This window comes from Orussus abietinus, unplaced genomic scaffold (genome assembly GCF_000612105.2).
Source record: "Orussus abietinus isolate OABI.00-Male unplaced genomic scaffold, Oabi_2.0 scaffold54, whole genome shotgun sequence".
In the NCBI taxonomy this organism is placed as follows: Eukaryota; Metazoa; Arthropoda; class Insecta; order Hymenoptera; family Orussidae; genus Orussus; species Orussus abietinus.
This window is the reverse complement of record NW_019394260.1, coordinates 118173-243249: the sequence shown is the minus strand read 5'-3', so window position 1 is coordinate 243249 and position 125077 is coordinate 118173. Positions and strand designations below refer to the sequence as shown.

The following is a 125077-nucleotide window of genomic DNA, read 5'->3' as shown; positions in this document are numbered from 1 at the left end:
TCTAAAGTAAAGGTTTTGCAAATATTACCAATGTCTGGTAGATATTTCGAAGATGTGCGATATTCGTTAAATATATGGAAAACATTGGAGAAATACTTTCTGCTAGTAGGGATCTTTTACTTTGAGGTTATGAGGAGGATAACGAGAAATCCCGATGGAGGCCATTGAGGCTCTCTACCGCGCTTTGGCACGCGAATTCTTCGATTGCGCTCCCGGTGGTCAGCCCACCCTCGACTCCGCACCGTCCAAGGATCTTTTTCCTCGCTATCCGACCGGCAATTCCGATGACTAATTCGCGGGGCCCACGTGTTGCGTGATTGCGGACGAATTCGGATCGATCACTCGACTTAGCGCGGCTTCGATGCGACGAGTTTTACAACTGCGGACCCGACACTGCGGGGAACTTTCTAACGTATCTTGAGGGTAATTATCCCTTCGGGAATCGACAATACCGAGGCCGAGTCGTGCTTTCCGCGGCCGGGTCGATTTCTCTCCATTGTTTCTGGATTATTCCCCAAAAGCTAGGGAATTTTCCCTCAAACTTTGGATTTCTCTCCGGGTTAAACACGCGTCGAGGGCCTACGTCTTATCTAACCGGTGATTAAATACTAGTCACGTCTCAGGAATACCACTTTACACAGAAAGTACTAACAAGGAAGGTATCCCAGCACGATCTCCCCGATTTGATTTCTTTTATGATATGTTACAGTAGACTACAAACTAAGCGACACGTATTTTTTTTATCTGCCACTAAACACTTTAAGGGGGTGAAACCACCATCCAAAGTAAGGCACGTCAAGGGACGATTTGGCAGTTTCACCCACAAGAACGTAATATTTTCTAACCAATCCAACCTGGAAAAACTTTCTCATAACGAGAAATGAAAAATATAATTTTCTCAATTAAAAAAAAAAGAAATTAAGGGGTGAGCCACCCCTCGCAGGCCTTACTTCGGATGGTGGTTTCACCCCTTAAAGTGTTAATGGCAGATAGAAAAAAATATACGTGTCGCTTAGTTTTTAGTCTACTGTAACATATTATAAAAGAAATGAAATCCGAGAGATCGACCTGGGGTACCTTCCTTGTAAGTGAATTTGGCTACCTTCTTTCGGAGATAACAGTGAATGGATTTCCAAAGTTCAGCCAAGAATCACGGCGAACGTAGGAACGTTCGCAGGGGCATATTTCAATTTTCCAGTAGTTCGAGTCGACGCGTGGTCGGACCAGAGACGGGCGGACGTCGAGTGGATTTTTTCCCTTCTGGTGAGTCTGACTAGACGGCGAGGCCACCACTGACGAGCCCACTCCTGAAGCACCGAATGCACCGCTCAGTTTCAAGAAATAAACGACATCTTCCAGGTAATCAATCCGTAGGGATACTCACCCTGCCAAGAGAGGTCCTCAGCCTCCCTCAGGAATTACCCTTCCGCAGTCTCAGCCCTCCAAATCCCGAAAATCTTGAGAAATACCGAGTTTCTTCACTTCCACCACCGCGCACACTGACCTCGCTTCACTTGTAAAATCCCCCCCCGCCCCCCCGCCCCGTTACGAATGGCTTTTTTATCCCCTGGTTTTCACTTTATCATACCCTTAACCATTTATTTACGTAAAGCGCTCTTAAACGAATATATCCGCGGTGCTGAGCACGCAAGCCGTAAGTCGAGATGAATTACCACCCGATTAGAAAGTTTATCACTCGTTCGCCACCCTTAACTCCACGTGACGTTTCCCTCCCCCTGGTTGCTAGATTCCTAGTGTTTATTATGATATACTTAATAACCAAACGTTAATTTAATCCAATAGTTTATAACTCATCCCCTGAGTTACCGAGTCTCCCTTTATGTATTATTCCCAGATGTTTTATCATTTTTATCGCGGAGTTTATTTAGCTCTTCATTTAGGAGTTATGGACGCGGACGCACGGGGCTTGTCGTTATTTTGTTTAACGAAGTTGAAGTAAACGGTGGCTCGGCGAATGCAAATCGGGGAGCTCGCGGTTTTACATATTTATAGGGCGCGTCCTTCGCCTAAGGCGTCCCGACGTCGAGTGTGCCCTCAAGGCAGGCTGCCCGTCGTCGGCGTCGTGTCAGTGAACCAAGCGGTTTCGCGAGCCCCGAACTTGTTGCTCCTTCTTGGGTATCGACGCAAGCTCACCGCGGCGGCCTCTGATTGGCTGCTGCCCCTCGGGCCGGCTCCTGATTGGCTGAGAGGAGACCCGCGAGGGCGAGGGGACCACCCTCCCGCGCCATTGGCTCACTTCCGGAGGATAGGAATGGCCGACGAAAGCACTACGCACGGGGGTCGTGAAGTTTTCCAACTTTCACGATTCACCTTATTTCAAAGTTTCATCTAATCACCGGACTGAGTTTTCGGAAATGTTGTCACCGCCTCTCTATACATAAATCGCATTAGAAGGGAAAATCGAACGGAATCGCGCGATTACCCCCGGGACCTAGATGGCCGCCGGAAACGGGTATAGCCACGAAGTCCTAAAAACTTTTGAGAAAGCGCATGCATCCTAATCACCGGACTGAGTTTTCGGGAATGTTGTCACCGCCACTTGATACATAAATCGCATTAGAAAGGAAAATCGAACCGAATCGCGCGATCACCCCCGGGACAAAGATGGCCGCCGAAAGCGGGTATCGCTACGAACTTCGAAGAACTTTCGAGAAAGCGCACGTAACCTAATCACCGGACTGAGTTTTCGGGAACGTTATCACCGCCGCTTGATACATAAATCGCATTAGAAGGGAAAATTGAACCGAATCGCGCGATCACCCCCGGAACCAAGATGGCCGCCGGAAGCGGGTATAGCCACGAAGTCCGAAAAACTTTCGAGAAAGCGCACGTAACCTAATCACCGGACTAAGTTTTCGGGAACGTTGTCACCGCCGCTTGATACATAAATCGCATTAGAAGGGAAAACCGATATGAATCGTGCGATCACCCCCGGGACCAAGATGGCCGCCGGAAGCGGTTATAGCCACGAAGTCCGAAGAACTTTCGAGAAAGCTCACGCAGCTTGAAACACGCCACGAAGGATAAGGATAAGGGATAAGGGAAAGGATCATGAAGCGTAATCGGTCGGCGAAGCAATTTCAAATTTCCACGCTCGTATCAGGAGGGTTGATTACGAAAATGAGAGATTCGAGATTAGGACGTACGAGTCTGGAAAGTGGGCGAGATTTCGACGAGATGGTGGCAATTGTTCGGGAATTGGACGCCACATCGACCTGGAAGCTTCCGAGAATCGCTGCGCTCTCGAGGACGAGGGGCGTGTTCCGGGGGGTGGAGGGGTCCCTTAAAACCCGTGACCGTTGATCGAGGCTTTGATTAGATTGTCCTCCTTTTCGATTGAGTGCCCAACACTTGTTTCCCTTATGAGGGATGGTCGTCCTGGATATTGCTGCACTTCGAGGCCCCCGAACTCTAGCGCCGCCATCTTGTTTTCCCGATTAGCCTCCGAATTTTTATCCGAGAAATAAATCCTGAGCCCCCTTTTGAATCGAACCTAAGTATGACTTTTTTTATTGGTCCCATTTCCTTTTTTACGTCCTACTTTTCACCTAGACAAAAGAAATGGGAATATCTGCCACTATTGAGGTCTGAAATATGTCTTGGATTTTCTAGAAATTGCCTTCCCTTATCCTACCTCCAAACCCATTTGTGGCCTACAATTAGAGGTCCTAATTACAATGAAATTTCCTACTCTAGTCGGTGGAAAAAATTCCCTGGTAGATCGGGCAGAGGTTGGCGTGCTTTGCACGTCCTTCCCTCCTGCCCCGGTGGCTGACCAGATTCGATCCTCTACCACTTAAGTAATCAACCGGGTGTTTCGAGGGAGACATATACCTTGCGATAGGCGTGAATCAGCTAGTTCCCCAAACGACCCTGCATAACAGGGCCATCCCTGGACACCGCGTCCCCGTGGCCTTAAATCCATCCACTGTATAAATTTCCGTATATTTACAAACTCTCGCCATCCGGCCCGAGGAATGCAACCATCCTAAGCCTTGGACGGAACCGCAATTGCGGGTTTTAATCCTCCCCAAAGGAGAGCCGTTTACACGGCCGTTTGAACATTTACGAGTCCCCTGGGTGGGGACTTTTCTGCCGGAACTCTTGAGGGGAGAAATCCAACGAGTGCGTCGCAGTAAGGGAGGTTCCGCCGTAATCGCCGGTCTTGGCATGCCGAGGAAAGTCGATCGAGTCACGAAACTTGAAATGCTCCTTGGAACCGATGCACGCGTCCCGCGATACAGTTCTTAGACACGCAGGTGTGACCATGCCCCAGTAATTTTTCCTCGGCGACATCGAGGACGAGGCGTCCGGAGGCTTTGCAAGCTGCACAGAACGCAGCTCTTCTCTATCGGGGCCGAGCATCGTTCGATGACCGAGGCACTCTTCACATTTTCCGTCATTAAGGGGATGTGAAAGTGGCATCCGAAAGCTGAATCGTTCATAAAACTTTTCATAGAACTGGGTGTCTCAAATCGTTTCATACTTTAAAACGTGAATATGAATACCCTACGGTAGGTCCTGAAGCTCGGGAAATTTGATTTTTTATAAGCTACTTTTAAAATACCTATAAAGAAATTCGACATATAGTCTCCCCATGCACGTTGTAAAGTTTCAAACTATTCGGCAAACGGAGTTGGGAGAAAGGTTTTATAAACAAAACCTCTTCGACGCTACTTTCACATCACCTTAACCGATAAGTGACCCCCGGTCACTGCGGAGCCACTTTAAGGAGAGGTCGTTACGGAGTAATTAGTGATCATCCTGAGTAAATGCCGGGGACGTGGGGCCTCCTGCGCTGCACACTCTACACCGCTCGCTGCGACCTCCACACCGCGTTCTGCACCCTTACTCTTATTCTTACTCTGCATTCTTACCCTCCTATTTAGGGTAATTAGCATTGCTCCAAGACCATAAACGAGCCTCGGCGAAAGAAATTCCCCCATGAGTGGGGGCTAGGTCTTCGTAATTTCTTTTTCTCTCGGTGCAACACCGTGCATGACTTCCGTGTAATTTATTATCCTCTTCCCCTCCCCGTCACGCTCGCTTACACGCGGCCCTGATAGGCGTTGCTCGTCACTCTCGAATATTAACCGTGTAAATGTTAATTGTGCGTGACTGGAACGCGGGTGGAGGAAATCTTGAAAGCTTCTCCGGAGAGCGCGGGATTCCCATCGACGCCGGGGCAGGGGAATTATTTTATGTTTTGGGAAGGATGTACGGATTTTTTAGTGGTTCCAAGGGTCATCCGGTTGCATGGATTGGTTGTTTGGAGGCACGTGGAAAATTGTTGGGGACCAATTTGGACACACTTTCGCCCTCGGTCGGGTGCAACCGGCTAAGCCCATTGTGTACATATCGTTCATGAGTCGAATTACTTTTTAGCGTGCCTAGAGCCCCGGGTACGGGAGTTTACGCCGGCCTAATCGCACGTCGGCGATCAGCTCGGTAATTTTCGCCGATTTGCGCTCTTTCCCTGCCAAGAACCTCCTAAAAGTCGAGTCATACAACAGGACGTAAGGTCCCTGCATATGGACGCCACGTCCTCTTTTTTCTTTTTTTTTCTTCCGTCCACCCGAGAAAAGAATATTTTTCTCCATCTACGTAGTTTACAAAATATATGTTTTAATATTTTTATTCAATATTACAAGAAATTGGGGAAGAACTCACGTCCCAAGGAAGCCATTTTGTCCGGGGCGTGAAGTCAAGATTATGAAATCTTGGCAACAAGCTCCGGATAGCGATAACTTCCACTTTTTACCTTTTCCTTTCCTTTTCTTTACGGCTATCGGAATGGCAACGAGAGAGTAAAGATTAGAAATGGCGCTTGTTATGTTTCCTGAACATGGCTGCGATTATGCTTGAAAAAATGCACAACAGCCGCGGATAAAAGGGTTTCTTTCTCCGTTGTACCTCGAGATGTACGAAGTCGCTTATGCTGAATTATTCCTCGGTGATTAGACCATAGATTAATTTTAATTCCTGTCTCCCTCGGGTGTGGAGTGATTAAAAAATTCCTTTTGGTCGGGGGTTCCCAAAATGTATGACGGTAAAAGACATTGCGGTCAAGTGCATGCGTGCATCTCGTAAATGGACTGCACTGTTCAGATTTATCTAGGATCAATTGCGATAACGTATTATTAAGTAGCCATGGGCCGCGACCCACTTGTGTGATAAGTGATAACACCCGCGGACTCCACTTAGAACGATAAGACCTGTAAAAACCCCCCGCGGGAAAAGAAATCCCACCCCCGCTCGAAAACGTTGTCCCGTTATCGCGGGACTTTCCTCACGTGACAAGTGTCACCCCTCTGATAACCCAGCCAAGAATGTATCCTTGATATCGCGAGCTTAAAGGAGTTATTACGAGCCATATCAAGCGAAATTCCCTCCCCCCTAATATGTACTCCAAGATTTATATAAGTCACCGAAAGAAGTAAGAATTTTGATAACATTATCACGCCGTTCATTGGGAATCCCTATTCGTGAGGGAAGGACATTTTCCCTCGCGGATAACGCGGGGAATTTGAAAATGTATAAGCGTCCGTAAAACTCTATCTTTCCAAACGTCGCCCTTAAAAGAAAAAAGAAAAGAAATCTGGAAGGGATAAATACCCTTGGTATTTATTATCGTTCCAGGGAGTGGCCGGTCTAATTTATTGTATTATGTTGCATGAACCCGAGCTATATGGAGCCAGATCGGAAGTTTAGTTGAAATTAATCCCCTAGTTCTGGGTAACTTTATTCGCGTTAAAAAAAGCACCTCGGGAAGGGCGATATTAGTCACGCGAGATTTCTTAGGATCTCTGAGACCGGCACGCAGGAGTTTGTCAGGAGAAAAGACGTTTAGTTTTTTTCTTTCTTTCTAAGTGTTCATCGATCCTTCTTTACAGAAAATCGGGTGTATCGGTATCGCCACGAATAAAAATATGGAGACATCTGTACAGCATTCGGTGTATTAAAAGGAAAAAATATGAAACAAGAAGCTCTTAATGGTCTAACTTGTCTTTACTTCTTAAACAAAATGTTTTATAATCAATCTAAATGCTTCTTGGCATGTTTTTTCTTTTTCTTCTTTTTCACTGGTTTTTCCGGCAATGCCTCTCCTTCGTTTACTGACTCATTCGTGGACTTATTTATTTCCTGTTCAGTATTTTCTTCAACTTCGGTCTTCTGACGTTTCGATTTCTTGTGTTTTTTCTTTGGAACCTCTTCGATTATTATTACTTCATCCAATGCATCTTCTGCAGGAATATTTGCAGATTCTTCTGCACTTTGATGCTTCTTCTTCTTTTTCATCTTTTTTGGCTTGCATGGCTCGGAGTCAGCTGATTCCATTTTATCTGACGGAGGTTCCAAATATTCATTGCATTCCTCACTCTCCTTCTTTAATACCTTTGGCTTCCTGTTGTATTCTGGTAATGGTATGTCAAAATTCCTCTCGAAGACTGCTACGAAGAACCCATTGCACAGATCTACCTTCGGTCTAGCATACATACAATTATCTTTGCACTTGTATTCTAGAGAACTGTAATTTAGCCAATTGTCATTTAACTGACTTCTGACTGGCAGAAGTGTATATGTCTCTCCAATGTCACCAAGAATCTCATCGATGACTTCTTCGTTCTCCTGGGGGTAAAGGGAGCATGTCGAATAGACAACTTTCTTCACCGAGGGAAAGTTAAAGAGTGCATGTCGAAGGAGTAACACCTGAAAGGCCTGCAAACTCTTTAAACGATGAGGAGGACATTCTGTTGAGCTGTACATAGAGTCAACTCTGTCAACCATTCCTAACAAACAATAAGCATATATAAAAATATTCTTTCAATGTATGTCAAGATTCATCTAACCTTTTAAAATAAATTATTAAGAGAGTTTACCTGAACCGGAACAACTTGGATCCACTAAAATGTACTCCACATTTGGGCATCGATCAGCATTGACAGTCATTGCATCTGCATGTATCGCTTCCACACAAGTGGCCATCGAAGCCTGTATAGTTTCCCGTAAAGTATTGAACCTCTTTTCGTCCATCTCCACAGCATATATTTTTCTAAAGTGTTCAGTTCGTTACATATATTTCTTTTTGTTCGTTTATCTAAGAAACACACATATTAGTTACCCTTGATTGTTCATTTGGGCTGCCAAATGTGTGGTCTTCAATCCTGGCGCAGCACACATGTCGAGTACTACGGAACCAGGTTCAGGCCTTAGCAAATGAGTAGAGAAGCAACTAGCCTGAAGAAAAATTGCGAAATTAAACAAATTTTACTTTGTCCATAATGTATAATTAAGTAATCCATTACCTTATCTTGCAGCATGATGAAACCCTGTCTGTAAGCTAAATGATCGTGGAACTTCGTACCATGAGGGAAAATTAATACTTCAGGAATATGAATATCTTGAAGAAACGTATCATCCTCTAAATTTGATACAGATTCTAAGAAAGAGGAATAATTTCCTTTCCTGGATAAGCACTGCCAACCTTCGTTTATGAAAGAGGTAATGACCTCTTTGGCAGTTGATAATAATGTATTAACCCTCACATATCTCGGTTTTTGTACTGGAAATTAATTGGCAAAGTATGTATGAAGAAAAATAAATGATTGTGCAATATTTAAAAGTCAGGGAAACGACTCCGAAAAGTGGACGGATAATGTAGCATGTACGATAAGATTTCATTGAATTAGAGTCCTATGAAGAATTCGATCCTGTCAGTCATGGGCAGTAAAACTCAAGACTTATTACAAACTCATTTTTATTACACAAAGCGGAATGTCTGAAGTTACTTCTAGAAAGACTAGTGAATTGGTACAATTGAATAGTCTTACAAAGCCTATTCTGTTAAGTTAATACAACTCTTACTGGTAGAAAAAAAAATTAGTTACTGTAAGTTGTAATTATATATGCATTTCAATTGACTCTAATCATTTTTATCAAATTTGCTGTCGGAAGAGGACACATCGATGCTTTCTTCAATCTCACTAGGTTCATCTCGTTCATGAAGCGCTCGATACGCATAGCTCATTATTACGGCATTCACTGTAATCACTGCTGCCAGTACAGAAATGCAATTTACAGTGAATGTTTCAGCGTGAAGTACCGTTTTCATTATATGTTGCGTTCCAAAGAACGCAGCAAATGGCAGAGTGAACATAGCAGCACTATAAAGAAAGAATATTCCCAGAACCGACACAAGACTCATGGCTGTTTCTTTTAAATTGCTCTTAGGTTCCGTTCTGTTAGTCTGGGGTCGATTTCTTTCTTCCCTGGTGTTTACAACAGAAGAAAGGAGTCTTCTTATTCTTGACTGTCTCCCTGACTGTATTCTATTGTTTCGAATAATCAGAACCATCAATTCGGAGTCGTGACCCTGTCAGGAACATAAATTCCTCGAACAGGTGTAGACAAAACTCTATATTCCTGAAGTCTACTCCCAATAACTCGGATTGCCTGTGAAAAAGAAAATGGGTATAAATTAAAGATTGCACTTTTATTTACCCTTAGAATTCTCAGATGAGGCTGCCTCTGACTCTTGGAAGCCATCGTAAGCTTCGCGTAACTCCTTCTCGTAAGCTAAAATAGTCTTTATAGGTTTACACTCAGACGGTTTCACGCTTTTTCTAAATAATTCGGTTATCAAAATTCTAGCAAGCCAAGGATCAAGACGAGGCTCTTTAAACAGGATCTGCGTCTTCCGGAGGACATAATCTAAACGTAGTTCTTTCTGAAGAGTTTCTCGTGCCAAAGCATAAATGGCATTAACATTCTGCAACGCCAAACAAGAACTGAATTCACAATTTCCAAGCATTATCTACGTATAATTTTTATCGACATATTAATTATCAAGACATTACGTACAGGATGATTTCCCTTATAAACCAATTCTTTCAGACTGGCACCTTCCTCCTTCACAGATTGCACGACTTTCGCAGCGGTCTTATACAGTCTTGGGACTTTGACAGAATGCACGAAACCGTCAGGCATGTTATCGCGTGCCAGAATAAAAGATTCTTTCTCCTGGACGCTTCAACTGCATGCAGATATCTGTATAAATCATAAAAAAAGTGTGTTTCTCCAAACCTCTGCGAACCTCGATTGAAATCACAAGTGCACAAAATTCATATTTGTAGGTTATGATATTTTCGTTTCTATAGAGAGGAGTACGGCGTGTCCAGGTTTCTCAGCCATCTTGGTTGCTGCCATCTACCGGCGATGTGTAGAGACTGATCCATATCTAGCATAATTTTTTTATTAGATCGAATTCAGAGCACTCTGTTCCGTTTTTCAGTCTCCATGTCGATTATGTTTGCAGATTTCCAGTATACGCATCTGCAGAGATGAGTGGCATCTGGGATCGTGCTGTCAGGACGCCATGGCTGAATTCGTCGGTTGCCGCGAATCGAGCGAACCTGTGAGTGAAATGCGAGAAGTCCCATTTGTCGAAACCGTCGACTGATTTTCTGAGGTTTGTGGACGGTTTCCGTAAAGTCTCGCCGACGTCCTCTTGGACTACCAGAATCCGGCAAAGGGAAAAACCAAGAGGAAAGAGAAGATCCGTCGAAGTCGCGCAGATTGACTGCCGGTTTTTCGCGGGGAAATTTACCTAAAGAGCGTCTAGCTTTCTCCGAGCTTTCGAGAATTTTGAAAGACGATCGATTGCGTTGCGTCGCTAAGATGTGAGCCCAATTGACAAGATTTTAAAACATTTTTATCGGCTGACCAGTTGTCTTTAAATAACTCTCCGTCCACTGGACGGTCACGGAATATATCTCTTGATATCACTTGAAGAAAGCAGGAGAGCGATGCCCACAGGTGCTGACTGTTGATCGAAGATAACCAAAGTAATAACAAAGGACAACATGGCTTGCGATTCGCAGCGCAGCCTTGGCATGTTGAAGGCGCTACGTGAAGCCAAAGGTTCTGTGGAGAAGTGTGAGGCGCTTGCCTACTTTTCCAGGTTGGTATATTTGTAAACTCTGGGTGACATGTTTGTATGACGTGCGTATGCTGTAAACTATCTTGAATTCCTTTGGATGATTAAAGGAGAGGGTATAAAAATATTATTAATGTTGTTATTGAGTTATCGTCCAACCTGTTTGTAGCAATGCCTTTAAACTGGAATCAACGACTGGTTTTACAAAGGAACAATACAAAGAATTACTAACGTTGGTCTTGGATGCCTTTATGCACGGAGACCTGGATGTTCATAGCGAAGCGAGCCTTGTATTGAAAGCTATCCTTTCTGGCTTAAAAAGTCCTAAGTTATTTGCGTTATTACATTCGATCGATAACAAGCAGAGGTTCGCTCCTTTAGACTTCTATTGAATTATTTAGGTGAGAAGTGGAATGAATCTTAGATTTATACATCTTTGTTTTGCAGACTTAAATTTTGTCAATTCTTGGAAAATGTTGAGGATAAGGTATTGCTAGCGGTGACGGAGGATGAATTTATCGTGAAGTTTTTTACTCTTTGCTTGCCTGTTGATCCATCTAAGGAATGGATAGTGATAACAGGGTGCGAAGATAATTTGCAACAGTTTTTGAAAACTGAGGATATGGCTCTTTCGTCTGACCAGGAAATAGAAAGCCAAATAATTAATAGTGCCATTGAATTACTTAGAAGATTATATGAAAGGGCACCAGTTACTTCTGATTCTCGTATACGTCAGGTATGTGTTTCCTCTATGTAACAGAAATGTTAGAAAATGTTTACAGAGGTTATAAGTTACATTAAATATACACGTAAATAATTAAGTGGATTTTCAAAGTTTGACAGGTTGATTATGGATCCGATAATAAAATTAGCTTACATGGGTCACAAACGCCATCGAAGTTCAGCATTAAAATTATTACAACAGACAATGAATTCGGGTATAGGAACCTATGCTCGTGAAAATCATGGGGATCTGTGGTTACAGTACAAGAACTTATTGCAAAGTACATACTACAAGAGAATGGCTCTCTTGGTATCAGCATGCAATCTAGACTGGGCCACGCAGTGGACATTAAGTCTTCTGTTACTCGGTACCGACCTTCACCGTGGTGCAGGATTAATAAATAATTTATTAAGCGTAGAAGAAAAGGCTTTTAAATCAACTGACACTACCGTTCGAAGGTAAGGGTGTATTTTCACTGGAACTATGATAGAGACTAATGTATTTGGATTTATTAAATCCGTAGTTCATTTTATGTTACAACAGGCAGGCATTTTTATGTTGGAAACTATTAATTGACAATTTCGCTCTGGATCCTCGAGAACTGGCCACCAGTAGAAGAATAAAGCTGTTATGTATTCCTCTAAACGCGAAAAATAGCAAGACTGAGCTGATAGCTCTCACCAAACTGGAAGTCTGGTGGCACTTAATTGTCAAGCTGTACCCAGACATCAGCAAGTTCGTTACAGTACTGACGCAGTTTTTAAATTTTTCCTTCGGACCCCTGGGGGATACTCCACTGATGTCGGCTAAATGCGACGTCGTTGCATCTCCTGGCAAGAGATTTTACAAAACGAAAGTTGTTGCTGTCGACATGCTCTTTCAGCTTTTGGTTGTCAACGAGGAGGATCGCAAGGCGATTCGTCCTGTGGCAGAAGAGAGGCTTCCGCACGCAGTGACAGATGTGGTCTTTCGAGAAAGCTACAAAAGCTTTGTACACAGTATAGGAGAAGTCACTTTGATACTTGACAACCTCAACGATAAGGATTTCATGAATAGGGAGCAGCTCGGAAGAATCCTGTGGACTAATCTATTGGCTCGGACTGGAAATATCAGTGATGACCTAAAGGTTCGCTCATGTATTACTTATTTAACTATTTAAATCATAGTCTGGGTTGCACACGTCAAAGCATGTAATGTAAATTTTTTCTTGTTCTTAGACTCAGGCATACAGGGACTCCGTACTAGTTGCTACTGAGTTGACGCAGCACCTTGCAGATAAACCAATGATATTGGAGATATTTTTACGGGACGTTTTACAAGGACTTGCGAACGTCTACGATCGCATACCTGTTCGTGACGATGCCACGTTCACCCTGGTGTTGAAGTTTATGACACCTGCCGTCTTGAAGAATTTAAATAAGTGCGTAATGTTTTTCATGGCCGTTAATGGTTGGATCATCGTTATAATCTAAGTGCAATTTAAGGAACCACTGCGAAGCGTTGAAGCAGCTGCTGTGGCCAAAGGATACGATCAGTTATCCCCCGAACATGTTGTCATTTGTAAGAAAAGTTCTAGAGAAGCTGATATCTATTAGCAAAGAGCATAGCATAAAGTAAGCAAAATTGACGAATATCTTATTATCACGTTAAGCGTTTGCAATAACGTCACACTGTCACAGTTTTGCTACCGAGGAACTCTGGTGTATTCTGGCCAAGTTAATGACAAAGTACATGAGTGATGGTCAAGAAATCAACGAAGGCAATGCTGCGGAGCATAACTTCCAGACCATTTTATCACTCATTTCGTTTCCTTTTACTAACATCCACTGGCAGAATATTTTACAGGTGCGTTGTCCTCCCCTTCATCTAAATTTAATTCCTTGCCACTGCAATTATAACAATGTTAACGTTTACAGACAAAAAGTTTCTCCGGCACGTGGAGAAATCTTTACAAGCAGTTCGATGCACAGGCAGATTTGGTGGCTACGGTGAGGCCAAATGAAATTCTGATCACCGTTACCGAATTAATTCAGAAGTGCTTGGAAGATGACAATAAATGCTACTCCTTCGCAATCAATTGTCTGGATGCCTTGCTGAGCTCTATCAACTATGATTGCTTGCTGGGTAATTTTTTTTTACGCTGCATGCTGATTATCTTTTTAAACGTTTCTAAGTATAATTTAGTATTATTGACCGGTTGATCATCTGGCTGAAATTCAACCGATTGCAGCTATGGAGGAGGTACCCAACATCGTTCAGTTGATAGCTGACCTAACGATCCGTGCTTTCCAGAAGAAACACAATATAGAAGTGGAGATCGCCTTGAAGAGCTTATCGGCGCTACTGATCACCATCTACGGACTGAATCCGAATAAAGTGACGAGTTATTTGATGGTCGTGAGACCTGTAATAGACTTGATGCTGGTTTCTAGACCGACGGAGAAGCTGAACAAAGAGGTGCCCAACGTCTGGGAAACGGTGGTCAGCATCTTCAGGGGTCTCAACAAGCAGCTCTCGTATGACTTGTTGTCGGCTTATCGGGAAACGATAACGCGAGCGGTGTCTCACTCGCATCCTGAGATCCAGGAGCAAGCCTTCCTGATCTTCGACATTCAAGAGAACCTTGAAGAGAAGGCGAAAGGTCTCCTCGCGGAGCTCTCGGAGTCCTTGAAGTTGCATCCAGGGAAGGTCGATCGCGTTGCTAAAAAGGAAACCGAAAAGGCGGCGCCGAAGCAGGTCAAGATAGTGGGAAGTTTCCTGAATAGAAGACCATCTACACCGAGGCCGTACCTTGGGAAAGGCAAAGAGAAGGAAGAGAGGAAACCTGTCCAGCAGATTGATCCGGACTCTCAGGTATCGACGACCGCAAGATGTCTTGTTTTAATTCTTCATTTCTCTAGCACTTTAGACCTTACATTGACCCTCCTTTCTCCAGGAATACGTGCTGATAGAGAGCGACGTGAGGTTCGAGGTGAACCGACTTACGGAGCACCAGAAGGAGATCCTGAAGAGACGGAGGGAGGACATCCCTGCTTTGTACAACGATTTATCCCAGTCCACTTCCCAAGACTCCGACAACCTGCAGCAGTGGTTCGATAACAAAATTAAACAGACGGCTGAGTTGGAAAGGGAGAAGGGTTTATCTGGCAGTAATAAGGAGATTAAGCCGAACGTAGACTTCGATGCCAACAAGGAGAACAAGCGCGAAACTGACCCGCCGAAGACTCTGGTCGACGAGAGGGTCTCTTCACCAAAGATCGACCTAAAGCTTATAAATAACGTTGAACTAATCAAGTCTAATTCACCAGTCGAGGTGAACGGTGCGAAGAGCACCGAAAACTCAGCCAAAGGGAGTTTTAAACTCGATGAGAGCGAGCTAGCCAAAAATGATGATACCTCTTCGGCAACTTCTTTGGCGGCAAGTGAAAAAATCCCGGAGGCGCCTCGAGAAAACGAGACTCTCGACGCGTCGGGGGAGTCCGTGGCGAAGAAATTGAATTTCGAGTCGAGGGATGAGTTTCCTGAAGAGAAGGACCAAGTTGAGGGGAGCAGGAAGAAGAGCCGGAATTCGCTGGGCAAGTCGGAGGTCGGTTCGAGCAAGAACGAAGGTAGGTTGCTGAGGGGCAAAGGCAAGCCTGGGAGTGCCAAAATGGCGAACGAGGATGCGACAGATGCGAGCAAGAAAGGGGTGAAGCGTAAAGCTGCGTCCGACAGCGAGTCCGAAGCTGGTCAGGGTCAGAGGAGACGAAGAAAGACCACGGAAGAGATCAGCGACACGGACAGCGTGGTGTCCTCGGAAAGCGACCACGTAGATTGCAACGGTATGCTGATGGACCGAGAAAATGTCAGCCAGAGGACCAGGAAAGAGATGTCTCGTCTGCAGATCAACATGAATTTTGATAGTCCCTTGCCTAACCGACGTCGCTCGAAAGCGAACGATGAAGAGTCCGGAAAGAAGGGTTCGCGTAGGAAGAGCCAGGGCGCTGCGGATGGGAAGGTGAAACTCGGCGAAGGTCAGATGAAAACCCACAGAGCCTCTGTAGGGAGGCCTAAGAAGAACTTGGATGCCCAGTCCTCTCAGGATAATGGTCTTCAGAGAAGAAGGAAGAGCTCGAAACAGGATGAACGACCCGAAGAGACGAACGAGAATGAAGCTGCTGGAGAGGTCAATATACCGCAAAAGAGGACATCACCGGTGGAAGCTAAGCTTGGATCCAAGGTATTCCCGAAGGAGGACCTTGAAGAGCCGAAGCCGAAGAGTGGCAGAAAAACGACGCCTGATAGAAGCCTCCCTGGGCAGTCGGAACAGGACGAAGAACCTGAAGAAGAGCTACAGGCGGAGGACAAGGATGTTAAGATCTCGAAACCTGCGGTGGTTATCCCGGAGACGATTATCGAGAACCCCGAAGAGCATGATATCGGGACTCAGGACATCGTCGAGAGCTCCCAGGAGTCGAGCCTTGAGGCGCAGTTGGAGAAGAAGTGTACCGAGAGGAAGTGCTTCATCAAGATCAACAAGATAGAAGCTCCGGCTGGCGACAAGATGGAGGAGGACAAAGTCAATGAAAGCGCGGAAGTCCTTCCTCGAGGGAACCTTGAAGGGGGGGAGATCATCAACGACAGCGAAGAGGTGGAGAAAAGCGTCCATCAGTCCCAGGTTATCGAAGACGTTGAAGACGAGTCCCTGAAGCAGCCTGCAGTGGAGCCTCGTCCTTTGCCAATCGGCGACCCTCCTCAGACCTCGAAGCCGTCGCACTCTGGCTTCCACTTCTCCCCGAAGAGCGGGAAACGTTTTGCTAAGCTGAAGATGTTGTCTTCTCAAGGACGCGCCGCTCAGATGTTGGGTCTGATCGCAAAGCAAACAGGAGTGGAGAACGAGGGGCAGATCCTTGCCAGGGTGGAGGAGGAGTTGAAGAAGCCGCGGTCGAGGGACTTCGAGAACGAAGGCTTCTTCGCGAGGAAGGAGAAGATCTTACCCAAGGAGCCGGAGAAATTCGGGAACCCGAGCGGCAGCAGGCAAGAGAAGATCTTCAATAACATGAAGATCACCGAGTTCTGCGCGTCCTCGTTGCCCAAGCCCTTCGTCAACCTGAAGAACGACGGCGAAAAGGTGTCCCCGAAGATGGAGAAGGCCTCATCAGGGCTTGAAAGTATGGACGTGGACTCGGAGATTAAGATCGACCAGGAGGAAACTTCAATACGGGATGACGATGACGACCTGCCGATGCTGGAGTGGTCCAGCACGAATCCGCCTTCCTTGACTGCCTCGCCGAGCACCAGTATTCTAAAACGCGGAAGACAGGCTGCTCAAGATCAACAAGACAATGAGATCACGCCTGGAAAGGTAGGTTTCTAGGTCCCTTTCTTTGATTCCCCCCTTGGTCTTCAAAATAGGAGTGATTCCTCATCGCTCCAATTTTTTATGGATTTAATTCTTGCCTTTGCATTTCAGAAAAAGCGCGTCAGTTTCGCGGACCCACCCGTGTCCAAGGAGATGGGCTACGAGATCTCCAGCACGGGATCTCCTCACCGCATCTCCAAGCTGTCCATCGCTAGAGTGTCTTCGAGAATTAAGGAAGGCTCTATTAAGCCGAAATCCCCCAGGTTCAGGATGATCCAGTTGGACTCCGACGACGAGGACAAAATAAAGGAAGCCATCGTTACCGAGGACATTATCGACCTGGATTCCCGGACAGAGGAAGAAAACGAATTGTTGAGAAACGTATCGTTCTCGTCCCAGTGGGAGGCTACAGAGAAGGAGAAGATCTTCGACGTGGACCTTGAAGAGGAGAAGCGACCCGACTTGACGAGCGACTCGGTCGCGGAGATGGTAGACCTCTCCAGGATCGACAGCGTCGCGGAAGAGGTTGAGATAATATCGGACTCTGGGTTGAAAGAGGATGAGAACCAGAAGACTGATCCGCAGGAACCTGCGGAAGACGCGACGATGAAGGAACCTTCGGAAGATGCGAGTTCTGTGGTCCCAGGAACGGTGGAGGACGTTGAGGTGATGGAGACCCAAGAGGACATATTCTGCGTAGAAAAGCAGAAGTACCTAGCCGAGCTAGCTAGTGAACATGTTGAAGACACCGTCGAAGTGACTAAAGAGGGTTCGGAAGACCCAATTCACAGTAGCACACCCGAAAGTAGTAGCACCTCCGCCGTCAGCAACAATAACGACTCGCTGGTGGACGTGGCTGATTCGGCGATGGATCGGACCAGATCGGAGGACCTGGAAGACACGGTAGACGTGCAGAACGTAACCGGGCTGAACACTTCGGAGAGCTCCGTGGAGATGGCGTCGAACGGGCCGATTCGCAGCAGCACAAGAGCCAACCTAGAGCCAGAGGCTGACCAGAGTACGGTGACCGTCACCGATTCAGTTTTTGGGAGCTTGGCTTTCAGTCAAGACAGTCAACCTTGCAGCATGCAGCTTGGAGTGGAGCCGATACCTCCGGAATCCTTGGACTCGACCCGGCCGATCTGCCCCTCGCTTTGTTCAAGCGAAGAGGCCTTAGACTCCTTAGCTGGTAAACTGACGAACCCTCTTTGGAAGGAGAGCCTCCTTTCGGAGTTCTCCGACAGGGGCCTTCGTACTGTAGGCGATCTCGCCCGACTGTCGGAACGGGAGGTCAACAGACTCCCGGTTAAGGGACATCCGAAGGTGGAGTTCGTCAGGAACGTCTTGAGACGGGTCAGTTCCTCGCCGACGTTACAAGGTGCCACGGTAGTTGGTAGGTCCTTTGAAGAGACGCCATCAGCGGTTCTGGACTCTGTTCCGACTTCAGCTTCGCCATCAGCTTCGTCATCAGCTTTGAATTTTACTCCACCTCCAGCTTCAACACCTAACCAGGCGCCCTTATCTCCGGATATCGTGTCTAGTACCCGAAGCAGTCCACCAATGACGACGCCCAAATCTTCCATAAACGAGTCTACCGTTCCATTAGCTGTCTCCCAATCTTCGACTCAACGATCTCTATCGGAACCAACCAAGAAACCAACTTTAAGCGCGACTAGACCCGAGAGTCCGGAGATCTTCATGGTCCAACGAGTCCCTAGAGTCGCGACAGTCACCTCAGGAAACGATGCAGCATCCTCTTCGAGGACGAAATCCAAGACGCCCACGACGCAGACGGACACTCCATCGATTCGTCGATATCTCATCGTTAAGCCAGATATCGAAATGGACGGTGAATCCGTGAGAAGAATCGAACCGTCGACCTCGCAGGACGCCTCGACGTCGGAGGCGTCAAAGAGGGAAGTGGCGAGGCTCGAGGCGCCTCCGACGTCGAAAGTGTCCGTAGGGACGTTGACGGACGTCGCGTTGACGAAGAAGGCCACGAAGAGCGTCGAGGCCCAGATGGCCTTGGAGGACCTCCTGGACGAGATCGACGTTACCCTGGTTCTCCAGAGCGCCGTCAGGAGATGCTCCCCAGAAACCATCTTGACGCACTACAAGGTAACTTGGTGACATCGATGCCGGAGCTTGTAATTTTTGGAACCGATAAATAATGTCCTTTCTCCTAATTTCAGGCGAAGATGAAGCACATGCCCGACTCCGAGTTGCATAAGGAGACCATGAGGATCCTGGGGCTGGACGATAAGCTGAAGTCGAACGAGCTGAACCTGAGGACTGCCTGTCGAGCCTGTGGGATAAACAAGGTCTTGCTGCGGCTCCCGGACATCTTCTGCACGGACAAGGAGTTCTTCACGAAAGTTCTCATCGCCTACAAGAAGAAGCTGAAGGTCGCGGACTGCCTGGAAGCTCTGGACTTCGCCGAGGTGAAGGATGCGATGTGCCACAAGTGCAACGCCTCCGAGCTCGCGGAGATGCTGTCGAAGAAGCTGCAGGAAGAGGAGCAGCAGGGGATCGAGCAGCCGATCACGGAGCCGTCGAGCCTGGACGCGATCCTGAAGAGGATGCCGATGGACGTGATCATCAGCCACACGGTGGCTAACGAAGAGGTCGTTCCTGCGCGACTGGTCCTGGACATCGCGGTGCAGAACAACAGCCATGAAGCCGTTGCCTCTGCCTTGAAGTCCCAGGGCCCAGCCAGGACATCGGCGCTCTTCGAGGCGCTCTGGTCCTCCAGGGACGTGGCAGCGCGAATCCGGGAAGGTGCCGTTCCTCGGGAAGATCTGCTGGAGATGTTCGGAGCTGTGAGCGAGTCCTTGACTGCCAAAGACCTCCTTGAAGCCTTCGGCCAGGCTATGAGGTTGAAGCTGATCAAGGACGAGCCCAGGGATGCTTTACAGTAGTCGAGTCCTAGTTGGAACCTCCCTGGTTCTTCCTATCCTCCTGATCCTGATCCAGGACGCCTCCTGTAAATAATGGCCCGGGTCCCCAGGAACCGCTCGGTAGGAATCTGAACCCAGAATCAGATTTCGCCGCGGGTTCCCCACCTGGAGGTCCTCCTTTTCCTCGAAGAGGGACCTTTTACCCATCGCGTGTGTTGAAAATCGTGTTCAGGCTCCCTTGCGAAGGCGACCCCGTGTTGGTCACGCCCTGAGTCGACTTGTCGCGATTTAGGCTCGATCGTACATACCAGAGGTCAAAGTGTTTGGGCTGTACGCACGTCTCTTGTGTAACCGCGACCATATACGTCATGCGTAATAAAACGGCGTTTTCTTTCTTTTACCAAGGAACACCCGCACTATCCCCGCGTCCATGTCCACATCGCGAATTCGTCCCGTAGAGGCGAGCCCTTCGTCGTTTGTTATTGCGTACGAAACCGCCGGCTTAGTGGACGTTCGACCGTCGCGATAACGCAATAAAGATTCCAGGCTGCGACCCTGGCGTCCGAGATTTCGTCATCGCGACGTGATAGGACTGGGGATGAGGAGTGTAACGCCTACCGTGGATGGTTTTGCGCTTGGACGAACTTAGGATGTAGAGGGGTCGGCTCTTTCGCGAGTTCCCCCAGGAGAAGCCGCTGCTGGCTCTCCGAATAAACGGGGGAAGTCGAATGAAGTGGGCCAGGATACCGATAATGGTAGATTATGTATCCTTTTGGGACGGCGGTCGACCTGGAAGGCCCAAAAGGACCAAGGGCTAACAGGCTTGAACGTCTCGGAAGGCTTTGCAGGTCCTTAAAGGACTCTAAGGGATTCCAAAAGAATCCGAAAAATATAAAGAACCGTGACCAACCACCTCATCCACAGGACCGAAAACGATTATCCACTTAGTTAAGGCGAGGTATCGGCGAAGACATGGAGGGAACTCGAAACGGGGACTTTCTATCCGTAATCCTTACCGCCCTCGCCAAGAAAGTCCCCGTTATTGCGGAGGAGGTCAAGGAGGAGGACCAGGAAGAGGGAGGGACACCTTGCGAGGGATCTCGAGGACCGGGTCGAGGCGGTTTCTTGTCACGCTACCGGAATCGGCCTCGACCGAAGGTCGGCCCACACCTCGGAAGTGACGATCCCGGGGATCGACTCCTGCGGGACCGGGATCCCCTTCTAAAAGCGAAAGGGGCTTGAGTCGATCCTGCGTTTCTACGCGCGATTCAACCTAAGCCTCGAGTTGGTTGGACGTCTTTCACTTTCTCTGCGAGCACTGGGTGAAAGTCCAGAGTCGGAGCCGCCAACGGGACGTCCGGGAAACGATGTTCCCCGTGTCGAGGGCCTCGCGAGCTGCACTGGGACCTATGTGTCAAGGGCCTCCTCTGCGCCTCGCCGGGGACGTCCCTTCGGGAATTATTTCACGTTTTATGAGTGATTAGGAAGATATTTACACGTGCGAAGAAGTAAAGGAAGAAGAGTAGGAAGATGCGCGAGGTCCCAGAAGACGAGAAAATAAAGAAACGAAGGAGGACTATTACCAAAGGGAATTATTTCACGTTTTACGAGTGATTAGAAAGATATTTGCACGTGCGAAGAAGTAAAGGAAGAAGAGTAGGAAGATGCGTCGGGGTGGCTGAAGACGATGAAATAAAGAAACGAAGGAGGACTATTACCAAAGGGAATTATTTCACGTTTTACGAGTGATTAGGAAGATATTTACACGTGTGATGAAATAAAGGGAGAAGAGTAGGAAGATGCGTCGATGTGGCAGGAGACGCGAAAATAAAAAAACGAAGGAGGACTATTACCAAAGAAGGACCGGAAGCGAGTTAACGCGATCACTGGAGGGGAACTCAAGAGATGGACCTGAGAGGGGTATTTGAGAGGGGTCGACAGCCCGATCGGAGGAGGAGTCTCTTCAAAGGCGTAACGTCGACCCGCCACCGGTGAACGGGGCTTGCGTAATTCAATGAAAGTGCGGTAAACCCGCAAACTCCCGCGAGCTATCGGAAGCTGATCGAAGGACGCGAAAGAGGTGAAGGAGTCGTACGGTCTTACAAAAATCCAGAAACTAGATCTGGAGAGGGATCTTTGGGCTTACTTGAGAGGCGCCAAGAGCGAGAGGTCCGGACCTCGGGGAAAGAGAATGCCGGAGGGGAGACTGGGGACCAGGGGAGGCGGAAAATCGCTGCAGCGGTGATGCCGCGCGGAAAAGCGTCGGTCGAGCGTGCTACTAGAGAGGGGAGGGCCTCGTCTTCGCCTCGGGACGCTCTTTTGCGGCCAATCGGCGGAAATAACCGACGGATTGGCCGCTCGGACGAAAAGGAAAGCGTTTTCCCTGTCGCGATCGAAGAGGAGACCTTCTCGTGGGAAAACCTTGAAAGTCGATATTACTTCGGTGCTTCTTCATTGAAAAATCATAATGCGCTCTCCTGGTCTAGGGGAGGCTGCTGAAGGAGGAGAGACTCCTCAGGAACCTCTCCGACGGATTTGGAATTCTCGACGGGGAAGTCCGAAATCGATAGAGATCGAGGTCTTCGATAACGTATCGCGAGTCATCGGTTATCAGTAGGGTTGAAGTCGGCACTTTCACCCTAATGCGCTTTTACCGAGAACCGACTCTCCACTCTCTCTCTAACTCTTTCATTTCCTTTGCTCTGGAATTTAACTGTACGCGTCGGTCTGGCATTTTTCCGTGGAGGTCTCCCGAGTCCCAGGGGATCTCCCCTCGACCTGGATTTATGGAAAACCGTGTTTGAAAAATCCGAGGATCGATTTCAAGACACCAGCAACGAGGCCCTCCCTAAATGTCCCGACCTCTGGCTGGACCATCGGCGCCGTGACGGAGGGCGCCTCTCAGAACCCAAAGTCTCTCTTTTCTCCGTAACCGCGATTCTTCTCGCTCCTCCCCTTTCGGGACCTGTCGAGAACGAATCGCGGTTTCCCCTCCCCGGGATTCCCGGAAACATCTTCGTTCCTGGGAGCGGCCCTTACCTGGGCACAGGTAACCCGGGTAAAACGGTCCGAAAACGTGGAAGGACGCTTTTGTGCGGCCTAATCTCTCGATCCCGGGGGGGAAAAAAATCGCCTTTCGGGTCCCAGCTCCCATTAGGGGGCCCGACAGGTTGCGCACAAGTCCACCTGGAAAGTCCAAGTCCGATCTCGCTCGTCCGAGGTTCGCTCGAGTTCGGACGCACCTCCCCCGGTCTCTTTTCTCTCCTCCGTCGCCGACGCTCGCCGAGCCGCTCGACTCGACCGATCAGTCGACGGGCGAACGCGAGCGAGCGCGGCCGAGAACGAGCTTTGGGGATCCCAGAACCGCCCTGGTCTCCTCCCGAGGGGCTCCTATCTTGGGGTCGGGTCAAGCCGAGCTAGATATCACTTAACTAGGCCAAGTTGAACCTGGGGTCCAGAGTCAGTCTGACCAGAGTCGGGCCGAGTGCAGTAGGCTGAGTCGTGCCGAGTCTGACAGGTGCAGACCACGTGGGTTCGGCTGAGCCCTCGAAGGAGGTCGCGCCATGTCGCGACCCGGAGGACCGCGCAGCTGACGGGTCGAGCGTCGAGAAGACCTCGTTGGCCCTTAAATCACTAGGACCACCAAGACCTCCATCAAGGTCCCACCTCGACGTCGAACTCGCCTCGACTCCGACCTCAAGGTAAGGCCCGGCATCCTCGGTGCATAGGTTCCTGGTCGGTTCTTTGATGGCATTGCTTGAGGAGTGAAGTTCTCAATGGGGAGCCCTTTTTATCGTAACTTAACGCTATTACGTAGGAGGGAATTATCTTCCTCAACCTAGTTGCGGGCCTTGAAACGGACGAAATAAGAGGAAGCGGAAGTAGAAGGGGCGAGGAGACGAGCCGGGGACTGATTAGGTGGACTCGGCGAAAACAACTCGCTGCAAAGCGCTGTTTGTAAACTCGGCGATGCACTCGCGCGAGTTCGGTCAACACGCCGGGACGATCGGAGCGAGTTCATTTGCCGTGGAGAGGAATCGAAGGTGGGGGGACGCAATTAGGGCTCGTTACCCTGATCTGCGAGGTCCTATATTGGTAACTAAGGGTTTTTTAAGCGAACGGAGTCGATCTCCCTCGCTGGAGATTCGCTCTACTCGCTCGAGGAAGCTCCAACTCGCTCGAGTTGGGGCTTCGCCAGCGATAGAGATCCCCGGGATGATCGCGTTATCATCACGAATCAGTCAAGAGGTTATCATCGTACGTGACGAATGACCGCGAGAGCGGTCGCTGCTAATCGCTGTTGATGCAGAGCGAGTCCTGGGGAATCTTAAGCGATACGGATCGACTCCTGGGGATCGAAAAACAAGTGTCGGCGATCCCCTCGGGGGAGCCCGGGTTGCCCTCTTGGGGCAATCGGCGCGGTTTCTGCAGGTAACCGTGGCCGCGGAGGGAATGTTGACGAATAGGGGGGAAAAAAAGGGAAATGTAGGTAACGGGCCGTGAACGGCGACTCGTTTTCAGAAACCGTCCGCTCTCGCGTTAGCCTCGAACCAGTCCGTTGGAGAGTTTTGCAACGATCCCCTCCAGCGAGTAGCCCGATCGCTCCGTTCGCTTTGCTAGCTCATAGATGCAGGGGTCACACGCCCCGGGGAAAACGAATTCGAGCCGGAAAACTCGGTTCTTATGGGGTCTAGAAGGGGAGAGGATGACGAGCACGAGACCCCCGACCCCAGAGTCGCGAAGAGAACGGGAGCGCGCCCTTGGACACGGCCAAGAGACTTGGCCTAGGTCAGGAACGACTCCTGGGAGCGACCATCGGCCGACCCTTTTCTCCTCGATAGGAAACTCCTCTTCTTCGGTTTCGCTTTCCCCCGCGTTATTCCGTGGAAATCGGCGAGAATCGGCTTTGCTCACTCGGAGGTGCTGGGGTCAAATGTCCTGGGGAAAGGAAATTTTTTGCGGAAAATTCGGTTCTTATGGGCTCGGGGGGAAAGGACGAACCGCGCGGGATCCTCGACCCCATAGCCGCGAAGAGAACGGGAGCGCGCCCTTGGACACGGCCAAGAGACTTGGCCTAGGTCAGGAACGACTCCTGGGTGCCCCCATCGGCCGGCCCTTTTCTTCTACATGGCGAGCTCGTTTTCTCCACTCTCGCTTTCCTCCACGTAATACCACGGAAATCGCCGAGAATCGGCCGACTCGTCTCTTGGAGTATGCGTGTTACGGGAGGTTATCCAATAGAAAGTATTGCTGCAGAACGGGTTTGCCGGTGATGCGAATCCTGATGAGAAAGTTTGGGACTTCCCGCGACACTCCTCGAGGAGACTGGAGGTCCTGGCGAACTGGATGTTAATCCCACGGAGAAGACTTTTTAATCGGATATACGAGAATCCATGCTCTCGTTACTATATCGGTTTAATGCTCTGCCGTCCACGGTGCAAAGTACTCTGGGACGCTCTTCGACTCTGCCGCACTTTTCTTTTCTTATTTCTATCACGAGTATTAATTTAAGAGCTCCTCTTGATATCAATTTCTTTTGTCAATATAAAATTTAAAATCTTTCCCCGCACTTACTCGGCGACGTCGACAGCCTGGGTCGTCGAAATTTCTACGATTATTCTATATCGTAGAAATTTACGCGATAATTCTCTACCGTTAATGAGCTGCAAAGTATTAATTAGAGGGAATTACTGGGAATCCCTGTATCGTTTCTAAGTACAATCTCGTAAAGAGTAAGCTCGATCTTTGTTATATTTTTTTTTCTCTTTTTTTTTCACCGTGGCCTCTGGGATGGCCCGAGACCCTCGATGGACTTCCATTTTTCTCTTCGTCGTCCTCGTGCCCCTACTCCCCGGGTTTTCCATTATTGTCGCTTCCCGTTCACTTAAGGCGGAGCCTCGATTTTTGCGAAACGTGGATATGCCCGAATCTCGATGAATCCTCCTTGAATCTCCTTTTTTGCCGAGTCTCGCCGAATCTCGTTCTCGCTTCCGCGTGCCTCGTCGTTTCGACACCGAGGCGGCGCCCTTACGTAACCCGTAATTACGGTTTCCTTTCGACGGCCTTTTTTGTTTTTCCATTTTTTATCTACCGACCGACACGCTACACGCTCGCTCGGCCGAGAATTATCGGGGAGAGGAGCGTCCAGGAGGAAATGCCGAGGATGCGAGAAATCCTATCGGCGAGGCGATCGCTCGCGAGAGTCGACCGAAGGCCGACGAAGGTCGAGGTCGAGGACACGACCTAGTGACCCAAACCTGGGATTCCCCTGGGTGAACAATCCTCAAGGGACTTCCCGAAGACGGGAGGTCTCGCAATACCAGGACGAGGATGAAAGTTGCGCTATATATCCCTGCCAGGGAATTTCTCTCGCGAGTTTCGACAAACGCATTTCTAGATTACGAATCTTCTTCACTTTCTCAAATTAAGAAAGTTCTCCTTTTATTTTATTCTTCTTTTTTTTTTTTCTTCCGTTTTAAGATCAGACGAATTAGTGCAGACATTTTTGCCCTGGTCTGCTCCAAACGTCGGCTCGAAATGTACTAAACCTATGTGGATGCTCTCGGAATTACTTTTAAGAGTAAAACGTCAGAGAAGGGTGAGAATTGCACTTTGGTGGATATGCACTTTAAAAAAATTTCCCCTCGCTCAGATGACGTGCCGGGCGACCTGCGTGGACGATTTTCTTAACCAGGCCTTCCACCGGATCGGCCTGGTGGTGGGTCGTCACCCTGGGTACTTCGTGGTGATCCCGGTCCTCCTAGCATGCATCTGCATCACCGGGTACCAGAGGATCCACTACGAGATCGACCCGGAGTACCTCTTCTCCCCGGTGAACGGACCCGGGAAGGCGGAGCGCGCCATCACCGAGGAGTTCTTCAGGGTCAACTACAGCCACTACTTCAACGTCGGTCGGATAACTCGACCAGGTGAGAATAGGTGTTTCCAAGTTCGACCCTGGCTTCCGGATCCTCTGACCCGTTCCCTTCCTCAGGTCGCTTCGGCCATGTGATAGTGGTCCCCAAAGATGGCGATCCGAACATGCTGAGGACCGTCATCTGGGAGGAGCTGCGCCTCCTGGACGGCATGATAAGGAACGCCACGGCGAAGTTCGAGGGCCAAGAGTTCACCTACGAGAAGATCTGCGCCAGGTGGCTGGACGAGTGCTTCGCCAATGATATCCTTAGTCTGCACCACGTGATAGGGTAAGTCCAGCTCTATCGAGGATCCTGAAGTTCCCCTTCAAGGCCCTGGAGCTGCCGTCCAGGACCCTGGACCTCCCTTTCAGGATCCTAAAATGGATCACTCCAGAACCTCCTCCTAAACGACTCTTTCCAGGGAGGTGGAGAACCGGGAACTGAATCTCACCTTCCCCGTCATGTTCAACCCCGTGACCTGGGATGCTCACCTCTTCCCGGTGTTCTTTGGGGGTAGCGTGGTCACCGACGACCTGACCATCGAATCCGTGCCCTCGGTCCAGCTGGCCTACTTCGTGGCCGTGGATAACCAGCGCCAGGATGCCCTGTGAGTACATCTTCTCCTCGGGAGCGGAAATCCAGACGCTCAGGGCTCATGTTCGAATCTTTTCCTCAGTGGAGCTGCCTGGGAGGAGGCGTTTCTGGATATCGTCGGCAAGGCCGAGGACGAGGGGGTCTTTCGACACATCAGCACCGCCAGGTTCGCCTCCAGGACCCTCGAGCTCGAGCTGGAGGCCAATACCAAGACCGTCGTCCCGTACTTCTCCAGTACCTTCGCATTGATGGGTCTTTTCTCCGTGGTGACGTGCATGATGACCGACTGGGTGCGCAGCAAGCCCTGGTTGGGCCTCCTGGGGAACGTCTCGGCTGCTATGGCCACTGTCTCCGCTTTCGGGCTCTGCATGTACCTTGGAGTGGACTTTATCGGTCTCAACCTGGCGGCGCCCTTCCTCATGATTGGTAAGCAATGTCTCGTGGTGAACATGTAACGTCTCGTGGTGAATACGCAATGTCTCGCGATGAACATACCATGTCTCACGATGAACATGCCATGTCTCATGATGAACATGCCATGTCTCATCGAGGGTATACGACGCTTCGTCATGAGGTGTCTCGATATGAACATGCCATGTCTCATCGAGGGTATGCGACGCTTCGTCATGAGGTGTCTCGATATGAACATGCGACGTCTCGATATGAACGTGCGACGTATCGATATGAACATGCGACGTCGTAATATGAACATGCGACGTCCCGATATGAACATGCGACGTCTCGATATGAACATGCGACGTCTCGTCATGAATGTGCGATGTCGTAATATGAACATGTGACGTCTCATCACGAACATGCGACATCCCTTTCTCCCTCGGTCCGAGCTAAACGAACGAGCTCCCATTTCCGAGATGCCTCGACGTCGCGACGAGCCCGATAGGAGATTACGCTCATTCGCGACGTCGTCGACACTTGGCGAGTGGTATGACAGTCGAGTCTTTCTCCGTCTCTAGTCAAGGCCACTCGCCTCGACTCTCGTGCAATCGCTTCTCGGGTATCTCTCGAAAGAACCCTCTTCACCCCCTCGTCGTCGTACGGCGAAAAGCGATCTTTCCTTATCCTAACGTCAACATGCACGCCTCCAATTTAATCCTTTCTCCATACATGAACAACAAATCCACGACAGTACATATCCAGCCACGACCTATATACTATATACATGAAAACCCTCATTTTTCCATTTTCCTGATTTTTCGCAACTTTTCATATTTTATGAAAATTTCCAAGCGCCACTAGGCGTTGCAATCTTTCGATACTCCTGCAGACACCAACTGTAGTAAAGGGTTAATTTTCCTTTTTAAATGCATTCCCTGATTTTCTTCTTTTTTGCCTCGAAATTCACGGGGTTCCCCTCGACGTCGACGTCGCGACGTTCCCAGACGCCGATCCTTATCCAATTGCGCGCGCCGGCCGAGGAGCGGCGAATTGGACGATAAAACACGCCGACTGCTCTTCCCGTCGGTGTAGTTATTATTTAATAATTCCCATTGGGCTCGAGTGCTCGTGGTCCCGCTTTAGGAGCAGGAAGTCGCGCATGTATACGTGTAAGTCGTACATGTCGAAAGGGGGAGAGTCGACGAGCGCTAAGCTGTCGCTCGTGGGAGGCGACTCGTCGACGAGTCATCCTCGGCCCTCCGATTTTCGCGGATGCGACGAGGTCTCCTGAGTCACCAGGGTGTGATTCACCCGGGGGAAGTTGCGCTTTATCGAGGAATTCGCGATTCGTAGCGAGATTCGCGGTCAGGGGTGACTCGCGGGCCAAACTCGGCGCCGAACCGCGACGCTTCCGGTGGAGTTTAGATCCTGGAGGAGGTTCCTCGCGAGTCATTATGGTAAAGATGGGACGATTCGATCGGGTGCAGGGATCGGCATCGACGACACCTTCGTCATGCTGGCCGCCTGGAGGAGGACCAAGATCTCGAGCCCGGTCCCCGAGAGGATGGCGACGACCCTCAGCGAGGCTGCCGTCTCCATCACGATCACTTCCTTGACCGACATGATCTCCTTCTTCATCGGCGTCCTGTCGCCGTTCCCTTCGGTGCAGATCTTCTGCATATATTCCGGTAAGTCGAGGAGGTAACCGAAGGCTCAGGGTGCATGGATGGCATCGTTGCACATTTATTACGGGAGACTTGAATTTTTTTCTTTCAAGAAGACCGACCTAATCGTGACCAAGACTGTATCTCGGACTTGCATGGCCTGGTCTTGCACGTCCTAGATATTGAAAACGAAAATCAATCATGCCCAAGGAAATAATGACTAAAATTGCCATGCTCTCGGTCTTGCACTCTTTGCCATGACCGATACCAAGACTTGCTCGTCACTATCTTCCAGTCCCCAGGGACTTGGTCTTGCACGGTTGAGCCTTGGTCTTGGTCATGTACCTTCGGCACTTCTGTACGAGAGCATGACCAAAATCGATTTTGCTCATCGCTGGTTTTGCACTTTTTGCCCTACCTCGCCCTTTCAGCACTCTCTACGACACCAGGAGCAATTTTACTCGTCATCGCCGAGGCTCGATTTGCTAGCCCATAACCCTGGCCTTTACTAGGAAGTCTTTGACTTCCATGAGACCGATTGTATTCGTGACTATTAGGATGATCCTGTATCTCTTCCAGGTTTCGCGGTGGTCTTCACCTTCCTCTTCCATCTGACCTTCTTCAGCGGATGCGTCGCCATCAGCGGGTACTGCGAACAGAGGAACCTCCACAGCGTGTCTTGCCACAAGGTGCTGCCGCTCTCCAAGTCCGGTGAGGGTTTCTTCGGGTCGGCGATGACGCCAACCGAGTCGGCATCGTTTTCCCTTCCGTCGACGACCGGCCCGTTACGTGAAACGCCTCGGCACGCGTTACACGTCCGAGCAACGACGTCGATTCGGTTGGGTCACGTCTCTCCGGTTACGCAACCGAGCCGCGATATCGGCACTTTCTCTCGCGAGAGTAGCTAGAACAGCTAGCCCGAGGATAACGCATTTCCGTTTTCCCGCAGGAGACAGGTCCTGGCTGTACAGACTCCTCTGCACGGGAGGAGTGGACCCGGACGACCCGGACAACCCTCTGGACAACCCAGAACACGGATGCATGATCTGGTTCCGAGACTACCTCGCAAAAGCCCTAAACTACTGGCCCGTCAAGATCCTGGTGCTCCTAATTTTCGGCCTCTACCTGGGGGGCGCCCTCTACGGACTGACCACCCTCCAGGAAGGCCTGGACAGGCGCAAACTCTCCAAGGAGGATTCCTATTCCATCACCTTCTACGACCGCGAGGACTTCTACTTCCGCGAGTTCCCATACAGGATCCAGGTGAGAGGATCTTATCTCGAGGCGTGGAGGATGGATCGGCTAGATGATCACCCTGGATCTTTACTTGTAGGTGGTGGTGAGCGGCGAGTATGACTACAGTGACCCCGTGGTCCAGCAGCGAATGGAGAACCTGACGAGGACCCTGGAGGCCTCTACTTATATCAGTGCACCGATTTACACGGAGAGCTGGCTTCGGAGTTTCTTGAGCTACGTGGGCAGGAACCAGGACTTCCTCAACGTGACCATTGATACCCCGGAGGGCTTCATCGGCACCCTGAAGTCGCTCTGGCTACTTCCCTCGAGTACCTTCGCCCTGGACGTGAAGTTCGACGAAACCGGTCAACGCATCCTGGCTAGTCGGTTCCTTATTCAGGCTGTTAACGTTAGCGGCACCAACCAGGAGAAGGACATGGTCGGGGAGCTCCGCAGGATATGCCAGGAGTCACCTCTTAACGCCAGCGTGTTCCATCCCTACTTCGTCTTCTTCGACCAGTTCGAGCTGGTGCGGCCTACGAGCATCCAGTGTATGATCTTCGGGGCCCTCGTCATGATGCTGATCTCCTTCGTCTTCATCCCGAATATCCTGTGCTGCCTCTGGGTCGCCTTTTGCATAGTCTCGATCGAGCTCGGGGTCGCCGGCTACATGTCCCTCTGGGATGTAAACCTGGACAGCATCTCCATGATCAACCTGATTATGTGCATCGGCTTCAGTGTCGACTTCACCGCCCACATTTGCTATGCTTACATGAGCTCCAAGAAGAAGAGATCCGAAGAGAGGGTCCAGGAGTGCCTGTACAGTCTGGGGCTGCCCATCGTCCAGGGTGCCACCTCGACCATCCTCGGCCTCGTCGCTCTGCTGCTCGCGGGGACCTACATCTTCCTCGTCTTCTTCAAGATGGTCTTCCTGGTCATCTTCATCGGCGCCATGCATGGCCTCTTCTTGCTGCCGGTTTTGCTCTCGATATTCGGACCTGGTTCATGCTCCAGCTGTGGATCCGACGACGAAGAGGTGGAGTTCGATGCCACCGAGACGACCAAGCTGCCTAGGCCGTATGTCATCCCGCACCCCACGTTGCTTTACGTGCAACCGACGGCCACCCTGGAGCCTAGCCCGGTTCCCTTCGAGGAAAGGGACCCTGGTCTGGGGACCAGCGAGGACAGCAATTCTACGGAGAGTGGCGGCTCCTCCAGGACGGGTCGCACCTCTGGGAGGGATCGACCCGAGGAAGATCGGACTAGAGAGGAGTGGCGGAGGGATCGACCCGAGGAGGACAGGACTCGCGAGGACTGGAGGAGGTCCCTTGGGGCGGTCGTCCTTCCACGGGTTCCTCCACCTCCTCCGCCGGATTATCCTGGTGCGCCTCGGGATCAGGTGCCGGATCGCACTCGTTATTCCGCGGATTTGTCAAGGTACCTGTAAAGGACTGCGATTATGGAGAACCTAAAGTACCTCGTCCTTGAGACTAAGTGCGCTTGAGTCGAGTTTGTATTTTTCTGGGTGGAATTTCATTCGTTTTAAGGAGACCTGAAGGAGGTCCTTCCAGAAGTCGTCCTCCCACGGGGTCCTCTACCTCCTCCGCCGGATTATCCTGGTGCGCCTCGGAATCAGGTACCGGATCGCACTCGTTATTCCGTGGATTTGTCGAGGTACCTGTAAAAAATTGCAATTTCAAAGGATGAAAAAAAAAATTCCACGGCGGATTATCTCGAGGTACCTGGGAAAAATTGCGATTTCAGAGGACGAAAAAGGAAAAAAATAACTCCTCTTGAAACTCGGCGCGCTCGGGACTCTAGGTCGCCTTGTCCTAAGTGTTTTTACTTCACTGTACGATCGTAAATGATCGCATCGTGTATTTATGAACGAGACTGTGCGAGAGCGTCCCGGCGGGGACGGATTCCGCGTTGCGATCCGCCTGGTACGGGCCGCGTCTTCCGACAACGAGCCGATTACTCCGAGCCTCCTTTTACGACTCTTAAAAGAGACGCGGATGACACTTATCGCCGCGTGATTATTTCCGCGCCCGTATTTCGTAAGAAAGGGAGAAAAAATGTATAACGATACGCGGCTATTCTTGTTAAGTTACACGTTTCTCTCGGCCCTGGGAGATCGGAGATTGTTATTTGATCTGGTTAGTCGACCGCCACGTATGAGTAAGTTTATTTAATTGGAACGGAAAGTAATTAGAATAGCGAAATAAATGATAAACGTTCCCATTACGGATGTCGAACTGGTTGGAATTGATATCCTACGGTGGCCGTGGTAGGAGAAGTACCTTGGCACGGTCACCGCTTATTTCTTTAGGTCTTTAATCGAGAGTTTTTAGTTCGTTGGATTTGCCGCGCTTTTGAATTTGAAATTCGCTCGGTTTGGAACTCTGGTGGCGACATCTAGGAAGTTACGGTGGAAACTTATTGGGTGTGGGGTTCAGGTGGCGACTCGGAGATGGCGCCTCGGCGCCCCGTCAGGTGATAGGAATGTCAGTGACGGGCACCATCTTTGTGCGGCAGAAGCTCGTCAAAGCTTGGCCGAATGTCAAATTTCTTTAAATAATTTCTAGTGATTGATAGTTAGAGGAAATCTGAAATAATCCTCGGACGAGTGTTGGAGCTGTGTCGGACGTTCAAGGCTTCCCGGAGGACGTGGGGATTTCCGAAAGTGGGACTGTCGGGATGACTTAACCTAGCGCTCCTAACCTCGAAAGTCGATCTAGTCCAATACCGAATGTCATGGTTTCTTGCGACGAAACGAAAATAGAGTTCGTCACGTTGAACGGAAAGTCCGCGGGGAAGGAAGAGTCCGTTGCTTTTGTCGAACAATTCGTGAAGAAGGTTTGCGATTTTAGCTCACAGTATGGAAGTGACATTAGCATCTCTTATACGGCCTACAATATCGCTGGGAATCCAAGCAAGTTTCCTGATTATGGAGACTTTCCACAGGCCTTTGTTATGGTAAGTATCGAAGGGGTCAAAGGAACGCTGTAGTTTGAATCGCCTAAACAAAATAATCGTTTCAGAGAACTTACGGACGGTGGTGGGATGAAGCACCGTCCCGGTTATCTGATTACATGCCACAGAACAATGGGCCGATAGTTAGTCAGGATTATATAGGTAAGTGGCAGATCGTAAATATATTAAAAACGAATAGTCCAATTATGCTTTTTGTTTAGACGTAGAATACCACGAAGAGGTTTATCCCATCCGGGTGTCAATATACGAGACGTACAGTCCTGGAAGCGTAGTTAGAATTTGGGCAAGGGACACGCACAGCGGTAATCGTTGGTTTTTGCTATGGAGCGGACCTCCTCAGATCGTCCCTCACAAGCCCAGAATATTTTCTCCGCCACTTCATCTTTGCAACTTTAAAACGAAAATGTTAAGACTGGAATTTAATCACACCCTTCTCGATTATTATACGGAATTAGACGCGATTTTATTCATTGGGACGTCGGAATTGATTTTGCCGCATTTTGGCTTTCAAAACCGAAGTTTAAGTACTCTATTACGAGAATTGGGTGGAACAGGCTCTAATGACAAAGACGCTCATAACTTGACACCCGATTACCAGCAGACGAATCAAGACTTAAAAGAACTTAAGAATACGCTTCATAAGCATTGCGTTTTATACAAAAGGTTGGTTGGGATATAATTAAGCACCCGGTATTTTTATATTCTAAAATCAGTAATATTATTTACTTCAAATAGTCAATTTTTGGAGAAAGTTCCTAAAGGAAAGCTAGTGTCGAAGCTAGCCATGCACTACCATTGCATTCCTCCTATCGAAGAAGCTTTCAACAGTCTACAACAGTTCCTGCAAGAGGAATTTCCTAAACTAATAAGAGACATCGATCTCTCTACTTCATCGACCCTGTCTTTGATCGATGATTCAGCCTCTAGTTGCAGCGGCATTGTGGAAAATACCTGTGGCAGCTTTTCAGCACTTCCGGTAAGTTACCTAATTGTTTTCGTACCAGGAGATTGTGCCAAGCAATCACTGCGAAAATCACCATGATTTGTACACAACGAAACATCTCTCCTTCAGGATGAAACAGTGCTGAAAATATTGAAGAATCTGGATTTGAAATCACTATGCCGCTGTTGCAAAGTGAACAGGCATTTCAACAACATAGCTCGAGACGCCTTGCTTTATACAAGTCTAAACTTAAAGCCGTACTGGTACTGTATAGATGCAGAGGCATTAAATTACCTTGCCCCTAGATGTCAGTATTTACAACGATTAGACCTCTCCTGGTGCGGTAATTACGGCGCGGTCGAGCCTGACGATTTCGTCAAGTTCCTCCAGTCCTGTGGCGGTCCATTAACTCACCTGCGACTGAACTGCTGCCACTTCGTCAACGATTCCGTCATTTTCACGATTACCGCCGTGTGCAAGAATCTGAAAGGTACGGATCTATTTTACAATCTGCCACTTAGTCATCCTGTTAAAAGTCTCTCAACTCACGGTCCACTTTTTGGAGCTCATTGGGAAACATCTGTCACGGTTGTAGAGCTTTGCTTGCGGAATTGCACGGCAATTAAGGAAGGATTTTGGCACCTGGTCAACCTACACTGCCTAGAACGCCTGGAGCTGTATCGAACAAAAATCGAGACGTCACCACTGTGTGCTATCCTGTCCAGGAACCCGGAGATGAGGCACTTAAATCTGGCAGGATGCGACTGCATCCCAAATATGGACGAGGTTGCGATAGCAATTGCCAATTCCTGCCCTCGGCTTGAAAGTGTTGATTTTTGGAAGGCTCGGTGTCTGACACCCAACGGTGTCAGGGCACTCACTCGATGCACAGGTCTACGTGAGGTCGACTTTGGTTGGTGGTGAGTACAGACGTTTAATTTTGGTCTCTGGGATTTTTCTGCAATTTTCATCCGTAGCCTTGGAATGGGAGCTCCTGGGGATTCTCTGAGGGCTTTGCTGTCGTCTTGTCGTGCCCTGGAGAAGGTCTTCCTCGCCGCGCTGAGGGGAATCACCGATCGCGATTTGGAACCTTTGCTTCGATGCCAGAGACTCCAGCAGTTAGATTTACTCGGTGCAAGGTCTCTTACTCCGGACATGTGTCTCCTATTTTTAATATACTGCCCAAGATTGAAAATGATAGACTTAAGTTTTTGCGAGGCGATTAGTGATGCCAAGATCCGGGAGTGGCGCTTGTTGTATCCCCATGTGTCCATCAAGAGAAGCTTCCAGGGTAACGGGCTGGATATAACTTAACGAATGCCTCCTTAACTGCCTCTGTATTTACTGCCCCACGTCAATTCCTGTGTAAGAATCGACGTAACGAACTGGAATTTCATGTATCGCATAAAGAAATTTCATTGGAGGGGTTCTGCCAAGTCTGCGGACATCTTTCCATGCGAGGTGCAGCTAACTCGAACAAGGTTTTTTTTATTAGACCAAGAGACATTCCATAGCGTATCGTTAACTAAGCCATCGACACCTATGATAGAACAAAGTTGGCGTACTTGAATTTTTTAATAAAGCACTATTTATTCATATCACGGGGAGTATATCTACAATTACTAGGTTAAGGAGTCAAGGGCTGATGTTGGCTTTGATAAACTTGGCTCCTCTTTTACTGACGATTTCTTAAGGGGTTCGAATCGGTAAGTAAGGTACACTTAATAACGCACATTTTAATTTAATTGTAATGATGAAATTAAAGGCTACAGAGTACGTTCAGAAATTATAATTTTTAACATGGACATATGAGACTCGAAAGTAATGTGTACAAAGCTATTCACTTGCTAAAGTGAATGCAGTTGTCGTTAGACTTAACATTGAATCTGGGTGCAATCATATTCTCTTGCCGAGCACTATAGTCACTCACGATACATAAGCATTGTTCGTAAGCATTTTTTTCCTATTAACGCAGCGTACTCTTTTAATTCTTCCTCGTCAATAAAACCAGGCCTTGTAAAAAGGCTATCCTTGATATTTTTGTATATTCTTGCTAATCGTCTATGGAGTATTAAACACTGCAAAAATATTAATGCACTATAATTATTTCTGGCCATAAAAAAGGTTTAGCTTCATTAAACATTATACTGAAGAAGGGAATCTTACCTGACCAATGTCTACATTGGCATCCTCGTCAATTGCATCCATGTCTTCATTGAGCCTACTATACTGAGATTTGTCTAATTTTGGTAGACATTTTTCGATGTCACACCAAACATAAGTTTCAGGACAGAGTAGTTTCGAAGGCTTCATTTTCGCTTTGTACCTCATTTTTGGGCAGGAGTGAATATAGAATCCCATGTAATAATATCTCAGATCAGGTGACGTCCTCATCAACTGCCTCGTTAAGTAGATTTCATAAAGTGAACTGAGAGCAAAGTACATAAATATTTATTAAACATCATACCATTGATGTTTCATAACGATGCCATATTTTTTCAAATACTGGTATGCTAATAATGAGAACAATATGTTTACCTAAAGGTCCCAAGGGAAAGATGGGAATATGCTGGATCGTAAAAAAAATACACACTTGACACGCAATATGGCAGAATATCTAGAACTCCAACAGCGATGAGTTCATCGTTTAACCAGTACTGTTCATGAAAGGACCCGTATCCCTGAGGTGGGCCATTTTCCGAACGCCGCGACTGAAAACATGTATGTTCGTTTGGTACCTCATTAATTTCAAGATCGAATCGTTGGAATAAAATTCACCTTTAAAGTGTTGTACACAAGAAAATTGTAGAACATCTTTTCGCTGCATTCCAAGGGGTCATCTCCATGAATTGCCATTTGATACTTTTGATATAGCTGTACACTTGCTTCAAAAGAATTATGCTCATTTAATTTATTGGTAGCTACTTCTACTACTTTCAACTGTAAATGCAAAGGTAATTATGTAAAAGCAGTCTATCATCCATAATCTATGATAGAATATGTAAAAAAATTTGGCACCTTTAATTTCATTGTACTACTATTAGATATTTCTTCAAAAAAACTCTCCAATGTCCTAGGGTTACTCTGTCGCTTTTTACTTTTGAAAATGTCATCGATCTCCTTCTCAGATTTCCCCTGAGCAAGTAATTTCTTTTTTTTTCGCTCTATGCGTAAAAGCTTGGCTTTCTTGGGTAGAGTTTCATCAGAATTAAGCAGCATATTTTGATTCTTCTTCTTTTTGTTATCAGAAGGCGAATCTAATTTAGTATTCTGCGGCTTCGAAGTAGTAGGCACAGTAATATCAATTGGGACCTTTGAATCAGTTTCCGATCTAGAATTTAATTTATTGCTTAATTCATCGTCAATGCACATTTCATTTTCTATCGGTAGGTCTTTCAATTCAGGGGGGACTCGTTTGCAATGATCTTGCACCTCTAGACACCTTTCACCTGCAAGACAATCGTTGTATAATCACAATAATTTATCCATACATGATTTTATCCTATATCTAACGATTATAATATGCAATCAGGCACGATCATACAAACTTCTAATGCAGACCAAATACAGTAAATTTTTTTTCTATGCAGCAATTAATGTTACCGCGATCGTTCTCGTCTGCAGTATCCATCTGGTCCTTTCTCAGTTCACCTTTTAAGAACTTTATCATTCTCTTCAGGATCTTTTTTTGCGATTTGGTCATTTTAAATTCCGTAGGGTCGCATCTACAAATATATGTTGTACGATAGTTTGGCATAATAATTCTTAGTCATTGTAATATATACCTAATGGTGTACATTGGACAGCAAATATCGTCCATGATGGGTTTATAACAATAGGCACCACTACGTCGCCATCCTCTATCTATCAAGTTCTGATAATCTCGCACGGCCAGTGAGTATGCCCACATTCCTAAACAAGTGAAAAAACACCACATCCTCTTAATGCCGATCATATAATAAGTAATTTTTAGTACCAATTCTAATCAATAATATTTTTAAATCCTTCACTGACCATAACTAGCATAAGAGTTGGGATTCTTGCAGTAACCACATTTGTGCTTTTCTTGTTTCCCATGGTACTCGACAATACTGTACCTGTTCTGGTGCCGAGACATGGCTATAACCTTATCGTTCCAACAATGACAGCGTACTTCCCTTCCTTTTTATAAAACCTTTCTCTTTACGAATCCATTCTGGGCGATTCCATAAGCACAGAATACGTGTTACAGTCCGAATCAATGCCGATCTTGTAAACAAAGCGTCTACCAAAGGGAATCATTAATTACATTTTATAAAGACGAATAGAAAAGTTGCTAATTACATTAATACATTCTTGTGCTGGACCCTCGCATGAAACATGTGGCACTTGATATTAATTTCCAGTTTTGTTGTTTTAATTACTATCCGTTGATAACTTGAAGCTGCTGTAAAGATGTATCGGGTACCTGTTATTGCCGCAACAATGGCGGCGGCGCTAGTATCGTGGTAGGTCCATAATTACGGATCGTTCCATATTCAGAGATGAGTTGGGAGAACACTCGTGGCGCCCTCTTTGACTTTACCCTTCACTTACCTTATTTATTTTATCCGCAAATGGGGGAAAAAAAACGGTGAAAGCTAACGTGCGAAACCAGAGGGCAGCATAGGATGCGATCGCGCGACCCTGCCCGTCAGCAATCTCCCTACTAATCTCTGCCATATTCTTCTTACTGATAGAGTCAATGAAAAATCGGCTTAAATCTCTGGCGGGGCGCGACGCCATTGGTCGACTGACCGGCTGCTACGCCATTGGTGGACTTACCGGTTACGACCACGTGGTATGTTACGGCGTCGCGAGCGAGTTGACGAGTCTCTTCCTGGTTTATGTTAGTTTATTTGTAAACAGACCGGCTCGGAGGATGGACAGCTTCGGAGCGGAACGAAGGAACGACTGGGAGGACCTGGACGTCACCCGGGAGGAGATCAACAAACTGACCGAGTGTTTGAAGAAGGAGGAGTTCCGCAAATTGCTCATCGAGTACGCCGAGGAGGTGACTGACCCGGAGAATCGGAAGATCTTCGAGGAGGAGATCACTCGGCTGGAGAGGAAACGAGGCGTCGACGTTACGTTTGTCAACCCACAGCCAGGTTACGTCATTAAGACGAGCGTTGACGGAACGCGGAAATGCTTCATCAACATAAGCAAAAGCGAGACCGTTGGCAAGCCAGAGAGCAAGCCTTCCTTCGAAGAAGGTCGCCGAGGTCTTGGTTGGTCCCTGCCCTTTACGCTTGCTCCACCTCGGGATGATCTCGACAAGAGGAAGGTGCGTTGCACCGTCTTCGATGTTGTTTTCCACCCCGATACTCTTTACTTGGCCTCGAGAGATCCGCAGTTTAAAGAGCTGGTCAACGACACCGCTCTCGATAGCATCGAGAAGAACTTTAAGGTTACCCTGGCCTGTCTTTTCTATTGCTTGAATAAGATTGGCTAAGAGCTTCTTGTGCACTTAGATATTTATTTTTTGCAGGTAAAACTGGATAGAAAGAATATCAAGTTTCCCAAGATGGGCTTCAAGGGCATCAGCCAGCCAACGGTCATCAGGAAACCCATGGATGCACCCGTGGATGAATACCTTGATATGGAACCTGAAATATATCAAAAGCTCATGTCGAGTTACGATCAACACCGAGAGAGACACCACCAGGAGGAGAAACCAAAGCGATCGCCTCCCAAGTCCGTGTATTCGAGTCATGATAAATCTGAGGATGAGAACCTGGAATCCAAGTACGCCATGCCAAAGTTTATCGTCAAGCATCGCACAGACGTGGAACTGGATGAATTTCGAAACTGCATGGACGCAAAGATGCATGCTGCCATTCCAAAGACTTTGGTCGTCATCGTGGACCTGCCTCTGTTGAAGTCTGCGAATGATGCTTCACTGGACGTTCAGGAACGTTTGCTGAGTTTGAAGAGCGAGTCACCTGCCAAATATCGATTGGAGCTGCCCTTGCCTTATCGCGTGGATGCGGACAAAGGCAATGCCAAGTTCGATCCCAAGTACAAAAAGCTAACCGTCACTCTGCCAGTAATTCGAGAGATTGTTTCCATGATAAGCGGCGAAGAAGTTCCTTCCATTATTAAGAACACCGAAGACAAGGATCTGGAGGATGTTACCAGAGAAGACAGTGGCGTGAGCAGCGATGACAGGAGTCCAGTGCAAGATTCTTTGGACGATAAGTTGGCCAGTTCCACCTTTAACTCTTTTGCAAACTCTGAAAAACGTGTCACAAAGGAAAACTCAGCAAAGTTAATTACAGTCATAAACGAAACTTGCAACGATATGGCTCCAAGGACTAACGGAAACACTGTAGAGCCTCGCAGTATCTTTATGAACCCTAATCTTAAGTATTCCTTGCCTATGTTCACCTGCAATTCGTACAACAATTTCCTAGCTGTCACTGTGAACGTGAAGAACGTAGACCCAGACTCCATCCGTCACAGGATCCTGGAGAACTGCTCCGGACTCCACATTTTATTAACCTCGGTCGGTGCTGGATTTTTCCCCGTCTATTATTCTTTATGCTTGAAACTAGGAGAGAGTCTGGTGGAGCCAGATTCCCTGAAAACAGATCCCTGGGACAACAACGTAGTGTTCACCGTCACCCTGACAAGCACCGAAGGCCTGTCGGGGTACTTCGTGGGACTGGATGAACAGTTCATGGAGGCGAAAGACCTGCCAACGCCGATGTCATTAACGAGGAGGTTCAATGAGCTTTTGGTAATTATCCACATTCTTACATATTTTATCACATCTCATAGAAAGATTAGGGTTACGTTAAGGTTTCGATGATGTCCTTCATAATTAATTAATTTTTTGTCCAGGTGGAGCCGAAGGAGGACACCAACCATAGGATAAAAGTCTCCAACAAAGGCTCCGATATGGTCATAGATATTCACAGAGATCATCTGGACTCCGACGACGAGGCGGACCAGGTGGACCTGAAGATGCCTACGCGCAAGCACGAGAGGAAGCGAATTTCCGCCCAGCAAATGTCAAGGTCTATCTCCGAGAGTAGCGGAGATGAGCTCCCGAGTGTCGGGAGTTCCGGAAGAGCGAAAGGGATCCTGAAGTCCCGACGAAGCTGCCAATTCTCGCGCTCGGTTTCCGAGTCCAGCATCGACGACGGTGGTGCTCAAGCATTTTCGACCGACCCGACTTACGACTCCATCGACGAGATCAACTCCCAGTCCGACAGCTCGAGCCTGAAGAAGACGGTCAGGTTCAACGACGTGGTCTCGCGTCAGCTGTACAGGTGAATTTCTAAAGCCTGAAGAAGTGTCCGGGAACTGCAGCGCTGATTGCAATTTCTTTCTCCCCCCTAGGTCCAACTCCAGCATCCTGGGGCAGCGGAAGAAGAACCAGCGGAAACTGAGGAACAAGAAGCGCGCCCACGACCGCAGGCTCAGCGAAAGCGAGAATTCTGAAACGGACGAGCGAGATAAATACAGGATCATCCCGGGGGATTCCTCAGGTAAGGAGAACCCCGACGTGGTCAGGTCCATCCTGAGCCGTGAGAAGTCGCAGGAGAGGAAACAGACCGCCGTCATCCAGATAGAGGGTGCCCCGAAGGACCCCTCCGCAAGCGGATCACGGAACCGCGACGTCGACTTCAAGGAGAACGACGCCTCCCCCGAGGTCCTCCTCGAGGGCATCGTCAAGGCGGAATTCAAGAACGACTTGATCTTCGACCTGGACATTTAAATCTCCCCCCACCTTTGTGATAACTAGCGATAACTAGCCACACTACTACGCAGAGTAGCGACCACTCTCCCCCAGGAGTTCCCTTCCACGTAGAGGACACTCGGGTAGTAATCAATAATCAATTATCAATCGTCGCCCCTTCAGGGGAGATCTATTTAGGTTTTTACGCGCCGCATCCTCGGATTAGGATCATATTGTAAATGCATGCAATGCGAGTCCCATTGCGAGGGAACCCAGTCAGGAACTTGAAAGGATCCGAGCCGTCGAGGCAGGTTTCCACAGAGACAGATTTTATCCCTAGAAATTTCAAAACTCGTCTCTCATAATTTACTCGATCTCGCCTATCACTCGACGACTCGAGTCTCTAAGTGCCCGGTGATAACGCGTACTCGGGAAGCGATAAAGAGTCCGATTTTAATGTAGTCTTGCTCGCGAAGCGAGGTCGATCCTTAGCAGCCCTCGACGTTGAGGAGTTTCTTTTTTATGGATCTCTCTAGGTTCGGATAGGTCGAAAATGCGATTCTGTGAAACAGCTTGCATTGTTGGCTGAGATTAGGGTGTCAAATCGTAGGGGAAAAGAAATAGAAATTTGTGTCGATCGAGCGGGATTCCTGGAGGGTATCTCGATTTAGCGCCTCGCGTTCCGCGCGGAGGATCGATGCGGCGGAGTCGCGAGACCGTCCTGATTTCCTTTATACTTTCCTTCTCCGCGCGTGACCCGAGATACGGTAACGCAGGGCAGGGAGATAGTTAAGGGCGAGATCCCTTTAAAAAAGGTCTACGGCGGTATTTTACACCCCCGCGATGGGACCTTCGCCTCGGCGACGGCCGATATTCCTGGCGAACACGAGACACGTGGAAACAATAAAGAGAAAGAGAGAGAGAGAGAGAAAAAAAGGTGTTATACGAGTTTTTCTCGGAGTGTTTCAGTTGGTGATCCATCGGAGGGAGCGGGCGGCGCCCCCAAGGGGGAAACTACCCCTCTGGGGGTGTATTTTCAGGGGTTAATTCGAGGAAGCTCTACGGCGTTCTCCAGCGGCCGCCATCTTGGTGATCCCCGGTCCCAGTGGAAATAAATCAAAAGAAGAAGAGGCCCTTTTTTCTGCCGAGGCGCTAGAAGGGTGCCAACCCCTACCCCTGGGATAATTATTAAGGGTGCAGAATTTCACCGGGAAGTGGAAAGTGCGGGGGGGTGCAAGGAACTTGGCCGTGGAAACCGATTCTCCTCTGGAGACGATTATTCATGTTTTTAATTTTTTGAGGTGTTTGGGGGTGGTTCACCCTTGGACGCGGAAACCGCAGGACACCCTTGCCAGGCCGAAAGTGGCACGCCGCAGTCGGTGGCACCACATCGTGTGTACCAGTCGGTGCAGGGGTGCACCAGGTCGATAAGTCGTCCACCCCTCGACCCGGGCCGACCAGGTGCACCCCTGGCCCACCCTTGCGGCACGGAACCCCTGTGTTCTTCCACGCGACATCGGCAATGCGGCAGAATCGGCGGCCACTATGCGGAATCGCAGGATCTCATTGTGTATATATTAGTTACGATGATTATCGGAGCGCACCCTTAAGTAAATTGATAATTGCAGGAGTCCTTCTTGCAGACGAAGGGGGTGCTTGCCGAGGAATCGAGTCTACGGAGGGGTGCGAAGATCCTGGAGTTGGCTATGGAACGAAATGCGGAATCGCAGAATTTCATTGTGTACATATTAATTATGATGATTACCAGAGGGCACCCTTAAGTAAATTGATAATTGCAGGAGTCCTTCTTGCAGACGCAGGGGGTGCTTGCCGAGGAATCGAGTCTACAGAGGGGTGCGAAGATCCTGGAGTTGGCTACGGGACGAATTTTTTTAAGAGGGATGGAGTGCGAAGAGGTTCCCGAAGAAGGGTTGGTCCCCGGGGGGGAGGGGGCAGTTCTCGCTATGAGAAGAATTTACGGCGCTTTTTATGCGCTCCCCTCCGACCGGGGATGAAGATGATTCGTAAAACCGAGCATACGCTTCCCTCCCCCTTTCTCGCGCCCCCGAGCCCGGGGGGTGAGATAAAGTGATCGAGGGCGCAATATTTCCGTATTACCGCGGGATTACCGTGACCTTTGCCGGGAACCGCGGAGGCGGATCCTCGCGCGAGTCTTCCTAGGGGAGGAAAAGCGAGTTTCTTCATCCCCTGGAGAACCAGCCCCCCCAACATCCGACGATACGACCAGGAATCGCGCGGTTAAATTACATAGAAATTACCCTGGGGGAGGTCGACACCTCGCAGGAGTTTCTACTCCTTTCAGGTACCCCTTACCCCTCAGGGGTGGTTCTTCCTGGACGCTGCATTTTGATAAACGCTCGTCCACCTCGGTAGGTCGTAATTTATTTCCACATTACAACCCGTGGTGCAACAATTGACGTTGCAACAAACTTCGTGACGACGTTCTCCGGCCTTATCAGGGTACCAGGGATGGTGGAGGACCATCGCGGACCTTGAAGAGTCCGTCCACCCCCTTGGGAGCTTCCTCGGGGGGAAACGTTTCCACCACCTTGCCCAACCGAGAGAAATTCGAGGCGGAGAAAGTCCCGGAGGAAAAGGAAGAGAAGGCCTCTGTCGACCTCTCCTCCCCCTAACCCCCAGGGTGCCCCGAGTGCGCGGTCGAGGTATCGATTGCACGTAGCACACGCCACGCCGTGGAACGTCGGCTCAGGTGCCCGGATAACCTACTGACACTGATACGCTGCCACGTCGCTCGGAGTGCCTGACATATTTTCTTTTTTTCAGGGGTGCTCCCTCCCCCTTACACCCTTGCCCCCTGGACGGACTCCTGGAGATCGCGGGGGGCGCCTTTAGTATCGACCACCGAGGGGTCCTCTTCGGGGAGTTCATTAGTCCATCATCGACTGGGGGATCACCCGGGGAGGTCCCGATAAGGGAGGCTACTTCGTCCTCCCGATCGAGGTGGACGATAAGGTCGGCGGGGGTGGGACTCGGATAGGAAATCCAGGACCGGCCCTTCTTAGCGTCTCTGCCCTCGCCGCAAGGGTTATTACTCGCGAGATCTATATCTGGAACGCCCACAGGTTGCGCGGGCTATTCACGAGGAAGTAACACGCGAATCCAGTCGTCGACCCCGAGGAGGTGCTGATGACTCGCGCCCACGATATGCCGCAGCACTGACCTGCCTCAATCGTTCTTGCACCCTCGTCTGCGGTTTCTGGATTGATCCCGAGGAATCAGGGAGGGAATTCCTAATTGCTAGAAAATTCCTAATTGTGAGAAAACTCCTAATTGCAAGGAAATTTGAGGAGCCGATGTCTTGCGGTCACGATATGCCGCAGCACTGACCTGCCTCAATCGTTCTTGCACCCTCGTCTGCGGTGTCTGGATTGATCCCGAGGAATCAGGGAGGGAATTCCTAATTGCTAGAAAATTCCTAATTGCGAGAAAACTCCTAATTGTAAGGAAATTTGAGGAGCCGATGTCTTGCGGTCACGATATGCCGCAGCACTGACCTGCCTCAATCGTTGCACCCTCGTATGCAGTTTGGACTCCGCTGCAGTTTTTGCCCGACTTCGAAATTTCCGCAAAGAGGATAGGACGTAGCACGAGGAGGAAGTATATTCCCCGAGGTTGCCCTGCGGTTCCCGGGGGAGGGGAGTGGATGCCCCGCGACCGGTCTCCTGGAAGAATCCCCGGAAAGGTCCCGGCGGAATCCCGCGCGCTCCCGGGGACGCGTCTCGGTCAAAGCCTCCCCCGAGAGCCAGAGTAGGCCGGGACCTCGGACACCCCTCGAGCTTTCCCACCCTCCGCGCCGACCATCCCCGCCCCCGAAATCCAGACGTACGTCTCGTCTTCCCACATGTTGCGCCTGCAGGGGGTGGTGGGACTCGGTCCAGATACTCCAGATCCCGAAATTCCTTATCCTGGTACCCTTCATCCCGATATCCTCCATCTCGAAATTCCTCATCCCCATACCCTTCATCCCGACATTTTGCATCCCGATACTTCACCTCGTCTCGCTCCTCCCTCTCATGCTCATACTCCCCCCGAGTCCAAGAGTCACCCCTTTCCCAGGGGGTGAACCCCATTTCGGGTCTCTTGGGGAGTCCCGGTGGGTTTCCGGCGCCGCCCCCGTGGGATCGCCGCCGGCTCGGCTCGGCTCGGCCCGGCTCGGCTCGGCTTCCCACATGTTGCGCCTGGCGGGCCGGGTGCGCAGGCCCGGCAGGGAAGCCCGGGCCGACTCGGGAACGGGGACCCTCTCCGTCCCCGAGGTTGGTTAGTTACGCGGAGGCCGTCCGAAGGGGAGGGCGTCTCGTCGCGCGGAGAGAGCAAGCGAGACGCGGCACAGCGCGGCCCGAAGGCGGGAGAGAGAGGGAGCGAGGTACCGCGCTCGCCGGCCGCAGGTCCCGCGGGAATCCCTCGGCGGCGATCCCGGGGACCTATGCCAGCCGAAGGCTCCCAATAACCCTAACTGAGGTGCGTAAGTAGGGGGGTGGGGGGGGGGGGGGGGGGGGGGTAGATCGATGGGAAAGTGCTCGGTTTCGAATAAGAGGGAGAGCTGGGGGGAAAAGGGGGGTCCCGAATCGCGGGATCTCCCGAGGGGCGCATTCGATCGAGCTTCTCCTCCCGGGAACACTCGATCGCGATGTCGGGACCCCCGGGTCTAGGGGGAGGGCTGGGAACCGGGACAGCTGGAGGATAAGCCACGAGATAACCAGTGGGCGACTATGTAAGAGATAAGCGATAATGATTTTTTTTTTATATTTTCTTTTAAAGGGTTTTAACGTGTTTCAAGGCGTTTTGAGGGGTTTTCTCGGTGGTTCCCGATTATTATCCCATGGGAAGCCCTTGAGACCACCTTGAAGATTCACTACAAGGGTCCTAAGCGGTTTCGCGGCGATTATATCGTCGACGGGAGAGGGAATGGGATCGCGCCGATTATTCGGATCTCCCGAGGGAGTCGGCTCTCTCCTTCTCCGGGAAGGGGAACCCCGGGCCGGAATAACGCGGCGGATGCGGAATCGCCGCAGTTGCGGACCGCCGTGCGAAATGGAACCTCCGAGACGTGAGTCGAGTCGCGCGGGCCGCGCGAGTCGCGTCAGTCGCGGCAGTCGCGGCCGCGCTGCGAGTGATAAGCTGACCCGCGGCGAGTGATAACACAAGCCTCGCCGATAAGGCGTCTCGCGAGTCGAACGAAGCTTTTGCCGCGTAAGTTGCCGCGAAAGGGTTGCGGGGCGAGGCGAAAATCGGAAAGGGCGAGGGGGTGTCGCGATAGGGGGCGGGGGGGGGAACTAATTGGAAAGCTTCGCCGCGCAATTTGTGCTTTATCGCTTCCCGTTGTCCGCGGGGGTGGAGGAAACGTGTCAAAAGCTCTGCTCTTTCTCTCCCTCTCTCTTTCCCTCTTGAGTCTTCGCTCTCGTCTCCGTTCGCCTCCGCTTCTCCCGGAAATCGACGAGGGGGATGTCCTCTCATCCCCTTGACGGAACAACTCCCTCCTACCTCATCGGAGCTTTCGGGTCTTGAAGTGAAGCGCGAAAGAACTCGGGAGAAACGGAAGCGCGGAAATGCGGAGGAGATTGGACGGAAGTTTGGAAACCGCGAAGGACCCTCGACACGTTCCGGAAAATCCTCGTTCCGGATTTTTGACGGAGCTTTCGACGGTTTTATCCATTATCAGAAGAAAATGCTGATTGATAAAAGAAAAAAAAGAAAGAAAAAAAACATAATCGTTCTGGGGGTTTTTTCGGAGCTTTCGACAGTTGCACCTGTCGTCGGAGATAAGTGCACAATGTTGAATAAATACTTGTCCTGGATTTTTTGTCGGAGTTCTCGACACGTTCACCTGTTCTCCCTGGACAATTTTTCTCGCTGCGTTTCCTTTTTCGCGGGAAATTTCCTCATCTATCTTCCGACGCCTCCCGTATTCCCGTCACGCTCCCTCTCGCTCGTTATTGTTCCCCGGGTTTCTAAGAGAACGCTGGAAAGAATTCCCGAAGACCGGAAAGAGAGGAAAAGCCTGCGGTGCCAGGGGCTCGACAGACTATTTTTCGCGACCGCGACGCCTCTTTTTCCCCTTTTTCTGTTTTCACACCTTGCCCGGGATTTTCCCGAGTTTTTCCTCTCACCTGTCGGAGTCGAAAACGCCTCACCGCGGTGGAAATTCGCCGTTGAATTTTTCATCGTTCCCAACGTTTCCCAGCCAGTATCTACCAGTTATCGTTCCTCGTGGGAGGCAATTCTTTTCCATTCTCACTTACGGAACTCTGGTTGGGAATACGCGAAAACCGGAAGGTGAGGAAAAGTCCGCCGAGCCGCGGACTCGATACTATTTTTGAAACCGCAACGTCTTTTTTAACACCTCACCTTGCCCTGGATTTTTCGGGATATTCGGCTTTTCTCACCTGTTCGCGAGGAAAGATTCGCCCACGGGGGGGGGGGGGAAATTCCCTCGGAAATTTTCTGCCCCTCCCAACGTCCCCATTCGTTATCACTCGTTATCGCTCGTATCTATCGGTCTCGCGAAATCCGCGCGCCCTCCGCCGCGACACTTCCGCATCGCGGAGAATTCGTCCCGCGACGAATTCCGGACGGTTTTGGACAAGGCCGTTGCCCCCCTTCCCCCCGACGTCGTGGGCGCCTTCGACGTCGGAAAAGCGTCGCGCGTGTTTCTCCTTTCTTAAGCACCTTTTCTTCTTCTTCTTTTTCTTTTTTTCTTTTTCTTCCCCACGTTTCCCGCAAGCCCACGGCCGCATCTTGGCTCGCGGCCAGTCTCCGCTCTCCCTTGGCCGGATTTAGCCGCTCCTAGACGCGCGGAAAACGCGGCGATGTCGGACAAGCCGGATAAACCGCGGATTCGCAGTCTTGGTGATTTTTCCCCGATTTTTCCTGAACTTTTGGCGATTTTCTTATCCCCGAACACTGGCGAGGTGGCGAGGGTGGAGGGGCGTAAATGAAAATCTCGAGATCAAGGGAAAATTTGAGGAAAACCGAGAGAGCAGCGAGAGCAGCCCTCGATTTCCGCATTTTCCGGCGCCGCGTCTCCAGGAATTTCCGGGGATCACCTCAAATTGGAGCGATTTCCCCTCCTGAAGGGGAGGGATCCTCGAAGATGGGGTGCGGCGAGGTTCATCCTTCAAAAGTCACGGTTTCGAGAACGCGGAAAATCTGGGATTCCGGGGTGGAAAGCCCTCGAGGAGGGAACTCGTTCCCCAGGTCGTGTATTTTCGGTTCTTGGATCGAAAGCCCTGCGGGGTTCGCCCCCTCCCCATCATCTCTAACCCTCTTCCCACCCCCCAGGGGGTGGCTCGGTTGCGCCCTCCCGCGAGGTCGAAACGTCGAAACGTCGAAACGTCGAAACGTCGAAACGTCGAAAAGCCGAGACGTCGAAAAGTCGAAAAGTCGAGAAGTCGAAACCGTCGAATGAGATTTTTGCTCCGGCGAAAGGGGGGCGCGGAAACGTCGGAAGTTCCTTGTAGAAGGAGGAGTTGGATCCTCGTTTCCGAGTCACGGGAGTCAAAACCCCTCGAGGGCTTGACCTCCCGGGGGTTGGTTCGAGGGGCGTCGAAAGCGATTTCCACCCTGGTGGAGATACGAGGAGAAAGAGGAGAAGCGCACCCCCTCCGAAAAAAAGGGGAGCGAAAGCTCTCGTTTTCGCGTAAAGTCGATTTCCCTCCGCGAAATAATCCAGGGCGGAGGAGAAAAGTCACCCCCCTGCCCCCCCGTGCCCAAGGGGAGGGTCACCCAGAATTATCCGATCATCCGGCGGAGTCGATTAACCGCGACTTCTTGCCGGCCGCCATCTTGTCGGCACTGCCCCGATTTCGGCCGGAGAGAAGTCACTCCGGAGAGCTGCGAATGGGATCCTTTTCATGAATTCCGGGGGCTGGGGGGGCAGAGAGGGCCCTTTGGAGTCGACGAGATGTGCTTTATGCCGAAAGCGTACCCACCCACGCGATTTACGAAGCTTAGCCACCCCCAACCCACCCTCGTTTTCCACCCGCGACGGGGACAACCCCCAGACTTCCGGGACCGGTGGTAAATCCCGCCAAAGTGGCGGGAATTCGCGCCGGCGAAATCCGAAAAGCTGTCCTTGGGTCGACGAGATCGGGAGGGGGTTGCGGGGGATGATTCGGAAGGGTCGGGGAGATAATTTCCTTTCTTTTTATAAGTCCACCGGGGGCTTGTCAGGGCGTTGAGGCGAGAGTAGTGTGGCAAATTGACTAATCGCTTTGGTGGATATTCCGAGGGGTGGTTTCATCCCTCAAGATGTTCAGACTTGGGTCAGGGTCGGTAAAGAGCTTCTCGATTTTCAGGTCCGGGCGCCGCGAGGCGCGGCGGGACGGCCCCGATGCCGGCCAGGAAGGGCCTCCTCGCACCCCAAAACACCTTTCTGGACACCATCGCCACCCGCTTCGATGGCACCCGTAAGTAGAATGACTACCCCTGAATGCACCTGTAATAGCCTCAGGTACTCATATAGGTTACGGCACCGCATATTCTTGTAATAGCCGATGCAATCGATGCGCGCCTGCCTCTACTCAGGCGAGAAGCACGGCTTGCTCGTTACCTCGGATCGCAAGGTGGGGGTAACGAGTGCCCCCACTTTCGGTTTACATATTGCAGGGAATAACCGAGGCGCAGGGTACAGGGCGTCGCAAAATTTACCCGTCGCTAATTTGCCTCAAAATGGAGGCGAACAGTCCTGTACAACTTTTCTCCCAAGTGCATAATTTGCATGTAATTAATTATTTAAAAAAAAAACACCCGACCGCGGAAGCGTCGACTGTCGGGCACTAAGTCCCCCGCGATAATTAATTATTACTGGCAAACCATACATCGTAAAAGAATATCCTACAGGACTTTTCCACTCCATTTTTAACAAGGATAATGGTGTTTAAATGGTGAGCCCGAAATTTTGTTATTCCCGGTACTATAGTATGATGAAAGTGAATAATTACTCGCTAGACATTTCCCTGGTATAAATGTGCTTGTCTCGAAACTCTGCCGAGTTTCTTTACGGGATTCAGTTTGACCGTCGCCAAGGGGTTGAGAAAAGAAGATAGAAAATCGGATTTCATGCACCGTGCGTGACGTCCGGGAGTTTTTTCGGCTTTCGATTGGACTCGGGTATCCCGAGAGGGTTCTATCGGTTTTCCGAGCGACGGTCGAGGGAGGGGGGATGTCCAGGAGGACAGTAATTATTTGCCTCCCCCCCACCCATCCCTAGGGAATTCGCGGTCGGTGCACTTTCGCTGTGAATCCCGACCAGGGAGTTGACCTCCCATTTTCCTACCTCCTCGTTTCCCTCGTCTCCCTCATTTTCATCATTTTCCTCATCCTCTTCGCTTCCGCCACGCCGAATGGCCGATAATCGCCGAGACGGTTATCGGCTTTTCCATCTTCCCATCTTCCTCCCCCCCGTTTATTCCCGCGGGACGCGTTTCCCCAGCGCAGGAATGGAAAATCAGACTGGCGGGCGCGATCGTTCGGGGGATTACCGAAGGTTTGCCAGGAATCGAACAGCGCTCTGTCCAGGAATTTCACGCCTGCCAAGAGACGCCCAGAGAGCCCACTCGAAGCTGTCCAGGGATTCCGGCTAATCGCGGTAACTCGAGTCCCCACTGGTTCCCGTGGGTTCCCGGATTCCAGGCAGGTGCGAGGTAGGAATTAGGAGGGGGCGATTAACGGGATTTTCGCGAAACTTGAGCCGACCGCGAAATTCCCGGACAAAGGGCTCGATCGATCCCGCGGGAGCGAAGCTCCCTCGAAATAAGGCCCCGGGTCCCGGGAGTCCTACGGGAATCGGTCAACTCCTCGATAACTGATAACAAGCCCGCTAATCAGGATGTCTTCCCCCTTTACGGGAGATTTTACCACCCCCGAGGGAACTCTCAACTTTCTTCCCTCTTTTCTTCCCCTTTCCTCTCTCTTCCTTCTTTCGGTCACTCGCTTAGTTTCTGCCGGCGATTCGCGAAAATCGAACGTGTATCGTTATCAGGGGCAGAGTACCGCGAGGGGGACCGGGGGGGGGGGTCGATACGCGCCGTGAGTCATAAAACCGCGAATGATAGGATGGATGGAGGGGGGATTAAAATTTCTGCGAATATTTTTGGTGACTCGCGGATGGTGGCCGCGAGACGCGGAATGATGGATGAAGTTTTTTACGGGGGAGGGGGGGGGGCGAAGATCAAATTAAAGGAGGAGGGTAAAAAACACGTGAAAATTGAGCTTAAATTGACCGAATATAGGAAATTGATAGAGGAAGAGGAGGAAGGAAAAAAACGGGCGCAGATTCTGATGGGGTCTTGTGGGGCGGGGGAATCAACCCCCATGTCCGAATCGAGGGGGGAGGGTAAAGAACGGTAAAATCGAGGTTAGGTTTATCCAGGACGGGAGAATGGGAAATAGGAAGAGGCGGAGGAGATGCCTTCGCATGGGGTTTCATTCTACGAGGGGGGAAGGGGGGAATTAACCTCGCGAAAGAGGCCGTGGTGGAGGAAGCGAGTCTTTCCCCGAATGCCGATCGATCCTCTCGCCTTTCCACCCCTCGGTCGCCCGAAGGCGGGTCCGAGGACTCTCGACGGCACCCCGAGGGAGTCCCGAGGGAGCCGGCCCGGGATTCCCCCGGAATTTTCCGGGATTCTCGGGGGAATCTCGGTCCACGAGTCGGGTAAGCTAGATCGCGGGGTATCCCCGGGATGTTGAGGACAGTTCCTGGCGCGCCGCGATCCTCCGGGACTCCCGATCCCGAGGGATGAATTCCGGGCGCGAGTTACGCTCGTTAGATGGTCGGCGATAACGACGTTAATCCCGAAGTTGTCCGGCCGAGCCTTACGGGCTCGTAACCCTGGGAGGGCGCGAAACCAGCCGGAAAATTAGCGAAGTCCCGAGGGATAGGGACTCCCCCTTATCACGGCCCTCCTACTCCGGCGACGCGACGAACTTCCGGATTCCTTTGGCCGTGAGGTTGCTAAAGTCGTCTGAGAGATGCGAAATTCTCGAACCGGGACGAGGGGAGGAGCCCGGGTCCAGACGGGCGGAAAGTGTCCCTAGGGACTCGATCGCACGTCCCGAGGGTGGACACCCCCGAAAGGGGTGGCCCGCGTCAGGTCGGGCTCCATTTTTCTTCCCGAGGGACCATTTTCCAGGAGCATTAAATCCGCGACATTCCGGCCTCGGGGAAGGGAGGAAAAGGGGATGAACGGGGAACGGGGGCAGAGGGGGTGTTAGTCACAACCGGGCGATAACTTCTGGTCGATCGATCACCCCTCCCCTGGATGGGTCGCCCGAAAATCCCGCCTCGAAAAAGGACTTTTTCTCTTTTCCCTTTTTCCCTTTTCCTCTTCTTCCCTCCTTCTCCCTCCGCTGTCACCCTTGGACCTGGACATCCCCTTCGGGGATAAAACCCGCACGGAAAAAGCCATCGTTGGACTTTAACGACGACTCTCGGCTCTCTTTGCGGTTTTCATGAGTTTTTCCTACCCCATTCCCATTCCGCGCCCTCTTCCTCTTAAGTCGGCGGTTTTCCGGATCGGCGCGGAATCCGCGTTCCGCGTTTCGGCCGCCGATCGGAAAGCAGGCCGCGCGGGAACCGGCTAGGCGGAACCGTGAATGCATATTCCGGGGGTGGAAATTTGCATTCCAAATCTATGGACGCGCAACCCCATTCCTTTCACCCAGGGAGTGGCGGACGTTCGGACGCGTCCCGGCCGCGACGCGGAATTGCTCGTACATCACCGGAAACTTCGACCGTTACTTCGAGGCCGGGAAAGGGTTGTAACGGGTTTCGCAACCCCCAGGTCGTTAAAGCTGTCCCCCCGTATCCCTTTTCATCCGCCGCGTCGCGAAATTTTCCTCGAGCGAGGAAAACGTCTCTCTGGCTTCCTTTTTTCCTTGTGAGAGAATTACGCGCGGCGAGGAAAAATATCCCCAGGGCGAAGGGGACTATCGGGGGTGGGGAGGGGTGCAGGGGTGGGTGCTGCAGCTCCGAGTCACCTGTTGCGACGAGGCCTTTTCGGTTCGAAAGAGAACCACCCCTGTGGCGGTCTCTTGGAGAGGAATTCCAAACGCCTCTGACGGGGTGGCGGGGACGGAAACACTTCCCTGCAAGGGCTTCCGGGAATCGACTCGGGGGTGGAACCCGGAATTCCTATCGGAATCCGACCGAATTCCGGGAAGACTTCGGGAATGTCACCCGAAATCTCGGTTATTATTAAGTCGCTGCTTGGAGAGGGAGGAGAATTTGTTAAGGTTGTTAGGGGGTGAATTTTGACCAAGGGGTGTTGGAGACCATTTTACCTACTTATAGACAAATTTTTAAGATTCATCTCGAGGGGTGATCATCCCTTGGTCCTGAATCTCAGGATTTTTGTTCTAAAGTCGCGTTGCATCACATGCATCCCCTTGAGCAGGGGTAGCAGGGGGTTGCGCCCTTCGATCGCCTCTCAAAGCCTTGTCGGCGTCACCCTGTGGTGGCGTTATTAAAAAGGGAAAATGGAGGAAGGGAGAGAGAAACGAGGATGAGAGGAAACGGCGCAATTCCTAGGGAAAATGAGGAGCGCACATCGGGGGATGCGACGAGTCCCGTCGGGACGAAAAGTCGAGGGGGATGAAGGCGAGGGATCCGAGGGATATATCCTCCCTTATTAATTCAGGGGATTCCGCGGGAGAGACGCACGCGGGGGGCTTCCTGCGGAAGGTTGTGCGAGGGTGGTCGAGGCTGATTTAAGGGTTCTCTTCTGGCAAATGTCCTCCGGGGGTGGTCGGGGGTGGGTTCGTCGAGAACCTTGCGATCCACGGGAGCGATCATTATCCCGCGGGATCCGGGAACCCTGAGCTCGCGACCGACCCTCGTGGGTCGGAGGGGTGAACTCGTGAGGGTGGGAATCCTCGGGGGTGAGAATTCGCGTCTCGGGTTATGTCTCAGGGTGGTCGGGACCAAGTCTGAGCTTGGAGTCCCGAGGGAACGCGCTGAGTGTCCCGGCTCCCCTTGTTAGCCCTAATCGGGGGAAACTCGCGGCAAGCCCCCCTCAACACCTCACCCCCCCCCCCCCGAAAGGGGCGAACGAGACGGATCTCCCCCGAAACACCGGCCATTATCCGCGAATTTCCCGGGCGAAACTTTGCCAATTACTTTCTTTTATACCCTGGCGTCGATCGATGGTTCACAGGGGTGGTTTGCATACCACCCCTGGGTAGAGGGGCGTGAACGTCTCTCAAAGGCGAGAGGAAAATTCGAAACACCCCCGAGGAGTCCTTCCGAAACCGCTCTCCCTCTTCCCGGGTCGCGGGGGTGGAGTTACCCCGCGGTGAGCATCCCCTAGAATTTTTCTGGGGGAGAAAAACCGAGAATTACGGCTACAGGGGTGGAGGTGAAGGAAACGCCGGGAAAATCGGACAGGGGGTGATCGTGGTGTGAAATGTCACCCCCGGGAGATCCGTACGCACGTGCTCACCCTCGCGAGGCCTTGAACCCTCGGCTTCACCCCCTGGTGTACATGCTTTGGTTTACATACCTTGGTCTATATCCTTTGGTCTACATCCCCTGGTCTGCATTCTTTGGTCTGCACCCCTTGGTCGGCATTTTTTGGTTTACATCTCCTGGTCTACATCCCTTAATATACACTCTCTGGACGATTTCCCCGGAGTAAACCACCACGACCGAGAGAAAATCATCCCTTGTGCGGAAAAAATTTGCGAAAAACCCCTGTTTCATTTTTAACGTTGAAATGGCCGATGGGGTGGAACCACCCCTCAGGGTGCCCTCCCCAGTCCCGCTGCGGAACGAGAATCGGGAATTAACTGCCGACCCCGGGGCGTTATGCATTATTCCTGGGATCCGAGGGATGGTTTGCACGCGAGAAGGGGTTGTAACCGTAATTCCTCGTAATTCCGACAAACGGAAGGGTAAATCGCAGAACTGAGCCGCGAGACGTGCCGAGGGTGCAAGGTCGCGAGTACCTCCACCCCCGTGGGAGGACTCGCAGGGGTGGCTTCAAAGGACTCCACGTGCACCCTCACCCCCTGCGTGGAATTCCGCGTCCGATCGTCACGTAGGTATAATCCGGTTCTTTTTCTGCCCCTGAACAGCCGCGAGCTTCCGCTCGCGAAAACGGCACAGTGGAGAAAAAATTCAGTATAGGGACGTTCAGAAGACATCCGCCGCGATTCCGCAGCGGAACCGCACCAGATTTCTGGTTAAACATTGTCTGCGATTGATCCTCTTGGTCCACCAAGAAGCACCCTCGTTACCGGCAACTCTCTCTCTCTTTGCCCCGGCCGACTTGCGGAAGGACCGCGCGGTCCTTCCGCGCGGGTGCACCGCGTTAAAGAGCGCCGATCCATAACTCCGGCGAGTCGGGAGGCGAAACAGGAGGAGACCCAGTTTCGCGATATCTCGGCTTTGTGCGGGGCCGAATCCGCGGGGATTCCGCGCGGGGAATCCGCGGAAAGGATGAAACGCGGCTAAAAATAGCGCCCGCCGGGGGCCGCATTCGATTACAGAGAGCCGAGGAACCGTCGCGGAAACGCGTTTCCGCAGCTCGCACCCGCGACAAATTGCATCGCTCTCATGTTCGTCCTTTCTCCTCGCGAAGGGGTGGAGGTTCATCACGAGAGGAGGAATGTTCAAAAGCGCCCTTTTAAGAGGGTTGAGGTTCAAAGGGCCCATGTGAAGATGGTAGGGGTTGAAAACCCTTTTCTTGAGAGGGTGGAGGTTCGAAAGCGCCATTTTTAGGAGGTGGAGGTTCCAAATACCCATCTCGAAGTGGAGGGAGTTAACAATCCCCTGAATAGGTACAAAATTCGAAAACCCCCACCTGCGGGCGTGGAGGGTTAAAATCTCCAGTTTGAGAAGATGGAAGGGCTTTCTAACCTCCTTTTGAGAGGTTTGAGGTTAGAAAGCCCCCCTTGAAGACGCAGAGGTTCAAAAGCCTCCCCTTCTTGGGCCAGATTTCAAAGCCCCCTCTCAAGGGGTGGAAAACCCCCCTCGTGAACAGGTGGAAGGGCGGAAGGTCTCTCTTCCGGGCTTTTGAGGGCAGCTTCCGGTTTCTCGTTTCAGACAGCAACTTCGTCTTGGGGAATGCCCAGGTGCCCTCGATCTACCCCATCGTCTACTGCTCGGACGGGTTCTGCGAGCTGACAGGGTTCGCGCGCGCCCAGATCATGCAGAAAGGGTGCGCGTGCAAGTTCCTCTACGGGCCGGAAACCAAGGAAGAAGATAAGGCAGCCATCGACAAGAGCCTCGAGAGTAAGGCCGAGCTCAAGAGGGAGGTCGTGTTTTACAAGAAGAACGGTAAAGCCTCCCTCTCACCCCCTCTATCTCGTTCTTCATCCCCGTTAGCGAGAAGAATCGATACGACCCCCACCGGACACCGATGGCATCTTAAGCAAAACCCCGGAAATACCTCGCGATATTAATTTCAGGATCAGGTGGATGTCCCGATTAAGGCGGCGAGCGCGGAGGGGCTGAGCGCCGCCATCTTGGAAAAGACCGGATCGAAGCGGATCTCGTCCCCGGGATATTATAATTAATTATTAAGGACTCGTCAGGGAGGCAGTCATCCGGTCGAGGTGTAATCAGGGTCCTTCCGGGGTGGGGCGCTAATTGGCGGAATTAGGAGCGAGATTTTTTTCGCAGAAAAATCAAGAAAAAGGGAGGAGACTCGGAGGTCCTTGGACGCCGGGGAAAGTGTCCTCGAGGGGAACTCGTTAAGGAGTTTCCTCGGGGAGGATAATTTCCCGGCTGGATCCGAGCCCCGAGGTGCTCAATTAGGCCTTCCCAGGCACGAAGGACGAGGATACGCGGCAACCCTCGCGATTTCGATGCTTCGAGAGGTCCTTGAATGGCTCTTGATCAAAATTCCTTCCTTCAGGAAGCCCCTTCAACTGCCTCCTGGACATCGTGCCGATCAAGAACGAGAAGGGCGACGTGGTCCTCTTCCTGGCATCCCATAAGGACATCACCCACACGAAGGACTTCCAACTCTGTGAGTCGTTCGACAGTGGTGAGTGCACCTGGGCTTCGCATCGGCACAAGTTAGGAATCTTCTTTTTTTTTTCCCAGAGGGTCCTGCGAGTCCCGAGGGACTCCTAGAGAGTCCTGCGGGATCCTGCGCAGGCTTTTTGCATGATTTTCAAGTCGATCCTCACGCTTCCCTCACGGCGCATGAATCGGCACGCGTTAAGGCCCACCTGGAACGATCGAGGCTTTTCTACGAACTCCCGAGGGATGAAACTGCCGGGAGGTGTTGGTTTTTACTCCTTGAAGACTCCCTAGAGGAGCAGAATTTTTCCTCGGATTTTCCGATCGCCCTTTTTTTCAGTTCTCCTTCTCCTCGTTTCTGCGCTTTTACGTTTCTAATCCTTCCAGATGCCAACGGGAACCTGGACCCGGAGGCTCCTCCGGCGAATTATGGGAGACGCAGGAGTCGAGCTGTCCTTTACCAGCTTTCGGGACACTACAAGCAGGATAGCAAGCACAAGATCAGCTTGAACAACGTAAGCACCATCCGCCATCTTGGAAATTAATTTCCTGCTCTTAAAAATTATTTCAAACGAGATTGAGACTGAAATTCAGGAGTGCGTCGGGTGTCGCACTGAGAAAAAATAAAAAAGTTGGTCGACATATACATATACACACATATATATATATATGTTTCAGTTAACTAATTTTTTTTTCTCATGGTGGATATCGATTTACCGCGTTGCGTCGCCATGGAAACATAATTTTTAAAAATCGTATGGAAACACTCATCGATTTGCGTCTTAAAGTATTAAATTTAACGATCTAAAGAGGTAGAAGCCCTTTTTCGAATTAATATTTCCTGAGAACGTAAGTCGCATCTAAGAGGCACCCCGAGAAGAATCGGGCGAGAACAAAATGGCGGCCGCCGCCATCTTGGTTCCGCGCGTGGCTCGGCTCGAATGGCAGTGGAACGGGGAAAGGAAAAGTGCGAGCCTCGCGGTCGGACGCATTCATGCCCGTTCTCGGCGTCTTTCTTCCTTGGGAGCACTTCTCGGATTAATATTCGCTGCACCTGCTCCCTCGAGAGGACTTACGGGCGTTCGAGAGGAACTCGAGTCTCTTGCAAAATGCATGGAAAATGGCCCCGCTCGTGATTCAGAGCCGCGGGGAATGGGGAAAAAATGAGGGAAAGGGGGGAAGAAGATGGAGCGACGCCGGTCGAGGCTACGGAATAAACGGGGCGGATAAAAAGGACACGCCGAGAGGATTTATCAGAATGGAACCAATCGCGCGGCCATTTGCATATCCCCGGGAGGGGGGCGGGCGGGCGGGCGCCACCCTCGAGGACGCGACTTACGTTTCCATCTCGGCCGCCTCGAATTCGATTTGCGAGCGGCGGTGCTTAAAGCTCGACGGCGAGTTTTAAAGTTCGTTAGAGGGTCGACCTACCCGGCCGCCATCTTGGTCTCGGCGACGCCGAACGGCGCGCTCTCCCCCGTGAGTTTGGTAACGGAATTCCTTTTACGAGATCCCCGAGGTCGCTCCTTTCAGAACCTCCTCCACTCGGCCGCGGCGCCATTGCCCGAATACAAGACCACCGCCATCAAGAAGTCGCAGTTTATCCTCAGCCATTACGGCTGCTTCAAGTCCTGCTGGGACTGGCTCATCCTGATTGCGACCTTCTACGTGGCCATTGTTGTGCCCTACAACGCGAGTTTCGTCAACACCGACAGACCTACCATGGTCAGCGACGTCGTCGTCGAGGCGCTCTTCATGATCGGTGAGATATACATGGGGGAAATTATGCCTCAGGGTCTTTTCCAAGACCATGGTACCAAGCCCAAGGTCAACGCTCGACCGTGGAAGACCAAGGCACGAGTATGCTTGGTCTATGCACGAGTATGCAGAATCAAGACAGAGATGATTAAAGTCTTGATCTTGATATTGCATCTCCTTGTCACCAGCTCTGAAGCCCTGAAGAGTCCTTGAAGAGGTCGAAGGAAAAAAGATCTATCGCAATCTCTCTCGCTCTCTGGAATCCGGAAACGCGCAAACGAGATGATTCCCACCCCCTGGGGGTGGAAACTCGGAGTGGCCAGGCTCCGTTTCCGCGACAAAGAGCGAGAGGACCCTCGGCAAATAAATCGACACCCCCCGAGTGGCTCGTTACACCCTAACCAACGTTTCAACCCCCCCCCCGACACATCCGCCTCCAGTTAGTTGGCTCCAAGTAGTTCCCCCCATTTTCCCGAGGAAATATTTGGTTATCCCCCGGCGGGGGATAGGTTTCTTTGCCAGGATAGTCCCTCGCCAATATTTAGCTACCCTCTGGGGGTGGAGAGCATCTCGGCAAGGTTAGAGTCTCCCCGGGGTGGCTTTTTCACAGGTTTCTCTTTAGGGTACTCCCTTTTTTTTCTCCGGTCGACCGGGAAAATCCCTTCGGAAAGTCGGCGGAATAGAAAAAAAAAGAGTTTCAGTTTAAATGGTGGAGGCGAGGGGTGGTTTATTAAATTCCTGGGATTTGGGGAATTTATCGGACTCCGATTTTGCGAAATTCCGGCCTGGGAAGGGCGAGCTTTGATCTTCAGGGCCTGCAAGCTGGAATCTCCAGTCTGGTGAGAGTTTTCCGCCAGCTTGGGGCTTCAAAGGGGCGATCATCCCTCCCTTTCGATGATTATTCCCCCGTTAATTCCGATTAGTGAAAGCTGATTAACCCCACGGTCGGCTCGGGAAGGCTCGACGGTCGTTTTTCGTCGATGTCTCTCTTCATGGGGCTCTTCGGGTACGCCTGGCACTTTCTTGGGGATCGACTTCCCTCGGGAGCCGTCCCTTAACTCTCTCGACCTTTTGTCCGCAGATATCTGCCTGAATTTTCGGACCACCTACGTGAACAGGAAGGGCGAGGTCGTCAGCAACAGCAAATGCATCGCCGTCAACTACCTGAAGAGCTGGTTCCTCATCGACCTCGTTGCAGCGCTGCCCTTCGACCTCCTCTACGCCTCGGACGTTTATAGTGGTGAGGTCAGTGTTCCCAATTAAATCTGGCGAGGCCAAATCCCCATTTCCCGCTTGAGGATGAGCCCTGAAGAGGGCAACTTCGTGGTAGAGTTTGGAAAATCGAGAGGGCCTCCGGAAATAGAGTTTAAGGATGAAAAGGAAGGACCATCTTCCGGAATTTCAGCCCCAAACCGCGTCCTGTTTTAACGCAGACCCTGAAGTACCCTCCTGGACCGGGAACCTCCTCGCGTTCTCCAAACGACCACCGACCTGAAGACCTTATCGTAATTCCCCACCTCCGTAAAACTCGACCAACGTCACGCGACCACCCTCTTCGGCAACTCGAAAATGTCTTTCTCGACGGAGATAAAGGGAACACCGAGAACGTGGGTCAAAGGCGAGATGGAAGGTGATATTCTTCTGGAATAACCGATCAAGAATCATCTTGAAGAGCCCAACTCGCTATCGGTCGACTCTGATACTCGATATCTCGAGTTCGCGGGGTCGACGCTCGACCTCGGTCGACGTCGCTTGGCTTCATTAAATTACTCTATTAATCACGTCTCCACTTTCTGGGGCCTGCGACATCCCCGGGGAACCCTCCCTCGAGGAGGCCTGATCGATGCACCGGGGTGCATCGTCGATTTCCCCACCCCCAGGTTGTCTATAAACAGCCGAGCCGTTGAATCCCTCTCCCTGGTGGGAACTCTTCGGCGAAGTCTTCGGCAAGAAGTGGCGACATCCGGGACCTTGACCCTGACCCACGTCACACGGAAACTCCACTCGAAATCGTCATCGGATCTTAAAGAGCCTCGAGGAAATCCCCAGGATAAAAATCCTCCCTCTTCTTCTAGGAGTCCAGTCACAGTCACATCCACCTGGTGAAGCTGACGAGGCTGCTGAGACTCGCCAGGTTGCTGCAGAAGATGGACAGGTACTCGCAGTACAGCGCGATGATCCTGACCCTGCTGATGCTGTCCTTCACCCTGGTGGCACATTGGCTGGCCTGCATCTGGTTCGTCATCGCTGAGAAGGAGAGGCTGAGGAACGACAAGGACTGGAACCTCGGTGAGTGGGAAATAAAAAGGGAAGAAAGGAGAACCAGTGGGGGCGAATAAACGGAGGGGCCGCTCCCGGAGGATCAGCCTGTTGCGCGTGGGAGGATCCCGCTGCAATTTGGCCGATTCCCAGCTCCTGTGGGACCTGTCCTCCGGGGTTGGGACAGTTTCGATTTCCACGCCGCTTTCCACCCCCCTGAAAATTTACGAGCCTTGCTCTTAAGTGAGAGATCTCGACTTCCGACGTGCCGGAGGGGTTTTGCCCCATCGATCTTCCCCCGGGGTGGCGCGACCCGCCCGGAACCCCTTGGGGGTGGCGAGGCCTATCTCGAGGGAAAAGTTTCTCATGAGCATGTACGTACACCCCTATGTACGTCTACATACGTTTATATACATCGGGCCCCGTATGTACCTACATACGTGTTCTCAAAGTCCAACTTTTCGAAATTCCCGGACACACCCCCTCCTGGACCACCATCCCCAGCGAGACAACGCGTAACGACGTTCTGTCCGATTGCGAGGGAGGTTTTTTCCGGTTCGTTTCCGGTTCTTTTCCGGCCGAGGGGAAGATTCGCAAAATCGAATCCACCCCCCTGGCACGTATGACCCGAAGGGGTGGACGAACGGAGATGGTACCTCGTCCAGCACCCAGCTACCGGTCCATTGACCACATCCGTGCTCAATCGACTCGATCGATCGCCTGCAAACGATGCGATTGCGAGTACCGAGTAATCACATCTCGAATTATTCCCGATTTCGAAGCAATTCCGGGACATCTGCCGCTCGTAGCGGATTCGCACGGATTTCGTGGTTGGACAGGTAGTGATGGACTGCGTCCAGGTTTAGTCCGATCTCCTGGACCGATGGGGTCGAAGAGGCGGGCCCGGGCACGATAGTAGGGCACTCGGTGGAGGTCCTGAAGAGCTTTTTAGGAGGTCGTCGAAAATCGCAGCTGGACGTAATTCGCTCCCTCTCACGTCAGGATGGATCCACAGCCTGGCGGACCGCCTCAAGATCCCTGTGCAGAATGTCACCTATGCGGAAAGCTACATCACGGCTCTCTATTTCACCTGCAGCAGCCTGACATCCGTGGGCTTCGGGAATGTCTCCGCCAACACCTCCCCCGAGAAGATATTCTCCATCTGCACGATGCTGGTCGGAGGTAAGATCCAATTAGCAAGGTTTAAGGGGTGCAGCGTACACCGATAAAAATGCCCATGTAAATTCACTCAATGGGTCATCTCGAAGCTACAAGAAATTGCAGTGAAGTTCCATCTACGTGATAACACATTCGGCATCTTTGATATACAATGTTATGACGTATTTATGCAATTTTTAATTGGGAATTTAATGTACCTTACGTTTTTCCACGCGAAAGTTCAATTACGAGGTGTGTGAAAATATATGGAAATTTTTGGGGATTTTTATCAGTGAGTAGGATTGGTGGTGAGTCTTCAGGGTCCCCCTTTTTTACAGCGCTGATGCACGCCGTGGTGTTTGGAAACGTCACCGCCATCATCCAGAGGATCTACTCTAGGAGGTCCCTCTACCAGACCAAGTGGCGAGACCTGAAGGACTTCCTGGCACTACACCAGATCCCGGAGGAACTGAAGCAGCGCATGCAGGATTACTTCCAGACGACGTGGTCCCTGAACCACGGCATTGACATTCATGAGGTAAACTGCGGCGGCTTTGAAATCCGCTCGAGAGGAGGAGAGTTGAGGGAGGATCCCCGATTTCAGACGCTGAAGGAGTTCCCGGAGGAGCTGCGGGGAGACGTGTCCATGCACCTGCACAGGGAGATCCTGAGCCTGCCCATCTTCGAGGGAGCCTCCCAGGGCTGCTTGAAACTGCTCTCTCTGCATATTAGAAGCAACTTTTGCGCCCCTGGGGAGTTCCTGGTGCACAAGGGGGATGCCCTCTCCTACATCTACTATCTCTGCAACGGGTCCATGGAAGTGGTGCAGAATAACATGGTTGTGGCGATTCTGGGTAGGTTCCTGGGCCCTGGGTACTTCGACCGAATTTCTAAATGTAGATTTATGGTCGATACGATGTGGTCATCAGGTAAGGGCGACCTGGTGGGCTGCGACATCAGTGGTCATCTCCATTATGGAAATAATGGGGGTGGCGGGGGTGGTGGAGGTGGTGGAGGTGGCGGAGGAGGCCAAATCGACGTCGTCGTCAAGTCCAGCTGCGACGTCAAGGCTCTGACTTACTGCGACCTGAAGTGCATCCACATGCAGGGTTTGGTCGACGTCCTGAGGCTCTACCCGGAGTACCAGCACGAGTTCGCCCAGGACTTCCAGCACGACCTGAGCTACAACCTGCGGGAGGGTTACGAGGCCGAGGTGGGTGGTTCCCTGGGTAGGATGATCGGACTCGAGGCTGAAAGCCGGGGAGAAAGGGGAACCTAAAGTGCCTTCGGCTTTCAGCAAGAGTCCGACATGAACGGGGTGCCGTCCCTGACGCTGCCCTCCATCAGCGAGGACGACGAGAACGCGCCCGAGGAGGGCGAGACTTCGCCCTTGTCGCCACCTAACAGGTCGCCACTACACACGGCGACCAGTCCGCGACATGCCAAGTTCAGGTGAGGCTCGAATTTAGGGACCATCGCTGATAAGAAGTTGGAAGTAGAACAATTGGTTTAATACATGGATCTGGTCCAAAGAGACGAGTACAGGGAAGGCAGGAGATCAACGACGAGGAGCGTTCTGGTACGAGGTAGGACTGTCCAGATGATGGGCCAGAAGTCCATGGATGATCATCTCCCAGGATCCGTTGAGAGGCTGGACTCCCAGGTGTCCACCTTGCATCAGGACGTGGCCACCCTCAGCTACGAGGTTGGTTCGCCTTGCGAGGGATTTTCAGGGTGGTCTTCAGGGTGGCCTTCAGGATGGTTTCAGGATAGTCTTTACGGTGTCGAGCCAGGAGGCGCCCCTGAGGTCTATTTCCTTCCTCAGGTGAGGAACGCCATCCAGGCGCTGCAGATGCTGGCCAGCTCTCCGCAGAGCAACCCCAACCTGCCGACGCCTGCTGGTCGAGGAAGTGGCCTGTTGGCCAGGAGCTCATCCCACCCCCCGGACGCCCTCTGCTGGAACCCGCCAGCCAGGATGATCAGCGTCGGGACGCAGACCGACTGGCCGGCGGACATGATGGAGGAGTGGGTCCGAGCGAACCCTCATCGAGTTCTGAGGATTCTGGGTCTGGAACCGGAAGGGATCCCCAGACCGATGCCTCCCTCGCCGACCCCTTCGCCGTCTTCCCCGCCACCACCGCCATATGAACCATTGTCTCCATTGGTGGGCACGCCGACGCAGACGCCACCCCAATCGCCAGGTGATTTCATCTTACAGCTGCCTCTTCGTGGTCTGGGTCAAAGGATGTCCAGCTCTTCCCATTTGAGATCCAAAACCATGATGGTTTGGTTCTACATTCACGTCCACCCTTTTCCAGGAGCCAACGAGTACAGGTCCAGTGTCGTCGTTCCTAGAGTCTGCCGAGTCCCGGGGATCTGCTGGGATTCCCGAGGCAAGCTTTCTCACCGCTTCAGTGCTGGCGACGCCGACGACTCTTCAGGGCTCTGCCGACCCTTCGACGATGCTTTCGGACGCCTGCCAGAGTCCAGGTCCCTGAAGTTCGACCCCTTCGACAGTTGAGCCGCGTCGTTCAACGTTGGACGTGCAACCGGACCTCTGATTAAGGGTGACGTCTCCGTTTGGGAGGAGAACGGGGAATCCCGCGGCTCGGGGGATTCCCAGGAGCCAAATCCGGGGGCGGACTCGGAAATCCTAATTTATCAACCCTGAACCCTGAAGATGTCCTCGAGAGAGGCGTACCCCTCGTCCCTCCCGTCACTAGCGATGAGCAAGGTAGACCTTGGTCATCGCCATAGTCTTGGTCTTGCAGAAGTGCAAGATCGAGATTAATACCATGACCTGACCATATCTTCAAGGCCAGGATTTAAAATCGTCATGGTCTTGGTCTTGCACTTCCTCATCGCTATCCGTCACTGCCGGACTTTGCCAAACCCCGCTTCCAGCCCGGCGAATTTTTTTCGGCTCTCTTCTCGGAGGATTTGCCGACTATCGCCAGACGGATCCACCGTTAAAAACCCTAGACTAGGGATAGTAAAAAAAATCCCCATCCTCCAGCATCTCTAATCGGCTCCTCATATTAGGTCCGGCGTTGCTTCGCTTCACGCAGATTCCTTTAGTGTGCTCTTCTGACTAGTCACTCTTCCAAGGAGAGTCTCTCTCTCTATCTTGCTCTCACTCTCGTCTCGTCCCAGATTTTCTGCGACGAGCTGCACCCGCGAATTTTCCGCAACCCCGAAGGGAGGGTAATGCCGCCCAAAAATCCCAGGGCGATTGTAAATAGATATGCGATATCGAAAATGTGTGATAAAAGGGAAAAGATGAGCACGGCTTTGGCCATGTGCACAAAGTATTCTATATATACATATATTATATATATATACATATTCGTTCGACTCTCTTCACCGCAAGCTGCGAGATATAAAACGTGGAGGAGAAAATTCCTGGCTTCCGGGACTTCCCAGCCTCGCAGGTCGCGGTGAACGCGCACTATTTGATAAATATTTCATATATTTTGTTATACCGTTTCTATATGCTCTCTACGTTGTAACTGAAGAACGGCCAACATGGTGCACACACCGTGGGATCCCGGGTCGATGTTTTCCGACGTACGGGCCACTTCCATCGGTCCCTAGACCCTAAGAGCCTGATAAGACTCAGGTCGAAGGATGGAAATCGAAGGCGATCCCGAAATTTCTCACCCAGGAAGGCAACGTGGATCTTCGACCTAGAGGGAGTCCCCGAAGAGCCTCCAGAAAATCCAGGGAATCCAGGGAATCCCCTAGGACGATTCGCCATGGAAACTCAACCTCCATAGACCTGGCGGAAAGAATAAAATGACTAAAGGCGAGGTGGAACCTCCCTAGACACTTCTGTCCTTCACTCCGAGGCATGGTACCTAATAATAGACGAAGAACAAAGGATTTCGAGACCATTTGATGGAACGCGTCTTGTTGAAGCAATAAAAGAAAGACGACAGGTGTGGGAGGCACGGGGAAAGGAAAGCGAGATCTCGGAGCAACATTTGCGAAAAAGTCGAAAATACATATCGAGATTCGCGGTATAAAGGTGGCGGCGGAGGAGAGGCGGAATCGCCGGGGGAAATTAAGTAATAAAGAGCGGATGTGATCAAAGGGGCTCTGCAAGTTCCGCAAACACCCCGTCATCGGTGGAGTCAATATACCTAAGAATATCCTATTCGAAGAACCCATTGATATATTGTACAAATATATATATATCAGAGAAATGTATAAATCCATTTATCAGGCAAGTGCTGGTCACGATGCGATGTTACTTGGGTAAAAAGAGACGAGGAGAAGATGAAACGGAGCGGATGAAGAAAACTTACCGAGAGAGAGCGAATGCTTTTCGTCCTCAGCCCGAGATCTCCAGAGTACAATATTCCATGGATATAAAGAGAGTTTTATCCGCGAACACTTGAGCTGTACTTAGAGACGTCCACTTTCTCTCGGGAACTGGTCTTTCTTTCCTCCCCTTTTAAGACGCTTGTACATATTCCTAACCATTCACTGTACAGTGTAGACTAGATTCATAATGGATATAAATATATATCCTCTGTTCCGTCGATATTAAGTCGCGACCGATCGGTTAAGTTGAATTAAATAATGGTTACCTACCCTGGCCCGCTTCTGTTTGTTTAGACGGCCAAAATGTCGAGCTTTTAGTGCTGGATGGAAATAAAATAAACGTAGGAACTTTAAGGGAACGTTTATCCCTCCTCGAGCTAATGGAAATAAACGAATCATTGTTGTCGATACTTCGGCCAGCAGTAAAAGCTCGAGATCAAAGGCGCACGTATCTGCACTGCGGCAAGACGTTACTTTTTTTACACGGCTTTCAATACCATCATTTCCTTGCTTACCTGTTATCGTGCAACCTATGGAAACATCCTTTAAGGCGCAATAAAACCCTGGAAGAATATTTTTAACATTGCGCCATTGTATTCCCTTCCTTTTTGCCCCCTGACTCTCATGGGATTAGACTTTTCTTCTGATATTTCCAAACTGGAGCAACACTTGCTATTGCGTTACTGATTAAATTATGTTTACTATGTTCTTTTCAATTCTCTTAAGTTAAATTCATTTTTAGACGATTGTGAATACTATACAGAGATGAGTTGGGAGATTGTTTACGGGCAGGGTCGCGCGATCGTATCCTGTGCTGCCCTCTGGTTTCGTACCTTAGTTTCACTGTTTTTTGCCCCCCATTTGCAGATAAAATCAGGATAAAATAAATAAAGTAAGTGAACAGTAAAGTCAAAGAGGGCGCCACGAGTGTTCTTCCCTTACCATCAAAAGCGAGCAGTGTCAGTAAGCGGAGGTAAGCCACCACCGTCACGAAATCAGAAGACAGCACAGGATGCTATTGCGTGACCCTGCCTGTGAGCAATCTCCCAACTCATCTCTATACTATAAATCAACCGACGATTTGCGTTTATTAATAGACTTTGGTATAGGGTTCAGTAGAATATCGACAGATGGCGCTGACTGGAAGTTTATCACTGAACGGCCGGCAGGACGAATACCTTCATTGTATTTATATATCGTGGCAGACGCCGTAGAATTTCATATCCAACGGAATTTTTGAGGAGAACAGAGGAGAATGTGCACTGATTGTGTTCCAAGATGTAGTTAAAATGATACTGTACGCGATTTAAGAAGATTTTAAGACTAATTTGGTGCCGTCTGAGTTTGTAGCAGATATTAGGATAAACAGGGAGTCAAAACAATTCCGGAGAAATGGATGACGAGGAGAGAAGAAGCCGCTCCGTTGAAGCCGGGAGAGAAATGGTAACGGCTACTGCTCCTTTCTTTTCTAATTAGTTTTAGGTTATTTTTAAGCACGACCCTTTAATGCGTCAGTAACAAAATCTCATTCGTTGCACTGCGCTGTACAGCGAGAGAATACGTTAGTCGCTGTTTATTCGGGTACTCTGGTAAATTCTCCCTTTCCTGTGCACTGCGTAATGGGCATTTAGGATCGGTTGGATGGGGAATTAAATTAAGCCACAGAAGGAGTTTAAGTGGACCCAATTTTAAGCATAGTATATATATCATACGTTGGTTAACCTCATCGTCGAGTTGGGGAATGGTATAGTCGCAGCTGTTATTACAATTAGTTTTAGTGGAAGCGTCCTGTACTGTAGATTATTTTGTTAAAGAATTAAAAACTTGGGAATCTATGAACCTAAAGTAAAATATTCAGCCATTAGTTCGAGTTCAGAGAGTTGTAAATTCATTTCGTAAATTACAGCTGGAGAAGTACAAGGCGGAGAGGTTTAATCGAGTTCACGGAGCGAACAGTAATCATGGAGATCAGTCCGATGAGGATTTTTCCAGAGACGATATAGACGTTAGTTCTCTCGACCATCAAGGCTCGGGTGTAAGTTTGTATTCTATGTTAAGGATTAATATTATGTTTCTCTTTGGAAAACTCATACCAATGTGAAGGTTGTGACAGTGTGTTTTGTGGAGACAGATGATCGAAGGAATGTCTTCTCGGGATGTTACTCACAGCAGCATTAGCGTCAGCGAAGGCGAAGGTGACGGTGACTTGGAAGGAATGGCAAAGAGAGTCGCCGAACTGGAAGAACTCCTGCAAAACAAAGAAGCTATGGTAGCGTCGTTGCATGCTCAAATCGATCACCTGAGACTGGAAGCCTCTTCACCGAATTCATCCCAAAGTCACAGCAGTATTCAATATAGAAATGAATTAATGACCTATAAGAGCAAGGTAAATATTTCATAACCTTGAAGAGACTTTTACAAATTATTTACAGTTCTTATTAAGGATGAAAAAAGTTGACTCTCAACCGAAACAGTCGATCTGAGATATTTACCGATTGCTTCTTGTTCTTGCTTCATAGCTACAGGAATTTGAGAAAGGGGTATATAAAAGAGACAGCTTAATCGAGGAACTAACAGAAGCTTTAAAGCAAGCTTTAGAGTCCAGGGACAAGGTGCTTGAGCGATTGAATAATCTAAAAGATAATCTAAAGGACATGGAAGTTGCTAATGAAGCTTCACAACAGCAGGTTTGTAGAATTTTATTTTACTTTTAAATGTCAGGTATCACTGTAGTAAATCAACTTTCCATCAGATTTCTTCATTGGAGGCTGCAATGGCCAAACAGGAGCAGACTATGAAAATACTTAATAATGAACTAGTGCAATCTCGAAAAAAGGTAGAAGAACTCGAATTAGTAAAACAGACTCAGGCTACCGAGCTTGACGACTACAAACTTCAAGTGAACCAATTAAACGAGCAAATCCGTACTGGTGCCTTTGAAAGCAACTTTGATATACAACAGACCATGGAACAGCAGAAGCAACATGAAGCTCGTGTAGATAGAATCAAGAAAGAGATGCAGATGCTCACGGAGAAATGTACTGAGCAAGCCAAGATCGAAAAGTTTCGTCATCAGGATGAGTTGAAGGTGTGCTGCTGGTTTAATCATTAAATCCGATGTTCCCTTTCTAGGGAAGCAATCTAATCGTTCTTAAATTCTTTGATACAGGAATTGCAATCGAAGTATGAAAAACAATTGGAAGAAGAGAGAAAATCTCTGATGGGCCGGTTGATTCGAGAGATCTCGGAGTTGAAAATGAGACATTCCGTGGAGCTCTCCACACTCCATGCAGAGTTTGAATCCTGTAAGAAATTCAGGGACGACGCTGAAGCACAGAGTCGCTACTTGCGAGCAGTTCATGAAAAAGAACGTCAGGAGCTGCAGGAACAAGTGACTTCGTACAGAGCACAGATTGAGGTTATGACATCGAAGTGTGTTGCTGCGACAACTGTATTGGATTCGAAGGAAAGCATCGAACGTTCTCTGGAGGAGGCTCAAGCTGCAGCTGCTTTTCTTCGACAGGAGAACAGTACCTTGAATTTCAAGTTAACTGACTTGACGGAGAGGTACAAAAGTGCTCAGTCTTTAATTGAGAACAACCAGGTGCAGGAGAGGTCTTTGACTTCGAGGATCCACGATCTTGAAAAGTCTCTGTCTAGACTCAGTGGAGTAAGTACTCTGAGCGAACTGAATGAGACCAGCTATCAGTTTCTAGATGAGCTTGCTCTGAAAAACGAGATTACTCAGAAGAAGTTGACGGAGAAAGCGGAGTTCGAGAAACAGCTGATTGATAAGGTGGCTCAATTGGAGGAAGAACTTCAAAGGACCAGGTCGGCGCTGGAGGAAGCCAACATGACGAAGAGATCGTATGAAAAACAGCTGAAGGACATGAGGAACACTTGTGACAAGTTGCGATGTGATGCCTTTTCTGCAAAGGAAGGCACCTCAGAAGCTCCTAAGTTCTTTCGGAGTTCTTTTTACTTTGGAACCGATGATGAGAGTGTAAAGCAGAACAGCAGAGGAAATGAGGTAACGGAGGAGGTCTCTTTCCCCAGGGCATTAACTGATCTACCACAGGTAGATTACATTGATGCCTTGGAGAAAGAGATTGAAACATTAAAGGGGAGTTTAAAGCAGAAGGAAGATGAGGCGAAAGAACAGGAGAAACGAATAAAGGAGCTCGCCGAGAGGCTGCAGTCCTCTGAAGAACAGCGCCACATGTTGCAAGCTGGTCTCGCCGTTGCTTTAGAGCAGTGTTCCGATGCTGAAGAAAGGTTAAGCAGGACTCTGGAGAACGAGAGCAGGATGGAGCAGTCCTTCGCAGCAGAGGAGTGTAAAATCAAAGAGATAGAAGCGCGCCATATCAAGGAAATGGACGAGCTAAGGACCTACTATGAACAGAAGTGCAAAGAGATACAGAAACAATTCTCTGACGAGGTGTTTAGCCAGCAGTCAAAGAAGATGTCAGAAGACAGCGACGGGGAAGACCTGCCAGAGGATATTTATTATGGTGGAGCTGGAGATTGTCGGAGTACTTCACCAAGACACCCTTCACGAACGGTGACACCGGTTGGTTTTGGTAGTCAGAAATCTATGGGAGACGGCTCGGAGAGAACCAATCAGGGCAACTTTGAACTTAGTCAGAAACTAGAAGACGTAAAGCATGACGTTGAGCGCCAGGCACAGGAAATACTGGAAATGAAGGCAAATTACGAAGCAAAGATAGCGGAACAGAAAGCCTACTACGAGAGCCTAATCTTAAACATGAAGGAGAGAGGGAATCGTGTAACCCTACTTAAAACGGTTAATCAGGTGAGTCAGGTTGTTACCTTCTGCCAATCGAAGCATGGCGTCGTGAGGCATTTCTGTCTCTTCTGAAACTGACTGGTCTCTTTTTGTGTTTGTCCTTTTGACGTTTAACATCTGTCTTGGCGGAACGACTCTCCTGGTTACTAACATATGTACCATGTGTGGCCTGTCCTGCGCATGCAGCAATGTCAGACAGAATTGGAGCCAATTGCTGGGGAGAGCTGTGAACTGTCGGAGCTGTTGGCCATCTACGAACACAGGCTGAAGGAACAAGTTGCCCTTGCCGAGCAAGACGTCGTCAACAATTTTTTGGACCGGGTCCAGGTAGCTTATTCCGCAGCTGGGAGTGCTTTTTCTTCTCTGTTTGCTTCTTTAGTGTTTCCTTCGTGGCATTGTGATCTATTATGGATCGATGGGACTGTCGGATCTGTTTGGTTCGTGGTAATCATTCAACTCAATATGTGTGTGACGCAAGTGAGATGACCTCTTGAAACGCCTCACTATCACTGCTATCGTGTTACTTTTGATTCTACGCAAATGTTAGGCAATCGGCAATTTGCAGTCGCTGCTGACTGATAACGTTCTTGTTTCTTGTGGTCTATCTTTTGCTTTGTGATGAAGCTCAGGCCAAAGAAGTTTAGATTAAGCAGCATCGTACATACTTGAGCTTGCGAATATTTCTCTGTACAATTGCTTGGAACTGTCATCAGTGTTTCGATAACGTGGTTGTTAATATATCTTGTAGGCTCTGCTGGCACTAAATTCTAACGAGGAGGAGAACACCCCACAAGAGTTAATCGAATTGAGAGACAAGTTGACCAATCATGCTATGCGTCAGATTAGAGTTCTTGAACAAAACCATGCCAAGGAGGTCCATCAACTGAAGGAGGAACTCAGAAAAGTTTCGGCTGAACTTGAAAATCAAATTCATCTGAGGAGAGAAGCCGAAACCCACAAGACACCTTCTGACATTGCTTTGATCCAGGAGAGGTCAGTTATATCTAGTATTTTTTAAAGTACCTTGACTTGACAAAAAAAAATGAAGAGAGAAAAACAAGACACTGGCGTAATGGGTTCCTGTAGTGTAAGTTTGCTTGCAGTTCGTGTCACTAACCTATAAATCTTGACTATTATCAAGTTTTAAATAATTTAATGATAATTATAGAAGTACAATGAGGTATAATCTTTGTAAACTATGTAAATATTGGACGTAATGGATAATGAATTTATTATGATTCTGTAGGGATAACCTGTACAAAACGTGCTCGACTTTGAAGGGTCTGGTCGGAGAGTTAATCAATTACTTTGCGGTGTGCGAAGAAGAGGTTAACAACACTCTAATCAGCGAAGTTTTGAAGACTCAGTTATCGAAGTCGGAAGCAATCGAGGAGTCTCAGCAGGAGGAAACAGGCTTGGGCAGCGAAACCTTGGAAATGATTGAGTCGGAATTGCAGAATCGTCATCAGAAGCCGGTGGAGTCCAGGATCAAGAGGGTCCACTTTGCTCCACAGTCCAGCGACTTGACATCTATCTTGAATTGCGAAGACAATAGCATGCAGAATCTCATCGGAGAGGACAGGAACATCACGGAGACTCTGCGAATGGAGCTGGACAGTTGTCTGCGTAGACTGCGTTCAGAAAGTGCTCAGGTTTTGGGAATCTCTCTGCCTCCTGTAGAAACCAGGCAGGATTCCTTCTCGAGGCAAGTGCTTCGAACCAACAGGATCAATGAGGAACTGACAGCGAAGTTGAAGGAAGCAGAGAGTATGATAATGAGCTATCGAGAGGATTGCGAGCAACTTAAACTGAAAATCTTGGACTTGCAGCAGCGACTCTTTATAGCAGAAAGCAAGAAAGAAATCATAACCGAAGGGTACGGAGAGCAAGAAGAGGTTGGTGGAGAGGTTACGCTGCAGACTTTCTCCGAAGTCCAGGATAAGGGTATGTAAGGAACTGCTTCGAGATGCATTTTGATAGGGTTTTATAAATAGGATTTTTGTCAATAAATTTTTCAGCTCGGCTGCTTTTAAGTAATGGCGGAGGAGACAATTCCCAGATGTTCAAGTTGATAGAGGAATTCTGTAGATACAGCGACAAACAGATGGAGGATGCCAAGAAGGAAAGGGAAGATCTCCAACAGCAGGTAAAACGCATTGGACAGGTCCTAGAGGATCGGTGCACCAATTGCATGTTACGTCGCATATCAATTATTTTTGGTACGCTACACATACAGGAAATTTCAGTGTACGCATAATCGAGTGCATAATCCATCTCTATTTGTAGTTTATCAAAGGTTGATCCTGGAATGCTCGGTAATTAAATGGGTTGACGATATTAGCCAAGTCCTGAAGGTACATCGATCGTGCCGGGGAATTTCTTCTCTGATAACAGTTTGCATTTAAATTATTTCCCATGGTTCTTATATTTATTTTAGCCAAGATTAATTACGTAACACGGCATCGTCGATGTTTTTCAGCACTGTTGCATAAATAATGCATAAAAGAGTTGATTTCCCGCGGTTGATTCCGAAGTAGCAAGTGGATTGATTGGCGTTCTTGTCTTGCCGGCAGGTTTCATTAGATCCCATCCCTACCCCATACATTCACAGGGTATGCCGTCGAAAGGTAAATAGTACTACTAATTTTACGTCTAGAAACCTGTAAATACATTCTTAACAATTAGAATGTCCGTTAAAATCCTGTCTGACGCTTAACACGTCCGCGTTCGGTAGCAAACGTTCCTCGTCCGACAGGATCCCGCTGATCTGGACAGAAAAGGTAATCCGATCTTTTCTCTCGAGACAAGTACGCCTTCCCTAGTTCTTTTCGATAACTCGAGACAATCTCTCGCGTTTCCTTTCCCTATTGAACTCATAATGCACCCGTTAATGTACACTTTTGTTTGCGTTTCTTTGCACCGCATGGGAAGCTTTGTCTTGTTCAGTACAGTATGAGCTTTGTGCGTATTCCCTCTAACCAGGGTGACGGCATGACTTACAATCGTTTAGTTGTCCAATTGCATGGGTCTTCTAATTATTAATATAACAAAGAGCGCTTTAACACGACCCTTTTCTGGGTCTTTTCGAGGAGTATCGCCGATTGCGACTTCGATGTCCTGATTGATAAGCTCCACGGGGTCATTAGCGACTCCGACCAATCGCCGACCCCGTGGACCGTTTTTCTTGTTCTTTCCCTGGGTTCATTGTATCCCCTCCTTCATTTTTGCATCTGGTAACCATCTAATTAGAGCTTACTGTCCAGATCGAGGCCGCGGACAAGCAATTGCGAGCTACGAGGAAGTTCCTGGAGGAGCAAGCAACGGAACGCGAGGCCGAGCGAGACGAGGCGGCTCGCAGGATAGAATCTCTTCAGGATGTCATCAAGGAACGCGAAAGAGAGAAGGAACGAGATTTGCGCATCAGCTCCGAGGTACTGAACTCTCACGGGAAGATTAAAACACCCATCACGAGACGCCACGAGAGAAACTCCGTTCTGCTCGTCAGGGACGCCTGGGAGGGCCTTTAACTTTTTGGTGATAGGCTTGACCTAACGCATTCTATTTTTTTTTCTTTCTCTCTCTCTCTCTTGTCGTTCTCCGGATATTTATTTTTAACATTTAACAGAGTGTTAGATATTACCTGGGTCGATAAATGTTGTAACGATAGAGAGTCGAGGCGGGAAAAGCTTTTTTAACAGAATGCACCATCACCGCCGCCGCCTTAACATCACGCGTATTTTATTTTCCCCTTTTGCACCGTGGTTTGGTTTTCTGTTTGTTGCACAAAGCAGACCTCGCTATCGCCTCTATGGTCGTCCGACGTCGCCGTGGTTCGGTCCGTGGACTTCAGGGCAGCTGTGAGTGAGATTTTTTATTTATCCTAACAAGAACCGAGCAACATGTCGGGGGCATACTTCAGAGTTAAGATGCCAGTGGGTCCTTTTATTTTGTTAAAATGCGTCGAGACGCATTGAAACGCATTCCTAGGACGTGAACGTTATGTTCGGGGAACGGGGTGAATAGTCATGAACAATGTCTGCTTGGACGCGATCAGCTTTGGCTTCTTTGCGGTCGTAGTTTGCACGAACTGTGGATTTGGAATTGGTACGATTCCTGGACGAGGTCCTGCCGATTATTGAGAGGTTCCTGCGATGTACAGGTGGAGGCACTCGAGTGCCAGCTGAGGGAAATGTCGTCCTTGAGGTCGGATGCCGAGGCCAAGAGGTGCGAGATGGAGAACGAGCTGAAGGCGGTCATGGAGAAGATATGCGACCTCAAGGACATCATCGCTGCCAGGGACGAGCAGATCCAGGCAAAGGAGGAGAAGGAGGAGTTCCTGATGAGGGAAATCGAACAGCTGAGGGAAGTGATCGCTGCCCAGTCCAAGAACCAGCAGGAGTTGGTGCAAGAGTTGGACGCCATCAAGCTGGACGGCGAGAACGGCCAGCTGAACGAGCACATCAGTCATCTGCAAGTGAGTGAGAAGTCCTTCAGGATTTCCTTGGGGAGGTCTCGACATTTTTCATACGTCTTTCCTATTTTTCTCGCCAAGGAGGAGCTCATGAAGCACAAGCTCAGCTCCGAGCACTTCAACGTCAACAGTTCGGCACTGAAGCAGATGAAGCTGGAGATCCGCGAGATGCAGAGCCAACTGGACAGGAGGACCAAGGAGCTGGAGGCTTTGCACATGTGCGGATCCAGTCTGAGTCTCAGCCAGCCCAGCGAGGACGTGTCCATCAGGGACCAGATCGACGCCGTGAGGTGCCCCACCCCGGATGATCCTCAGGCTCCTCCTACTCTGCCCCTGGACCAGGTCCTGAAGCTCAAGGAGAAGCTCCAAAAGCACGCCCGAGCCGAGGAGGTCGCCTTCAAGAGGATCAAGGACCTCGACATGCAACTTGCCTCGCTGAAGAACCAAAACGAGGTTCGCCAGCTCGAAGCGGAGGCTTCTTGCCGAGGTCTCTTCAGGTTGTAAGAAATTATATGATCTGTGCAGGAGTTGCTGGCCGAGCAGGAGATCCTGCAGCAGACCACCTCGGAACAGCTCTTCCAGATAGAATCCCTGAGGAGTCGCCTGGAGCAGCAGAAACAGAGCGCCCCCTTCGCTCAGAGACAAGCTACCTCGAGGTTGGAGCTGCAGCTGCACGAGTCCAACGCGAAGATCCTTGCCATGGAGCAGGTGCTCACCGATAAAGATTTGGAGGTACTGGCTCCCTATCTTTACCCTTCCGATTAATCCTAATTAGATTGGTAGCTAACTAATGCATTTCTTAATTTAATTTCCTGAAGCTGAAGGAGACGAGGAACCAGCTCGACAGAGTGAACAAGTTGCTGGCGGAGAAGGAGGCTGACATCGCGAAAGTCGTTCAGACGGAGAGCGTGATGATACAGAAGCTGAAGGACCGCCTGGAGGTCCTGGAGGACGAGAAGAAATTCCTGGAGGTGTGAAGGAAAGCCCGGGATTTTATCCCTCCTCCTTTTCTTTCTTTCTCTATCTCCTTAATGCACAATTTTTTTTTTCTCTCTTTTTTCATCCAGTCGAAAGTTGTCGTTCAAGAGCGCGCCCACGTGGAGCTGCCGCAGCTGATCGACACGATGCTGGCCGACAAGAACGAGGAGATCGACCACCTGAAGGACCAGCTCCTGAAGCGCGACAAGCAGCTCGAAGCTTATCTTTCTCTTAATTTGGACGACTGCCAGATTCGGCAAGCCGAGCCGAAGAGCAGCGCCCGCACTCTGAGCGACATTTTGTCGATCAACTCCGAGTGCGAGGAACTGCCCGAAGCGATTCGCGACGTCCCTAATGGTACCCAAATCACGCCTCAGAATATTTCCACCTTCCGTTCGCCCCATTTCGTTCAGTTGAACGACACCCCCGAAGTGTCCCCCGCGTTCCCGGCCGATGCCGATAAAATGGACGTCCAGGTGCCCAGACTGGAATTAGGGATGCAGTCTCAAAGCCCTTCGATTTGTAGCCCCCGCGAGCTGCAGGACCCCACGATTCCTGAGATAATAATTCACAGCAACGCGGAGGTGACGTCGCCAGGATCTGCGGGCGAGCAAACGTCTTCCGGAAGTAAAGTGCAGTGGGAGAATGCGAGCGATGGCAAAACCAGGGAACATCTTCTGGATGATGTGGAGGACAGGGTGGATGGGAACGGACAGAGTGGAGTAGAAGCGTCGGATGCCGAAGAGAGCAAGGAGGGTGGTTCAAAGAAGGTTCTGGAGGATTCCGGACGGACTAAGGAAAGCTTGATGGAAACGGTGACCAGGATGGAGGGCCAGCTAGCCAGGATTACCGAGGAGCTGCACCTGAAGTCGGCAGATCTGGAGAAGAGGGAGAGGGAGCTGGACCTGGTTAGGAACACCCTTGACGAACTCAGGGTCGAGCTGAGGACCCAGGTGGAGACCCTGACGAGGGAGAAGTGCTTCTACAAGAACCAGTACGAGCTTTCGCAGGCCTCAGAAGCCAAGATCACGATGGACCTGATGGAAGTGGAGAACACCCTGAAGATGAGGGACGAGGAGCTCGAGGAGTACCGGAGGAAGATGCAGATGAACGAGAGGATCCTTACGGAGACCCGGGAGAGGGAGCAGAAGCAGATAAAAGTCTTCGAGGCGACCGTCCAGGAGAAGTCGCAGGAGATCAAGAACCTCCGGGAGATCATCTTCGAGAAGGACATCACCATCGAGACGATGAAGACCAGGAATCTGGAGATCGAGAACGAGAATAAACAGCTCTACGAGCAGAAGACCAAGTTCGAGCAGTACGGGAAGAAGTTCGCCGAGTACCAGGGCGAGATCCAGAGGCTGACGGAGGGGTTGAACAACCGGGACCAGGTGATCGGCAGACTGGAGGAGATGGCGAGGCGGTCCAGCTTCTCGGGTGCCTCGTCACCGAGCGAGAACAAGGACCAGGAGATCCATCATCTGCAGGAGTACCTGAAGGAGAAGGACAAGGTGATCCGGCAGATGAGCGACGACAGCAAGAGCTTGCACAGGGCATTGGAGACCATCCAGAACAAGATGAAGGAGTCGGGCAACGTCGTAGAGCTGAGGAGGAAGCTGAAGGAGGAGAAGAAGCTCAACGCCGAGCTGAAGGAAGTCGTCCAGAAGCTTAGGAAGGAGCTGGAGGGCCTGGGGAACGAGCCTTGCCGTCAGTCGGAAGAGGGAACCGAGATCGAGGAGATGGTTCAGAGGGAACTCAATTTGTCCGCTCGCTTGGACAAGAGGATCATGGAGGCCATCGAGAGCGAGCCCGAGGACGGATCAGCCAGACTAGTCGAGATTCATCATGGTAACACCGTAAATGGTCGATCACCTAACCAGGAACAACAGGAGAACGTGATTCAGAGGTACTCGGAGACGAGAATCCGACTGAAGCAGGCGCTCAAAGTCAACGAAGAGCTCAACAAACTGAAGGACGACCTGGAAATCGAGAAAGAGATGCTACGGTCTCAGGTCGTCGAGTACGAGGATCGGATCTTGCAGATCAAGTGAGATAACTGGAAATGTGTGACCTTGCTTCTTTGGACGTCTTTTCATTTTGTAATCCCTGTCTTTTTAATTTACCATCAGGTCGTTCTTGGACGAGGAGTGCAAGAAAGTGACGCACCTAGATGAGGAGCTCTCCTCGGAGAAGAACGTGGTCCGCAACCTGAGGATCCAGATCCAGAGGGAGCAGAACGCGACTCACGTTTCTCAGGCCCAGAACTCCGAGCTCATAGCTGTAGGTTTCTCGAATCTTGCGGATTGCCTGGATTTTTTTTTATATAGTTTAAGGAAACTAGGGGTATCATACGTGTGATATTGTAATTAATATTTAATCCGACGTTCGCGGTTAGCACTTGAGAAGGAAACTGGAGGACTCTCTGAACGTGGAGGACAAGCTGAGGAAGGACCTGGCGACCATGAGGCAGGAGCAGAAGAGCTTGGAGGCCCAGCTGAGCTCCGTCAGGGAGCACGTGCAGTCTCAGCAGGTGGAGGACGTCCCGAAATTGTCGGAGCTTCTGAGAAGCGAGCAGAAGAAGTACGTGGCCCTTGTCGAGGAGGTCGAGAAGGAGCAGAGGAAGAGCTCGGAATTGGAGCTGACCCTGAAGAGGACGGTGGCCGAGAAGAACAGGTGCGAGCAGAGGCTCGAGGTTGCCCTGGAGGAGAAGGAGAAGTTCATCAGCAGCCTCGTCCTCGCCGAAGGGATCAAGGAGCACTTGGAGACCGACCTGAAGAGGACCAAGGAGGAGCTGAAGAGCAGGGAGGACGAGTGCGAGTGGCTGCAGAAGAGGATCGAGACCATGACGAACGCGGAGACCAAGAGGCAGCAACAGAGGTCGAACGAGCACAACGAGCTAAAGAGCCTCAGAAGGGAGGTCGCCAATTGTAGGGACGTCATGGTAAGCTGGTTAACAATTGGTCGATTTTTAGTTCCTTAAATTTCATCTCTGGACCCCGGGAATAATTTTTACCCTAATCTTTGTTTAGTGCGACCTGGAGGCGGACATGAAGCAGTCGAAGAAAGAGCTGGCCAAGGCCGTCGAGCAGAAGACTCAACTGGCCAGGTGCGTCGAATTGCTGACCGAGAAGGAGTCGGAGCTCAACAGGAAGCTGGAGGCTGCCAGGAACGAGGAGAAGAGGCTCAAGGAGGTCATCTCCGATATGCAGAACGACCTCAGAGCGAACATCGAGAAGGAGTTGCAGCTTAACAACGAGCTGCAGCGAGAGAGGCTCTGCAGCGAGAACAACGCACCTGTGAAGTTTGTGCAGAAGATCAAGGTGTGATGGCCGAAGGTTTACACTCGAATCGCTGGTTCCACTATTTAACGTTATCTTCCTGGACAGGAGCTGAACGAGATCGTGGAGAGGCTCTCCGGCGAGAAGAACGCCCTTAGGGAGAAACTAATGAAGGCTCGCGAAGAGAGGGAACAATTCGCCACCAGGACGAGGACCTTGGAGTCGGAGACTGCACAGAGAAACAAGGGCCCGCGCGGTAGGAGCGACGTTCCTCCAGGCGTCTTTGAAAACGTAAGGATCCTTTTAAACGCGCTCGTACCTTCCGATTTAAATTTATCTGGGGCACTGTCCCGTTTAGAGGGATACTCTAGATAGAAAAGATACCGACTTGTAACTCCAGGTGCAGCACTTCTACGGGAAGCACCTGCGCGCTGAGAGCAGACGCAAGGCCCTGAAGTTCCAGAAGAGGTACCTGATCTGCGTGCTCGGCGGGTACGAGATATCCGAAGAGCTCACCCTCTGCACTCTGGCCCAGCTGACTCACACGCAGAGGGCCTGCACCATAGTCAACGGAAACCGGAAGAACCCTCGGCTTCGATTCAGGAAGGCGGTCTTGGTCCTCGTCAGCATCAGGCGGATGAAGTGGCTCGTCCTGAGATGGCGAACCGGCTACAGGATCGGCGCAAACGCCGTCCTGGGGAACGCAGAGCAGTTCGTACCCCTGCGAAGACACGCGCCTAATCATTCGCCACCTGTTAGGGACACGGTTACCAGTCGGTCGGTTTCTCCATATTTCTTATATGCTTTACTATAAAATGATGCTTCGTTCCTAACGCTCCGTTGGGAGGAGATATGTACGAAACTAGTGCCAAGGTTGTTCCTTATTTTTCAGCAACGACCTCGGGAACGCGTTGTCCAGCCAGCCGCCCAGCTTGTCGCCCGGTCAGGGGAATCTAGACCTGGGGCAATACCGACAGAGATTCTTGCACATCGAGAGGACCCTCAACATGGCCATGGCCGATGCCGGTTCTCGACAACTACCGGAATAACGTTTCCTCTTCGACCTCGAGTCTTCATCTACCTTGATTGGCGCGGCATGAAGGACGCCTCTTGGGAAGCGTCGATTATGTCTCGCCTAAATGTGCCGCCAGGAGTGATGGCGCACGTGGGATTGCCGTTTCCATCCGACGCCGACGTCGATTCCGGTCAGCTCGGAGCGTCGATGGAGATCGATTGAACTGGGCATTTTATCTAGGGGACTTTTTTCATCCCGACGACATATCTAGCTAGGACGCATTTAACGGGTTGCATTTATTAGGGACCCTGGAAAAATTCAAGGGGGGTCTGCTCCAGGAGGTGGACTCCCTTGGGTGCTGCGACCTGCATTTTTATCTCGTCTGTCAGTTATCGTGACCTGTGTGTATATATAGATCTTTGCGGAATTAGAGGTGCACGGGAACATTATCTTTGACTGCTTCCCGAAGGAATGTTCTCGACGTTTTTCATTTTTTATTGTTTTTCTTCCTTTTTTTAAATGTAGGATTAAGGTTCTTCACCCTCTCGGTCCTTGTTAGGGAGTTACCCCGAGGCTGGTGCTCGGATGTGTTTTTAGAATTCATCGATAAATGTTTAATCGCGACCTCGTTTAACTCATTCTTCCCCACTTCGCCGTTTAGCCAAAGACTGCCTTGCTGAGTATTTTTCATTTTTATCCGATTCTTTCTCGGTTTTTTTAATCTTCATTAGGCTAGTTTACTGCTGCGATTAAGTTTGAGATTAAGGACCAGGATGAGAGAGAGGGAGGAAAGAACGTATACGTGTGCCTTGTAAATCGTAATACATATTTTCTATTTATTATCGAAGTGAATGTTCTTTTATATATTTGTGAATAAAATTGCCGAGATGCCTCTGGAGGATTTTGCATGGACAACCGTTTCTATATGTGAGATTAGGAAGAATCTAGAGGAGGAGGGAAAGCCGGGAAAGGGAAGTCGAGCCCTTCGGGGGTTGATTAGGCGTTTTTAATGCTGCGTCGATGTCTGTACATTAAAACGTCATCTACATCTTCTCTCGAGCACTCGATACGTTTAACAAGCATAGTTCGATATATATATATATATATATTTCTCCATAAATGCAATAGAAATCTGTAGTCGTAACCGCAATAGAATTTCTTCGAGCTTCCGTCCGCCATCTTGAGCGCAACGCTAAGGGAAGGTGGAACCCACTTTTATGAACAAATAGCGTTAAATAATCCCTTACATCGCTATGGTGGCTTAGTCGGACGTATTGTTAAATGTCGTTGCTACTTTTTCACTGGAAAGGAAAACGGGGAATCTTCAAGTTAACGTTGGAAAGAGCCCTCTTCCGGTTATTCATTTCTCGATATCGGCGCTTACAGAGTCTAATCGTTGTAACTATTCTTCTAGGCGTGCGAAAGGAAGGAAGGAGTCCTAAGGATTGTATAAAATTGACGATATTGTCTAAGGATACGATTAAGAGGTCTCGGGGCTTCGGTGTCGCCCACGTTGATTTACAATTTACAGAACCGAGGTCACTCGGCTCCGGGACTTTATGTACAATATATACATCGAGTTGTATGATAAAATATATGACGGCCAGCTAAAGCTAGGTATTTTCATCGTTTACGAAACTACCTCTAAAGAGCTTGTCGAGTAGTCTAGATTCTTAAGGCTCCCTTGGATATACTTTAGAAGATAGACGATGGTCTAAGTCGAGAACTCGAGGGTGGCGTTTGATATCTTTGTCTTGTTTCTTTTCTTCTTCTTTTTTTTTCTCTTTAATTATTACTTTTCCCAACATTCATGCGTAAGGCAAACTTCTCTATTCCGTCTTCTCCCTCTGTATTCTTCTCCGATTATGGTGTTAAGGTCGTGGAAATTCTGATTAAATATCCGCCAGCAGAACCGAACGACTCCAAAATGGCGGAAATCCCGAAGGTGATTCGCGTTTTTCTTTTTAAACCTAAGCCCTTAGGAAACGGGTCCTACTTTAGAAATCCTAATACTTTCTTGGTAAGATCGATGCGAGAGGTCTGGTCAATGATAAGAAATTATCCCTAGACCGAAGACGAGCTATCCGGTGCGAGGGAGACCTAGGGGAATCTCTAAAGTGTGCAACTCTGGTGATTTCTTCTCCTTTCCTTTTTTCCCCCCTTTCTTAACTCGGTAAGAAATTCTACGTCTCTTTATCGAGTGAGATGTCGCTTTAAGAATTGTCCGAAATGACAATAGCTCGAATATCGACGGTGCTGATCGTCGAGGTGAACATTCCGTTTCCGGGGAAATCCCGAGATTTCCTAACGACGTTCAGATGATATTAAATGTTAAACGCGATTTTCTATACGAAGGCAGCTCCAAGTCTTGTGCCTCTCTGGATTCGCTCCGGTATATGACCAAATGTCTGATACCAGTTTTGTTATTTTCGTATCCCGCAGGAAGGTAAACGGGTCCCCAAGATACTGGCCCACTGGATGTCGACTTCCCTGAAGAAGAGAGAAGAAAATTGGACGACAACATCCCAAGTAGTTCCCCATAAATACGTCGTTTGCAGAAAAAAAAAAGGAAGGGAAGAAGGACCCTGAAGAAGCCCCACCCAACCTGGACCCAAACTCTCGGCAAGGATAACGTTTCCTAGAGATAAAAAATTGATATGTCAACTTAAATAATTCCCTGCTTACCGTTTATCCTCTCTTCCGAAGGGAGCAAGCATCCTTGAAGTTCGTCGCATTGAAGGGGAGGAAATAATCATCGTGGAGCTGTCTGATGATGGCCTCGATGGGGCAGAGTTTGGCCTCCCTCTTGGGCCTGTCCTGGTCATCTCTATCGGAGGAGAAGACGGTGTAAAAATTGGAGTTCCTGCAGAAGGGGATCCTCTGGGTGAAGTCCTTGCCGTTGACGACTACCCTGAAGAAGAAGTCGCTGGCCACGTGGGTCTCGCCTCTTGGGTTCACCCTGTAGACCTCTATGACGTATCTGGACGCGTAATGGGGCAAAGCGGCGGTTTCGGACATGACTCCAAGAGCGGTCGCCAGATATTCCAGGGTCTTATCATGCCCGGAATATAGAACCACTTTTGGTCTAGCCTCGGAGATGATTCTCAGCATGTACGAGACTATGTTCCTCAGCAAGCCGTACGCCCTGAGGAGGCCATGCTTCCTCCTGCTGTGGCTTTTGGCATGCTGTCGAGCTTCCCACTCGGTGTAGGCGAAGAGACCCGTAACGTGCTCCGCTTTGACGCAAAGTCTTTGGGTTTCCAGGTCGATGCATGGCAAGGAGGCCCCGTGGCAGATGTACGTCAACAGGGCGTCCCTCAGGGTGTTCGGGTCCGTAGATTGGGCCTGGTCGGGGAGCTCGAAGACCACGTTGGAGGCTTGTCTGATCAGGTCCGAAACTGCTGGGTGCGACCTCAGGTGCTCCGCCAGTTCCTGGATTTAGTGATACCAATTAATGGGAGTTAATTTATAAATTAGAAGTCTAAAGGAGGTGTTCAGTCCTCACCCTGGAGTGCTGTTTCAGGTACCTATCCGCCGCAGGGCAGGCGCAGTCCACGTTGCAGAAGGCGTAGCTCTGGGTCTCTCTCAGACTGACCCTGGCGAGGTTCTGGAAGCCGTCGTTCTCCAGGAAGGCGTACAGCAAGGCTACCGCACTCTGCACGGTCCTCCTGTACCTGGTGCTGTAGACGACGACGTCCTTGGAGGTGACGGTCCCGTTGCCGAGGTTCAGCTTGTTGAAGTAGGCGCTCCTGAGGAGCAGGCCGGTCTTCAGGAGTTGACCCACTCCTAGAGTGGTCAGCTGGGCCAGCTTGCAGTCTCTGGGACTGGAGGGCAGCATCGGGAACCCGTGGAACGGTCCCAGGAACTGGGCCCAGCTGGTCCTGGAGTAGGTCGAGGCGTTCTGCAGGAAGTTCTGGTAGCTCTGGTAAGCGTTCTCCAGTTCTGGATTGCTGAAGTCCCCGGCGCAGTTCACGGTGCTGATGTTCCTGACGTGGGCCAGGGGTCCCCTGTCGCCGTGGCGGATGAAGACGAGGATTCCGCCCAAGGTCAGGTTCCCATCTACCTTCCCTGGAGAGATTTCACGTGACAATGTACCGATAATGTCGCTTTTCAGGTGTATGTGGCTTATCATCGGTATCGGACCGAATCGAAAAGTGGTACCTTCGGTGCCTTGCAGAATGTCGCTCGGCAGGTTGCAGAACCTGAAGATCTTCTTGGTCTTAACGTCCGGCTTGAAGTTCCTCGGGAACTCCCTGATGGACAGCTCGCTGCCCGAGGTCCTGCCCTGGAGGGAGCTCTTCTCGTCGACGCCGATGTACTTGTACATGCCTGGGAGCAACGCAAACCCATTAAACGGCCTGTTAGAGCGGTTTTGATTCCCTGGCTGTAACATCCCCGTAAATATTCGAGCCCGATATGCCACGGCTCGTGGGTTTGATTTATCGCCCGCCCACCGGGCACCTTTAAACCGACCCTGGTTTAGCCGGAAGTAATCCCACCCCGGGAATTTTCCTCCACGATTGGGTCGTTTCGCCGCTCCGATTATTTCGGCTCATCGATTAAGGCACCTGGAGGTGTCGTATCTCTTCCGGGCCAGGATTTCAACCCCTAGTGAGATTGCGACCCGAAATCAACGCGCGACCAGGTCTCGGGGGTCGCGACTGGAGGCGCAAAAGTGTCCTAAAAATAGCCGAAAGGAGGACGGGAGGAAAGAAACTCCCAGAGGCCGACAAAGAAATCCATATCCCGGCGATTCGACGCCGAGCAGGGAAACGCGACCCTGGTGGTGCACCATTTTTCCCTTCCACGGCGCTTATCGACCCTGACTCGCACTTTTCCCTTAAACTTCCTTCTTTACCTGGAATTTTTTATTCCCGATATCATTAATATCATGAAACCTTGATCTGTTAGAGTCATCATATGTATGGTGGTTTCTTTTTTAAGGGTGGTTACCAGCGACCAGGAGGAAGATCCAGACGCTGAGGATGACGTAGCAGTAGAAGGCGCGATGCTGGTAGGACAGGCGAACCATCTCGGCGAGCATGTCGAGCCCGAGGGAGGCCCCCAGGACCTCGACGATCCGGATCACCCTGAAGAGGAAGACGAAGAGGGCCGCTACCTCGTCGCCCTGGAGGGCGCCCACCAATGGGGACCCTGAGTCGAGGCGAGGTCGATGCCGACAGGAGGCCACATCGGAACATCCTCGCGGGGTCTCAGGAAGACATCACCGGGCTCGAAAGGCACTCCTGGGCTCGAGGTCGACGCACTGCTCGCGGTAATCGACTTTTCACCTGGCGAGACCTGCTTCAGGGGTGTCGAGCCACCCTGAAGAGCGCAGGCGTCTTCGCCGATGGCCGACCACTTCGACGGTGACGACGTTTTCGGGCTCGATGCCGCGACCGGGGGCTTATTTCGCTGCGCAGCCCGATATAGACACCTCGGGGAGGGTCGGATAAAAATACAGGGGATGCTCCGGTCCCGTTCACCGAATTCTTCGGAGGCACTTGCGCGACGTTGGTACCTCTTCGCGCATGCTCTTCTACGTCCCTATTACGGCGCAAGCTCGGCGGGTACTTACGAATCGACTCCCCTTATCTGTAATAATTTCCAATTAATGATAATTCTTGAATGTGCAAAATTAATAGAGGAGGAAGGATTTTAACAAACTCATTGGCTCTCGCGTTAAACGGCGCCGGGGATTTTGGTAGCGGTCTTGCGTGGTGAACTAATGTACCGACTAACGAATCGACTCCCCTTATCTGTAATAATTTAAAGTTAATTATAATTCTTGAATGTGAAAATTAATAGAGGAAGGATTTTTACTAATTCATTGGCTCTCGTGTTAAACGGCGCCGAGGATTTTGGTAGCGGTCTTGCGTGGTGAACCAATGTACCCAATTTTTGGGAATAATCCGGAAACTGAGACTATTGTTCATGATTTATTTGAGAAAGGGGAAGCGCTTCACTTAGGGCGATATGTCGTGATTTGGCGAGGGTTTGGATGAGGCTCGAATGCTGATTTGGAACGCGCGGGTATGGATGGTGTAGGTCCATGGTCATTTTGGATGAAGGCGAGTTTTTCATGCCTCCCTAGGCGGGACAGTCGAGCAAATATATGCTCAATTATTCCTGACGTATATTCCCGAAAGACGAAGGTGTCGGGTGCGAGGCCGAGCCCCGACGTCATCGGGCACTCGACACCCGGTTCCCGTAGCAAATCCCAAGGCGAGATAAAGTTCTTAAAAATCAAGGGAGGGAGTTATCTCGAATTCGAGGGGGATGCATCCCTCGAGGGTTCCCGAAGACGGCGAAAGTCCCATCGACTTGGAGCTTCATTTACTTTATCGAGAATTAATCCGAATTAATCCTTGGAAACCGAAACCCTGGTTCCCCATCCGCGGAATTACCTATAAATGATTAAAAGAATATTCCCTCGAATCTATTATCTAGGCTTGACTTAATTCTTAGGAAGTAAATTTAATATCGGACTCATGTCTGACCGGATGCGAATCGTTCTACTTAGCCCTGATGATCGCCGCGTCTGACCACTGAGCGACCGACTCCACTCTCGGGTTGGAAATTCGCGTTTTCAGTTTGAGTAATTCTTTTCTTTTTTTTCCCCCCTACCCCGTTTTCTCGTAATCATTCCCAGGATTTTACGGTTTCTCGCCGAGGGAACTGTTCCACGGCTTCTGGCCAAAGGAATTGTTACGGACGGCTGTAAAATACTCGAGTCAATAGACAGGAAGTTAACGTAGCAATGTGGACCGGCTCGAAGAAAGAAAATAACGATTCCTCGAGAAATTCACGCCGACTGGCGGGCTAATAACGTAGTCTGGTCTAAAAATAGGAGTCGACTGGTACTTCTTCCGAGTACACGCAATAATCCCGAATATTACGTCGCCATTTCTGCCGGAATTGCGTTCCTTCTCTTCAGGGTTACCCTCGAGGCATATACAAACGGCGCCTTGAAATTCAACTTCCGTATGTAAATTCCTGCCTTGATTCACAATCTTCACGGAAGTACCTTCGAAAATCGAGCCAAATTAAAAAACCCTCCGCTTAAAGTAAAATCAAGAGCCCCCATTCTCATAAAGTGCTTTTAATTAATGATATTAATCTCCTTCCTCTGAGACGCAGGCGCCATTTTTTATTTCGGCGTCGAGGAAATTACAAGGAGTAACTCTTTTCTTTCTCTTTTTTTTTCTCCACGAAATGTTTAGTTTTAGAGACATTTCCAATCGAGCCAAATCGAGAACGCCCATTCTCATAAAGTGCTTTAATTAATTATATTAATCTAATTCCTCCGAGACGCAGGCGCCATTTTTTTCTTTCGGCGTCGAGGAAAGTTGCAGGGAGTAATTCCTTTTCTTTTCGGGGTAGGAATTTATAGTTTTAGAGACATTTCCTTCTGACAGTTGTGCCCGTTTAGGCTGGGGTAATTTGTTAGTCAGGGTGCGGATGCATCCCCGACGTGACCACGCGTACATATCGGTGTTAAACACTGCGAATGTCGTATGTACGAGTACCAGGCCCAGGGCGGCTACATACGCCTGCGCGGGGGTGAAGCGGCCTATATAAGGAGGCTAAGCAACCCCTGGCTTACACGCATTTTGACAGCGACCACCACTGCATCTTCTTGTCAACCTTGACAGTCATGGGGGTGACCAGAAGCTACCTCGTAAGCTTGCTCATCTACATATCCGTCGTGAACGAGGTGCGCCTGCCAACGGTGAGTCTTCGCCATCCAAGTGCAATTACTCGAAAATGAAGTAACATTGAATATTTTCATAGAATATCTGTAAATAACATTTGATTTTACATAACATTCTTTCCCTGGTATTTCAGTGTCGCTACATAAATACGGATAATCGGGGGTAATGTTAAGTGAGTGACGCTATCAAACCGTGATATATCGATTAGGAGGAATTTCTTCCGGGATTACTTTTAGAGTAATTAGACTTCATATGTACAATTTATCCCTGGCATTTCAATGTCGCTACATGAATACGGATAATTGGGGGTAATGTTAAGTGAGTGACGCTATCAAACCGTGATATATCGATTAGGAGGAATTTCTTCCGGGATTACTTTTAGAGTAATTAGACTTCATATGTACAATTTATCCCTGGCATTTCAATGTCGCTACATGAATACGGATAATTGGGGGTAATGTTAAGTGAGTGACGCTATCAAACCGTGATATATCGATTCGGAGGAATTCATTACGGGATTATTTTTAGAGTAACGTCACCGGGGATTGCGCAAAGGTTGCGAATAATTAACGGAATTGTATATTCTGGGGACCGTGGGCGGGAGAGAAGATTTCCCGCGGTCGGTGGGACGAATTACCCGAAAATCCGCGGTTAATTCCTCGACATGTGGAATTTGGCCATTGGTTTCCTGCGGTCTCTGCTCGGCACAATGAGGAACATTAAACGGAATTGCAAAGGGGTCGTATCGAGTGCGAAGATGTCCTCGGTAGAGCGGATAATTAAAATCTCGTACCTGAAAAATCGAGTCTCGTCTCGATTATTTCAACCGCGGGATCTGCGGTTGACACTTTTGCAGCTGCACGTGCGGTTCGAATAAGGTTATCGGGCTCGGTTTCCCTCTCGGTCACGTATATACGGATTTTCTTCCTTTTTCCCTCCCCCCCCATATTTTCCGCAGTGCCCACTTTTGTCCCAACACGCAGAATGGGATTCGCTAAAAATAGATAAGGGGAAAAATCGAGCAGGAACAATGGACACGGGAAAAAAAAACAAACAAACAAAAATGGCCCCCCAGGGCATCCTTCGATTTTTGAAGGCTAACCTTAGGGGAAACCGGAAATTCGATAGTTGACGGTAATTACCACTCCTTTGAGGGAAGTTCATTTAGGTAGTCGTATTATGGGGAGGTATATGTATGTATGCAGGGCATATACATATGTATAAATCGCTTCCGGGATTGGCCCTGTCTTTTGTGACGATCGTTGCCTCTCGACTCTCAATTATAGGAGATTAAACCTCGATTAGCAATAAGACAAGTCTGGTCTGACGTCACGACGTCCTGGAGAGTTAATCGTCTCTGAAAGGACTGATTACTTCGCAGCGAACACGTACGTGAATGTACACGCGTGTACGTTACCGGCCATCTAATCCATTAATTAATATCGCGCCGGCGGCGGAAAGTATTTTAATTAAAATATCGAAAGCCGATCGGGTCGCTAACGCCGAAGTTGCGACTTACTTCAGGAGCTTTTCAACACTAACGGGGAGACATTTATGCCTCGAAGTTTACGCATAATGGCGTACTTGAGCTCGAGGCACGCTTTGAAGCTCGATCTTAGAAGAGATGCCTGCGGTTTGGCCCTCGGCGTCTCCCCAGGAATTCCCAAGACCCCTTTAACCTCACTTTACTCCGTTTTTAGAGCTTATTCACGGATTAACTCGTCGTAAATTCGATGTTAGCTGTTATTCCTGCTAAAAGTTCGGGGAAACGGTCGTAGGGAAACATTTTTAACGACGAAAGTCTTAACGGTAGCGTTCTTCTTTGCGCAAGATGGCCGCCATGGCGTCCCCGCCGAAGAAGGACGCGCGCTCGAGGTCGCCACGTTTTAACGTTTTAATTTCACGTTTTCATCGTCAGTTTTTAAAGCTTATCCGCGGATTAACTCTTCGTAAATTTGACGTTAGGAATTCCTGCTAAAAGTTTGGGGAAACGATCGTGGGAAAACATTTTTAAGGGCAAAAGTCTTAATGGAAGAGTTCTTCGCGCCATGGCTGTCAAGGCGTCTTCGCCGAAGAAGGACGCGCGCTCGAAGTTGGCAAGTTTTAATTCATGATTGAATTTACGTTTTAATCGGCTTTAAGGAAACGCGTGACTGATCGCCGTGATCTGGAAAGGTTGCGCCCTTAATATTCAATTCGGATTAGGAACTTCCGCAAGATGGAGTCGCCGGCTTCGAAATTACATTAGCGAGGCTGCTGCGAAACTCGGAACTTCCGGTCGAATTTCATTCCCCAGGTCCGAGTCGCGTCTTCGGATGGGAGGACCCTTTAGAAAAGGCGATATTTCCCACGTTTTCCAAGGATCTCTCGAAAGTTATCGAGAAAAGGAATCCACGGTAACCGGGAACCGCGAGATCCGGCCAACAATGGCAGCCGCATCGACCCGCCTTGCGGCTTTTCGCTTCTCGATGGGCTCTCGTCCTTTAATATCCACTTTCCTGACAGTTAATTAGCCCATGCTTGTCAGCATGTCGCGGCCCTTCAACGGGGACCAATTTTATTCCGGAATTTCGGAGGTTTAATATCTCCGAGAGCGGCCGCGCGTGGGCTGGGACGCTTTCTTCGGCGTTGCTCATTTTTCCTTTTTTCTCCCCTTTTTTTTCACGCTTCCCCTAGACCGGGGCATCTCCGAAATGCAGATTGAAAACTGTCCGCGTCTTCAGTTCTCACTTTCCTCGGGTTTCCCATCCGCCAGTTGCATTCTATTGTCCTCTGCACTCGAGGACATAATTGCTGGAACAATGGCCGCCATTTTGGAGCGGCGCACACCGGTTGCGCCTTTTAACCTCGAAGGACGTTAATAAATCTACCAAAAGAGGTGATGAAAGGGGCGAAAGAAGTCCTTTGGGAAATCCTTGGTTGGCTTCGAGTCTCTATTGGGAAAATGGACGCTTTCGGGGAGTTGTAAACCCGATTTTTTATCTCCTGCCCCCGGGGGCCCTGCGTGGACGTTAATCATGGAGCTTTATTGCACTTTGCTCCGCTTAGTTTACCTCGGTTTTTCGCGACTTAACCGCCGCGTAACCTCTCCGATTTATTTCCCCCCCTCTCCTATTGTCGATTTTTCCGCGTTTCCCGATAACTCGCAGCCGCGAAAGTCGCTTCCAATCGGCCGGAAACTCGAAGATTTACTCGTCGACGTGACGTCTCAATGTTCCTCATTTTTTGCCCTCCCTCGCAAAATCCGGTGCATTGTGAGCCTCGCTTTTGGAAAATTCCGGGATAACTCATCCCCTGCTCAACCTGTTGAACCCGTGACCCCCCATTTTCGTCACAAAGAGATGCTCTCCCCCTCGCTTCTCGATTTAACCCCCTTTTATTTTTGAAACACTGATAAAAATCAATAGAGATTTACCTACATTTGTACACACTCCATAACTAAAGTCTCGCATAGGGAAAACGTAAAATCGGAAAAATGACAATGTCCAGAAATATAATATTGTATGTTTTCGCATCACTGAATGTTGTACTTGAATTAAATGCAACATTATATTGTGATCTACTTTAATTCGGTTGCTGAATCTTACACACTGTGTAATTTTTTCTACAATTTATTGTTGCATGAAAATATTTTCTGATAATGAAAAATGGAAATTTCTATGATTTTTATCAGTATGCAGTTATTTCGTCTTTTAGATTCTTTTAAATTCTTTAATTTGGGAATTTATCGATAACGTCGATGTTTGCGCGTATTGTAGAGGTGATGTGATTGTGTCGTTATCACGGCTCCTCCTGTTATCAGGAGAAGGACGCCTCGAGGGAACAATACTCGCGATTACTCGCGCGAATGCTCTCGCGAGATAAATTATCTATTCGCGAATTCGAGTTCGCCTCTCTCGGAGGAGGAGGAGAGCCGTCTAACATCTTCTGCTCTCTCTATCTCCGATCAGTAATTTCCTCTCGAGGGTGACGAGCACTCGCGAGAATTCGCTCGCAAATATCCCGAGAGTTGATTCTTGGAGCGAACTTCCGGCGCGACTTCGGCCGCGCTCGAAATTCTTTCGAAAAGAATTTCGATAAATCAAATTCTTTCGAAATCCGAAGCGTGCCAAAATTATGAACGTACAAGTATATACGTTTAAATAATAGAAAGGAAAAAAAAAGAAAATGCAAATATCCCGAGAGAGTTGATTCTTGGAGTGAATTTTCGGCGCGACTTCGGCCGCGTTTGAAATTCCACTTCTCTTCAAGAAAGGAATTTCGGTAAATCGAATTCTATTGAAATGCAAAACATGTAAAAAATACGCAATTAAGCAATATTGCGCAATTTTTAATTCACTCTCGTGTAATGAGATCTTAGAGTAGATAGGCGAATGAGAGTACGGAATAAATGTCGGAAATTTTCAGGTAACTTAATTATAGTTTATGAATGATCTCAAGAGTCCAAGGACGATCCGTAATTGACATTTGAGGCCGATCGATGTTCCTGAAGGATCCTCAACTTATCGTAAATCGGGTTTAAGGCCTTTCCTGGTAATCATTTTCCTCCTTTAATTAATTTCGCTCCCGCCTCGGTTTTGGGTTTTGCAAGCGAGGGAAGTGATCAGTTATTTCCAAGCGTTTATTAAATATTAATTAGGTTTGCGAAAAAGGGTCCTGATAGCCTCGGCTTTTTGTCACAATTTTTCGCGAACTCCTGGAGTCTTGGCTGCTAACTCGGGTGGAAAGTAATTGCGCGTTACTTTATCGGCGGTGTTTATCGAATTTCTATTTTCTAAAGGAAATCGACTCCCGGGCCGCGAAATGCGCGAGTGAATTCCAATGGATGCACTTTATGCATCATAGCTGCAGTTTATTCCGACCCAGCCCCTACTTCGCTGTAGGAATCCCGTCCGACATTTTATCCCTGTGGATAAAATGTAATAACAAGATTTTTCCCGTAGAATCGCTACCGAGGAAAAAGTCGCGAAGAAACAATTCCTTCCTTTGGTCCACCTGGGATTCCTCGATAAGCCGATAAGACAGGAAAATTCCGACCTCGAGGTCGGTCCGTGTTCAACTCGAGATTTCCCGCGGAATGTCGACCCTCGGACAAAATCCAATAACTGCTCGCAGGAATTTTCACGTGGCTTATATATCGTACTTTGCTCCATCCCTCCTCGCTTTAATAAAAAGGAAAAAAAAAAACTCACGCTCCAGAGCGAGAAGAGAAATTTCGGAAGAGATTTAGTTATCGCTTAATATCCCTCATTATGAATTCAGGAAAATGAGGAGTTAAATATTCAAAGTCAATTGAAGAGTCGCGCTTTTAATTTCGCTTTTTATGTCCATTGGATTATTCTTTACAAAATGGCGGCGGTCGAGCGAGTTTCTCTAAACTTAATACTTCTGATTATTAATTCATGACATCCTGCGTCGATAAACGATGAGTCGCTTTTAATTTCGCTTTTTATGTCCATTGGATTAATCTTTTCAAAATGGCGGCGAATAGGAGGCAGGGTAAAGATGGCGGAGATCAAGCGAGCTTCTCTCCAAGTTCAAAGGGAGTACATCAATCACCCGTGGAAAAGAGGCCGTATCTTGCCATCCGGTGAACTTTTTGACAGGTTTGATGTCTTTTCGACATCCGGGGATCTCGTATGTGTGAATGGTAGAGCGTGGGTGAGGGTGAGACCATCATTTACGAGCGAACGTCCAGCTACAAATGAAGACGCCCTGTCGCTCGATTTCCGCCAAGGTCATCTTTTTCCACTTTTTTTACTCGGTATCAGATCGAGTGGACATGGGCCACGAAATAACGAGATACGAGATTCGGTCAATAATTCACTAGCAACATGCTGTCAGTTTTGAAAAAATGGCAGGAAAGTAGTAAAGGTCGGTAAAGGGTTTCCGGTGGAAAATCGAGGAGGGGGACTGACGGAAATCGATTTCCCCCCTACTTTCGAGGGCAAGGGATGGAAATTCGAGATCCATCTCGCAACACCGCCGAAGGGCGGTCCTTTTCCAGCATCCCTCCGGAGATGGATCCCGGCTCGAGGATTCCTGGTCTCCATCTCCTTCCGCATTCATGCCGAGCGGAATAACGTCGGCGATGGACCGAATAATCGCGATACGAGATATATATATAGAGGATCGCTTCCTGGACCTGGCGTTATTTTCCAAGGGGCCATTTTGTCCCTGAAAGGCATCCCCTGGAAGACGCTCGTGCGGAACAACAGCAGGACGCGGGGGGCACGCTAATCTCGGGACGCATTCCGGAAGCTGATTTATATTCCGGTCCATTTTTACCATTTATCGTACTTTTTACCTAATGGAACCTCGGAGGGCAAGGTCGGGCGTGCGTCTCTGGAATAAATCTCGGGATAAATTGCGAGAACGGATTAAGTAATCCCTAAGAATCCAGAGAGGCCAAGAATGGCCGCCAATTTCGGGCCGCCTTTATCACGGGGCGGCATTTTATCGGGCCATTCGTCATAGTTTATTGCGCCGTCCAGAGATCCGGGAACGACTCTGTCAACGTCCAGAATCTGCGATGGACGTGGAGGGTTCCTTAATGGGACATGCCTTTAATTAACGGAAAATCGGCCGGCGTAAATTAGGAGCTGTTTAGCGTGTCTTCGATCTTCTCGCCCCCGTAGGGGTTAAATAAGGTGTAAGGGATGAATAACTCCGTAAAGGTGGTGTATCGTTTTATTCGAGGTGTTACATTTATGGTTCGGGTACATTAATTAACTCCGGATTTAACGGCCACTGGATCCCGATCTCGTGTTGAGGTTATGTCCCTCGATGACGCGCACACGTGTTATCAGGGCCGCTCTTCGGGCAGGACTGCGCGTGATGGCGCGTCCGCGTGCCCGCGACACGCCGCCATTTTCTCTCACGTGAGACATCTCCCACACGGATGTCCTGGAACGACGAAATGCACAATATGCGAGTCTACTTACTCAACATAGTTAGTGGACGTGGGAGTCACGTGTGTGCACGTGTCGCATCGAATCCGCACCTATTCCGCACCTGTGCTTCCCTCATCGTCCTCGATTCGAGAAACCGCTACAAGGGTCGGCGAAATCTCCACCTACCTATAAATTTATACATAAAATTCGGGCGAAACTTGGGATCGATACCTTTCCACCGGGAAACAGGAGACAGCTCTTCGTCGCCGATGAGCATTTCCCGTCAATCTGGCGGTAATGCAATCCTGAACAATTGAATCCGTCGACGCGAATCCTGTCGCAGGGAGTCCCGGAATTCCCGATTATTGCATGGCGTCCGTGATAAATTTCGACCCTGCGTTCTCCTTCTTTTTCCATTCCCTCTCGCCGGAAGTCCGGGTCCCGACAGAAGCCATGAATTACCCTCGCGATATGGTCGCCAGGTAATTGCGTTACGTGACGGGCTTTCATTACACGCTTTTTCTCATTACCCTCCGCGTCGAGGTGGCGACGTTTTTAACGAGTCGCAAATGCATTTCCTTTTCTCTGCTCGAGGAAATCCCTTTTTCTCCCCAACGATTGTAGATCATGGTCTGGTAATTACATCGTAATTTCAATTGTAAGACGTTCCGAGCTTTCGACGACCGTGGTGGACCCTTTCCGTCCTGGAACTTCAAAGTTCCGGTATTAACGAGCTAGAAAGGTCCGGGCTTATATAGTACCTCGGGAGTCAGGTCGCTTGCGAGAAAGCTCTCGCCCCGCCATCTACCGGTCTCCATGGGAGTTACGTTCAAGGTCACATTTTTTTTTTCTTTTCAATGGTTGTTACTTCACTAGAAACGTCAAATTGTTAGGGAAGGGTGTCGTTTCGTCTCTGAACTAAGGACTCCCATGTCCAGGTGACGTGTCAGGACGAGGAGGGTAACCAGTGTCTCCCCCGAAAGACGTTCTTCACCCTTTTGCGGCTGCCAGAGATCAGCTCGAACCTGGCCGCCTACTCGAGGACTTCAAGGATCATCCAGGATGTGAGGAACCGGCACGACATCGCGAGTTTGCGCGGTCTGAACCCCGAGGATGCCGACGACACCGAGATCTGTCTTCCGGCCGGGGTGTACCTGGAGCTCTTCAGCGATCCGGCGATCCGGGGCCACCTGAGTGCCCAGGGTAGGGCCCAGAAGCTGATGGAGTCGGCCGAGGCCTCCAGACTCAGGGAGGACCCCGTCGAGGAGACCTGGAGGTACAGGGACGCGGCCGAGAAGCGCAGCATCGCCAACCTGGCGAAGAACGGCGACCTACCGATTTCCATCCAGGAGAAGGCTAGTGGCCAGCAGGAGGAGGAAGAGGAAGAGGAGAACAAGAGAAGCTCCCAGGTAGGTTATCCTGAGTAGGTAGAAGGTGTTATCGAGCGATTTTATCTCCGGAGATGATGCGAGGCGATGATCTCTTCGTGGTGATCTCTTTACAATCCAGTCATGATTTTCTCCCGATCTCTTCGTGATTTTTTCACCTCTTCACGATCTGATCCCAGAAATTCGACACCTCGCCGAGGGCTCTCCTGGAGGATGACAGACATCCTTCCTACTTCCGCGCGTACAGTCTGCTGGACTCGGACCCCCAACTGGAGGACTTCCCCGGGGACTATCTCCAGGGAAAACGAAACATAGCCAGCCTGGCAAGGGACTCCATGCTCCCAGCAGGGAAGAGGAACGTCGCCACCCTGGCCAGAGACTACATGTTGCCCAGCGGGAAGCGCAACGTGGGGGCCCTAGCTAGGGACTACATGTTGCCGAACGGTGGCAAGAGGAACGTGGCCTCCTTGGCCAGGATCTACATGCTACCGAGTGGAGGGAAGAGGAACATCGCCGCCCTGGCTAGGGACTTTGCTCTTCCTCAGGGAAAGAGATACCTAGGGGCTCTGGTCAGGTCCGGGGCTCTTCCCATCCGTGGATTCGAGGACGAGAAACGCACCCTGGCCTCCCTAGCCAGGAACGGGGACTTGGCTGGGTTCTACTCTAAAAGAAACGTGGGGACCCTAGCCAGGGACTGGAGCCTGCCCACTCAGAACCGGTACGGCAGGTCCTTGGCAGAGGATGTCGCCGATGAGCGGTACCAGGATGGGCTAGGATGGTCCAGCCTCATGGGGAACGTGGATAACCAGGTAAGACCTTATCGTTGGTCCAGGACCTTCCTATCTCTAGTCCGTAGGCCATCCTTTTTACGTATCCTAACCTGGGGTTTGGGGTCAGGACGGAGGGAAGGACCAACCCAGGGTCAGCGATGACGGGTCCAAAGGCATCTCCGAGAACAGGAACGGGTCCTCGAAGAAGAATCTGGCCGAGAGGAGGTCCAAACGGGAGATCGACTTCTCGGACGAGTATCCTTTGCCGGTGATGCAGAACACGAACGTCCTTGATTACGAGGAGATGATCGAGGCCCTTACCGGGGAGTACCCCATCACGGAGAAGAGATTCATGGGTAAGGGCATCTAGTTCCTCTTCCAGTCCCTCCGCGAATCATTTATTCCCCTTTTCAGCTTGATATCGTGGGTTTGGGACAATGCGACGGGGGGGAGGGGGCGAATTTCAGGAGCGAAAAGCGACCAGAGGGGTCTTCGGGGATGATAAGGGACAGGGTCCTTATCCGTTCCTCGGGTCTCGTCGCCTCGTCGCATCGTTGATCGGGATCGAGTATTCGCGATTTGGGGCGCAAAATGGCGAAGGAAATCCATACTCAGGGGGGGTTTTGTCCACTCCTGGTGTCATCCGTTTGGTCCATCTCATTCATCATCGACGATCGACTATGCGTTTCGACCTGGCTTGATGACTTGGACTGTTGGGGCAGGTCCTGAGCCGCGTCTGCAAGGTGGATCCGGTACTTCGGGGTTCCTCCAGGTCGCCCAGGGCCAGCCCATTAAAAGACACATCGGGGCACTTGCTCGACTTGGATGGCTGCCGTCTTTCCGAGCTACGCGGTTCTCGCGCTCGCCCAGATATTTGGTCGCCAGGTCAGACCGGTAGTCCAGGTCTCCGTTGTCCACGTCCTAGTTGGTCGCGGTTCACCTCATCTAGTTCCTTACCCCCCCACTAGGTGCTGTCTGGTCCCAGTCCGTTCGTTCTGCCCCTAAACCTGGCTTCAACCTGATTTCCACCTTATTTCAACCTAATTTCAACGTGACATCGACGTCACGTCGACCCTTTCCAAGTAGAAGTGTCCAGTCCACCTCGTCTAATGATCCACCACCGTAGTTCGGTGTTCATGTCGATGTTAGAGGACGTTAATACGTAGGCCCTAGATCGGTAGATCATTGTCGTCGCCTCTTCTATCTTTTCCATGTCTAACTACCTAGGGACACCCTACGTGTGCTATCTTAGAGGGATATTGAATGTATAATATACGTAGTCTCCCGGGTGGATCCTCGAGATGCGCTCCACAGCTTCTGGGATGGAGAACGGTTCACCGTTCAGTGGGTACCTTGATGTTAGAGACGTTAGATCGTAGATTTTAGATAGATGTTAGACTCGATCGAGAGACCAGGTCATACTCGGTACTTATGTGTCACTCCTTTCCCCTTTGACTCCCAGTACGTGTTTCTAACTTCAGTTTTATCCCCACGAAGGTCGTCGAGGAAGGAGCCGATCGTTCCAGTCTCTTAGTACGTGTTCTGTGTGTCGTTCTCGATGTCTTAAAACTCTCTATATATACTAGAGATGTCAATGTTAGCTCTTTACTGCAGATCTCTTGTCCTCCATTTTGATTTTCGGTGTCCTCTTAAATGTGAAGCTCGAGTCGGTCCCCGTGCCTTTGGCGAGTTTTTGTTCCATAATTTTATGATTTTATCGGCAATATGCACCAGGCGGGAGGGGATCTAACTTTCTGGTGACTTCTAGGGAGGATTCCCCAGATGGGCCCGCGTCCAACGACCCCGCCGACGCGTCGTCTTGGTCGTCGCTAAGGCCCAGGATGGTCGCGAGAGTGCAATATCTACAGTCTCAACCAGGGGATTGTCGTCGCGGCTTCAAGAAATTCCTTCTATCGCCAACCGTCGATAACTTCAACCGCCAGAAGCTCCACCATCCCACCCGAGTGATGTAGATAAGTCAGAACGCGGAGGATAATCCGGGCCGATGGATCCGAGGAGGGCCGGGAAATAATACGAGAGGCGGAATTTCAACCTGGGAGGAAGCGATTTCCTGTAAATATGGCGCGAAAATAAGGGAGACACCATTCGGATCCGTTAGCCGAAGCGAGGCGTCCTGCTTGACCGACGCAAGGGGGCTCCCTACCTTGCCGGCGTCCAATATGGCGCGCTCGGTCGGCCTCCTCCCTTCCTTTGCAGTTTTTCCACCTCGCATCGGAGAGTGACGACGTTTTTATCGAGCATGCCGCTAGATTCAATCCGGACGCGGGTTTCTATCCTTTCCGGGCGGCTTAACGAGGAGCCGCGCAGGAGAAATCGGGACGGCAATTCTCGAGGTGGGCGTTTCTCGCGAGGAGGGACTGCGAGACACGGCGTGCCTCCTCGGGGACGTTTCCACGGGTCTTGGTTGCGATTTCTCGGTGTATTAATATAACTCCTCGCCGGCGTGGCGGTGGTATAACGATAACGAGATTTGAAGGCTCCTTTTTATTCCTGGCGATAGCTATGATATCCGCGCTGTTTAGTCCTAGTCTCGGCGCCGAGTTTAGACGGCGAATATTCCAAACGATGTAACCGAACGCCTAGTGTCCGCCATTTTGTGGAGCTTTTGGAGGTACCACATTCTACTCGCACTCTTAACCTAGGAATAATCTCTCCGTTCTCCCATATGTAAATGTGGCTTTAATCGCTCTTCGTGTACATGTATCGAAACGTGACCACGTGACGACGCCGAAGAGAGAGAGAGGGAGCGAAGGGGAAACGGGGGAACGGTGTAAAGGAGTTAGTTGTTAAGTGGCTGGAACGACGGTGATTAACAGCGCCATCGTCCCTATCATTGCTGTGGATGACATATAAAGCGAGTATATGACATTTATCTAACGATCATATAATATGTGTATAACTAGACAATAATGTGGATAACCCCGTGACAATAAAGCGATAATAATATTGAAGTACACCATCGCTTATCCTCTCTGCCCCCCCTCTCATCTCGGTGATCATTTCCAAAAAGTCTTCGTTGGACATTCCCATTTTCACATTTATTTCCCATTGTACATCCGAGGGACGATCTCTTCGGGGTTCGTCGTTTGTAATTTCACTTAGTCAATAATGGACAGCAATTTCTTGAATTTGTTAATCACCGGCTTCGCCGCTTTCGCGCGCTCCTGTAAATTCGAACCTCTGGGGGTGTTTCTTGCAATTTCCCGACTTTTCTCCTCGTCCTCGGACTCTTCTGACTTTTCCTCGCTTTCGGACTGCAAGTCGTCGGTCTCACCAGCAACGGAGTCTTCGGAGGAATCCGATTCGTTGCTTGACTCGGACTCTTCGGCATCTGTTGCTGATGTTTCCGACTCCGAATTTATCACGTTTCCGGGGTTCACATTGTTCCCGAAATCGTTCCCATTTCTGATGTTCCCATCGACGTTGTCGTTGTACAATTTGCTGTCCAGGTTGTTGCTGCCGGAGTTGTTGATGATGAAGAGGCTGACAGAAGGAACCTCGGCCAGAAGTCTCCGAGCGACGTTTCCGGATTCGTCATTCTTCCCGTTTCCGTTTCCGTTAACCAAATTCCCAGCGACTTTGTCGGCGCCGTTGTGCACCTCGTTGTTGCTGTTGTTGCTGCCGGTGTTGTTGATGATCCTGTCCAAGCTGGACCTTGCTCTCTTGTGACTGATATTTCCGGAATCGACGTTCTCCCCGTTGTCATTTCCGTTCACCAAATTCCCTTGGACGTCGTCGTCGTCGTTCGCGATTTTGTTCTCGGCGTTGTTGCTGCCAGAGGTGTTGATGATCCTCGGTGCCAGTTGCTGATTGTTGCTCAATAGTTCTAACAGCGAGCCGTTTTGCAGAAGGCTTGCAATGAACCCTAACTGCTCGACGATCTTCATTTTTAATTGCAACAAGTTCCCAGGATGCAAATTACTCAGCAACTCTGCTATCGGGATGTTGCTTACGTGTTCCTTGATTGCTCCCTTCAGACTCTCAAGCGATTGGTCGATGTTCTGACATAGATCAGCAATACCGTGTCCGCCGATAATGACGTCCAACACCGGCCTCACGTCTTGCATATTGCTGACGAGACTCGATTGGGCGGAATCGATTAAACGCCCGACTGTCTCGACCTGTCCCAGCAACAAATCGCTGAGTCCAGATCTTCCCAAACCATTGTTACCTACATTTTCGATGCTTAGCTTTATGGCGTCCAGCAGATTCTTCAACGTGGATATGCCCACACTGATGACCTTCGGGATGTTGCCGATGATGTCCAGAACGATATTCCTTGCGTATTCCAGCAACTCGGCGAGACCAGAAACAGTGATCTGGAGATCACTCGTGATGTTGCTGCCCAAATTCTGAATTAGTTGTTGAACAAGGCTGATATCGATTTCGCTGTTTCTTCTGATTCTGTGTCCCCTCTGGGGTTCAGCAACGGCGTCGTTGCTGCTCTCGTCGACGATTTTCAAAAACGACGGCAGGTAGTTAATCGCGATTACGCTCCCGTTTCCGGGATTTAGATTCAGCAATCCAGTAGTGTTCGAGATGTAGCTGTAAATGGTCCTCTGTCCCGTCTGCAGCAACCTCTTGGCCCTGGCTTCAGCAACGTTTAGCTGGTCTTCGACGATCTTGATCTTCGACTGCAGCAACCGGCGCAGACTGGCGCCGGCAGCATTCGCAGCAACGGCGTTGCCAGTGCTCAGTTTGGCGACTATCTTCTGCTGGGTCAGCAACACGTTCTTGAGTTTACTTCTAGCAACGGCGCCGGTGTACTTGATGACTCGAGCTTCTAAACTTAAATAGTTGTCCAGACCGTTGTCAGGAATGACGCCCTTGTTGCTGAGTAGTCTCACGACTTCCGCCCCTCGGTCCAGCAATCGACTCAGACAGTCTAGGACAACGATACTGAAGTTGCTGACTATTCTCTGCTCGGCGTTTAGCAACTTGTCAAGACTTTCCGTGGCTTTTTTTCTTTCACCAACGTCGTTGCTGGTCGCGTCATTAATCAGGTCATACTCCGTCTGCGCTAATCGCTTGAGACTCGCTTTAAGGATATTCTCAGCGGTTCCAAAAACCGTCGTGTCTATTTTCAGCAACTGACTGAAACGATCATTGACGTCTGCCAACGTGTCATTGATGATTGTTAAGACGTTTCTTATGATTGCAAGTACAAAATTTGTAATGTTACCCGAGAGAGAACGCAGGTCGATTTTGTTTAATGCCAGTTGGACCAAATTGCTGATCACTTCTTTGTTAATGGTGCCGTCGCTGATGTAGTACTTCAGCTCATTGTTGATGGCCTGAATTCCTGTCTGCACCCAGATGCCGGCACTGGGGAAGCCCATTTCGTTTAGTTTCTTAATCATCTGGGCTTCTAGGTGCAGCAAGGTGCCGACGTCATGCAGGTTGCTGATCTCGTTGCTGCTCTCAGCCGTTTCCGATGGCGTAGCCTCGCTAGGAAAAGACTGACTGGCGTCGCTGTTGCCGGGTAGGACGTTTCCAAGGATCTGCTGCAACACTTCCGAGATGCTCCTGGAGGCGTCATTGTTGCTGATGAGCCTGGGCGGGATGGATCTCCGTCTCTTGACGGACACGTTTCCGGAATCTTCGCTGTCGATATCATTGTCGCTGATCGGGTTTCCTTCCACAGGGTCGTCTCCGTTTGCGACGTCGTCATTCCTGCTGCCGACGTGGTTGATGATCCGACGCAGCACATCTTTCGGCTTCTTCAGGGCGTTCCCAGAGTCGTCGTTGCTGCCGTTGTCGTTCCCTTTAACCAGGTTCCCGTTGACGGTGCCGTTTCCGTCAGAAACGCTGTTGCCTCTGTCACGGTTTCCTGAGTTGTTGATGATTCGGGTTGTTGCTGATGGGGAGTCCTGTAGGGTGTCGTTCTTGGGGTCATTGCTGGTCTCGTCGTCGTTCTCGTCTTCCAGAGTTCCGTCGTCGTCGTCGAAGGTGGAAACGTCGCTTTCCTCGTCTCCACCGATTCCGGTGTTGACGGCACTCGTTAGGAAGGCGAAGAGTTTGCTCAGGTCGATGTCGTCGGGAACCTTGCTGTCATCTCCGCCGACCAATTGTCCAATGACTTCAGCAATCGCTTTCCCAGGCCCGATTATGTCAAGAGACCTCGGCCCACCATTCGGTGCGTCGGAGTTATCGTCTTCTCCGTTGTTACCCTGGTTCCCGTGTCCAGCAGATGCCTGGTCGTCGTCATCGTCTTCCGAATTTTCCTGATCATCTCCAGCAACATTTTCACCATTACCTGAGGAGCCTTGTCCGTTTGCTCCGTTGCTTTGACCATTCCCACCAGTCCCAGTACCAGGCTGGCCATTCCCAGAGGATCCTTGACTACTAATTCCATTTCCTGCACCATTCTGGCCATTTGCATGAGATCCTTGACCATGGTCACCAGATCCCTGATCATTTGCATCAGCTCCTTGCCCTTGCCCATTTCCATTGGATCCCTGACCCTGCCCACTAGATCCTTGTCCATTTCCATTAGATCCTTGCCCCTGTCCATTTCCGTTAGATCCTTGCCCCTGCCCATTTCCGTTAGATCCTTGCCCCTGTCCATTTCCAGATCCCTGACCCTGGCCCTCCAGACAAGGCGCGTTCCTGGTGCACCTGCCAACACTTTGATCGAACCCTAGCCCCCTAGGGCAGGGATAAACGATGCTCTCATATTTCCCTGGACTATACTCATAACACCTGACGTATTTCCTGCAATCATCATGCGGCTGATTGCCAACCTTATCGCAGTGCCTCACGCAGGTCCTCTTCTGGGTATCGTAGACCTCGTAGTCCCTGCACCTTCCCAAAATGTACGCCCTACCTCCTACGCAAATCCCCCAGATCCTGGGATCCTTCGGATACACCACATCCTGGTTCTCCTTCTTGGTGCAGTCGAAGGCCACACAATCCTTGGCCACTCTTCTCAATCTACATTCCTTAATTTCGTGGTCATAGATGTTGTTCTTGGGACAGTTTATCGCGGTATCGTCTCCATTTATGCAGATGTGGTACCGGGAACAGCTAAGGGGGTCTGGATAGATCCCGGACTGCCTGGGACACACGAATCGTTCCCCAGGAGGCGCACAATCCGGAGATGGGGTCGCCGTGCAGAGTCCTGTGTTTCGGTCGCAATATGGCGTCTTTGGGGTCTCCGAACAGTCCACGGAGCCGATTTGGATGTAGCCCAAGCCAGTTGGCATGCATACCTTGCCCTCGTTGCAGTTGGACAGGTCGCACTCGCGGATGGCGTTGCAGGACGACCCGAAGGAGCTGGCCAGAGGACCCAGGAGGGCGCTGGTCAACGAACAGGTGGTCTAAAAAAATTTTACGGCGCTCGATTTGAAATAACAAATCCATCTAGACCCTGCCCAAACCTCGATGCACTCTCCACCTGAGCTAATAAATCTTATACGATTTTTTATCAAGGATCAAGGGACCAAACTTACCAGCACCACGAAGACAGCCGAAGTTCCCTTCATCGTCGAGAATCTTCCTGGTTCCTGCAGGCTGACCTTGTCGAGCCGCTCTTATATGCACTCGCACTTGCAAAAAAGGGGCCAGATAGGAGAGAGATCGGCAAACACGTGACGCACACCTTGTCGGTATTTGATAGCTATTCCGGCAGTAAATTCAGATGATAAGGTGAGTCCTTCCTTGAAAATCAGAATCATGACGCCGGTCCGCGTCATGCGATCGGCATAAACATTGCTCTCCATGATTCCGCGGCTTCGGGGGCTGTCTCAATGAAACGACACCTTCTCGCCGTGTTTATAAAAGCAGTCTTAAACATTTGCCTCTCCACTTTATTTCAATAATTTACGATAAAATGCACAGCGTCTCCCACGTCTCCTGGCACCCGCTGGGGGTGGTTAGTTACAACTAGTCAAGGTACTTTTAGGCCAAGTTCCCGCAAGGTGGTCGCAGGTCTGCAGGGTTCAAATTGTCTATGGGGTACGGAAGGCACGTCCTAGGTGCTGAGATAAGAGATTATGTACAGGTTTAGCTCCCCGGCTAGAAGATGCCCCCGACACTCCGGTGGTAGTTCAGTTGGGCGTGTTGGGCATGTTGGGCATATTCGTAGCCCTGGTCGTACCAATCCGAGGATGGTCCAGTTCCTGTGGAAGAGGGCTGACCATGGGCTGGGTGACTCGGGTGGTGATGGGGACCATGGGTCGGGGGGTACTCGCCCCCTGGGAAATGGTTGAACTGGCTCCAGCCTATCTGGGCCCTGGACCAGTCTGGGCTCGCTGGAATGATAAGAACGGTGGTCAGAGGTGCAACCAATCCCCAGGTAAATGCTCGCTGGTCTTTGTGGAGGGGATCTATCGTTTCGGGGGTATCTACCAGAATTCTGGACCAGGCTCGGCGTGGTCCCATGGGCTGCCGGAGGCTGGATGGTCTGTCCTAGTTGCATCCCGTTGGAGTGTCCTGGTAGGGACGTCAGGTGTCCAGAAATCGTGACAGGATGACCCTGGAGAGTGCTGCTCACCGTTGTCGGCACCTGGGCCATGGTCGTGGCCATCTGGGCCACGGACCCGGCGACCTGGTGGATGCTGGTCGGGATCTGGTGCAGTGCAGTAGGCCCCTGTAAGGTGGTTGGCACCTGGGGGATCCCTCCAGGGATCTGAGTCACCTGACCGAGCTGGGTCAAGTCATGACCCCCGGTGTATTGGCAGGGTGACAGTGGCAGGCTGCCAACGGGGTGGCCGATACTCCCAGCGTGCTTCCGCAATCGGGCTCGACGATTGCTGAACCACACCTGTCGGAAAACGAGAAACGTAATCCAGATCCTCGTTTCCCTGGGCCCATTAAATGCCAAGATGGTACCGGAAGTTGGAGGCAAATCGTGTAACCTTGGAAAGTTGCGATAGTACCTGGACCCTGGCTTCGGTTAGGCCAATCCTCTGTGCCAATTCCTCTCTGGCGTAGACGTCGGGATATTGGGCCCTCTGGAAAGATGCCTCCAGCTGCTCCAATTGTTCTCCAGAGAAAGTCGTCCTGCTGCGTCGCTGCTTCCTCTTCAGGGCGATGCCTGGCTCGCTCTCGGTGTCGGAATCCTCCCCACAGCGTCCTGGAGGATCAATAGAAACCTGAATTTAATTAGAAATTCTGCTAATCCGTCAGGGTAAACCGATAAATTTCTATCCATTCGATGAAACCGTCTAACCAATAAATTCGTATCGATTCGATAGAACCGTGGATGACCTCCGCGAAAAATCGGCGAGGGTGGCCAAGAAGCGTCGACTTTCCCCCGTGTAAATGGGCCGCAATTAATAATCAATAAATCCTGACGGAAATCTCAAAGTCATCCCACCACCAGGGTTTGATGAGCTCCGCCACGCGTTTGAATAACGTATTGATGAGCCAGCCCGTGCATTAACTCGGGGCCCTGACACGTAGAGATCCTTGCACACGTACTCCACCTTTCCTGGGTGGGCAGAGTCCCTGGGCCATCTCCTGCGAGATCGTTAATCATTCCGGGGGATTATTACTTCCCTAATGTCCACGAAATGTCCCCGGGATTCCCGACTCCACCCCCGGCGATTATTAACGCGAACTCGGCTGGTTTTGTCCACCTGTGATTTTCTAACAGACGTTTTGGCCTCGATAATTGTCTATCGCAATAATAAATATGGGCGATAATAAATATCGGTGGGAACGGGGGGAAAGACCGCGTTTCGGGCAAAAATCCGTGGGGTAATCTTGGGATTAAGTGCAGGGGAGATCGCGTTCTCCAAGATGGCCGCCGGTGGTGCGCCGGCTCTTAAGACTCTTAACTCCGGACTCTTTACTCCCGTAAGCCGCTGCTCGAGGCTTCGTTTTGCTCGGTTTGCGGCAAGCCAGCTCGGTGCACTCGGCATCTAATACGTCCGCGTGCATTCGCACGAAATGGGGTCCCGTATATGCGCCACGGTCGTTAAGGCATCCATAAAGTCCTCGTAAAAGCGGCCGCCATCTTGCGCGCAACTCCGCAACGCCGCCGCCATTTTGCGCGGCCGCGCCGAAGCTCTTTACGATCGGGACTCGAATTCCCTCGAATTGGAATCTCGACACTTTCCCTCCGACCATTAGCCCCCTAAAAGCGTTAATAATAATCGCCTCGGGCTTGCGGGATATTAATATCTACTCTTCCGAATTTCGTGGCTTCCTTTAAGGTGATGTCAAAGTGGCGACACAGAGGTCTCCTTTATAAAACTTTTTCTCTGAATTAAGTGTACCGAATCGTTTCGAAGCTCACAGCGTGAATATGGAGGCTATAAAGAAAGTCTTGACCCTCTTGAAGTTTGAATGGTTTAAAAATTTATTTATACGTGTTGTTTAGATTTTTCATTAAAAGTGAAATTTCATGGGCGCCGAGACCTTCCTTACAGCCTCCATATTCACGTTGTAAAATATCAAATGATTTGGTACACTCAGTTCGGGGACAAATCTCATGAACGATCGACCCCTCGGATACCACTTTCACATCCCCTTAATAATTGATTAAATGCTAATGTCCGTGTTTTCAGGGTCACGTGGTCAATCGCGGCCCACGTGGCGACTCGTCAGGCTCTCTATGGGTCGTTTCTATCCAATTTCTGTCAATTTCCAAACGATTGGTCGTGAACCAACCGTTGAGGAAGATCATTCTTCCGGTCGATAAGTGCGGAGCAAAGGCAAAGAGGAATGGCGGATCCTTCAAAGAGGAGAGATGCAGAGGCCCAGTCTTAAGTTAAGGGCCGGCAGCTCGCACGCGGCATTAAGGTCTCTCTTCCAGGGATATTACAAGCCGTTTAATGTCCTCGGTTGATCCCATTAGGCCCAGGAGACGCGAGTCCTTTCTCGAGGGCCAATCCTTGCCGCCATTGTTGGGCCCGTTCGTGTGCCACGGCCTTAGAAACTCGAATAAGTGGCCAGCGTGGCATGTTTCCCAAACTTCTTCCAAACGTTTGCGCTAAGTCCTGGGCATTGTCCAGGGTCCTCCCGTTATCCTATCTAGGTCTTGATCCCGCAGGGTCCATTGTGGCCGCCATTGCGGATGATCCGCGCACTCGTCTTCGCCGCGTCACGGTTCTCCAGGCAATTCCAAAACTGACCGAATGCCTCTCACGCATCGCAGATTCGTTTCTCCCTACTTATTTTACTCCTCGTCCGACATTCGGGGCTACAATCGATTCATTGCACGCTCAACTAGCGAATATCGAATATGCGTCGGGCGGCCACAAACATGGCGGGCATTCGAAGTCCGAGAAATCCCTCTTTTTTTTTTTCCACTGCCTACGCTTCAATTCTTCCAACTTGCCGAAGAGCGCCTTTTTCAGGGCGTCTCAGGATGGGAGAAGTCGACCTTGACGATTAATGCATTATTTCCATTCAAGAGATCCTTTGAAAATTCCCTTTTTTCCCTACTTGCACACCTTGCGCATTGCAACCTGAGGAAGAGCATTTTTCCTTGGAGGTTCAGGATGAGAGGCGTCGAACTTAACGATTAATATATCACTTCCATTACGTTTTGCACTCATAAATATGGCACCCATTCGATTATAAGATAGTCCTTTGAAAATCCCTCTTTTTTTCCCATCTTGCGTTTCTTCCAACCTGCCGAAAATCGTCCTTCGCAGGTCCCAGAGCGGGAGACATCGACGCGTGGGAAGGTCCACTTCCGAGGGCGAAAAAGAAATGGCGGCCATTAATAACCGAGACGTCCCGTGTGTTGACCGTTCGCGTCGTTACGCCGATACGAGGGGAGGACATCCTTTTCCGAAATCCGCAGTCCAGCGGCACCGTCAAAGGACATCCCACTTCCTCCGACGGCGCAGGACGAAGAGGAAAGCCTGGGCGTCCTGGATGCGTGGGTTGTCTGGTACAATGCGTCTCTTTATTGCGGTTTCCACCTCGTGGCCGAGCAATGGCCGCCACGCGGGAGGGACGCGATTCCCGGGGTGGATTTTCCAAAATTCCCAGCGGCAGGCCTTTGAAGACCGGCTCCACCTCGCCGCGTGGTACCTTGCCTCGCATTTGTCAGGCGTTTTCCTTTTCTTTTTTATTCAGGAACTTAGCCTAATAGACGCCAAGAGTCAGAACTTCCCGAACGGAGTCATGGATTCTCCTTCCGTTTTTACTTTATTTTTTTATTTATTTTTTTACAGGATCATAGACTCACTCAAGGCGTTTCCTCTGCACTGTTAGCGGGGGAAAATGTATCATTGACATATCCGAATTATCTTACGAGGCTAGGGTCGCCTGTACATTATTAATTTCCGATATTCTCATGCAGATCCGCGGATTCCAAGATGGCGGCGCGCGGGGTGTTGTGAAATATCGCCGAACATTATTTTCGACGTCGCGGGACGTTGTCGCCACCGCTCGGTGGAAGTCGGAATGTGACGGGTATTTCAAAAGAGGGCCGCCGTCTTTTATTGAAGATGCAACTTGTCTCCGAGGCCATTCTTCCATTATTTCGATTGTCACCCGGGAGGAGAGAACGCCGCCAAAGAGAGAGCCGCTCCGGGGAGCGGAAAGAGCCTCCGAACTCGTTGCTGAACGGATTTCCTTCTCCACGTCCATTTTCTCCATCATCACGAGATCCCAGTTTTCCTAATATTTCCCAGCTCGATTTTCAATGGAATGACTTTTCCCCTCTAAGTCCCAGAAATGGCCCCGTAACCTTGTTTTTGGGCCCCACACGTGGCTCCTGCCATTTCCCCGCGAAACTGCACTTTGGGATCTCTTGCGGGCGACGACGCGGAAAAACAATTATCGGAGTCATCTCGAGGGTAGGGCCCAGAGTGTCGGTGATGCGTTGGTGGGCCAGGTGCGTCGGGCCCAGGTCGGGCCCAGGTTGGGCCCAGTCGGCATTCCTGCGCTTGCCCTCTGACACCGGCTCTGACCGGCGGTCCTCTCAGAACTTGACTCGAGGTATCCACCTCTTCCTCCGATCGGGCCTTACACCTAAGGGGCCCGAATCCTCGCAAGGGGCCCGACAGAGGAATCGCCCGTGATCCTTTAAGGGGCCCCATATGTTGGGCCCGTAATCGGAGAGCACTCCCTCTCGAGTCCTGACGCCGGGCATGAGGCCCAACGGAGCCATCCATAGACGTTCCCTAGACGTCTTAAATAATAAACCATCTTCGCATTAAACAAAAAAAAAAGGAAAAAAAATACTATCACTAAACCAGAGAAATATTCCACTACCAACCAAGAAAAAGGAAAATTAAGAAATAATAATTTCATTAAAACCAAAGTCGAATAAATTGGACGCGGCGTGACAATTTATTTCAGCCAAATAATTAACCTTTTAATTGAACATATATACTTAGGTACCGTTCAAAAAAACGCTTTTTAGGTTGAATGAAGTTTTTTTTGGCTCAGGGCATGAATCATTTGAATCGGTAGAAAGGACAGTCATTTGATGAACGCTTCTCTAGGCGGCGTCAAAGGGTGAATTTCTCCAGGGGAGAAACCTTGAAAGGCACTTATTCCGGCAAGTTTTCTCCGAAAGGTGGAAGTCTCCTCGTCTCTCTTAATTTCGGTAGGCCGAAGACGTCCTTAAGGGCTCATCAAAGGCGAGAAACCGCGATCGCCGATCGGGATTGCCGTTGATAGGCAGGATCGATGGGGCTCTCAGCCCCGAAGAGGCACGGATTGGCTGAATAGATCGCGTGAAAAGATGCGTGTAATCAATTAGAAGAGGCCCCCGGGGGCCTCGTGGATGTCGAGAGCAAATATCTCTTTCGTAGCACCGTCATCCAGAAATGTGCCGGTCAGCATCCCCGTCGAGATCGCCTTCCTTTTCCCTCGATCGAATCCACCTCGATCCTTACTTATAGTCGCCTTCGCTCTGTATAAAGTGTCCCTATTGACGCGTCACCGATTAAAAAGCCGAAGAAAACCGTTTGAAAGTCCCTAAATTCACGATACTCTCCATAATGACCCATGGACCCTCAGCGTCGCATCCAGCTTCCTCCACACATCCTATTTTCTTTCCTCTTCCTTAACCAGCGATTCCGATCCGACCAATTTCCCACGAAATATGGAGCTTCGATCATTAGGATCATCCCCTAGGTTTGAATTTTAAAAAATCGCTTCTTAAGTCCCAAAACCCATGGGAGGTTCCAGGGAGACCCATGGACAATAAACGTCGCGCCAGGACTTATCGCCTAAAAAATCTCTCTCTGGGAAAAAAAAAATCCTATCAGCTTCCTATCCTTAAAAGATCGCCGATCTCGGTAGCCGGGAAGTCTCGTAACCCTGGAAGTGGAACGGATCCTTGGCAAGGAGCATCGGTTCCTGGCTTCGCTTTCGGAAGAGGCCCCGTCATCCCCGTAGCTCTTCTTTCCCGATTTTTCCGCGTGTCGAATTGGGCCTGAATGGCGGAAAAGGTGCCGCAGGGCCCGAGTTATAAATCTAGAGGCGGCCCGTTTGCCTGGGGACCGGTTGGCAGCTCCTCTTGGGGGTCCTAACGTGTGAGGTCCCCTAAATGGTAACAAATCCCACGGAATGGGCAACAATGGCTGCCGGCGGCGCCGGTTGACACCGAGATGCCAGTGCGTCTTTCTGTCATCGCCTGGAGACCAATGGACGCCGCCGAAGGCCACCGGAGTCTGTAAGGACCTCTGGGCTGATGGACGTGCCTATGTAGACTGGTCCAGGTCCTGGGGAAAACGGCAAACCACTCCTAGGGGAAGGATCCTTCCTGGGGAGCGTCCTTACCGCCGCCACAATGGGCGAGCGTCCAATTGGGGGCATGTAGGTACTTCTGGTCATTGTCGGCTGTCACCGCCCACCATGGGAGGTTCAATCTATCCAACATTACATCCTAGGTGGTCCAGGATGGGGTCCACCGAAGGATCCATACGATCCCTACGGATCCTTCGATCTGAAAATCACCGAAAACTCTTCTCTTTCAGGTGTCCTGGATAACTCCTGACTTCGGCGCCAAGTCATCCACTTCCTACGGGAAAGGACTTCCATGGGGCACCCTTATCGAGGACACCTTATCAAAGCGCCCTTGTTTATCGTCAACTGTAGGACGTTGAAATCGTCCAGCGTAATATCTCAGGTGGTCCAGACTGGGGACCATCGGAAGGATCCATGGATCCTTAAATCCGATGAAGGTTGAATGTCACTTTTGGGGGGTGGCGGAAAAATTCTCTTTTTCGGGAAAATTTCTAACTTGGACATCGGGAGATATGAGCACGAGCGACACGTTTTGGGCGTCTTTGCTTCGTACCATTAACCGGTGCTGATCAAAGATCCGAGTTTCCTCCCTGGAAACGAGCTCGAGGACGTGGTCTCCGATCGGGCGATAAACTCCAGGTGGAGTTGGAAGGCACGGGGAATTAGCATGTTCAACCCCTGAGATCGGATCTGTGGGAAACGCGGTCGCCGTTGTCCGGGAAATCTCGGGCCGACGCCCGGAAAATTGCCGCCGGCCGATCGACGCTGGGCGTCGCGATGTCCGCCGATATCTCGGTGTCCTGGGGCCCTGCTCGCGGGATTACGTCGAGGACAACCCCAGGATCGGCTTCCGTCCATGTCGGGCGAGCTAGATACAACCTGAGATATCTGCTCGACAACGGCGGACCTCTTCCTGTCCCAGCTTGGCGTCCTGACCATAGAGTCCTTGCCATGAGTCAACTCGGAAGACTCGGGAAGGTCCCTTCCAACTACGATCCAATGATCTAGCCTGATTGTCTCAAAAAATATGATTAAAAAAATCACCACTTCATATTTGTGCTTGGATTATCCCGATCCCCATCAGCACCATGATCCTAAATTCACCCGCCGGTGCCCCTAAAAAAATCAGCAGTCTTTTTTCTCGCCCCTGTATGAATCTGATGCCGATCAGCATCTTGATTCGCGATTAAAAATCCTGAGAAAAATCGCCAAATTTTATATTCTGTCATCCTGTGGGTTATTTCGATAGACAAGAGGTCCGGTCCAGGGTAGCTCGGAAGGTGATCAGAGGTTCCTGGATCTCAAGGATTTCCAGGATATGCCCAGAGTCCTGGTTCCTGGATCTCAAGGATTTCAAATCCTCAGAAAAATCGCCAAATCTCATATTTTGTCATCCTGTGGGTTATTTCGATAGACAAGAGGTCCGGTCCAGGGTAGCTCGGAAGGTGATCAGAGGTTCCTGGATCTCAAGGATTTCCAGGACATACCCAGAGTCCAGAGACCAAGTTTTCCTGGGACCTTCGGAGGGTTCCCTCGAGCTAGAGCCGGGCAGAGATGGAATCAATAATCCCGATAGCGAATCACTTAGTGGGGAGGTGTGGGTGGACGTGGCCGTGAGAGGGACGGAGGGGCTCGGCTCGTGATGGGGGGCGAGGGGGGCGGTATACTGGATATACATATTACACGTGGGGGGCAGAGCGGAGGCAGGGAGGACCCATTAGGCTAATCCCTCGTCGGCGGCCGACGGCCAAAGGAACGGAATAAGAAACCCACAGGCTACGTGTCATTCCTGCTCCCTCCTCGCCGCCTTGCCCCGCTTTACTTTCCTGCCCCTTGGACGCCGACACCTCGTCCTGCACCTCCGACAACCTCGAGAAGGTGCTCCTCTTCCGCCACCTCTTCGTCTTTTCCACCCCTCGTTGGTCCGGAGTTTAATTTTTATTTTCCCTCCTAGGGATTTTTTCCGTTATCAGGTGTGGATCCAGAAGAGGTATGGACGATATTTCCCACGTGCAATTAGGCTTCATCTCTATTAATTCTTTTTTTTTTTCTCAATTTTTCTTTAATAAATCGGTCTATAGTCAATAATCGATGCTGGTCGATCGGAATTTCAGAAGACTATTTTAGGTGGTTTGCAAATTTCATTTCAATTTTTTTCTCGTAGGTGGACGAGGTGCCTCGGGAACTCGGAACGGAAACAATCACTCCAGGTGGTTATCAGAGTGCAATTAAGCCTTTTCTCTATCTACTGATTAATTTTTTTTCAATGCTTTTAATAAGTCGACCCTGGGCCTCGAGACTTATTTCGGCGGTGAAGTTTCTTGATCAGAGTCGGAGAGGAGGATTTCAGGTGGTTTACAAATTTGTGCTCGGGGAGTCGTTTCTCCTTTGCCGAGGCAGCGGACCGCGAAGAAACACTCGTCGACTGGGTTAATTCATTGCTACCTGTGAGTTACCACCTCGGCTGGGAGATATAGTCGGGATAACGGATGGCCGTAATTGCGCGCGGACCAATATTCAATTACGAGGCCCCGACAGCGGGCCGATGAGAATCCGCGAAAGGCGTCGAGGGAGTCGACGGCACTTCCGGCGAGCTCGGGGCCTTATTTCGAGGAGGCCAGGGCCCCTCGAGGCGGGCCCAGGTACGACGAGATGGGAACCACTGCGGACGTGTGGCAGGCGGTCCGTTTGATCTCCGCGGGGCCCTCGCGGGCTCCCCGTGGGCCCCTCAGGGCCTGAGGCCCACTCTTGGATCTCTCGGATCTCTCGGGCCCCTCGGATCCCTCGATCTCCCGACTCTCCGGACGCCTTCCTCGTGCAGGACCAGGGAGACCGAAGGAAATCGGCGGGGTTGGAGGGGCCCAACGGGCCCGGAACGTCCAAGGGGCCTTCCTCTTCCTGGTGGACGTCGGCGCGCACCCTCTATTTACCCGATTTGCGGTGATCAAGGACCTCTGAATTGCCGCTTGTCCCCTGGACATGGGTTCGGGCCTCGTGGGCCCATTGGACCCAACCTGCGACCGCGGAGGGGCCTTCCACCTGGACGGCGCGGCTGGAATCTCGGTCGGGTAATTTCTCCTTTATTTAACGGCCGAGAGGGGCGAGAAAACGAGAAGAAGGACGATAATGTGTGCCCATAAGATATTGACACTCCTGTAATCCGTTTGTCGGAGTTGCGGTCAACCTAGCTAATCCAGCTCACGCCCACTGGGGATTAAGTCCGTTGCCTTGTCGGCTCGTCCTGCCTCTGACTGGGCCCGACTAAACTCAGCCAAAGGCCCCGATCTCCCAAGAAATCCTCAAGATGGGGCCCGAGACGCGTCAAACGCGACCCGTCGTCTCGGGGGTCCGAAGTCAGGCCCTAAAAGCCCAGATCCTGTCCTAGAAGGCCCATCACCCTTCGTGAGGCCCCTTCGAGTTGGGCCTCTCCGATCTGTAATTGCGACTGGCGGGTCCGTGAGCTCGTTAAGGCGATCAGGACGATCCTTCGTCCAGGAAACCTCCGAAAATCGGAAATGGTCGCATCCTTGGGGGACTGATAAGTCCCAAGGGGTCCAACGCCCCCTTAACGCGCGACTCGACTAAGTTACCGGCACTTTTGGGCCAGGTGGGGACCACCAAATTGCCAGGGGATTCGCCGCTGCAGTTTCGTCGGTGGGCTTAATTTAACGATTTAACGACTGGACTGCCACTTACCGCCACCCAGGATGCCGTTGATCGTGTAGTCCTTCTTCCCGTCGTCGCTGGGACGTCCTCCCCGCAGGAGTCGGCTGATCGAGCTGACGCTCGGCGGGTCCGAGAATCCTTCCTGGAAAATCGTCCGCCATTTTTAACGGGCCCAAACCCGATTTAACTAATGAAGATGAAAATCCTTCCTGGGAAATTGTCCGCCATTTTTAACGGGCCCGAAACCGATCTATCGAATGATGGAATTGGATTCCCTTTCCCGGGAAATCCGTTTAGGGTGATTTTCGTCCGTCGCGCAAGAAAGATGGCCGCCGTCGTCGCGAATGTTTATTGCCGCGTGTTGCGCGGATTGATTTATCGTTTTCGAAGAAGCGATTGCCGTCACCGGTACGCGCAGGCACGAAGGTGCACATCTCGGCAGGCTGCAGGTGCACGGGCCCAATTGGCATTTGCAACTGCGCGCTGCCAGGATGTAATTTGACGAGCGATTACTTAAGGTGTGGGCGAAGCTTTGCGCCGCGCCCTCTACGATCGATCTCGCTCCCCGGTAGAAAAACACGGGTCGAAACCGATCAGGCCCAGTAACGGGGCCGGATGGAACCGAAGGAAGTGTTAGCGGGGCCCTATGAAGCTAAAGGGAGCACTAACGGGGCCCAAGGAACGTGGACGTGGGCCTAAAAGTTGGATTTCCACCCCGGGAATGGATCTCGAGGTGGCCCCGAATCTGGGCCTCAATGCCCCGACCAAAAAATTGGGCCCGATTGAAAAGGCCTTCCGCTTCCTCCGCAGAAGCAGGGTCCGCAAAGAGGGGGGCGACCGAGCCGTAAGAATCGCGATTCCTCACGGGTCATCTTATCCGCGTTATCGACCGATAAATCGGCGGAATCTCCGCTGGCCGTGAAACGCGAGGCGGAGAACAAGGAAGGAAAGCCCGGTTACGAGGAAAGCGGCCGGGCCCCTTTGCGGGGCCCGACAAGAAGAGGGGGTCGCGGAGGAGAGTTCGCCGTTACCGACGTAGCGTCAAACGTGGGCCCAACCCCGATCGGTATCTCTCCGTAGCGGCGGATCGCCGATCGCGGATCTCAGAAACAATAACGATCCGGTGGGGCCCGGCAACGGGGCCCGGGCGATGACAGGAAAAGAGAGATGGAGAAAAGGGCCCGGGGCCCCTCGGGCCCCAGGAACGCCCCCTTCCAACATTAAATGCCGTATTAATGCCGGCCACGGTCGCTGCCTGGACGGGGCCCGCCTGGGCCCAGACCGGGCCCCGATTGCATCCCATGCAACGGCGTATGCATTTTCGAGAGGGCCTTTTTTTAAGGGGGAGAGCGAAAGGGGGCCCGGCCGATTCTCACCTCGAGCCACGACTTATCACTTTATCGAGCCGAGTCGTCCGCCTTTATCGGGACTCATCGGGCCCCGATGGGCACCGGCCGACGGATTCGCCTCTCGAGGTGGCAAATTAATTTTTTTGCCTCCACGCTCTCCGCACCCGCCCGAAACCCACTGGAGAACCCAACGCGGAAGTCTGAGCCCGTAAGGCCCAAAGTCTCCTTCCCGTACGATTTGGGCCAGGCGCTCCTGGAGACTTCCAGAAAATTCTAACAATTTCTAGTCTAATCAACAACCCGCAATGCACATTCCCTGTTGTGTGTACGTAATAATTCCTTAGTAAATTGATTGAGGCCCATTTTCAGGCGGCCCATGGGCCTCCTGTTAAACCAGGATTAGGGGAAACAATGAAGCCTTCTCTTAGCCTCCTTTGTTCAGGACTCTTTTTCATGGCTCTTATCTCTTTCCAATCGGGATCTTTCTCGGGGAATGAAGCGATAACGTCACGGTCAGGGAGTAAGGCCCCTTCGAAGGGCCTTACGCCTATGTGGTGCGGGTGTAGGCGGCGGGCAGGATCGTATTAGAGGACACGCGAGTCGCCTTGGGGTCTCCGTGCACCCCTCCTCGCTTCGCGCCGCCTCGTGTGCAATATTAAAAAGGCCCATTCAGTGCGATCCTCCTCGAGATACACCATTTCGAAACATCCGTATCGACGAAGGGGTCAATGGCTGGCCGGAAAGAGATTCGCGGCGGCGTGGAAGAGCTAAGTTTAATTCGCGAATTTAAATCCAGAGGCCGAAACTAGCGGCTCGAGATTTGCCAGCCGGGCCTTGAGTTACGTAAACCGATTGCGTGCCAAGGTGCGCGATAAGACAATGCACACACTCCTGGTGGAAAAAAGAAAACCGTGTTTATATTTCCTAATCCCTCAGAGGCGCATCTTCTTCTTGGCAGAGTCACCTCGGGCAAAAACGACGCATAGTTTTAGGGATTTCTTCAAGAACACGCATTGGGACGATGATAAAGACGTACTTAACTAATCTGAATTTACTAATCTTGGCTAAGCTAACCTACTTAACGAAGACGAATTTTTTAAGAATTACCTCCACGACCTCGTCGCGGAATTCCCAGGAGAAGATGCCTTACCTAATCTAAGTTAAATCAGTCCGATCTAGCGGAACGTAATTGTTTTTCTTTTTTTTTTTAATTACCTTCATGAGCTTGTCGCGGATTTCCCAGGAGAAGATGCCGGGGTTGTCCCTCTTCAGCTCCTCGATCCTGGCCTCGACTTCCGGCGTGGCGACCCTCGGTTTGCTCCCCCCAATCACACCAGGCCTTATTGATCCCGTTTCTTGATATCGATTCAGAATCTTCGAGACACATCCATGAGAGACTCGAAGTTGTCGGGAAATCACGCAAGGTCTGACCCCCGCAGCGGCCATTTCCACGATTTTCAGTCTGATGTGATTAGGCAATGGCCGCCCGTTAATGAAGACGCCGCCAAGCTGATTCATCCGACCCTGGCCTGCAAGAATAGCGCCAAGATATACTCCAGCCTCGAGCCAAAGTCCCATTTCTTCTCTTTCCCGGGAAATCTGACTCTGCGTGAATTTTCTGCAAATTTGTCCTGGATTTAGCGCTTACGCGGTTATCAAAACCCGCGTTTCAAGGTGAGCTCCCTTGTTCCTCGGAAAAGAAGAATTACGCGTGGGACCAAAATGGCCGCCGGGATGGAAGGCGATTTTCAGAACTATTTCCCGGGCTCATGAGTGAATTTTCCGCAAATTTCTCCTGAACTTAGCGCTTTCGCGGTTATCGAAACTCGCGTTTCAATGCGAGCTCCATTTTTCCTCGGAAAAGAAATATAGCACGCGGGACCAAAATGGCCGCCAGGGTGGAAAGCGATTTTCGGGACTATTTCCCGAGCTCATGAGTGAATTTTCCGCAAATTTGTCCTGAATTTAGCGCTTTTGCGGTATTTAAAACTCGCGTTTCAAGGCGAGCTCCATTTTTCCTCGGAAAAGAAAGATGACGCGTGGGACCAAAATGGCCGCCAGGGTGGAAGGCGATTTTCTGGACTATTTTTCGGGCTCATGAGTGTTCGAGGTTAAGTGCCGTCGGCGGATAACTGGCGTGAAATTCCCGAGTTTGCCGGGCGGCCATTTAAGTCCTCGGCGGGCTTTAAAATTCGAAACTAACGGGGAGTCCTCGCGCAAAAAGCCTCAGGGTCGGATCCGCGTGTTCTCCACGCGAATCGTGGGGAGAGGTGGGTGGGAGAAAATTGAAAACGAGGAGAAAAAAGTAAAGGAGGAGGCCAGACACCTAAATGGCGTAAAATTTGGGAAGTTATGGGAGCCGGAGGAGCGTGCAGTCATTCCCGGGACTAACGAGCACGAGGTCCGATCGTTAGTCGCATTATCCGCTCTCTGTACGTGACATTGCTACCTGTATCATTAGGAGGACCGAGTGCTCCCCTAATTACTATGTTTACGAATTATGTACGCCCCGGTATGGGTGTACTTACACCGTGGCGTGCAAATCCCGAAATGCCTAATTAGCGAGACCATTTCCATAGACCCTAGATCCCCGAAATGACGAAACAATTTCCCGCAACCCCCATAAAGCCGAAACAAGTAAGTCCTAGCATCGAAAATTGAATTTTAACCCTCAGGGATTTAAAGTAACCCCCTGGGCGCGAGATAAACTGGGATTCTTGACCACCCCCTGAGAGGGGGTTGGCTAGTTTCCTAATTTCACCATGAAGGGGTCCTGCGATCACCAACCTTGGAAAGGATATCCACCGAAGATGGGTCTCATGCCTCCGGTGACATCCATGGTCCCCTTGAGGGCACCCAGTTTGCAGGCCACGGAATCACTGCACTTGAACCACCCCAAACTCGCGAAAATCCCCCACCCACTCGAAGTGGATCGAAACGACCCCAAGGATCACCGTAACGGGGGTGATGGTCCCTTTTATGGGGTAAGGACGACGAGAGAAGCCAGGAGAACTCGAAAAGTACGAGAACCACCTGACAAAGAGGCAGGCTGGATGCAGGGTTGATGAGCTTTGACGATGATCCTTGGTAGTCCTTGACGATTGTCGATGATCCTTGATGATCCTTGATGGTCCTCGACGATTGTCGATGATCTTTGATGGTCCCTGATGTTCACCAAGATCCTTGGTGATCCTTGCTGGGGGCATCAGCGACCAGCAGCGATCAAAGGGGTGTCGGTGGGCATCACCGGGTCCAGCGGCCTCCAGGGGGCTCCGGCGGGTTGCAGGGGCCTCCAGGGGCCTCCAGGGGGCTCCGGCGGGTTGCAGGGACCTCCAAGGCGCACCGGGGAGGGACAAGAAGAAGAAGACGAGCGAAAAGCAAAGCACCGGCGGCCTTTCGTTCCGAGGAGTTAGGCCACAGTAACGTGGTCGTGGTCCCAGGCTCCCTCGCGGACCAGGGGTTCCATCGGCGACCAGGGGGGCCGATTGCTGGGAACTGCTGGTACCGAGGGCACCCATCATTGGCTGTGCCCTGCCACGTGGTTGGTAACCAGGGACCTCACAATGGGCGTCCCTACCCATGGGTCCGCCTACGGATCGTGCCTCTCGCCACGCCGAGTTGGTGGTGGGAATCGTCGCTCATGGTGAACGCTCCGAGGGGGATTTTCTGCGCCTGTAATACACGAAGAGGGGTGACACCCTGCACCCCTTCGACCATGTTTTTTGCGCCCATACCGATCTTCCTCGATTTTTCCCTGGAGGACCTTGGGCGACCTAGCAACTCGCAGCGCCCATAAGTGACGATCGATTGCTGATCACTTGCTGATGGAAGGATGCAGTTGCAATTTTGCATTTTGTTGGACTCTTTGAGTACTGTTTAGGGGCTCTGCAGAGTCGATGCCGATGGCGAGGGGTCTAGGGTGGTGTTTGCCGAATGTATGGGGGACTAAACCCCTTCGTGGGGTCCCTAGGGTTGGATCTCGTCGTGGCTGGTTCCGTTTGCTGGCGATTGAGTCTGTTGGGAAATCTCATCAGGGGATATTGTTTAATATTTATTTGCGCCGCTGATGTGCCCTTAGAGGCCTAGGATAGCCATTGCAAGACCCCCATGAACGGGGGGCCCCTTAATGCTAACGAGTCAGGGAAAGTGAGATTATTAGAAATTAGCCTCGCTTGGGCCTGAAGGTCAGCTCCTGAGGAGCTTCCTTGTCCTTGAGGAGATTCTTAAATGGGACCCTTAGGGCCGATAACGCGAGACGGAAAGTTGGGCCCAAAATCCTTAGAGGGTGGAATCCTAAACGGAAACCCAAACAGCGAGAGCCGCTCCACGAACGAGGAATATTTACAACGTACACTGGCTCGGAGTAAAATCATAATGAATGTATGATGGGGCCTATAAATTTTATGACGGCCCCATATAAAGTCCCGGCCTCGCCTGTAAATCTTCGCGGCACGGTAGCGAGAGAAGTTCTTCCTTGTGGTGCTAGCTTGGAAGCCCCATGGTCCATGGGGGGTCTTGCGGGTCCTGGGACCAGGAGTCCTGAAGGACTTCACGGGGCCTCAGGCCCATGGGGCCTCTCTTTCCCCGTGGTCAGTCTTATCCGTGCTTAGAGCCTACACACCCTGAATGGCGCCCTCCAAATATTTGGGACTGTCCTGAGCTGCTGCACTTCTCGTCCTTGGAAATTCCTCCAGTGGCAGAATTTGGGCCTTACATCTTATGTTAAAAAATATTTTATTAGGATAATGGTTGGCCTATGATAATTGACGCGGATTGTCTTCGTTGTTGAATGGAAAAGGATTGATACTTCAGGGATACCGTGGAAGAAACGCTCGCCGTAACGAAGAGGCATGGAAAAAGGGCCCGTCACCTGTCAGGCCCGAAATGGCGAGCTCGGGAAAGAGTCATTTTGACAATTGGCAGAGGGAGCGAGCCGTGACATCCAGAACAAAGAGGTGTTGCGAACTCGACTTAGTTCCAGGAGTTTCCGGATGTGGAACTGGGCGAGACCGGTGGGTCGGCGCGATTCCGCCGAGTTTTTGGGCCTCAGGCCCGAGATGTTCCACGAAAGTCCCTGATTTTAGCTACCCATGGGCCCCCTCTGGGCGGCTCTGGTTGGTCGACTGCCAAAAAGTGCCCATGGCTGTTGGTCCCTTTCCGGGTCCAGGGGAAAGCAGCTCTCGGGGCCTTAACTCAGGCACCACGGTATAACGCGGATGAAATCGATTAGGGAAACTCCCGCAGGGCCCGAAACACTTTCGAAACGGAAGGCCCCGAGGAAGGGGCCGGTTCCGAATTTTGATTCGTCTCGATGCTTCGCTCCAGGAAGGGACTTTTTTTGTCAGGTACCAGGGACGGAGGTGTGAGTTAAATATTTTCAGAGCTTAGTTTTTGGGACCTATTCGCGTTTTGGGCCCTTTAATTAACGGGAGTTCAATGGATGGGTTCGGAGGATTCGAAAACGAGGTCGGAGTATCCGATGCGCGGTCTGGGCCTTCGGCGACACCGGCGCGGGCCCCGAAAATGGGCCCATTAAAATTTCTAATGGGACTCGCATCCAGGTTCTCACCTGGTTTACCATAACAACGACACCGTGGGCCATTACTCAAAACGGGGAACCACCGGGGAGTTATCCTCGCGAGGAATCCTCCGTTCTTTTCTGGGCCGCAATGGGTTCCGAATGGGCCCGGAGGACAACGACTGATGTCCAGATATCCCTCACCATGATTTATCGGGACTTAGACTAATTGCTGGTTTTAATAGAAAATCTCCCAGCTCCCGAGTGTTCCTTCAGGGTCACCCAAATCAGGTGGGGCCCTAAGTCCCAGGATATTTTTTTGGAAACACTTTTTACATATTTTCAAAGGCATTTCCTAGTTTATAGTCGAAGGCTTCTAAGAAACGGCTTGCCAAGGTCTGTTCTCAAAAATCTCTCCGTATCCCGGCCAACTTTTTCGGCATTTGCTGGGATGGGGGTAGGGCCCAAAACAATCGGGTGGATTTTCTCTCCGGTGGCCACTTCGTTATACTTCCAAATCGCCGAAATGTCTCCCCGATTGCCTCACTTCTCCCGTGGATGGCAGTCCTTTGCATAACTTTTGAAAACGGCCCAGACTGGCATTTAACACCCGTGGAAAAGGGCCTCATCTCGGTCGGGCCTAAACGCGGGAATTAGCCGGGATTCGTT

At 50.5% G+C, this 125077-nt stretch overlaps 12 protein-coding genes and 1 long non-coding RNA gene across 19 annotated transcripts; 7 read left to right on the top strand and 6 right to left on the bottom strand.

Annotated features, from left to right (window-relative positions):
* Positions 1 to 7010: 7010 nt before the first annotated feature.
* On the bottom strand, positions 7011 to 10167 carry LOC105701068 (probable 28S rRNA (cytosine-C(5))-methyltransferase). The gene is made up of 6 exons (XM_012427490.1): positions 9883 to 10167; positions 9523 to 9790; positions 8328 to 8584; positions 8144 to 8259; positions 7902 to 8074; positions 7011 to 7811 (listed from the first exon to the last, which is right to left on the bottom strand). The coding sequence occupies exons 1-6, from the start codon at positions 10006 to 10008 to the stop codon at positions 7057 to 7059; spliced, it is 1695 nt and encodes a 564-aa protein (XP_012282913.1). The 5' UTR covers positions 10009 to 10167; the 3' UTR covers positions 7011 to 7056.
* Positions 10168 to 10378: 211 nt separating this feature from the next.
* Positions 10379 to 20299, top strand: LOC105700857 (telomere-associated protein RIF1). The gene is made up of 13 exons (XM_012427083.1): positions 10379 to 10981; positions 11127 to 11324; positions 11405 to 11693; positions 11793 to 12139; positions 12225 to 12807; positions 12899 to 13101; positions 13166 to 13294; positions 13361 to 13526; positions 13598 to 13805; positions 13912 to 14534; positions 14617 to 17025; positions 17134 to 19140; positions 19215 to 20299. Exons 1-13 carry the CDS (start codon positions 10884 to 10886, stop codon positions 19938 to 19940), a joined length of 7986 nt encoding a protein of 2661 aa, XP_012282506.1. The 5' UTR covers positions 10379 to 10883; the 3' UTR covers positions 19941 to 20299.
* Positions 20300 to 23240: 2941 nt separating this feature from the next.
* On the top strand, positions 23241 to 32981 carry LOC105700854 (patched domain-containing protein 3). The gene is made up of 9 exons (XM_012427078.1): positions 23241 to 23620; positions 26572 to 26848; positions 26914 to 27124; positions 27258 to 27443; positions 27513 to 27856; positions 29314 to 29514; positions 30070 to 30201; positions 30440 to 30753; positions 30824 to 32981. Exons 2-9 carry the CDS (start codon positions 26572 to 26574, stop codon positions 32171 to 32173), a joined length of 3015 nt encoding a protein of 1004 aa, XP_012282501.1. The 5' UTR covers positions 23241 to 23620; the 3' UTR covers positions 32174 to 32981.
* Positions 32982 to 33244: 263 nt separating this feature from the next.
* On the top strand, positions 33245 to 36261 carry LOC105700855 (F-box/LRR-repeat protein 4). Its single transcript, XM_012427080.1, has 7 exons — positions 33245 to 33702; positions 33768 to 33861; positions 33921 to 34383; positions 34456 to 34696; positions 34793 to 35153; positions 35259 to 35583; positions 35641 to 36261. The coding sequence occupies exons 1-7, from the start codon at positions 33481 to 33483 to the stop codon at positions 35975 to 35977; spliced, it is 2043 nt and encodes a 680-aa protein (XP_012282503.1). The 5' UTR covers positions 33245 to 33480; the 3' UTR covers positions 35978 to 36261.
* Positions 36262 to 36388: 127 nt separating this feature from the next.
* On the bottom strand, positions 36389 to 38970 carry LOC105700856 (arginyl-tRNA--protein transferase 1). Of its 2 annotated transcripts, none has more exons than XM_012427082.2 (8): positions 38761 to 38970; positions 38449 to 38575; positions 38267 to 38388; positions 37682 to 38112; positions 37442 to 37603; positions 37202 to 37374; positions 36830 to 37091; positions 36389 to 36741 (listed from the first exon to the last, which is right to left on the bottom strand). In XM_012427082.2, the coding sequence occupies exons 2-8, from the start codon at positions 38571 to 38573 to the stop codon at positions 36586 to 36588; spliced, it is 1431 nt and encodes a 476-aa protein (XP_012282505.1). In that variant the 5' UTR covers positions 38574 to 38575; positions 38761 to 38970; the 3' UTR covers positions 36389 to 36585. The 2 variants fall into 2 exon arrangements, with proteins under 2 accessions (XP_012282505.1, XP_012282504.1); XM_012427081.2 differs by having other exon boundaries at positions 38678 to 38969.
* Positions 38971 to 39517: 547 nt separating this feature from the next.
* On the top strand, positions 39518 to 43304 carry LOC105700853 (protein kintoun). Its single transcript, XM_012427077.1, has 4 exons — positions 39518 to 40091; positions 40173 to 41423; positions 41528 to 41958; positions 42029 to 43304. Exons 1-4 carry the CDS (start codon positions 39564 to 39566, stop codon positions 42405 to 42407), a joined length of 2589 nt encoding a protein of 862 aa, XP_012282500.1. The 5' UTR covers positions 39518 to 39563; the 3' UTR covers positions 42408 to 43304.
* Positions 43305 to 46789: 3485 nt separating this feature from the next.
* On the top strand, positions 46790 to 67326 carry LOC105700896 (potassium voltage-gated channel subfamily H member 8). The gene is made up of 16 exons (XM_012427154.1): positions 46790 to 46868; positions 50705 to 50815; positions 57451 to 57684; positions 58265 to 58396; positions 58762 to 58889; positions 59908 to 60136; positions 61214 to 61377; positions 62208 to 62421; positions 63394 to 63573; positions 63888 to 64087; positions 64154 to 64403; positions 64479 to 64762; positions 64847 to 65001; positions 65083 to 65254; positions 65375 to 65750; positions 65868 to 67326. The coding sequence occupies exons 2-16, from the start codon at positions 50740 to 50742 to the stop codon at positions 66068 to 66070; spliced, it is 2997 nt and encodes a 998-aa protein (XP_012282577.1). The 5' UTR covers positions 46790 to 46868; positions 50705 to 50739; the 3' UTR covers positions 66071 to 67326.
* Positions 67327 to 68877: 1551 nt separating this feature from the next.
* Positions 68878 to 83322, top strand: LOC105700895 (golgin subfamily A member 4). 5 transcript variants are annotated; one of them, XM_023434797.1, is made up of 24 exons: positions 68878 to 69318; positions 69782 to 69910; positions 70007 to 70261; positions 70395 to 70562; positions 70628 to 70963; positions 71045 to 71905; positions 72014 to 72688; positions 73431 to 73675; positions 73929 to 74626; positions 74701 to 74828; positions 75256 to 75309; positions 75946 to 76113; positions 76471 to 76539; positions 76842 to 77156; positions 77235 to 77606; positions 77679 to 77885; positions 77972 to 78124; positions 78221 to 80178; positions 80261 to 80411; positions 80527 to 81072; positions 81161 to 81451; positions 81518 to 81700; positions 81810 to 82186; positions 82302 to 83322. In XM_023434797.1, the coding sequence occupies exons 1-24, from the start codon at positions 69268 to 69270 to the stop codon at positions 82456 to 82458; spliced, it is 8547 nt and encodes a 2848-aa protein (XP_023290565.1). In that variant the 5' UTR covers positions 68878 to 69267; the 3' UTR covers positions 82459 to 83322. The 5 variants fall into 5 exon arrangements, with proteins under 5 accessions (XP_023290565.1, XP_023290562.1, XP_012282574.1 ...); XM_023434794.1 differs by having other exon boundaries at positions 68879 to 69318; positions 71045 to 72688; positions 76474 to 76539; XM_012427151.2 differs by having other exon boundaries at positions 68879 to 69318; positions 71045 to 72688.
* LOC105700898 lies at positions 69547 to 72823 on the bottom strand. The gene is made up of 2 exons (XR_001104164.2): positions 72706 to 72823; positions 69547 to 70123 (listed from the first exon to the last, which is right to left on the bottom strand). It is a non-coding gene; the product is annotated as an uncharacterized LOC105700898 (long non-coding RNA).
* Positions 83323 to 83483: 161 nt separating the features above from the next.
* LOC105700897 (2-phosphoxylose phosphatase 1) lies at positions 83484 to 87771 on the bottom strand. The gene is made up of 5 exons (XM_012427155.1): positions 87378 to 87771; positions 86586 to 86753; positions 85930 to 86492; positions 85110 to 85856; positions 83484 to 84914 (listed from the first exon to the last, which is right to left on the bottom strand). The coding sequence occupies exons 1-4, from the start codon at positions 87466 to 87468 to the stop codon at positions 85113 to 85115; spliced, it is 1566 nt and encodes a 521-aa protein (XP_012282578.1). The 5' UTR covers positions 87469 to 87771; the 3' UTR covers positions 83484 to 84914; positions 85110 to 85112.
* Positions 87772 to 90048: 2277 nt separating this feature from the next.
* LOC105700937 (neuropeptide-like 1) lies at positions 90049 to 101726 on the top strand. 2 transcript variants are annotated; one of them, XM_012427246.1, is made up of 6 exons: positions 90049 to 90156; positions 97971 to 98441; positions 98600 to 99229; positions 99318 to 99546; positions 99913 to 100075; positions 100959 to 101726. In XM_012427246.1, the coding sequence occupies exons 1-6, from the start codon at positions 90082 to 90084 to the stop codon at positions 101161 to 101163; spliced, it is 1773 nt and encodes a 590-aa protein (XP_012282669.1). In that variant the 5' UTR covers positions 90049 to 90081; the 3' UTR covers positions 101164 to 101726. The 2 variants fall into 2 exon arrangements, with proteins under 2 accessions (XP_012282669.1, XP_012282671.1); XM_012427248.1 differs by lacking the exon at positions 99913 to 100075 and having other exon boundaries at positions 100959 to 101149.
* A 335-nt stretch (positions 101727 to 102061) lies between these two features.
* LOC105700936 lies at positions 102062 to 106728 on the bottom strand. Its single transcript, XM_012427245.2, has 2 exons — positions 106663 to 106728; positions 102062 to 106530 (listed from the first exon to the last, which is right to left on the bottom strand). Exons 1-2 carry the CDS (start codon positions 106693 to 106695, stop codon positions 102310 to 102312), a joined length of 4254 nt encoding a protein of 1417 aa, XP_012282668.1. The 5' UTR covers positions 106696 to 106728; the 3' UTR covers positions 102062 to 102309.
* A 499-nt stretch (positions 106729 to 107227) lies between these two features.
* LOC105700823 (protein gooseberry-neuro) lies at positions 107228 to 121729 on the bottom strand. The gene is made up of 6 exons (XM_012427012.1): positions 121678 to 121729; positions 120106 to 120419; positions 117572 to 117683; positions 108091 to 108287; positions 107561 to 107975; positions 107228 to 107463 (listed from the first exon to the last, which is right to left on the bottom strand). The coding sequence occupies exons 1-6, from the start codon at positions 121727 to 121729 to the stop codon at positions 107228 to 107230; spliced, it is 1326 nt and encodes a 441-aa protein (XP_012282435.1).
* Positions 121730 to 125077: the final 3348 nt, after the last annotated feature.

Bases quoted from the DNA above. Each gene is read 5' to 3' on its own strand.
- LOC105701068 (XM_012427490.1), bottom strand. From the start codon at position 10,008: ATGCCTGACGGTTTCGTGCATTCTGTCAAAGTCCCAAGACTGTATAAG. The intron at 8,260-8,327 runs GTAATGGATTAC...ATTTTTCTTCAG, and splicing joins TCATCATGCTGCAAGATAAG to GCTAGTTGCTTCTCTACTCA. The intron at 8,075-8,143 runs GTAACTAATATG...TGAACACTTTAG, and splicing joins GCCCAAATGAACAATCAAGG to AAAAATATATGCTGTGGAGA.
- LOC105700857 (XM_012427083.1), top strand. From the start codon at position 10,884: ATGGCTTGCGATTCGCAGCGCAGCCTTGGCATGTTGAAGGCGCTACGT. The intron at 10,982-11,126 runs GTTGGTATATTT...ACCTGTTTGTAG, and splicing joins GCGCTTGCCTACTTTTCCAG to CAATGCCTTTAAACTGGAAT. The intron at 11,325-11,404 runs GTTCGCTCCTTT...TTTGTTTTGCAG, and splicing joins TCGATCGATAACAAGCAGAG to ACTTAAATTTTGTCAATTCT.
- LOC105700854 (XM_012427078.1), top strand. From the start codon at position 26,572: ATGACGTGCCGGGCGACCTGCGTGGACGATTTTCTTAACCAGGCCTTC. The intron at 27,857-29,313 runs GTAAGCAATGTC...GATCGGGTGCAG, and splicing joins GGCGCCCTTCCTCATGATTG to GGATCGGCATCGACGACACC. The intron at 30,754-30,823 runs GTGAGAGGATCT...CTTTACTTGTAG, and splicing joins AGTTCCCATACAGGATCCAG to GTGGTGGTGAGCGGCGAGTA.
- LOC105700855 (XM_012427080.1), top strand. From the start codon at position 33,481: ATGGTTTCTTGCGACGAAACGAAAATAGAGTTCGTCACGTTGAACGGA. The intron at 33,703-33,767 runs GTAAGTATCGAA...TAATCGTTTCAG, and splicing joins TTCCACAGGCCTTTGTTATG to AGAACTTACGGACGGTGGTG. The intron at 34,384-34,455 runs GTTGGTTGGGAT...TACTTCAAATAG, and splicing joins CATTGCGTTTTATACAAAAG to TCAATTTTTGGAGAAAGTTC.
- LOC105700856 (XM_012427081.2), bottom strand. From the start codon at position 38,780: ATGTCTCGGCACCAGAACAGGTACAGTATTGTCGAGTACCATGGGAAA. The intron at 38,576-38,677 runs GTCAGTGAAGGA...TCACTTGTTTAG, and splicing joins CAACTCTTATGCTAGTTATG to GAATGTGGGCATACTCACTG. The intron at 38,389-38,448 runs GTATATATTACA...ATATATTTGTAG, and splicing joins TGTCCAATGTACACCATTAG to ATGCGACCCTACGGAATTTA.
- LOC105700853 (XM_012427077.1), top strand. From the start codon at position 39,564: ATGGACAGCTTCGGAGCGGAACGAAGGAACGACTGGGAGGACCTGGAC. The intron at 40,092-40,172 runs GTTACCCTGGCC...TATTTTTTGCAG, and splicing joins GCATCGAGAAGAACTTTAAG to GTAAAACTGGATAGAAAGAA. The intron at 41,424-41,527 runs GTAATTATCCAC...TTTTTTGTCCAG, and splicing joins GGAGGTTCAATGAGCTTTTG to GTGGAGCCGAAGGAGGACAC.
- LOC105700896 (XM_012427154.1), top strand. From the start codon at position 50,740: ATGCCGGCCAGGAAGGGCCTCCTCGCACCCCAAAACACCTTTCTGGAC. The intron at 58,890-59,907 runs GTAAGCACCATC...CGCTCCTTTCAG, and splicing joins ACAAGATCAGCTTGAACAAC to AACCTCCTCCACTCGGCCGC. The intron at 64,404-64,478 runs GTAGGTTCCTGG...TGTGGTCATCAG, and splicing joins CATGGTTGTGGCGATTCTGG to GTAAGGGCGACCTGGTGGGC.
- LOC105700895 (XM_012427151.2), top strand. From the start codon at position 69,268: ATGGATGACGAGGAGAGAAGAAGCCGCTCCGTTGAAGCCGGGAGAGAA. The intron at 74,627-74,700 runs GTATGTAAGGAA...TAAATTTTTCAG, and splicing joins CTCCGAAGTCCAGGATAAGG to CTCGGCTGCTTTTAAGTAAT. The intron at 81,073-81,160 runs GTAAGCTGGTTA...ATCTTTGTTTAG, and splicing joins CCAATTGTAGGGACGTCATG to TGCGACCTGGAGGCGGACAT.
- LOC105700897 (XM_012427155.1), bottom strand. From the start codon at position 87,468: ATGCTCGCCGAGATGGTTCGCCTGTCCTACCAGCATCGCGCCTTCTAC. The intron at 86,493-86,585 runs GTACCACTTTTC...AAATCTCTCCAG, and splicing joins CATTCTGCAAGGCACCGAAG to GGAAGGTAGATGGGAACCTG. The intron at 85,857-85,929 runs GTGAGGACTGAA...CACTAAATCCAG, and splicing joins ACCTGAAACAGCACTCCAGG to GAACTGGCGGAGCACCTGAG.
- LOC105700937 (XM_012427246.1), top strand. From the start codon at position 90,082: ATGGGGGTGACCAGAAGCTACCTCGTAAGCTTGCTCATCTACATATCC. The intron at 99,547-99,912 runs GTAAGGGCATCT...CTGTTGGGGCAG, and splicing joins CACGGAGAAGAGATTCATGG to GTCCTGAGCCGCGTCTGCAA. The intron at 100,076-100,958 runs GTCAGACCGGTA...GGTGACTTCTAG, and splicing joins CCCAGATATTTGGTCGCCAG to GGAGGATTCCCCAGATGGGC.
- LOC105700936 (XM_012427245.2), bottom strand. From the start codon at position 106,695: ATGAAGGGAACTTCGGCTGTCTTCGTGGTGCTG. The intron at 106,531-106,662 runs GTAAGTTTGGTC...AAATTTTTTTAG, and splicing joins CGGCTGTCTTCGTGGTGCTG to ACCACCTGTTCGTTGACCAG.
- LOC105700823 (XM_012427012.1), bottom strand. From the start codon at position 121,729: ATGGATGTCACCGGAGGCATGAGACCCATCTTCGGTGGATATCCTTTC. The intron at 108,288-117,571 runs GTAAGTGGCAGT...TTGATCCTCCAG, and splicing joins CAACGGCATCCTGGGTGGCG to GACGCTGTGGGGAGGATTCC. The intron at 107,976-108,090 runs GTACTATCGCAA...GTTTTCCGACAG, and splicing joins TAACCGAAGCCAGGGTCCAG to GTGTGGTTCAGCAATCGTCG.